This window comes from Oncorhynchus nerka, linkage group LG17 (genome assembly GCF_034236695.1).
Source record: "Oncorhynchus nerka isolate Pitt River linkage group LG17, Oner_Uvic_2.0, whole genome shotgun sequence".
In the NCBI taxonomy this organism is placed as follows: domain Eukaryota; kingdom Metazoa; phylum Chordata; class Actinopteri; order Salmoniformes; family Salmonidae; genus Oncorhynchus; species Oncorhynchus nerka.
The window spans coordinates 49,687,814-49,831,992 of NC_088412.1; the positions used below are offsets into that span (position 1 = coordinate 49,687,814).

Sequence of the window (144,179 nt, forward strand, 5' to 3'; positions counted from 1 at the left end):
TCCCTGCAGAAGGCCTGGAAACACCTGCTGGTGCTCGCTCCCCATATCCCTGCAGAAGGCCTGGAAACAGCTGCTGGTGCTCCCTCCCCATATCCCTGCAGAAGTCCTGGAAACACCTGCTGGTGCTCCCTCCCCATATCCCTGCAGAAGGCCTGGAAACACCTGCTGGTGCTCCCTCCCCATATCCCAGCAGAAGGCCTGGAAACACCTGCTGGTGCTCCCTCCCCATATCCCTGCAGAAAGCCTGGAAACACCTGCTGGTGCTCCCTCCCCATATCCCTGCAGAAGGCCTGGAAACACCTGCTGGTGCTCCCTCCCCATATCCCTGCAGAAGGCCTGGAAACACCTGCTGGTGCTCCCTCCCCATATCCCTGCAGAAGTCCTGGAAACACCTGCTGGTGCTCGCTCCCCATATCCCTGCAGAAGGCCTGGAAACAGCTGCTGGTGCTCCCTCACAATATCCCTGCAAAAAGCCTTGAAACACCTGCTGGTGCTCGCTCCCCATATCCCTGCAGAAGGCCTGGAAACACCTGCTGGTGCTCACTCCCCATATCCCTGCAGAAGGCCTGGAAACACCTGCTGTGGTTCGTTCCCCATATCCCCGCAGAAGGCCTCGAGACACCTGCTGGTGCTCCCTCCCCATATCCCTGCAGAAGGCCTGGAAACACCTGCTGGTGGTTCCCTCCCCATATCCCTGCAGAAGGCCTGGAAACACCTGCTGGTGCTCCCTCCCCATATCCCTGCAGAAGGCCTGGAAAAACCTGCTGGTCCTCCTTCCCCATATCCCCTGCAGACACCTGCTGGTGCTCCTCCCCATATCCCTGCAGAAGGCCTGGAAACACCTGCTGGTGCTCCCTCCCCATATCCCTGCAGAAGGCCTGGAAACACCTGCTGGTGCTCCCTCCCCATATCCCAGCAGAAGGCCTGGAAACAGCTGCTGGTGCTCCCTCCCCATATCCCTGCAGAAGGCCTTGAGACACCTGCTGGTGCTCCCTCCCCATATCCCTGCAGAAGGCCTGGAAACACCTGCTGGTGCTCCCTCCCCATATCCCTGCAGAAGGCCTGGAAACACCTGCTGGTGCTCGCTCCCCATATCCCTGCAGAAGGCCTGGAAACACCCGCTGGTGCTCCCTCCCCATATCCCTGCAGAAGGCCTGGAAACACCTGCTGGTGCTCCCTCCCCATATCCCTGCAGAAGGCCTTGAAACACCTGCTGGTGCTCCCTCCCCATATCCCTGCAGAAGGCCTGGAAACACCTGCTGGTGCTCGCTCCCCATATCCCTGCAGAAGGCCTGGAAACACCTGCTGGTGCTCCCTCCCCATATCCCTGCAGAAGGCCTGGAAACACCTGCTGGTGCTCCCTCCCCATATCCCAGCAGAAGGCCTGGAAACACCTGCTGGTGCTCCCTCCCCATATCCCTGCAGAAGGCCTGGAAACACCTGCTGATGCTCCCTCCCCATATCCCTGCAGAAGGCCTAGAAACACCTGCTGGTGCTCACTCCCCATATCCCTGCAGAAGGCCTTGAAACATCTGCTGGTGCTCCCTCCCCATATCCCTGCAGAAGGCCTGGAAACACCTGCTGGTGCTCCCTCCCCATATCCCTGCAGAAGGCCTGGAAACACCTGCTGGTCCTCCCTCCCCATATCCCTGCAGACACCCTGCTGGTGCTCCTCTCCATATCCCTGCAGAAGGCCTGGAAACACCTGCTGGTGCTCCTCCCCATATCCCTGCAGAAGGCCTGGAAACACCTGCTGGTGCTCCCTCCCCATATCCCAGCAGAAGGCCTGGAAACAGCTGCTGGTGCTCCCTCCCCATATCCCTGCAGAAGGCCTTGAGACACCTGCTGGTGCTCCCTCCCCATATCCCTGCAGAAGGCCTGGAAACACCTGCTGGTGCGCCCTCCCCATATCCCTGCAGAAGGCCTGGAAACACCTGCTGGTGCTCCCTCCCCATATCCCTGCAGAAGTCCTCGAGTCACCTGCTGGTGCTCCCTCCCCATATCCCTGCAGAAGGCCTGGAAACACATGCTGGGGTTCGCTCCCCATATCCCTGCAGAAAGCCTGGAAACACCTGCTGGTGCTCGCTCCCCATATCCCTGCAGAAGGCCTGGAAACACCTGCTGGTGCTCGCTCCCCATATCCCTGCAGAAAGCCTGGAAACACCTGCTGGTGCTCGCTCCCCATATCCCTGCAGAAGGCCTGGAAACACCTGCTGGTGCTCGCTCCCCATATCCCTGCAGAAGGCCTGGAAACACCTGCTGGTGCTCCCTCCCCATATACCTGCAGAAGGCCTGGAAACACCTGCTGGTGCTCGCTCCCCATATCCCTGCAGAAGGCCTCGAGACACCTGCTGGTGCTCCTCCCCATATCCCTGCAGAAGGCCTGGAAACACCTGCTGGTGCTCGCAAAAAGCCTTGAAACACCTCCCCATATCCCTGCAGAAGGCCTGGAAACACCTGCTGTGGTTCGCTCCCCATATCCCTGCAGAAGGCCTGGAAACACCTGCTGTGGTTCGTTCCCCATATCCCTGCAGAAGGCCTGTAGACACCTGCTGGTGCTCCCTCCCCATATCCCTGCAGAAGGCCTGGAAACACCTGCTGGTGCTCGCTCCCCATATCCCTGCAGAAGGCCTGGAAACACCTGCTGGTGCTCCTCCCCATATACCTGCAGAAGGCCTGGAGACACCTGCTGGTGCTCCCTCCCATATCCCTGCAGAAGGCCTGGAAACACCTGCTGGTGCTCCCTCCCCATATCCCTGCAGAAGGCCTGGAAACACCTGCTGTGGTTCGCTCCCCATATCCCTGCAGAAGGCCTCGAGACACCTGCTGGTGCTCCTCCCCATATCCCTGCAGAAGGCCTGGAAACACCTGCTGGTGCTCCCTCCCCATATCCCAGCAGAAGGCCTGGAAACACCTGCTGGTGCTCCCTCCCCATATCCCTGCAGAAGGCCTGGAAACACCTGCTGGTGCTCCTCCCCATATCCCTGCAGAAGGCCTGGAAACACCTGCTGGTGCTCCTCCCATATCCCTGCAGAAGGCCTGGAAACACCTGCTGGTGCTCGCTCCCCATATCCCTGCAGAAGGCCTGGAAACAGCTGCTGCTCCCTCCCCATATCCCTGTGCTCCCTCCCCATATCCCTGCAAAAGGCCTGGAAACACCTGCTGGTGCTCCTCCCCATATCCCTGCAGAAGGCCTGGAAACACCTGCTGGTGCTCCTCCCCATATCCCTGCAGAAGGCCTGGAAACACCTGCTGGTGCTCCCTCCCCATATCCCTGCAGAAGGCCTCGAGACACCTGCTGGTGCTCCCTCCCCATATCCCTGCAGAAGGCCTGGAAACACCTGCTGGTGCTCCTCCCCATATCCCTGCAGAAGGCCTGGAAACACCTGCTGGTGCTCCCTCTCCATATCCCTGCAGAAGGCCTGGAAAACCTGCTGGTCCTCCTCCCCATATCCCTGCAGAAGGCCTGGAAACACCTGCTGGTGCTCGCTCCCCATATCCCTGCAGAAGGCCTTGAGACACCTGCTGGTGCTCCCTCCCCATATCCCTGCAGAAGGCCTGGAAACACCTGCTGGTGCTCCTCCCCATATCCCTGCAGAAGGCCTGGAAACACCTGCTGGTGCTCCCTCCCCTGCATATCCCTGCAGAAGGCCTGGAAACACCTGCTGGTGCTCCTCCCCATATCCCAGCAGAAGGCCTGGAAACACCTGCTGGTGCTCCCTCCCCATATCCCTGCAGAAGGCCTGGAGACACCTGCTGGTGCTCCTCCCCATATCCCTGCAGAAGGCCTGAAACACCTGCTGGTGCTCGCTCCCCATATCCCTGCAGAAGGCCTTGAAACATCTGCTGGTGCTCCTCCCCATATCCCTGCAGAAGGCCTGGAAACACCTGCTGGTGCTCCCTCCCCATATCCCTGCAGAAGGCCTGGAAACACCTGCTGGTCCTCCCTCCCCATATCCCTGCAGACACCTGCTGGTGCTCCTCCCCATATCCCTGCAGAAGGCCTGGAAACAACTGCTGGTGCTCCTCCCCATATCCCTGCAGAAGGCCTGGAAACACCTGCTGGTGCTCCCTCCCCATATCCCAGCAGAAGGCCTGGAAACAGCTGCTGGTGCTCCCTCCCATATCCCTGCAGAAGGCCTGGACACCTGCTGGTGCTCCTCCCCATATCCCTGCAGAAGGCCTGGAAACACCTGCTGGTGCTCCCTCCCCATATCCCTGCAGAAGGCCTAGAAACACCTGCTGGTGCTCGCTCCCCATATCCCTGCAGAAGGCCTTGAAACATCTGCTGGTGCTCCCTCCCCATATCCCTGCAGAAGGCCTGGAAACACCTGCTGGTGCTCCCTCCCCATATCCCTGCAGAAGGCCTGGAAACACCTGCTGGTCCTCCCTCCCCATATCCCTGCAGACACCTGCTGGTGCTCCCTCTCCATATCCCTGCAGAAGGCCTGGAAACAACTGCTGGTGCTCCCTCCCCATATCCCTGCAGAAGGCCTGGAAACACCTGCTGGTGCTCCCTCCCCATATCCCAGCAGAAGGCCTGGAAACAGCTGCTGGTGCTCCCTCCCCATATCCCTGCAGAAGGCCTTGAGACACCTGCTGGTGCTCCCTCCCCATATCCCTGCAGAAGGCCTGGAAACACCTGCTGGTGCGCCCTCCCCATATCCCTGCAGAAGGCCTGGAAACACATGCTGGGGTTCGCTCCCCATATCCCTGCAGAAAGCCTGGAAACACCTGCTGGTGCTCCTCCCCATATCCCTGCAGAAGGCCTGGAAACACCTGCTGGTGCTGCTGGTGCTCCCCCTGCATATCCCCCATGCAGAAAGCCTGGAAACACCTGCTGGTGCTCGCTCCCCATATCCCTGCAGAAGGCCTGGAAACACCTGCTGGTGCTCGCTCCCCATATCCCTGCAGAAGGCCTGGAAACACCTGCTGGTGCTCCCTCCCCATATACCTGCAGAAGGCCTGGAAACACCTGCTGGTGCTCGCTCCCCATATCCCTGCAGAAGGCCTCGAGACACCTGCTGGTGCTCCCTCCCCATATCCCTGCAGAAGGCCTGGAAACACCTGCTGGTGCTCGCTCCCCATATCCCTGCAGAAGGCCTGGAAACACCTGCTGTGGTTCGTTCCCCATATCCCTGCAGAAGGCCTGGAAACACCTGCTGTGGTTCGTTCCCCATATCCCTGCAGAAGGCCTGTAGACACCTGCTGGTGCTCCCTCCCCATATCCCTGCAGAAGGCCTGGAAACACCTGCTGGTGCTCGCTCCCCATATCCCTGCAGAAGGCCTGGAAACACCTGCTGGTGCTCCCTCCCCATATACCTGCAGAAGGCCTCGAGACACCTGCTGGTGCTCCCTCCCCATATCCCTGCAGAAGGCCTGGAAACACCTGCTGGTGCTCCCTCCCCATATCCCTGCAGAAGGCCTGGAAACACCTGCTGTGGTTCGTTCCCCATATCCCTGCAGAAGGCCTCGAGACACCTGCTGGTGCTCCCTCCCCATATCCCTGCAGAAGGCCTGGAAACACCTGCTGGTGCTCCCTCCCCATATCCCAGCAGAAGGCCTGGAAACACCTGCTGGTGCTCCCTCCCCATATCCCTGCAGAAGGCCTGGAAACACCTGCTGGTGCTCCCTCCCCATATCCCTGCAGAAGGCCTGGAATCACCTGCTGGTGCTCCCTCCCCATATCCCTGCAGAAGTCCTGGAAACACCTGCTGGTGCTCGCTCCCCATATCCCTGCAGAAGGCCTGGAAACACCTGCTGGTGCTCCCTCCCCATATCCCTGCAAAAAGCCTTGAAACACCTGCTGGTGCTCGCTCCCCATATCCCTGCAGAAGGCCTGGAAACACCTGCTGGTGCTCACTCCCCATATCCCTGCAGAAGGCCTGGAAACACCTGCTGTGGTTCGTTCCCCATATCCCCGCAGAAGGCCTCGAGACACCTGCTGGTGCTCCCTCCCCATATCCCTGCAGAAGGCCTGGAAACACCTGCTGGGGTTCGCTCCCCATATCCCTGCAGAAGGCCTGGAAACACCTGCTGGTCCTCCCTCTCCATATCCCTGCAGAAGGCCTGGAAAAACCTGCTGGTCCTCCTTCCCCATATCCATGCAGAAGGCCTGGAAACACCTGTTGGTGCTCGCTCCCCATATCCCTGCAGAAGGCCTCGAGACACCTGCTGGTGCTCCCTCCCCATACCCCTGCAGAAGGCCTGGAAACACCTGCTGGTGCTCCCTCCCCATATCCCTGCAGAAGGCCTGGAAACACCTGCTGGTGCTCCCTCCCCATATCCCTGCAGAAGGCCTGGAAACACCTGCTGGTGCTCCCTCCCCATATCCCAGCAGAAGGCCTGGAAACACCTGCTGGTGCTCCCTCCCCATATCCCTGCAGAAGGCCTTGAGACACCTGCTGGTGCTCCCTCCCCATATCCCTGCAGAAGGCCTGGAAACACCTGCTGGTGCTCGCTCCCCATATCCCTGCAGAAGGCCTTGAAACATCTGCTGGTGCTCCCTCCCCATATCCCTGCAGAAGGCCTGGAAACACCTGCTGGTGCTCCCTCCCCATATCCCTGCAGAAGGCCTGGAAACACCTGCTGGTCCTCCCTCCCCATATCCCTGCAGACACCTGCTGGTGCTCCCTCTCCATATCCCTGCAGAAGGCCTGGAAACAACTGCTGGTGCTCCCTCCCCATATCCCTGCAGAAGGCCTGGAAACACCTGCTGGTGCTCCCTCCCCATATCCCAGCAGAAGGCCTGGAAACAGCTGCTGGTGCTCCCTCCCCATATCCCTGCAGAAGGCCTTGAGACACCTGCTGGTGCTCCCTCCCCATATCCCTGCAGAAGTTCTGGAAACACCTGCTGGTGCTCCCTCCCCATATCCCTGCAGAAGGCCTAGAAACACCTGCTGGTGCTCGCTCCCCATATCCCTGCAGAAGGCCTTGAAACATCTGCTGGTGCTCCCTCCCCATATCCCTGCAGAAGGCCTGGAAACACCTGCTGGTGCTCCCTCCCCATATCCCTGCAGAAGGCCTGGAAACACCTGCTGGTCCTCCCTCCCCATATCCCTGCAGACACCTGCTGGTGCTCCCTCTCCATATCCCTGCAGAAGGCCTGGAAACACCTGCTGGTGCTCCCTCCCCATATCCCTGCAGAAGGCCTGGAGACACCTGCTGGTGCTCGCTCCCCATATCCCTGCAGAAGGCCTGAAAACACATGCTGGGGTTCGCTCCCCATATCCCTGCAGAAAGCCTGGAAACACCTGCTGGTGCTCACTCCCCATATCCCTGCAGAAGGCCTGGAAACACCTGCTGTGGTTCGTTCCCCATATCCCTGCAAAAAGCCTTGAAACACCTGCTGGTGCTCGTTCCCCATATCCCTGCAGAAGGCCTGGAAACACCAGCTGGTGCTCCCTCCCCATATCCCTGCAGAAGGCCTGGAAACACCTGCTGCTGCTCGTTCCCCATATCCCTGCAGAAGGCCTGGAAACACCTGCTGGTGCGCCCTCCCCATATCCCTGCAGAAGGCCTGGAAACACCTGCTGGTGCTCCCTCCCCATATCCCTGCAGAAGTCCTCGAGACACCTGCTGGTGCTCCCTCCCCATATCCCTGCAGAAGGCCTGGAAACACATGCTGGGGTTCGCTCCCCATATCCCTGCAGAAGGCCTGGAAACACCTGCTGGTGCTCGCTCCCCATATCCCTGCAGAAAGCCTGGAAACACCTGCTGGTGCTCGCTCCCCATATCCCTGCAGAAGGCCTGGAAACACCTGCTGGTGCTCGCTCCCCATATCCCTGCAGAAGGCCTGGAAACACCTGCTGTGGTTCGTTCCCCATATCCCTGCAGAAGGCCTGGAAACACCTGCTGGTGCTCGCTCCCCATATCCCTGCAGAAGGCCTGGAAACACCTGCTGTGGTGTCACCTGCTGGTGCTCCCCCATATCCCTGCAGAAGCAGAAGGCCTGTGCTGGTGCTCGCTCCCCGTAGACACCTGCTGGTGCTCCTTCCCCATATCCCTGCAGAAGGCCTGGAAACACCTGCTGGTGCTCGCTCCCCATATCCATGCAGAAGGCCTGGAGACACCTGCTGGTGCTCGCTCCCCGTATCCCTGCAGAAGGCCTGGAAACACCTGCTGGTGCTCCCTCCCCATATCCCTGCAGAAGGCCTGGAAACACCTGCTGGTGCTCCCTCCCCATATCCCTGCAGAAGACCTGGAGACACCTGCTGGTGCTCCCTCCCCATATCCCTGCAGAAGGCCTGGAAACACATGCTGGGGTTCGCTCCCCATATCCCTGCAGAAGGCCTGGAAACACCTGCTTTTCATGGAACTCTTCTTGATATATATATGACAGTTTCTTCCTAAACTCGTTAGTCTGTTCTTGCTCTGAGAAATGAAGGCTATTCCATGCGAGAAATTGCCAAGAAACTGAAGATCTCGTACAGCGCTGTGTACTACTCCCTTCACAGAACAGTGCAAACTGGCTCTAACCAGAATAGAAAGAGGAGTGGGAGGCCCCGGGGGACAACTGAGCAAGAGGACAAGTACATTAGAGTGTTTAGTTTGAGAAACAGATGCCTCACCAGTCCTCCACTGGCAGCTTCATTAAATAGTACCCGCAAAACACCAGTCTCATCAACAGTGAAGAGGCGACTCCGGGATGCTGGCCTTGCAGAGTTGCAAAGAAAAAGCCATATCTCTGACTGGCCAATAAAAATAAAAGATTAAAGATGGGCCAAAGAACACAGACACTGGACAGAGGAACTCTGGCTAGAAGGCCAGCATCCCAGAGTCGCCTCTTCACTGTTGACGTTGAGACTTGTGTTCCAGCAACAATAGTCATTTACAACATTAACAATGTTTCCACTGTATTCGGATCAATTTGATGTTATTTTCATGGTCAAAACATTAGCTTTTCATTCAAAAACAAGAACATTTGTTTGACCCCAAACTTTTGAACATTAGTGTATGTAAATCATTGTTTGAATATGTTGGTAACCCGTTGTATAAAGGTGATAATGCCCTCGAACTCGATGTTTAGAGGACACATTGGCACTTTTTGCAGTTTTCAGTTTCTTTGGGTCCATCAGGATTATTGTACCAGAATTTAGAACAAAACAATACAGTATCATACCATTAATGTATGCAGTAAGTGACTGATAAAATAAAGTCTAACGGTGTACTCTAACTATATAGGCAAGTCAATGATTCAACTTCAAGTCAATCAGTTAAACCGATTAAACCGAGTCAAGTATTACTATGTAAGGAAGATGAGTTGTACTATTTCCTATAGGGCAGCTTTATTTGGCACCAATTTGGGGGGGTCAACTGATATGGAAGAAACATAGTACAGTATTACCTAAAGAGAATGGAAGGAATGCGTCTCTCTTCCTAAACTTGCCCTCCTGATCCAGGAAGTGTCCAGGGTTGAAGGTGTGAGGGGTCTCCCACTCTGACTCATCAAACAGGATCGACTGGAGGGTGCCAAGCACAATGGTGTTCTGAGGGGGGAAAAAAATAACAGACATTATCTCATCAACAAGTACACAATGTTATGGCATCAATGTTTTATGTGTAGTTGAAATAATAAGGAAAATGAGGGGAAAGGAAAAAAGCGTACACTTTTAAGTGTAGGGATGATCCCTATACGATAACCAAACACATTTAATTCTTCTTCTAAATGTACAAACACCACACGGTGACAACACACTACACATTAATGTAGTTATAAGGAATACATCTTTATAAAGCAGTGGATGTGCCGTTAGATCACATGATTAAATAGAACAAGTACATGATCTCTATGCTTGAGATGACTGACCTTAGGGATGGTGTATCCTCCAACCTCCGTGTCTTTAGTTGCCATGCGGGATACGTTGAGCGGTATGATATTCCCCATCCTCTGTGTCTCATGGATGACTGCGTCTGTGTAGGGCATGCGGTCCCTGTCTTCCATGGAGGGTTGCCGCGACGACCTAACAACGGCATCGATCTCTGCCTGCACCTTGGCTACAACAGGGATACAAAGTATAAAGACACAACACAAAGGAAGTCTTCGTGCAAATAGATTGCGTGCGTGTGTGTGTGCGTGTGTGTGTGTGTGTGTGTGTGTGTGTGTGTGTGTGTGTGTGTGTGTGTGTGTGCGTGTGAGCGTGTGTGTGTGTGTGTGTGTGAGCGTGTGTGTGTGTGTGTGTGTGAGCGTGTGTGTGAGTGTGTGTGTGTGTGTGTGAGCGTGTGTGTGTGTGTGTGTGTGTGTGTGTGTGTGTGTGTGTGTGTGTGTGTGTGTGTGTGTGTGTGTGTGTGTGTGTGTAAGCGTGCCTCCATGTGAGAGAATGACCTTTTATTAATCAATCAAGATCAATGGCTTTGACGAACTGATTAAATGCTATAGGGGAAACTTAGTCATTGTGATGGCAGTGGGAGCACTTACCTTGTATCTCTGGGTAGTTGATCATAAAGAGAAGGCCCCAATAGAGGGTGGTAGAGGTGGTCTCTGTCCCAGCCACAAATAGATCCAGAGTGCAGAAGGACAAGTTCTCCAAGTTAAACCCAGCCCTTGTGTCATCTTCACACTGTGGAACAAAACACACCAAAACAACCTCAACATGCTAGATACTTAAAAATATTTGACAATCTAATGAATTGATGATGCTGTGGCTAGATTACCAACGTGTCAAGAAAATGTGATTAAAAAATGTTTACATGTGTTGCAATACAAATCCACATTCATTTGGATGGTAAGTGTTGCAATACAAATCCACATTCATTTGGATGGTAAGTGTTGAAATACAAATCCACATTCATTTGGATGGTAAGTGTTGTAATACACATTTTTTACAACTACATCACCGATAATGGTTGTCATTATCATCGTCACCTTCTCTATCTCGTTGAGGAAGCAGTCGATGAAGTCTCTTGGTGACGAGGGGTCGTTGTCCTTCATGTGCTCCTGAATCCTGATGTTGATGAAGGAGATGACCTCCTTCCAGCCAGTGAAGATCCTTCTGTGAGGACCAGGCACCCGACGCATGACCCACGGCATCATGTTATACATCTGAGGACAGAGTTAGGGCAGGGACGGACTGAAACCAGAATTCGGCCAGGGAATTACAAGGCCCTAATTTCTAGTAAAATAATGATAATTCTAGGAAAAAACATAGTTCCTGGCAGCATGATTATGATATTCAGTAGGGCAAAAAAAAGTATTTAGTCAGCCACCAATTGTGCAAGTTCTCCCACTTGAAAAGATGAGAGAGGCCTGTAATTTTCATCATAGGTACACTTCAACTATGACAGACAAAATTAGAAATAAAAATCCAGAAAATCACATTGTAGGATTTTTAATGAATTTATTAGCAAATTATTACAATGTGATTTTCTGGATTTTTGTTTTAGATTCTGTCTCTCACAGTTGAAGTGTACCTATGATGAAAACTACACACCCTCACCACCTGGGGGCGGCCCGTCAGGAAGTCCAGTACCCAGTTGCACAGGGCGGGGTCGAGACCCAGGGTCTCGAGCTTGATGACGAGCTTGGAGGGTACTACAGCATTCTCACATAGGTATTCCTCTTGTCCAGATGGGTTAGGGCAGTGTGTAGTGTGGTTGAGATTGCATTGTCTGTGGACCTATTTGGGCGGTAAGCAAATTGGAGTGGGTCTAGGGTGTCAGGTACGGTGGAGGTGATATGGTCCTTGACTAGTCTCTCAAAGCACTTCATGATGACGGAAGTGAGTGCTACGGGGCGGTAGTCGTTTAGCTCAGTTACCTTAGCTTTCTTGGGAACAGGAACAATGGTGGCCCTCTTGAAGCATGTGGGAACAGCAGACTGGGATAGGGATTGATTGAATATGTCCGTAAACACACCAGCCAGCTGGTCTGCGCTTGCTCTGAGTGCGCGGCTGGGGATGCCGTCTGGGCCTGCAGCCTTGCGAGGGTTAACACGTTTAAATGTTTTACTCACCTCAGCTGCAGTGAAGGAGAGGCAGCATGTTTTGGTTGCAGGCCGTGTCAGTGGCACTGTATTGTCCTCAAAGCGGGCAAAAAAGTTATTTAGTCTGCCTGGGAGCAAGACATCCTGGTCCGTGACGGGGCTGGTTTTCTTTTTGTAATCCGTGATTGACTGTAAGACCCTGCCACATACCTCTTGTGTCTGAGCCGTTGAATTGAGATTCTACTTTGTCTCTATAATGACGCTTAGCTTGTTTGATTGCCTTGCGGAGGGAATAGCTACACTGTTTGTATTCGGTCATGTTTCCGGTCACGTTGCCCTGATTAAAAGCAGTGGTTCGCCGCTTTCAGTTTCACGCGAATGCTGCCATCAATCCACGGTTTCTGGTTTGGGAATGTTTTAATCGTTGCTATGGGAACGACATCTTCAACGCACTTTCTAATGAACTCGCACACCGAATCAGTGTATTCGTCAATGTTGTTGTCTGACGCAATACGAAACATATCCCAGTCCACGTGATGGAAGCAGTCTTGGAGTGTGGAATCAGATTGGTCGGACCAGCGTTGGACAGACCTCAGCCTGGGAGCTTCTTGTTTTAGTTTCTGTCTGTAGGCAGGGATCAACAAAATGGAGTCGTGGTCAGCATTTCCGAAAGGAGGGCGGGGCAGGGCCTTATATGCGTCGCGGAAGTTAGAATAGCAATGATCCAAGGATATGGTAGGAGAAAATCTAAAGAAAATACAACTGGAAATTGAGAGACCTTACAATGGAATGTATTAGAGGCATACTGAATCCTAGCGCTCATGCAATTCTTCCACAGGGTTTCAGCAGTCTATGTTCAAGGTTTCAGGCTTGTAACTTCCAAAAACGAATAAGAAATATCAGTTTTAGTACAGGAACAGTCTTGGAAATTTGTGTATGCGCGCGATGAAGACAGAACGCACCTGCTAAAAATCGGTTCCCATTGAACATACTTCTTTCCGTAAGAAATATTATAGTTTCATTACATTTTAGGGTATCTGAGGAGTAGATAGAAATATATTTTGACTTATTGAAACAAAGTTTAGTGGTAGATTCAGATTCCTTTCTCTGCATGTTGAACGAGTGGAAATTGATGGCGCCAAATAAACTGACTTTTTGGGATATAAAGAAGGATTTTATCTAACAAAACGACACTACATGTTATATCTGAGACCCTTTGGATGACAAATGAGAAGAAGATTTTCAAAAAGTAAGTGAATATTTAAATTGCTATTTGTGAATTTATGAAAACTGTGCCTGCGAAAAAATATTTTGATGTGGGGTGCCGTCCTCAAACAATCGCATGGCATGCTGTCGCTGTAGTGGCTACTGTAAATCAGACAGTGCAGTTAGATTAACAGGAATTTAAGCTTTCAACCGATATGAGACACTTGTATGTACCTAAATGCCTTCCAGTTTCACCGGAAGTTGTCCTTCTAGCAGGACGCCTAGACTTAAAAATTCTTATTTTCAATGACGGCATAGGAACAGTGGGTTAACTGCCTTGTTCAGGGGCAGAACAACAGATTTTTACCTTGTCAGCTCAGGGATTCAATATTGCAACCGTTCGGTTGCTAGTCCAACGCTCTAACCACTAGGCTACTATTCAATTTGTAAATACAATTTTTAAAGGGTGTAGTTTATATTATGTGCCTTCAATTTGAATACATTGAATCTATAAAGCTTGTTATATATGAAATTATCTTTATGACCAATAGAACAAATACAGTGTCTAATTTATATATTTAATCATAGCAGATTATTATTATTTTTCTTTAGATTGAAGTTGAGTTGGGCTATGGATATTCTTGATCAATATGATCTTAGATGATTTTACTATTATCCATTAGCCTTTACATGCACCACATGACCAAAAGTTAGGATGATTTAGATAGGGTTTTTGGGGCAAAAAGAGCTATGGCCAGTATGTTTCTGACAAAGTTAGGTTCAATGGAAAACTTTCAGTCCAGTCAGATTTCCTAATCATTCTTGAATTGATGGATGGCCATAATATTTACAATTAAAAAAGCCTATAGTGCATTTAATATTGTTTTCTCCTCTAGGGTAGACAATCGTAGTCAACAAGTCAAAGTAAGTAACCACATAAGGTTGAAGCAGTCTACAAATAGAATATGAGAGAGAGAGAGAGAGACTTACCCCGGCCCAAAAGCCCCCTTCCAAGTAAATAATCTCGTTCATTGTTTTCAGGAGGGTTTGGAATTGGTCATCGCTGTATTCAAAGCGGTCACCAAACACAAGACAGCAGATCACATTGGAAACAGCATTGTTCATCAGTATCTGGGGGCTGAAGGGTTTTCCTGCATGGGCCAAAAGAAAACCTTATTCCCCACAAAAGCAATATGGCTTACATCAAAAGTAACATGTCACCATATAGGCTAGTGGCCAATCCTCAAAAAGGGCATTTGTTTGAGATTCCCCATACCAGAGGTATAACAAAGCACAACCAATCCTCAAAAAGGGCATTTGTTTGAGATACCCCTACCAGAGGTATAACAAAGCACAACCATGTTTTTTCCCCTCTAAGGTCTCCAATATATGAATTTGCTGGTTGTATACATAAGCTCATGTGGCCCAATATCGCAAGCTCTGATATTGCAAAAATGTTGAAAACAAGTAGTCAATTGTCTCCCCTACCTATACAAACAAACAGCATTAGGATATCTTAAAGGATTTGGGAAATATAGACCTGTAAACAGATACATTAGGAGGAAATATTAACTATGAACACAAATGTAACTTTCTGATAGCTGTTCAATAGACAACTTCCAGGTCAAATTTGCTCTCATTCAGTGCTGTATGGTCCTGCCCGACAAAAGTGCATAAAGTTACGTTTTTTTGATGTTGTGGCTATTGCAAGTGGGCCCAGACACTGAACGCTCAGTTATTTCAAAGGTTCCTCTGTGGACTTTATACATTATGTGCCCCCCCCCACCCAAATCCAATATGGTGTCCAATATCCAATATGCCTGCAACATCACCATTAACTGGTGGTTCAATTACCTCTGTACATGTTTTAAATGAGATATTTTTCAGATTTGTGTACTGTACTTATGACCTGTACTCAAGACAATTTTTTTGAACTTCAACTACATTACATGACCAAAAGTATGTGCTCATCAAACATCTCATTCCAAAATGTACTGCTTTAACCGCCTCCACTCTTCTGGGAAGGCTTTCCACTAGCTGTTGGAACATTGCTGCAGGAACTGGCTTCACTCTTCTGGGAAGGCTTTCCACTAGATGTTGGAACATTGCTGCTATAACAGCCTCCACTTTTCTGGGAAGGCTTTCCACTAGATGTTGGAACATTGCTGCTATAACAGCCTCCACTCTTCTGGGAAGGCTTTCCACTAGATGTTGGAACATTGCTGCTATAACAGCCTCCACTCTTCTGGGAAGGCTTTCCACCAGCTGTTGGAACATTGCTGCTATAACAGCCTGCACTCTTCTGGGAAGGCTTTCCACTAGCTGTTGGAACATTGCTGCAGGAACTGGCAGTCGGCATCTCAATTCAGCCCGATGGGGTTGAGGTCAGGGCTCTGTGCAGGCCAGTCAAGTTCTTCCACATCGATCTCAACAAACCATTTCTGTATGGACCTCACTTTGTGCCTCGGGGCATTGTCAAGCTGAGAGGAAAGGGCCTTCCCCAAACTGTTGCCACAAAGTTGGGAGCACATCAGAATGTCATTGTATGCTGTAGCGTTAAGATTTCCCTTTAGTGGAACCGTGAAAAACAGTCCCAGACCATTATTCCTAAACCAAACTTTATAGTGCTACACGCTTCAAGACACTCGGAGGTCCCATTCTGTGAGCTTCTGCTTGTGTAGCCTACCACTTCGCAGCTGAGCCGTTGTTGCTCCTAGATGTTTTGACTTCACAATAACAGCACTCAAAGTTCACCGGAGCAGCTCTAGCAGGGCTGAAATTTGGCCACAGAACTACAACAATGATTGGCTACTTTGTCTCCTCACCATGTAATTAAGGACACGCGCATGTCCTTGTTGATATGCTGTAAGTGTGTGAATGAGATCGAAACATGAACACACATTGAAAAACTAGTTGTGTTTGAATATGCAAGGTGGTTGGTATAGGATCGAGAAGGCAGGTAGAAGGCTTAAGTTGTGATATCACTTTCCTGAGCATGTCTGTGTCAACCAGGGAAAATAAATCCATAGGGCCTCTGCGTGGTAGGCTAGGGCACATAAACTTCTCATCAGGTCTTGCTTCACTGATACCCAGCCTAATGTTTGTTATCTTTGAAATATGCCGTAAACTCATCACATTTAGATGTGGAGGAAAGTTCACCTGCATTTGCGGGTGTAGGATTTATCAGGCCATCACTGCTCAAAAAGAGCTCTCGAATTATTCTGATTATTAGTGATCAAGTTAGAAAAATGAGGTCATCTGGCATTTCTAATTGACTTGTTATATATGCCAAGTTGCTCTCTTAGAACATCATAATGGACCTGCAACTTCTGCTCTGCCTTTCTATCTCTTTAATTCATACATTTCCTCACTAATCCAAGGGGCTCTCCGTTTGGATCCTTTATCAACTTCACTGGAACTATTCATTTGCTATTAAAGCTATCAACTAAATCATGACAAGAGGAAGGAAGAATAGGTGATGGAGCATTGTTCATACACTCAGTCAAATCTGTAGCAACTTCCGAGGTAAGACAGCATTTCTTGATAATGCGTTCAAGATGACCCTCTGCTAAAGGTAGTAAAAAATACAAGATGGTGATCAGATAAAGCAACATCAACAGTAGAGGATATGTCAATTGGAAGGCCCTTGGTAATAACCAGATCCAGAGGATGGTCCCGGTAATGGGTGGGCCCAGTGACATGTTGGATAAAGTCAATAGAGCTCAAAAGATTAATATATTCAATGGCCTTGGAGTAAATTATTAAAATCACACAATGAGTTTTATCATAGTTCTCAAGGACAACAGTTCAGGTAAGTCAATAAAGAAAGTGGGGAAGTGCTTTCGTGGCCAATAAAGTTTGAATTGAACTGTAACCATATCAAGTTTCCACTGTACCTTGTTCACTCTGAATGGCTTCATTCAAACACTGCGCTTCAATCTGGATGGATGGCTCCAGACTCTTCTTGCCCAGTCCAAAGTTCCTCAGCGTAGAGAGAGCAAACCTCCTCTGTTGCTTCCATGGATACCCGTTCGACATAACCACACCTAAGTATAAGAACAGTTTTCAGTGAAGAAGCCTTAACTTGTACCATACACTCAAAGATGCAAGTAAGCCTTGAAAAGTAGCCTTTTCAGAGGCAGAACAGCCAATAAGAGCAGGTGCATCTTCTGTTTCTCAAGAGTGATGTAAAAGTACACACCCTAGACAGGATTCTAGCCTGTCAGGGCCTTACCCCCTATCCATCTCCTTAATACTGATGGCCAAGCAAAGAGGCATGAGGTCCCATTTTGGAGTCTTTGGTAGGACTTGAACGGGGATCGAACCCCCAACCTTTCCATTTTTAAGGATTGACACTAATACACTAAATATGTAATATTTCTACAATAATAAATTATTATGATCCATAATCAATTATCAGTTAATAACTGTAAGATGATGACAATGTCCTGCAAGCCCAGGGTCAGGTCAGGCAGAGGTCGGTAATCCAGAGTAGTGGCAAAGACACAGGACAGCAGGCAGGCTCAGAGTCAGGACAGGCAAGGGTCAAAACCAGGAGGACAAGAAATAGAGTGACTGGGGAAAGGCAGGAGCTGAGACAAAACACTAGTTGACTAACAAGAAAAACTGGCACAGACAGACAGAAAACACAGGTATAAATACCCAGGGGATAAGTGGGGAAGATGGGCGACACTTGGAGGGGGGTGGAGACAAGCACAAGGACAGGTGAAACGGATCAGGTCGTAACAAGTATAAAGTATGTGAGCGTTACCTTTACTTCCCATTGCTTGACTTCCAATATATATATCTTCAAATAAGGGAATGGAGGGACGATCGACAAAACTGTCGGCATTGTGGACCAAGGCCTCTTTCACCATCTCGTATCCACTCAGAATAACCCACTTTGGCCCTTGGTTTGCTGAAGGAATTCGAAGGCTGAAGATCTTTCCATATTTTTTTCCACACTACAAGAACAACAACAAATAACGTTTGCCATCAAAAGAGTGCTAAGCAGCATTAAGTTAGCCTGGTGCCAAATCCGATTGTGCTCTTGCCAACTCCATTGCTCATTGTCAAGCCAAACATTTGTCTGGCATGACAATGATCGACAAGGAGTTGGAGTGATAGCACAAACAGCATGATACTCAGGCTATAGCTTTTAGTAAACCCACCTCTTCAAACTGAAGATGTATCTTAGCAGGATCAAATTGAAACATGTTGCCAATGAAAGGCCATGACCAAGGTCCAGGGGGAAAATTCTTTGGAGTTTTGTTTTTCAGGAGGTCGGCAAGTACCAAGAAAACACAGAGGAAAATCAAAAAAGTCTTTATGTCCAACCATTCCAAAACAGAAGAATGAAGTAATTTGCTCATCTCACTACAAGTGCAACTGACTCAAAAAAAAGCACACAGAAACTAAACGTAGGAATGACGTGCCAGTGATTTCTCTGTAACCTGCTCCCTATCTCTCTGCTTCCAAAGTAATGTCATAATAACCACTGTTGTGCGTGTTCATACTTGGGACTGGGTGTGTGCTACTACGATAACAACTCAGAGTTCATGTATTTCCCCTTTGTACAGAGTTTTTTTTCTCTCCTCAGAAAAACTATGGTTGAACAATGACTACACAGAATTCCTCCTATAGATGTAGATTTCAGCTTTGTTGCTGAAATAGCAATATTACTTTACTGTAGTACAGGTGCATTGTAGTCTGTATACTGTACAATGGACAAATTGTATGGCCCTGAACATTGTGCTTTCCATTTATTAACAGTACTGACTGCTCAATAGATTTTGACTGGTTGCAGGTTCATATCAACAAAGAACAAGATTTACAGTATCACAGAGACAAAGGACAAGTTTGTGAGATGCAGGGTACAGTACTGTAAACATAGGGGTACAAGGAGGAGGAAGAACAAAAAACAAAATTGCAAAGAGCAAAGCAGAGTAGTAATTTCTGATCAATGTTGAGCTACTATGATAGAACACGTTTTCGTTCATCAAAAGACAATGACGGAAAAATATGAATATTTTTTTAGATAAAAAATGTACTTCTCCCTGAGAATTGTATGTTTTGAACAACGTGTTTTCTATTTTTCAGTGTATTGTTTACTGACTGCTTGAGAGTGTATATCATTTTGATCACTTTGTTTATGATATGAGAGCCGTGTTTATTTTGAACACAGGTAAACTGTTTTGAGGCGAATGTTTAATTTTGCAAGAGGAATCAGAGGTTATGTAAATAGTGCTTGAAGATGAGGTTTTGTGTTTAATGTTTTCAGGAAATGGAGCAAGGTTTCATAAATTGTGTTTTAGCAATTGAGAAAAACTGTAAGTCCTGCAGTGCATCTCCTCCTCATGGACTGCACCAGATTTGCCAGTTCTTGCTGTGAGATGTTACCCCACTCTTCCACCAAGGCACCTGCAAGTTCCCAGGACATTTCTGGGGGGAATGGCCCTAGCCCTCACCCTCCGATCCAACAGGTCCGAGACGTGCTCAATGGGATTGAGATCCGGGCTCCTCACTGGCCATGGCAGAACACTGACAATAGTGTTTTGCAGGAAATCACACACAGAATGAGCAGTATGGCTGGTGGCATTGTCATGCTGGAGGGTCATGTCAGGATGAGCCTGCAGGAAGGGTACCACATGAGGGAGGAGGATGTCTTGCCTGTAATGCACAGCGTTGAGATTGCCTGCAATGACAACAAGCTCAGTCCGATGATGCTGTGACACACCGCCCCAGACCATGACGGACCCTCCACCTCCAAATCGATCCCGCTTCAGAGTACAGGCCTCGGTGTAACGCTCATTCCTTTCACGATTAACGCAAATCTGACCATCACCCTGGTGAAACAAAACTGCGACTCGTCAGTGAAGAGCACTTTTTGCCAGTCCTGTCTGGTCCAGCGACGGTGGGTCTGTGCCTATAGGTGACATTGTTGCCGGTGATGTCTGGTGAGGACCTGCCTTACAACAGGCCTACAAGCCCTCAGTCCAGCCTCTCTCAGCTTATTGCGTATAGTCTGAGCACTGATGGAGGGATTGTGCGTTCCTGGTGTAACTCGGGCAGTTGTTCTTGCCATCCAGACCGCTGTCCGTCTTTTTGACACGTTGAACCACTCAGATAACAGAGGTTACATCATAGTTACCCCCTTGTGTGTGTGTGGCTAGTTAGGTTTCACTGACTACCATCACAGCTCAAAACAGCTGTTCTGGGGGTGTGTTAGTGCATGCACAGCACATTGTCTTAGTGTTTGAGTGTGAGTGTGAGTGTGAAAGAGAGAGATATGGGGGGGGGGGGGGGGGGGGGCAGGCTTGTTGAAATGTGCAGCGCATACTTCACAAGTCATAATTCCTGGGAACTGAGATTCGAATCACGGACCCAGTCAGATGCGTTATTAAGAGACACTCATTTATCTTTCTCTTCATTTCTCTGACTTTGTCCATATCTCTTGCAATGTGAATAGCCTCTTGAACGGTGTTGACTGTTTAAGACTCACAAGTTCCCTGGCCGTCTGTCTGCGCACTGAGGGAATTGCTTTGGGGTGCGGTTCTCCTCCTCTCCCCTTCTGTTTCGGAGTGGACCTCCAGCTCCTATCCAAGCCACCAGCACATAAAACCAAGAAAGAGTTGTCACTCAAATTGTGTTGTTGTTTTATGGACACCGCTGAGATGGTAAGATTTATTGTCAAGTTTCCTTCTGAAACAATACTAGGCTGCCTATACTGCATGAAAATGTAATTGGCTTTCACTCTCCTCTAAATTGTTATATTGCATATAGTCTATGACAAATGGATGTTTTTCTCTTTACAGTTAATACAGCACTATAAAAAGTAGGATGGTTCTGTTGTTCATCTGAAATGCTTTTTCTGATCGGTTTGATAAAAAATTATGCTTTGGCTCATTCAACCTATTCTGTTAAATTTGTCTGGAATCAAGTAACAAGTTTGACAGATCATTGTGATTTTTTTTATTGAATGAAAGTTTCTAAATTGCTTTCAACACCTCATTCATATTTGCTTTGCATAGCGGTGGGTGTGACATAGCTGCGGAAGCCTATCAGAAGAGTTGGAGAGGTGGCCTATTGAGGGCGTGACTTTCAGTTTGTTATTTTTGGCCACCCGTGAGTATATATGTCATTGCAGTTAATCTTTTTACTTTTTTTTTTTAACAACGTTCACTGACAGCACTAAATCTAAAATTATCTTGTTGTAAGTACTGTGATACTAAAGAGCAGGGAAGATTTACGTTGATGAGATGTTTATGATTTGGTGCCAATATTGTAACCATATTGTAAGTCTTATGTAAAGAAAGTTTTTGGAATCATTATTTCATGTTTTGGAGCCAACTGTAGAAATGTGCATATGTTTTTCCAAAGTGACAAATCTTCTTGGTATAACATGACAAAATGAGTTGTATATATTAGTTATTTGTTAGGTTTAACTAAAGAGGAAAAGGAAATTGAGCATTGAAAGAAATAGGTTGCAACTTCAAACATGGGTTTGTTAACCCATTGAGTCCCACCATTGCGGCGCCGTGATTTAGGACTTCTAACCCCTTTTAAACATTGTATGTTTGAGCTACAGAATTATGGGTTGTATCATTGGATTTGTTTATTTATTTGTACCAACAAATAGTCTGTGCGATTGACGGGGGCTGAGCTAGAGAAGTGTTAGTGAGACAAGGGCGGATCCCGAAGGGGCCTTTGGCAGAGTCTTTTTTTACAAAAACATCAGTTGTTTGAGCTACAAACTATTTAAAATAGCTGAGACTCTCACAAGCACCCATGTGTAACATGTTTTGCTCTATGATGCTCACAAGCTACACAGGAGTCGTTAGAAGATCATAGGAAATCCCAGGGCATAATGTCTATAATACTGCAATTTACATTTACATTTAAGTCATTTAGCAGACGCTCTTATCCAGAGCGACTTACAAATTGGTGCGTTCACCTTAAGACATCCAGTGGAACAGCCACTTTACAATAGTGCATCTAAATCTTTTAAGGGGGGGGGTGAGAAGGATTACTTTATCCTATCCTAGGTATTCCTGAAAGAGGTGGGGTTTCAGGTGTCTCCGGAAGGTGGTGATTGACTCCGCTGTCCTGGCGTCGTGAGGGAGTTTGTTCCACCATTGGGGGGCCAGAGCAGCGAACAGTTTTGACTGCGCTGCGTGGGAACTGTACTTCCTCAGTGGTAGGGAGGCGAGCAGGCCAGAGGTGGATGAACGCAGTGCCCTTGTTTGGGTGTAGGGCCTGATCAGAGCCTGGAGGTACTGAGGTGCCGTTCCCCTCACAGCTCCGTAGGCAAGCACCATGGTCTTGTAGCGGATGCGAGCTTCAACTGGAAGCCAGTGGAGAGAGCGGAGGAGCGGGGTGACGTGAGAGAACTTGGGAAGGTTGAACACCAGACGGGCTGCGGCGTTCTGGATGAGTTGTAGGGGTTTAATGGCACAGGCAGGGAGCCCAGCCAACAGCGAGTTGCAGTAATCCAGAGGGGAGATGACAAGTGCCTGGATTAGGACCTGCGCCGCTTCCTGTGTGAGGCAGGGTCGTACTCTGCGGATGTTGTAGAGCATGAACCTACAGGAACGGGCCACCGCCTTGATGTTAGTTGAGAACGACAGGGTGTTGTCCAGGATCACGCCAAGGTTCTTAGCGCTCTGGGAGGAGGACACAATGGAGTTGTCAACCGTGATGGCGAGATCATGGAACGGGCAGTCCTTCCCCGGGAGGAAGAGCAGCTCCGTCTTCCTGAGGTTCAGCTTGAGGTGGTGATCCGTCATCCACACTGATATGTCTGCCAGACATGCAGAGATGCGATTCGCCACCTGGTCATCAGAAGGGGGAAAGGAGAAGATTAATTGTGTGTCGTCTGCATAGCAATGATAGGAGAGACCATGTGAGGTTATGACAGAGCCAAGTGACTTGGTGTATAGCGAGAATAGGAGAGGGCCTAGAGCAGAGCCCTGGGGGACGCCAGTGGTGAGAGCGCGTGGTGAGGAGACAGATTCTCGCCACGCCACCTGGTAGGAGCGACCTGTCAGGTAGGACGCAATCCAAGCGTGGGCCGCGCCGGAGATGCCCAACTCGAAGAGGGTGGAGAGGAGGATCTGATGGTTCACAGTATCGAAGGCAGCCGATAGGTCTAGAAGGATGAGAGCAGAGGAGAGAGAGTTAGCTTTAGCAGTGTGGAGCGCCTCCGTGATACAGAGAAGAGCAGTCTCAGTTTGAAACCTGACTGATTTGGATCAAGAAGGTCATTCTGAGAGAGATAGCGGGAGAGCTGGCCAAGGACGGCACGTTCAAGAGTTTTGGAGAGAAAAGAAAGAAGGGATACTGGTCTGTAGTTGTTGACATCGGAGGGATCGAGTGTAGGTTTTTTCAGAAGGGGTGCAACTCTCGCTCTCTTGAAGACGGAAGGGACGTAGCCAGCGGTCAGGGATGAGTTGATGAGCGAGGTGAGGTAAGGGAGAAGGTCTCCGGAAATGGTCTGGAGAAGAGAGGAGGGGATAGGGTCAAGCGGGCAGGTTGTTGGGCGGCCGGCCGTCACAAGACGCGAGATTTCATCTGGAGAGAGAGGGGAGAAAGAGGTCAGAGCACAGGTAGGGCAGTGTGAGCAGAACCAGCGGTGTCGTTTGACTTAGCAAACGAGGATCGGATGTCGTCGACCTTCTTTTCAAAATGGTTGACGAAGTCATCTGCAGAGAGGGAGGAGGGGGAGGGGGAGGAGGATTCAGGAGGGAGGAGAAGGTGGCAAAGAGCTTCCTAGGGTTAGAGGCAGATGCTTGGAATTTAGAGTGGTAGAAAGTGGCTTTAGCAGCAGAGACAGAAGAGGAAAATGTAGAGAGGAGGGAGTGAAAGGATGCCAGGTCCGCAGGGAGGTGAGTTTTCCTCCATTTCCGCTCGGCTGCCCGGAGCCCTGTTCTGTGAGCTCGCAATGAGTCGTCGAGCCACGGAGCGGGAGGGGAGGACCGAGCCGGCCTGGAGGATAGGGGACATAGAGAGTCAAAGGATGCAGAAAGGGAGGAGTGGAGGGTTGAGGAGGCAGATTCAGGAGATAGGTTGGAGAAGGTTTGAGCAGAGGGAAGAGATGATAGGATGGAAGAGGAGAGAGTAGCGGGGGAGAGAGAGCGAAGGTTGGGACGGCGCGATACCATCCGAGTAGGGGCAGTGTGGGAAGTGTTGGATGAGAGCGAGAGGGAAAAGGATACAAGGTAGTGGTCGGAGACTTGGAGGGGAGTTGCAGTGAGGTTAGTGGAAGAACAGCATCTAGTAAAGATGAGGTCGAGCGTATTGCCTGCCTTGTGAGTAGGGGGAAGGTGAGAGGGTGAGGTCAAAAGAGGAGAGGAGTGGAAAGAAGGAGGCAGAGAGGAATGAGTCAAAGGTAGACGTGGGGAGGTTAAAGTCGCCCAGAACTGTGAGAGGTGAGCCGTCCTCAGGAAAGGAGCTTATCAAGGCATCAAGCTCATTGATGAACTCTCCGAGGGAACCTGGAGGGCGATAAATGATAAGGATGTTAAGCTTGAAAGGGCTGGTAACTGTGACAGCATGGAATTCAAAGGAGGCGATAGACAGATGGGTAAGGGGAGAAAGAGAGAATGACCACTTGGGAGAGATGAGGATCCCGGTGCCACCACCCCGCTGACCAGAAGTTCTCGGGGTGTGCGAGAACACGTGTGCGGACGAAGAGAGAGCAGTAGGAGTAGCAGTGTTATCTGTGGTGATCCATGTTTCCGTCAGTGCCAAGAAGTCGAGGGACTGGAGAGAGGCATAGGCTGAGATGAACTCTGCCTTGTTGGCCGCAGATCGGCAGTTCCAGAGGCTACCGGAGACCTGGAACTCCACGTGGGTCGTGCGCGCTGGGACCACCAGATTAGGGTGGCCGCGGCCACGCGGTGTGGAGCGTTTGTATGGTCTGTGCAGAGAGGAGAGAACAGGGATAGACAGACACATAGTTGACAGGCTACAGAAGAGGCTACGCTAATGCAAAGGAGATTGGAATGACAAGTGGACTACACGTCTCGAATGTTCAGAAAGTTAAGCTTACGTAGCAAGAATCTTATTGACTAAAATGATTAAAATGATACAGTACTGCTGAAGTAGGCTAGCTGGCAGTGGCTGCGTTGTTGACTTTGTAGGCTAGCTGGCAGTGGCTGCGTTGTTGGCACTACACTAATCAAGTCGTTCCGTTGAGTGTGATAGTTTCAACAGTGCTGCTATTCGGGGGCTAGCTGGCTAGCTAGCAGTGTTGATTACGTTACGTTGCGTTAAAAGAACGACAATAGCTGGCTAGCTAACCTAGGAAATCACTCTAGACTACACAATTATCTTTGATACAAAGACGGCTATGTAGCTAGCTATGTAGCTAGCTACGATCAAACAAATCAAACCGTTGTACTGTAATGAAATTAAATGAAAATGTGATACTACCTGTGGAGCGAATGCGACCGGGTTGTTGAGTGAGGAAGTTCTATTCGGTAGACGTTGGCTAGCTGTTGGCTAGCTAGCAGTGTCTCCTACGTTAAGGACGACAAATAGCTGGCTAGCTAACCTCGGTAAATTAAGATAATCACTCTAAGACTACACACTCTAAACTACACAATTATCTTGGATACGAAGACAGCAAAGACAACTATGTAGCTAGCTAACACTACACTAATCAAGTCGTTCAGTTGAGTGTAATAGTTTTTTACAGTGCTGGTATTCGGAAGACGGTGGACGTTTGCTAGCTGGCTAGCTGGCTAGCTGCTGGGCAGATAGCAGTGTAGACTACGTTAGGACGACGAAATACGATAATTACGCAATTATCTTTGATACAAAGACGGCTATGTAGCTAGCTAAGAAGAAATTGCTAAGATTAGACAAATCAAACCGTTGTACTATAATGAAATGTAATGAAAAGTTATACTACCTGCAGACCGAAGCGCTCGGATGCGACCGCTCGCTCCAACCCGGAAGTAGAGAGTTCACTTAGGCAGTAGAGAGTTCACTTAGGCAGAAAAAGGCCTATATCATTTTAAAACAGGTTCAAAAATGGGAGAGATGAACAAATACTGATTTCAAAACAAAATGGACAACATTCTCAAAAGATGCCCTTGCATTTAAGTTGAACCTTTCATAGATTGCTTGTATAATAGCCTATACAGTCAACTCAAGATATGGTAATCTGTTCTTTTGAAATAGCCCACATATTCCATATCATGATGAGGCTAAATTAAATGTTTGTGATGTTGTCCTATATTAAATTTACTTATTAGACTGTTAAAATGTAGGGGAAAAGGCAGACGTTGTATATACTGTTAACATTGGATTTCTCTGGTCTGAATTGCATAATAATTTTTGTTTTCAGATGTTTTCCGTTGGTAGACCTACTCATGTGTCTCTCCTCACTTTGAAATCCTGCTCACCAATGTCAAATCAAATCAAACTTTATTTGCCACATGCAAATAAAGTGCAGACTTTACCGTGAAATACTTACTTACAAGCCCTTAACCAACAGTGCAGTTCAAGAAGAAGATATTTACCAAGTAGGCAAAAAAAAAAGTTATAATAAAAAGTAACACAAGAATAACATTAACAAGGCTATATACAGGGGGCACTGGTACTTAGTCAGTGTGCAGGGGTACAGGCTAGTTGAGGTCATCTGTACATGTAGGTGGGGCTGAAGTGACTATGCCTTAGTCACTCAACAAACAAACATTGAGTAGCAGCAGCGTACAAGAGGTGGGATCAATGTACATTTTAGGATGCCAATTTTTATGAATTGTTCAGCAGCTTGGGGGTAGAAGCTGTTGATGAGCCTTTTGATCCTAGACTTGACGCTCTGGTACCACTTGAGAAAACAGTCTATAACTTGGGTGACAGGAGTCACTGACAATTTTATGGGCTTTCCTCTGACACCTCCTATTATATTGGCCCTGGAATGCAGGAAGCTTGGCCCCAGTGATGTACTGGGCCATTCACACTACCCTCGGTAGAGCCTTGCGGTCAGATGCCGAGTAGTTACCATACCAGGCGGTGATGCAACCGGTCAGGATGCTCTCGATGGTGCAGCTGTAGAACCTTTTGAGGATCTGGAGACCCATGCCAAATCTTTTCAGTCTTCTGAGGGGGAAAAGGTTTTGTTGTGCCCTCTTCATGACGGTCTTGGTATGTTTTGACCGTGATAGTTTCTTGGTGATGTGGACACCAAGGAACATGAAAATCTCGACCTGCTCCACTACATCCCCGTCAATGTTAATGGGGGCCTGTTCGGCCCTCCTTTTCCTGTAGTCCACGATCAGCTCCTTTGCCTTGCTCACATTGAGGGAGAGGTTGTTGTTCTGGCACCACCCTGCCAGGTCTCTGACCTCCTCCCTATAGGCTGTCTCATCGTTGTCGGTGATCAGGCCTATCACTGTTGTGTCGTCAGCAAACTTATTGATGGTGTTGGAGTCATGTTTGGCCACGCAGTCGTGGGTGAACAGGAAATACAGGAGGGGACTAAGTACACACCCTTGAGGGGCCCCAGTGTTAAGGATGAGTGTGGCAGGCGTGTGGTTGCCTACTCTTACCACCTGGGGGCGGCCCGTCAGGAAGTCCAGGATCCAGTTGCAGAGGGAGCTGTTTAGTCCCAGAGTCCTTAGCTTAGTGATGAGCTTCGTGGGCACTATGGTGTTGAACGCTGAGCTGTAGTCAATGAACAGCATTCTCAAATAGGTGTTCCTTTTGTCCATACCAAAGCTGATAATTGTGACTTGATTGAATTAGAATGATTTGAATAATAATAATGATGATGATGGCGAGAGCCCTAAACCCTTTAATCATAGGCTATTGTTTCTTTTTGTCTCTAAAGTCACATTGTTTTCGTTGCTTTAATCATGTGACAAATAGTCTGTTTTAACTGAAACGTCGAAATTTCAGCCATTTATAGGATGTTTTATTTTTCACATGAAATGTTTATTTTCATAACTGATCAAAATTCGGTATGCTATAGCCTACAGATAATTTTCTGCCAATATGTACAAATACATTTTAGGCCATATAACGAACAGCTATGCATGATTTAATGAAAAGCAGCAAACAGACACAACATTGTTTCACATTATTTAATAAAAGACTCATTAACAGAAACAGGCCATGTGATATATAGCTGTCTTCACAGTTTCCCGTCAGATAGGCTTACAAGGGAACTCTGTATCTCCACGAAGTTGATTGCGTGACTGTGCTCATCAAAAAGACATGTAAGCTCAAACTGTATGGGAGTGTGTGGACACCAAGGAACTTGAAGCTCTCGACCTGCTCCACTACAGGTCCATCAAGGTAGATGGGGCGTGCTTGCCCCTCCGTTTCCTGTAGTCCATGATCAGGTCCTTTGTTTTGCTAAAGTTGAGTTGAGATCAACTTTAGCAAGGGTCCTGATCTTGGTGATGAGCTTGGAAGGGACTATGGTATTGATTGCTACACTGTAGTCAATGAGCATAGTTATTCCTTTTGTCCATGTGGGTGAGGGCAGTGTGGAATGCAATAGAGATTGCATCATCTGTGGATCTGTTGGGGCGGTATGCAAATTGGAGTGGGTCCAGAGTGTCTGGAATGATGGTATTGATGTGAGGCCTGACCAGCCTTTCAAAGTATTTAATGGCTATAGATGTGAGTGCTATGGGACGATAGTCATTTAAGCAGGTTACCTTGGCGTTCTTGGGCATGGGGACTATGGTGGTCTGCTTGAAGCAAGTTTGTATTACAGACCGGTTCAGGGATAGGTTAGAAATGTCAGTGAAGACACTTGCCAACTGGTCAACGTATGCTCTGAGTACGCGTCCTGGTATTCCGTCTGGCCCTGCGAATGTTAACCTGTTTAAAGGTCTTACTCACATCGGCTACAGAGAGCGAGATCACACAGCTGGTGCTCTCATGCATGATTCAGTGTTGCTTGCATAGATGGCATTTAGCTCCTCTGGTAGGTTTGCATCGCTGGGCAGCTCACGGCTGGGTTTCCCTTTGTAATCCGTGATAGTTTTCAAATCCTGCCACATCTGTCAAGCATCAGAGCCAGCGATTCGATATTAGTCCTGTATTTAGCCTGTTTGATGGCTTGTCGGAGGTATTTGAGGTATTTTTTATAAGCATCCAGATTAGTTTATGCGCTCCGTGAAAGCGGCAGCCTTTACCTCCGTGTGGATGTTGCCTGTAATCCATGGCTTCTGGTTGGGTTATGTATTTACGGTCACTGTGGGGACGATGTCGTGCAAGTTCTGCCACTTAAAAAGATGAGAGAGGTCTGGTATTTGATTGAGTGCGTTGAGTGCGGTTGAAAACTCGTTGAGTGCGGTCTTAGTGCCAGCATTGGTTTGTTGTGGTAAATAGACAGCTACGAATAATGTAGATGAAAACTCTCTTGGTAAATAGTATGGTCTGCAGCTTATCATGAGGTATTCTAACTCAAGTGAGAAAAAACTCGAGACATCCTTAACATTAGAGATCGCGCACCAGTTGTTGTTAACAAAGAGACACAAACCTCAGGTAACTTCACTGTTAAAAATGTCTTATGGTACACTACCAGCTACTGGTTGCCATGAAAATACGATAAATATACAATCAATTACTGTGTTTTTTTCAGCTAAATTAAGGTGTTTTTCCTGTATGCTAATTCATTGGGATTTGAACTCAAAACCTGCTGGTTATTAACTACTTGAATTTCCTGCTGTGCCAACAGGTCAGTGAGAATCCAATATAAAAATAATATTCAAATACTCTTTGAAGAGGTAGTGTTTCAGATGTTTTCAAAAGATGGAAAAGGGACTCTGCTGTCATTGCTTCAGGAGGAAGCTGCTAATCTTGCTGCTCCATAGGCATGTACCATGGTCTTGTAGTGGATTCAGTGGATTGTGCGGAGGAACAAGATGACATTAGAGACCTTGGGAAGCTTGAGCCCCAGGAGGACGACAGCATACTGGATAAATTGCAGGGGTTTTATGGCACAAGCGAGGAGCCTAGTCTGCAGCAAGTTGCAGTAGTCCAGACGGGAGAGGACAAGTGCCTGGATTAGGACCTGCGCCACTCGTCAGTGAACTTCAGGTCGGAAGGTCGAAGCTCTAGAAAGATGCCCGACATGGAATTCTGAGTTGGATGACTGATTAAAACGGATTTTTCCCAGTCGGAGCTCGTTTTTCCCCTAAATTCCCAGTTGTCTTGAACGTACTGACATCAGAAGTTCCGAGATCCCAGTTGTTTTGAACGCAGGATTATTTTGAGGAAGACAGGTGACAGGAGTTAAACCAGTATTTAAGTTATATTTTCTACAGTTAACTTATGCAGCAGCATACAAGACATGTTTGGACTCACCTTGCTGTGCTCACTTGAACAGGAAGGTGGCACGACGGTCCTCCGTGGGCCAATTTTGTCATCAAAGTCTGGCATTCTCTGTGCTTTCAAGACGACTGGGAACTGGTAAAAAAACGAGGTTGAATCATGATGACGTCATTCATCTTCAGGTCTGTAGCTCTAGAAAGAGGCCCGAGTTCCTGACTTCGGAGAATTCGGGGTTGGATGACCGTTCGAAACGTATTTCCCAGTTGGAGCTCGTTTTTTCTCAGAATTCCCAGTTGTCTTGAACTTACTGAAGTCAGGTTGTCAGCCGTTCCGAGTTAACAGTTGTTTTGAGTATGGCACAAATCAAAGCTTCATTGACATCATGGCCATTGTTTAATGTTTATCATTTTAAACTTGGAAAAGAGCCCCTTAATCCCAGATTTGGGAGCACACAGCCACTCCACTGAATAGCAGGCTAGTGATTGCTTAACAATGCTTGCAGTTAGCTACTGCTAATGATTGTTTCCAAACCACTCAGTGTTGAATTTGCGAATTCCAACTTGTTGTGTAATGTTTATGTCCAATGAGCACCGATACATTTGGTCTATAATTTCTCTTCATATGACATGGATTAAAAAGGATTTGCCAGTAGATTGTCGACTTGATTCATGATGATGACTGCTAGCTAAGATTTTGAAAGTATGATGTTGACATGATCAGTCCAATCAAAGCTACAATAGATATAACGTGATTTGACATCATTTTATCTGTGGCCAATGACCTTGAGCCTTCTTGGATGGGCACTTCTAATTTAACTCTATGGCAGCACCCAAGGGGCTTGAATTTTCAAAGTCTACCGTTAGACTTGACAGTGACGTACTCTCCCCATGATTGACAGAACACTGAGCTAATCATGGCGCAACTGCAGCTTTATTAACTCAACGATTATTATAGCATTTTTTTTTTTTACATTGTTTCCAAACTCATATGTGACATGTATTAATGCCAAAATAACATGCAAAACTGTTTTAGTTTGTTTAGTTTTTTTTTAGCAAAGAAAGTGGGGCTCAATACAGGTGGGGCTCTGCCCTGAATGATGGTTCCCCACTGATCGTAATAATGTAGCTAACCAGATAGTATAACAGGCAAAAATGCTAACAATTCTTTGTGGCTATCCGGCTAGCTAACAGTAGTAGCTAGCCAGTTAGCTCTATTTACTTACTATGGGATTGCGACCTACGCACACTACAGTGGGTATAGTAGGCAGGTAACCATGTCAAAATGAACACAGCATGCATTTATTAACATATCAAGATACAATACTGTAGTATTACATGAGATGTGAATAGTGTAAGACACAGAATTAAGCTACTATTGCAGTATCTTGTAAATGTCATACTCGTTTGAACCAGACAGCATCAGATAGATGGCCTACACGTAGAGAGATAGAGGGGTGCTGTTTTAGTCGCTCGGATGCTTTCTCCTTCTGAGATACATTCAGCCTCTTGTGAATTGAAGGACAACTCTGCAACACATTTTTCAGGGAAGCTTCCTTTGACCTTTGACATCCATGAATACATGCCACTGCTTTCACTGCTGCAGTGTTTACGTGTCTTCTTGTTTTGATGTACATATTTAAGAGGTGTTGTATATTATTATATTATTGCATTATTGACTTTAAGTCGCATGAAATGTTTAGGACATACGTAAATGTTTGTGCACTCTTACCAATTTATGGCCACCCTCTCGCCTAAGATGAACATGCCAATAGAAGTTGGTAAGACAGCACAAACAGATCTGGCACAAGGCTAGCCCTCTATTCCTCATCCCAAAGAAACAGCATCTCACCAGAAACATTCAGAAATATTATACAATTTAAACTCCTAAATAACAAAGAAGCTGTTTACACAGGAAGCTCAAGTTCAAGTGATATATCCATTGATCCTTTCAGGAGCTCAAGTTCAAGTGATATATCCATTGATCCTTTCAGGAGCTCAAGTTCAAGTGATATATCCATTGATCCTTTCAGGAGCTCAAGTTCAAGTGATATATCCATTGATCCTTTCAGGAGCTCAAGTTCAAGTGATATATCCATTGATCCTTTCAAGAGCTCAAGTTCAAGTGATATATCCCATTGATCCTTTCAAGAGCTCAAGTTCAAGTGATATATCCATTGATCCTTTCAAGAGCTCAAGTTCAAGTGATATATCCATTGATCCTTTCAAGAGGTAACAATTTCTCAGTCAATCAGATCAGTTCTATGTTCTTGTCACATTTTACAGTACCAATACTTCTGACTTTGTTCTTGTTCAGAAAATGTACACTACATGACCAAGAGTATGTGGACACCTGCTCGTCGAACATCTCATTCCAAAATCATGGGCATTAATATGGAGTTGGTCCCCCCTTTTGCTGCTATAACAGCCTCCACTCTTCTGGGAACGTTTTCCACTAGATGTTGAAACATTGCTGCAGGGACATTCAGCCACAAGAGCATTAGTGAGGTTGGGCACTGATGTTGGGCCATTAAGCCTGGTTCCAATTCATTCCAAAGGTGTTCGATGGGGTTGAGGTCAGGGCTCTGTACAGGCCAGTCAAGTTTTTCCACACCAATCTCGACAAACCATTTCTGTATGGACCTTGCTTTGTGCACGGGGGCATTGTTATGCTGAAACAGGAAAGGGCCTTCCCCAAACTTTTTCCACAATGTTGGAAGCACAGAATTGTCTAGAATTGGTTGTATGCTGTAGAGTTAAGGGGCTTAGCCATCAAACTTTACAGTTGGCACTATGCATTTGGGCAGGACACGTTCTCCTGGCATCCCAGATTTGTCCTTTGGACTGCCAGATGGTGAAATGTGATTCATGACTCCAGAGAATGTGTTTCCACTGCTCCAGAGTCTAATGGCGGTGAGCTTTACAACACTCCAGCCAACGCTTGGCATTGTGCTTAGTGATCTTAGGCTTGTTGTGCGGCTGCTCGGACATGAAAACCCTTTTCATGAAGCTCCCTGTCACGTTCTGACCCTAGTTCTTGTGTTATTTCTTTGTTTTAGTTGGTCAGGAGGTGAGTTGGGTGGGTATTCTATGTTTTTTGTTTCTAGGTTGGGTTTCTTGTTTGGCCTGATATGGTTCTCAATCAGAGGCAGGTGTTAGTCATTGTCTCTGATTGGGAACCATATTTAGGTAGCCTGTTTTGTCATCGTGGGTTGTGGGTGAGTGTCTATGTTAGTTGCTTGTGTCAGTTCTTATTATAGCGTCACGGTCGTTTATTGTTTTGTATAGTTTGTTCAAGGTTTCTCTGTTCATTAAATTCACGATGAGCACATACCACGCTGCATTTTGGTCCACCGATCCTTCCAACTACTCATCCTCAGACGAGGAGGATCGTGACACTCCCGACAAACAGTTGTTGTGCTGATGTTACTTCCAGAGGTAGTTTGGAACTCGGGAGTGAGTTTTGCAACCGAGGATAGACGATTTCCACGCATTAGGCGTTTCAGCACTCACCGGTCCCGTTCTGTAAGCTTGAGGGCCTACCAATTCGCGGCTGAGCCGTTGTTGCTTCTAGACATTTCCACTTCACAATAACAGCACTTACTGTTGATCGGGGCAGCTCTAGCAGGGCAGAAATTTGACGAATTGACTTGTTGGAAAGGTGGCATCCTATGACGGTGCCATGTTGAAAGTCACTCAGCTCTTCAGTAAAGCCATTCTACTGCCAATGTTTGTTTATGGAGATTGCATGGCTGTGTGATCAATTTTATACACCTGTCAGCTAAGGGTGTGGCTGAAATAGCCGAATCCATTAATTTGAAGGGGTGTCCACATACATTTGTATATATATATTTAATTGACAAAAATAAAATATGACTCTACAGTGCTCCCTTGTGAGGAAATGCAATTATTGACAGCAAGAAATAAACGTTAATTGTTAAACGTTAATCCAAAGAACTGTACATTTTCCCAACTACACAATACAAATATCTGAAAACATACGCATACTGTACAGTTTTAACGTATAGTCAAATAAATATGTTAATACAATAACCATTCTCTAAAATGTAATGATAACACACAAAGTATGTTTGCAATTGTTTAAATATAAAATGTATATATTTCTATTTCAAGTATGTCATATTTGATTTGATTAACCTACTCATTTAATTATATAAACCTATTACCTACAGTTACATATATGATACAAACATATTTGATTGATCATAATGAAATCATTAAGATGTGTTGTCTAGGTATATACAGCGCCATGAAAAAGTATTTGCCCCTTTCAAACTTTCTCTACTTTTACACAGAATGTTATCAGAACTTCAACCAAACCTAATATTAGATAAAGGGAACCTGAGTGGAACAATAACACGACAATTACATATTTATTTCATAAACAAAGTTATCCAACACTCGAAGTAATTGTGAAAAAAGTAATTGCCCCCTTACACTCAATAGCTGTTTGTGTCACCTTATCTGCACTTCCTGTAGTTGTTGATCTCAAGTTGCTGTGGAGGAATTTTGGCCCACTGTTCCATGCAGAACTACTGTAACTCACCGACATTTGTGAGTTTTCAAGCATGAACTGCTCGTTTCAAGTCCTGCCACAACATCTCAATTGGGATTAGGTCTGGATTTTGACTAGGCCATTCCAAAACTTTAAATGTGTTGCTTTTTAGGCATTTTCATGTTGACTCTGTATAGGAGTTGCAGCGATGAGACAAGACTGTAACTACCAATTGGATACCACAAAAAAGGGGTAACACTTTAAATTTTTTTATAAGTATACAATTTTCAGTATTAAAAAAAATCAAACATTTAGAAAGGGGGCAAATACTTTTTCATGGCACAGTATTGTATAGATTGCTTAAATATTATATTTTATATAAATAAGTTGAAATAGGTATTTATAAAATCTGGTTCTGTATCTCTAAATAAATGCAAATGTAATCCAAGAAAACAGGAGTGCACAGTTTCAAAAACACAACCCATACTAGACTATATAATTCATTCATTCATGTCGATTTACACATCTATTGTTAATCACAAAACACAAGATCTAAATAAATAATTGTACAGTGTAGTGCTCCAGATGTGCTACTGCACTGTGCAACATGTTGCAATTACAATCCATAAGGTAGAAGTGGCAGTGGTGTAATGTACTTATACTTGAAAATATAATTGAAAGTACTTACTTAAGTCGTTTTTTGGGGTACTTACTTAAGTATTTTCTGTACTTTACTGTACTATTTATATTTTTCACACCTTTTACTTTTACTTCACTGCATTCCTACAGAAAAGTATGTACTTTTTACTCCATGCATTTTCCCTGACACCCAAAAGTACTCGTTACATTTTTTATGCTTTGCAGGACAGAATACTGGTCCAATTCACTTACTTATCAAGAGAACATCCCTGGTCATCCCTACTGCCTCTGATCTGGAGGACTCACTAAACAGAGAACATCCCTGGTCATCCCTACTGTCTCTGATCTGGAGGACTCACTAAACAGAGAACATCCCTGGTCATCCCTACTGTCTCTGATCTGGAGGACTCACTAAACAGAGAACATCCCTGGTCATCCCTACTGCCTCTGATCTGGAGGACTCACTAAACAGATAACATCCCTGGTCATCTCTACTGCCTCTGATCTGGAGGACTCACTAAACAGAGAACATCCCTGGTCATCCCTACTGTCTCTGATCTGGAGGACTCACTAATCAGAGAACATCCCTGGTCATCCATACTACCTCTGATCTGGAGGACTCACTAAACAGAGAACATCCCTGGTCATCCCTACCGTCTCTGATCTGGAGGACTCACTAAACAGAGAACATCCCTACTACCTCTGATCTGGCGGACTCACTAAACAGAGAACATCCCTGGTCGTCCTTACTGCCTCTGATCTGGCGGACTCACTAAACACATGCTTCGTTTGAAAATGATGTCTGAGTGTTGGAGCATGCCCCTGACTATCAGTAAATAAAAAAAGATGCTGTCTTGTTTGCTTTATATAAGGAATTTGAAATCATTTATACTTTTACTTTTGATACTTAAGTATATTTAAAACCAAATACTTTTAGACTTTTACTCAAGTAATATTTTACTGGGTGACTTTCAAATTTACTTTAGTAGTTTTCTATTAAAAGGTATCGTTTACTTGTACTCAAGTATGAAAATTGGGTACTTTTTCCACCACTGATAAGGGGTTGTTCTTCTCTACTTCAGTTGATGAGGGGAGAGAGGTCAGTTGAACATGGACGATATAGGGAATCATTTGCCATTTCAGATGCAGGCACTGTTTGATTTCTTACTACTCTGGATACAAGCACAGTCCACTAGAGTCTACTGTAGTGACTAGAGCACACAGCCAGCAGAGCCCATGTCTTACTACTCTGGATACAAGCACAGTCCACTAGAGTCTACTGTAGTGACTAGAGCACACAGCCAGCAGAGCCCATGTCTTACTACTCTGGATACAAGCACAGTCCACTAGAGTCTACTGTAGTGACTAGAGCACACAGCCAGCAAAGCCCATGTCTTACTACTCTGGATACAAGCACAGTCCACTAGAGTCTACTGTAGTGACTAGAGCACACAGCCAGCAAAGCCCATGTCTTACTACTCTGGATACAAGCACAGTCCACTAGAGTCTACTGTAGTGACTAGAGCACACAGCCAGCAAAGCCCATGTCTTACTACTCTGGATACAAGCACAGTCCACTAGAGTCTACTGTAGTGACTAGAGCTCACAGCCAGCAAAGCCCATGTCTTACTACTCTGGATACAAGCACAGTCCACTAGAGTCTACTGTAGTGACTAGAGCACACAGCCAGCAGAGCCCATGTCTTACTACTCTGGATACAAGCACAGTCCACTAGAGTCTACTGTAGTGACTAGAGCTCACAGCCAGCAAAGCCCATGTCTTACTACTCTGGATACAAGCACAGTCCACTAGAGTCTACTGTAGTGACTAGAGCACACAGCCAGCAGAGCCCAGGTCTTACTACTCTGGATACAAGCACAGTCCACTAGAGTCTACTGTAGTGACTAGAGCACACAGCCAGCAAAGCCCATGTCTTACTACTCTGGATACAAGCACAGTCCACTAGAGTCTACTGTAGTGACTAGAGCACACAGCCAGCAGAGCCCATGTCTTACTACTCTGGATACAAGCACAGTCCACTAGAGTCTACTGTAGTGACTAGAGCTCACAGCCAGCAGTGCCCATGTCTTACTACTCTGGATACAAGCACAGTCCACTAGAGTCTACTGTAGTGACTAGAGCACACAGCCAGCAGAGCCCATGTCTTACTACTCTGGATACAAGCACAGTCCACTAGAGTCTACTGTAGTGACTAGAGCACACAGCCAGCAGAGCCCATGTCTTACTACTCTGGATACAAGCACAGTCCACTAGAGTCTACTGTAGTGACTAGAGCTCACAGCCAGCAAAGCCCATGTCTTACTACTCTGGATACAAGCACAGTCCACTAGAGTCTACTGTAGTGACTAGAGCACACAGCCAGCAAAGCCCATGTCTTACTACTCTGGATACAAGCACAGTCCACTAGAGTCTACTGTAGTGACTAGAGCACACAGCCAGCAAAGCCCATGTCTTACTACTCTGGATACAAGCACAGTCCACTAGAGTCTACTGTAGTGACTAGAGCACACAGCCAGCAAAGCCCATGTCTTACTACTCTGGATACAAGCACAGTCCACTAGAGTCTACTGTAGTGACTAGAGCACACAGCCAGCAAAGCCCATGTCTTACTACTCTGGATACAAGCACAGTCCACTAGAGTCTACTGTAGTGACTAGAGCACACAGCCAGCAAAGCCCATGTCTTACTACTCTGGATACAAGCACAGTCCACTAGAGTCTACTGTAGTGACTAGAGCACACAGCCAGCAAAGCCCATGTCTGGCAAAAATACCAGCAAACGACCCAACCACAGCACAGTTCGAAATGCCCTGACACACAAGGCTGTGTATATCATTGTACTATGAAATATACTGTATATTGTAGATACTATAAGGGTTGCTTCAGTTGGGAATCTGGTCAAACTGTGGCAATTGTGATATAGGGACTCAAGGATTTTCCTGTAGAGTTCTTCGTAAGTCTATGGAACCCCCCAGCCAAGCCAATCTGTCTACACAACAGATACCACAATCTATAGAACAACATTCAAAGAGAGACCTCTCTATAGACAGTTCTATCTGATATTTGGGGATTGCAGGAGAAGGAGAAGGAAAAGAGAGACATTTAATTTTTGTTCACTCAGATAGTGTGTGTGTCAGTGCAGGTGGAATCAGAGTTGTGTTTTAGGGTGTGTGTGTCGTCACAGATTGAGACAGAGCTGTGTGTGAGTGCGTGTGTGTGTCGGTGTGTGTGAGTGTGTGTGTGTCACTGATGCAGGGCAGTTCCTTGGGGGAGGACTTCTCCAGCACGGAGATCTGTGTGACGGTGGAGCTCTCTGTGAATAGGGTGCGTCTTCTCCTACTGTAGCTCATATAGCCCTGGGTCTGCCACTTCCACAGACGCTTCTTCAGCTCCGCCTGCACCTAGACACACACACACACACACACACACACACACACACACACACACACACACACACACACACACACACACACACACACACACACACACACACACACACACACACACACACACACAGTCAGAGAGAGTGATATAGTAGTTGGGGGGAGAGAGAATTGATGGGGGGAGAGAGAAAAGCTCTAATTTAAAAGCACATTGAGAGGTCTGTACATGAGGTACAGTACTTAAGATAATCTGGACATTAGAGACTTGAGAAAGCAGTCTATAAGAATTTTGGATTTTCATCTTCGTCTCCGCAGTAAGAACACTGAGTGTTATTCAATCAAAGTTCTAATTCTGTCATTCTAATTATGTTGGTAACCCCCCTGCTTACTTCTCCATTCAGGAAACAGTAGAGCAGAGCCACAACAAAGCCCTAAGAAGAAGGAATAGAAAGTGAGTTGTACTGTACATCAGGCCATTTTGACTAGCTACGTTATTACAAGATCATATACAGTTGAAGTCAGAAGTTCACATACACCTTAGCCAAATACATTTAAACTCAGTTTTTGACCATTCCTGACATTTAATCCAAGTAAAAATTCCCTGTCTTAGGTCAGTTAGGATCACCACTTTATTTTAAGAATGTGAAATGTCAGAATAATAGTAGAGAGACTGATTTATTTCAACTTTTATTTCTTTCATCACATTCCCAGTGGGTCAGAAGTTTACATACACACAATTATTACTTGGGTAGCATTGACTTTCAATTGTTTAACTTGGGTCAAACGTTTCAGGTAGCCTTCCACAAGCTTCCCACAATAAGTGTTGTGAATTTGGTCCCATTCCTCCTGACAGAGCTGGTGTAACTGAGTCAGGTTTGTAGGCCTCCTTGCTCGCACACACTTTTTCAGTTCTGCCCACAAATGTTCTATAGGATTGAGATCAGGGCTTTGTGATGGCCACTCCAATACCTTGACTTTGTTGTCCTTAAGCCATTTTGCCACAACTTTGGAAGTATGCTTGGGGTCATTGTCCATTTGGAAGACCAATTTGTGACCAAGCTTTAACTTCCTGAATTATGTCTTGAGATGTTGCTTCAATATAGCCAAATAATTTTCCATCCTCATGATGCCATCTATTTTGTGAAGTGCACCAATCTCTCCTGCAGCAAAGCACCCCCATAACATGATGCTGCCACCCCCGTGCTTCACGGATGGGATGGTGTTCTTCGGCTTGCACGCCTCCCCCTTTTTCCTCCAAACATAACGATGGTCATTATGGCCAAACAGTTCTATTTTTGTTTCATCAGACCAGAGACATTTCTCCAAAAAGTACGATCTTTGTCCCCATGTGCCATTGCAAACTGTAGTCTGGCTTTTTTATGGCGGTTTTGGAGCAGTGGCTTCTTCCTTGCTGAGCGGCCTTTCAGGTTATGTCGATAAAGGACTTGTTTTACTGTGGATATATATATACTTTTGTACCGGTTTCCTCCAGTATCTTAACAATGTCCTTTGCTGTTGTTCTGGGATTGATTTGCACTTTTTTGCACCAAAGTACATTCATTTCTAGGAGACAGAACACGTCTCCTTCCTAAGAGGTATGACGTCTAGGTGGCTGTCAGGTTGGATAGTAGAAAATGTTTATACTTGGGTTTTATTGTTTGTTTATTGTTTGTACAGATGCACGTGGTACCGTCGGGCATTTGGAAATTGCTCCCATTGATGAAAAAACGAGCTTTAATGACTCCAACCTAAGTTCATGTAAACTTCCGACTTCAACTGTATTACGTCAAAATACACTTATTCAGACAGCGTCATCCCCAACACACGTTGCACGTCACATTCTGTACGTTGCACACACACGCACGTGAGCAGGCATGCGATACGGGCACTCACGCACACACACACACACACACACACACGTGAGCAGGCACGCGATACGGGCACTCACGCACATACACGCACGTGAGCAGGCACGCGATACGGGCACACACACGTGAGCAGGCACGCGATACGGGCACTCACACGATACGGGCACTCACGCACACACATCTACCTGGAAGGATCCCAGACCCAGCTCTATGAAGATGCGTGCCTCCTCTCCTGTGTTCTCTGGTAGGAAGGCAAACACCATGTAATGCATCCCAAAGAGAGGGATCAGGAACAGGGTGGACTTAGCCAGCCTCCTGCGCACACACACACACACACACGCACACACAAACAGCAATTAACACTCTAGGCCAATGCGGAGGCATTTGTTGAGGGAGCCATTACAACTGTTCTGGTCTGAGATTTACTCATCACGCAAGCGTGGTCACTGAACCATCATTGTTGTGTGTGTGTGTGTGTGTGTGTGTGTGTGTAGGAGGGGGGGAGGCTCACATGAAGTGGCCTGTGTTGTGTCCCCTGACACCGGGAGATTTTAGCTTCTGGACCAGAATACGGATCACATTAATGAAGATGATGAAGTTGACCTTAAACAGTGGAGAAAGAGGATGAGTTACTTTATAACACAGGGTGGGTTAGGGCTGGAGTTGAGGCTAAGGGTTTAGGGTGGAGACCACGGTCAGGGTTAGATTTGAGGTTAGGGTTTGGTAAGTTTAGGTGAGTGTTAGGCTATTCACCAGCAGTGATGCAGTTATAGGCCCTTTGATAATCCACCAAATGAAGGCCACATCGGTGTCGTCCCAGCAACTACATTGGGACAGAACAAGACGATATCAGACAGTACCGTATTATAACCAATCTCCAATGGTATTACATTAGGATTCATGTATGAATTTTTAGGCTACATGACAATATCAATTCAGAGTAAATTCAAAGCAAATGCTAGTTTCCATACTTACCCTCTGTTATCATAGAAGTTTCGTGTTAGAACCCACACCAACAATATTGTGGTTGGGAGACCTAACAGACACAGAGAATGGACAAACATCAGCAAGATGTTGTAACAAAGCCATGCCTCTTTGAGTTGTTGAGGAGAGAGGGAGAAGGGAAGAGAGAAAAAGAGAGAGAGTGAGTGTGAAAAGAGAGAGAGTGAGTGTGTGCGAAAGACAGAAAGAGGACAGATTGAGAAAGGTCACCTACCCCAGCCGATGAGTGTGTACCACCAGAAGTACTTATTGTGTGAGACAAAGGTGAGGGCAAGGAGGGTCTGGAGGTACATGCCCTCGACCAGCAACCAGAAGTAGTTAGCCAGGATGCTGAACTGGAAGAACGCTACTGCTGATTTACACGCCGTCTGCAGGACAACACAATAGACACACACACAATGCTGTGTTGTTTGGCTGACCCAGTTGCTGGGTTACAGGCATTGGGTCACTTAGTTGTTGAATTGTTTTCTTTAAAAAGGCAAATGTTGGGTTGTTGATGCTGGGATATTGAGATATGACCCAGTGAGTCAGATCAGAAGACTGGAGGTGTGGCTTAAGTAGGGGCGTGGCTGCCACATAGTTATTTTTGGCCAGCCGTGAGAGTAAATGTCATTCCGGTTCATCTGTTCCGGTTCACTGACACTTTTGTAGTTTTAATGAGGCTTACACAAGTGTATGAGTTCCACAAAAACCCATGCATATCCCAATTTCGGGATAGGTACCACTTTGTTACAATATGTAAATAATAATGTTATTAACTTTATATTAGAATATGCAATGTGCAACAATATTCAAGGACATTTTTTTATTAAATGACCTGCACACTGCCACCTCCACCCCTCCCCTTCACCCTCGGGTTCCCCATCCACCATGCCAATGACTCCCAGAGACACAATCACACTTTCACACCTTTCTATAGTTGACTCTCTATTGCCTCGATCTCCTCTCTGTGCTGTGGATTTACTTTCTAAGTATAGAATTCCCCATCGCCTTGTCTGTACACACAGCCCTTTTCTCTCAACTGGACGACTCGCTCTGTTTAGAAGCATGTATCAGCATAAAATATACTGAGGAGAAAGTCTCGACTCGCTCTCTCACAGACTCGTTTCAATAACATAAAATGTGTTCCAGTGAGATTGTGTTCACCATCTCACACTGTTCCCATACAACAAGATGAGTCATACACTCTGAAGGCAATGACATTCAATGGAGGAGAGTGCTAGGATGAAGACTTATAAAGTTTCAGGAACTTAGTATAGATGGATGGGATACTCTATGAAGTTAATGTAGATACGGTATAGAATATCTAAATACTGTATATGGTGGTGTAAGAGGTATAAGTCACAGGGAGTTAGAGACAGTTTTGGGACATTAAATCCTGTGTAGTAAGTGTCCTTTGTTGATGACATCATGGCACTCACAGTGGACATGAAGCAGTGGTCGAAGTTCTCATCAGCAAAGAGAACCCCATCCTTGATGAAGACGGCACTGGCTCTCAGGACGAACGAGGAGAAGAGGTTGATGTGGATGTAGTTCCTGGTACAGTGGAACTTCCTGTACGGGTGAGTTAACTTCTTATTAAACTGACCTAATTTCCTGTCAGGCGAGTTTAGAGGGTTTGCAAATATATTCCCATACAATATATAATGTACCATTATAAACTATAATACCTATATGAATGCAGTCCATTCTTACAGTGTTATCTATTTATCATGTATCTCTTAGGAACTAATATTGGACTGAGTATGTCCTAGTGTTACCTGAACACAGCGAAGACAAAAATGGCTGATATGAGGGAGATGAGGGAGGTGGCGTATCCAGCAGTGTACACCTGACTGATGGTCAAAAAGTATGTTGTCTGGAAATCAACAGGAGAAAGGTCAAAAAGAAACATGAAGTACTGGTTTTAGTATTTGGGGGGAGGTTCATTTATTTGCACCAAAGAAAACTAGTGAAAGACAAAACAGTACAGATAGAAAAATGGTGTGCAAGTGAAGTTGGAAACCAAAAAGGGCTTACGGTGCATTTGGAAAGTATTCAGACCCCTTGACTTTATCCACATTTTGTTACGTTACAGCCTTATTCTAAAATGGATTAACATCTTATGGGCAGGACAGCAACGTCCCACCTGGCCAACATCCGGTGAAATTGCAGAGCGCGAAATTCAAACTACAGAATTATAAATATTTAACTTTCATAAAATCACAAGTGTAATACACTAAAATAAAGCTTAACTTCTTGTTAATCCAGCCGCTGTGTCAGATTTCAAAAAGGCTTTACGGCGAAAGCACACCCTGCGATTATCTGAGCAGCGCCCCACATACAAAAGCATGAAAAACATATTTCATCCAGGCAGGTGCGCCACGAAAATACTGACCCCTACCCAAGAGAGGTAAAAAAAAAAAATCCCTCATCAATCTATACACAATGCGCCATAATGACAAATAAAAAACAGGTTTAAGAAATATCATATTTACATAAGTATTCAGAATCTTTACTCAATACATTATTTTAGCACCTTTTGCAGAGATTACAGTCTTGAGTCTTCATGGGTATGACACTACAAACTTGGCACACCTGTATTTGGGGAGTTAGGTTGGATGGGGAGCGTCGCTGCACAGCCATTTTCAGGTCTCTCCAGAGATGTTAAATCGGGTTCAAGTCCGGGCTCTGGCTGGGCCACTCAAGGACATTCAGAGACTTGTCTCGAAGCTACTCCTGTGTTGTCTTGGCTGTATGCTTAGGGTCGTTGTCCTGTTGGAAGGTGAACCTTAGCCCCAGTCTGAGGTCCTGATCGCTCTGGAGCAGGTTTTCATCAAGTATCTCTCTGTAAATTGCTCCGTTCATCTTTCCCTCGATCCTGACTAGTCTCCCAGTCCATGCCACTGAAAAACATCCCCACAGCTTCGACCACCATGCTTCACCGTAGGGATGGTGCTAGGTGGTGCTATATATGCTAGGTGGTGCTATAGATGGTGCTATATATACTCAATCATATATTTACATAATTATCATATACTGACAAGTAGATAAAACAACGTCAGCTTAGCAAACTAACTTATCCAGACAGGAAAGGTATTGTTGGGTTTCTGTCTGGGGAGTAGCCTCAGGAGCACTCTCTATCGTAACACAATGGAGTAGCCGGAAGACAGCTATTTTCCATCTGTGTGTACATTGACTTCAATACAAAACCTAGGAAGATCATGGATCTCACCGCTACCAAATACTTACACCGTAATTATGGAAGTTCGTAATTATGAGAGTTCTTACAGCATGAACTACCATGTCCAGAGAGAGAGAGAGAGAGAGAGAGAAATCAAACAGAGAGTAATTATATTTATTTTAGATAGCTGGCTAAAGTTATCCAACATATGGATTGGATTGTGTGTTTACTAACACTTTAGTTCTAGTAGCTAGATCTGAGCTGTGTAGCGGTTAGCAGTTATGGTATGAAGGTTTGGCTTGGAGAGTTTTTTTGCCTGGTCACAGACAGCTGTTGTGCACAGAAGTCCACAATCGAAAGGAAAACGTTCTAATTTTGTTGTGTTACAGCCTGAATTTAAAATGGATTAAATTGAGATTTTGTGTCACTGATCAAACACCCCATAACGTCAAAGTGGAAATATGTTTTAGAAAACAGTACATTTTTTCAAATTCATAAAATACTGAAAAGCCTAAATGTCTTGAGACGTATTCAATTATTTTGTTATGGCAAGCCTAAACAAGTTCAGGAGTAAAAATATTCAGACCCCTTGAAATGCAAAATTTCTAAAAACCTGTTTTCACTTTGTCATCATGGGGTATTGTGTGTAGGTTGATAAGGGGAAAAAAACTAATTAATCTATTTTAGAATAAGGCAGTAACGTAACAAAATGTGGAAAAAGTAAAGGCGTCTGTATACTTTCCAAATGCACTGTAATAAGTTGCATGGACTCACTCTGAGTGCAATAATAGTGTTTAACATTTTAAATGACTACCCCATCTCTGTACTCCACACATACAACTAACTATCTGTAAGGTCCCTGCGTCGAGCAGTGAATTTCAAGCAAAGATTCAACCACAAAGATGAGGGAACTTTCCTATGGATCGCAAAGAAGGGCACCTATTGGTAGATGGGTAAATAAAGCAGCCATTGTATATCCCTTTGAACATAATGCAGTTATTCATCTTACACTTTGGATGGTGTATTAATACATCCAGTCACTACAAAGATAGAGGAGCTCTTCCTAAATAAGTTGCCGGAGAGGAAGGAAACCACTCAGCGATTTCACCAACAGTTACACAGTTTAATGTTTGTGATAGGAGATAACTGAGGATGGATCAACAACATTGCAGTTACTCCACAATACTAACATAAATGAATGCTGCAAAGTAAACCTTTTGTCCTGAATACAAAGCGTTAGGTTTGTACACAACATTGTTCCAACACAACATTTTCAAGAATGATGGTGGTTGCATCATATTATGGGTATGCTTGTCATCGGCAAGGGATTTTTTTTAGGATAAAAAGAAAAGGAATTGAGCTAATCACAGGGAAAAACTGATTCAGTCATATCAATATATATTTGTTTTATTTATTTTTATATATATTTATATTATATATTAATATATATATATATATTTTTTTTTATTTCCTCCATTTTTAAAATACAGAGTATGTTGTGTAGATAGATCATTGACAAATTTTTTAAAATAAATTTTATCCCACTTTGTAACAACAACATGTGGAAAAAGTCAAGGGGTGTTAATACTTTCAAAAGGCACTGTAGCTATACACTGATCTCTGGACCTGGAAAAACGTTGCAGAGAATGAACGATGACCGAGGAAAACACACAACACTGATCTCTGGGAAAAACCTGAACGAAAAAAACACAACACTGATCACTGTTGCAAAACACACAACACTGAGAGAATGAACGATGACCGAGGAAAACACACAACACTGATCTCTGGACCTGGAAAAACGTTGCAGAGAATGAACGATGACCGAGGAAAACACACAACACTGATCTCTGGACCTGGAAAAACGTTGCAGAGAATGAACGATGACCGAGGAAAACACACAACACTGATTGCTCAACAACAAGTATATTATTCTTCTGGCTTTATCTAGCACTTTTTGTGCACCGATATTTAATTTAAAATCCTGTTATATTAAATTAATTGTGCTTTAATATAGACCACAGAGAATTCAATAAAACCTTTTTTTTATATGAATAAAGGATAAATAAATAAATACATTATTTTGACATGTTCCTCCGTCCTCCCTGTGTCACTTCGAGGGAGATTTGAACCCACTTAATCCCAACATTTATCCAAGTTTCACCATCATTGTAAAGGCTAAGTTATTTTTGTTAGTTGACAGTCATTTCTTTGGTTAGTGATTCATGTATGTCTGTCCCTCATTTTAAGGTCAAGAACTGAACTCTCGTTACGGTGAAACGATTCCCATTTTTCAAAGGAAAATAAAAACATTGTACATTTAATAGTCAAATCATAGAGTAAAAGCAGGTAAGCTGGTTCTACTATTTTAGGAAATGTTCTGGTGTTTTGTGGTGGAAAACTGAGCAGGTCGAGCATAGCACGTCAACCCTGTTACCCATAGATAGACAGGCAAGAAATGTTTTTATTTTATTTATTTTGTGAATTAGCATTCAGTTTCCACACCCTGTTGCACACAAGCTTTCATCCCCCTTGTCACAAGAGGATGTATGGCTCATTTAAGAAGAAATCGTCAACCCTGGTATGGTCAACCCTGTTACTTTCTTTGGCACTTACTAATAGTAATATTTTTTTCTCCTCTTAAGATGTTTAAGATTTGTTTATTTATATTTCTCACTTCTTTTACACTTCTCTAAAGGCACCGAATCGGTGGAACCACCCAGGTAATCAATGACATCTGCAATTGTTGTAGACGATATCCATTGGATTACGTGTTTGACGAGCTGCATCTGAAGTCCGACTTGATCGCATTTACTTATATGTAAACAGAACGGTTTCTGAATCTGAACTGCAAGCGTAACTTTTCATGATGCGCCTGGGAAATGGGTCTGTTAGAATGAGAGTACAGCACAGCCCAGATAATTCAAAACAAGCACATGACTGAATAGTTCATTAGAGGTTTCCTCGTTCAATTTGTTTCTAATGGCAGAATCAATCCTTCCGTCCTCAACCAATCACATTCCTTCCCCCACAGAACAAAATTGAAAGTGGAACATTTCAATGAGTGACTGAATAACAGAGTTATTTATTAAAAGAGAATGTACAGTATGTGAGTGATGTGATATCTCTAACCTCTGATCCTGTCTCTGACTCCTCTGCGAACTCACAGGCCTCCTCATATGTAGGGTACAGCTCTGTCCAGCCATCCTTCGTACAGTTCCTGAAGATGTAACCTGAGAAACAGATCAACCAATCATAGGCCAGTCCTGAGGGTGTGAAGGAGGAGCCACCAGAGCTGGTAGCCTGCAGGTATTGTCTCAACTAGATTTGCTCACCTCCTGCGTCCTCTCTCTCCTCCGTCATCTCTCGCCTCCTTTTGAAAAGGATCAAAGGTAATCGAGGAGAGGGAACGTGGACGGAAATGCACTTGTTTGAAATGAGACGATCCTTCTCCACTCTGTCAGGCAAATTACATTTACAGGGGTGGAATCCCAAAATAACTGTGTACAGTGATAAAAACTAATTAAGAACATTTTATAGATAAAACCATATGTAGCATATTGCTCTCTGACAATACAACAGCTGATTCAAAGAGGGTGTGGGAGATATCAAAACTCTTCTGCAGTATGATACACTGGTGCTTCCAAGCCAAAAGGAGGCTATCGAGGAGGGGAGGACCGTATTCTGTTTGCCTACTAACAATATGACAGTCCTCGACCACTCAACCACTTATCGGTTTCTGGGTCATGGAGGAGAGAGGAGATACTTTTACCCAAATTCCTTATCCCAAGCAGAACACAGGAGGGTCGCCAGTTCATTCTCCCCTCACATACAGTAGAATAATCAGACAGAACTACAGCATTGCAAAATTGCAGAATTCCTTCAGTTCTCCAGATCAGAGGCACCAGTCCCATATGGGGCACAGGGGCTCTTGCCCCCTCAGAATCGTCCTGTTTTTTTTATTTTGAACAAAAAAATGTGTTTGTTTTTTCTCTGTAATACCACTAGCCACTTAGCAATTTCATGAAGTTGGCTTAGCTGGCCCAGATTGGTTCGCAATCTCCTAACCTCATAACTAGCTACCAAGGAGCCATTTCAGGCTATCAATCAAGTTAGAGTAGCTAGCTTGTCTAACTATTTTAGCTGACATTCCTGCTGGCCAGGTCGGTAGACTTTAGAAAAGCAAGTAATAACTAAATGTACTGAATAAGACTCACATTCCTTTCAATATGTTACCCAGATTTGAGCAGAGATGCAGAGAAGCATATTTCGTTTCTTTAAAAATAACCACCAGTCAGGAGGATAGACAGCTCAAAGAGGTATGCTTAGATATGCAGAAAAAAAAGTACAGATATTTTTTACAAAGATTTAAGCATAATAATTATGGCTCTAGAACGCAGGGAAAATCTGTTTCAAGTGTTTGAAATTTGCAAAATTCTCCAACTTACAGACGGGTAGCACAAGCACCCTCCAGAACACCCCCCAGCCCTCCTCACGTACTTGGTGCCCGTTCAGATTTCTCCAACTTACAGACGGGTAGCACAAGCACCCTCCAGAACACCCCCCAGCCCTCCTCACGTACTTGGTGCCCGTTTGCACAAGCACCCTCCAGAACACCCCCCAGCCCTCCTCACGTACTTGGTGCCCATTCAGATGTTTGGGTTGCATGATGCCCCTGATACAGTGCGTTGCAATAGTTAAAGAACAAAGACACAAAGCAACGAAAGTTTACAGTAAAACAGTGTTCAATACTTTATCATACTAGACAGTGAAATACTGTAGTTCAGAATGCAGCAGGCTAATTCATTGCCAAGGGACCTGTCTTCTCTCTGTTCTGTTTATTTCTTTATGATCATACTCATGTATATGATTGCATGTGTTGTGTGTGTGCATATGTGCGTGCGTGCGCATGTGCACCTGTGTGTGTGTGTGTGTGTGTGTGTGTGTGTGTGTGTGTGTGTGTGTGTGTGTGTGTGTGTGTGCATGCATACGTGTTTGTGTGTTTTTTTGTCATGTTGTTATGGGCTAAGGGATCAGAGGGCTGTGTGTTATTATTTCTACAGACTGATTAGATAGAGGATTAGATGCACCACCGAGGGCAATGACAGAAGAGGAGAGAGAGAGATAAGGGCCATAGTGGCAGGAAATAATGAACACAATGAAACACACACCAACCACATAGAGACTAGGGTTCAACTCCTGGCCAGAGCTACCCACAGAACTCCCAACAATATACTTGCATGGTTGGTTTAATTGACTCTTCCCTTTAACGGCCCCAAATTGACCCATTTTTGACTACAACTTCTTGGAGGTGATCAGCTTGAGGTGTAGAATCACTGATCTATCAAGGTGATCAGCTTGAGGTGTAGAATCACTGATCTATCAAGGTGATCAGCTTGAGGTGTAGAATCACTGATCTATCAAGGTGATCAGCTTGAGGTGTAGAATCACTGATCTATCAAGGGACTCCCGAGTGTCACAGTGGTCTAAGGCACTGCATTTCAGTGTTAGAGGTGTCACTAGAGACCCTGGTTCGATTCCAGGCTGTTTTACAACCAGCTGTAATTGGGAGCCCCATATTGCGGCACACAATTGGCCCAGCGCCGTTAGGTTTCGGCCAGGGAAGGAGGTCATTGTAAATAAGATTTTTTCTTAACTGACTTGACTAGTTAAATAAAGGTTAAATAAAAAATCTACAAATACGATTCCTTGCCAAATAATAGGTTTTGTGTGATTAAGATTCGCAGAGCTACACCTCCCCTGGCACAGGCGATCCCCCTGGCAAACACACACGCACAACCAAACATTGATTGATTGGAGACAGCTTATGTCAATTACAGAACATTTACCATTGATTTTCTACCTGTAGCTACAGTAGTGGATAATGTTGGAAATACTGGTAAAAGCCCAGTGCCTCCCAGGGCCTCCAGCACTGAGCTAGCCACGGCACGCCTTCACCATGAGGTAGCTGCTTGCTAGCTAACGCCCCACTAGCCTCACGTCTATAGAGTTATACTGTGCTCACCCCCTCAGCCCCTCGTGTCGTGTCACTAACAACACCAGCGCTTCAATCCCTGGAAAGGCAGAGGGCTTTACTGCTTCCATTTTTCAGAAATGTACAAAGACTCAAGCCCAAGTAAGTAGAGACCTCAACATGACCTCTTTATTGTTGGCTTATCAGGCTGAGTTACTGGAGGGGGTGGGGAAGCATCTGGACTCGGACACCCTAGATCCGGATGCTTGGGAGGAGACCTGAGCCTCCGTTCGTCCCATAGTACCATCCAAGGCTGTGGTCATATCATGAGCCTAGTGGAGGTGGGAGAAAGGGTACTTTGGCTAAGCTTATCCAGCCTCAAATAGAAAGTGCACTATACAAATTATGGGTTCAACAAGGGTTCTTCTAAGATCCTCAAAGTTCTTCGAAGAATCTAAGGGTTCTTCTAAGATCCTCAAAGTTCTTCGAAGAATCTAAGGGTTCTTCTAAGATCCTCAAAGTTCTTCGAAGAATCTAAGGGTTCTTGGCACCGAAAATGGACCCCAAAAGGTTCAACCAAGAAGGGAAAGGGGGATACCTAGTCAGTTAAACAACTGAATGGGATTCATCAAGGAACCTCCTTAGCTGGTGGGGGTTCTTGCAGGCACCTAACTGCCCAACTGAAACATTTTGATTTGAATTTGAAAGGACAGCAGGTTAAGGCACTTACCTTAAATTGAGTAGATCTTTACATTTTTCAGTTCAGGCTTGTCCCTTATATGCTCTAAATTGATATTGTTTAATGATGATACCACCTATCTTTTCATATTTGTGCAAATGTTTCTAAAGACTGGACACAATTCAATGGATATCAATCAACAAAGAGGTAAGAATACGTTGGCTATAAGAATATGTTGAAGACTGTATTGGCTGCAGATGACTGAACTGCTCACGTTTGTGTCTGCAGGTATACGGACTGGGATGCATACAAAGGTATGTCAATTGGTATTGGTATGTTTCGCAGATCACATTTACCAACCTCCTCCCTGACCTATTCAATGAATATGCCATAGGCCTCTACATTATGGAGAAGGTATGTGTATGAAAACCATTATCAAACAGATTTTTTAATTCACATTCACCACAAAAACCAAGGTATGAATACTGTTGTGTGTTCTGTTAATCTTATAATTACATTTTTGGGGATTCACAGACTTCACCCTTCCTAACTCTCTGATGAATATTGATGGATTCTGGGTACTAACTCTTAAACTTGGGATAGGGTTAATTATCAGGTATCATATTTAAATATTGAGTGCTTAGGTTTAGAGGGTCTACATCAGAAGTTAATGGTTACCTGTAGGATGAAAGTATATGGTGGGGGGGGATTAAGCTTGGAATGTACTGAGTGTTGGGAAAGTGATCACATATGGCAGACATTGATAAGGGGAGAGAGCCATGGATTAGTGATGAAGGGGGTCGAGGTCAGGTCATGTTAAGGGACAAAGAAAAGTGTGTAACGATACAATACATGAAGATCCAATGTTTGTTCAGATGAGTAGGAGGAGACTCAGCCAAGGAGGGAGGGTTAAATATCAGTGCTTGTGTAAAATGTTGTTGTCTGATGCGGTTGTATTGACCCTCTGGGAAGAGTAAACTTGGTTTGAGCTTTCGTAGCGTCCGTTGTATTTTATACTCTGAGAATTAGAACCGCACAATATAACAAGCAACCTGTTCGATCACCGTGCACTGCAAAATCATTCTGGCTGTGGATACGGAGAACATCAACACAGCAGAGGAAATACCCACTGGACTTGGGGCTCTGCAGATTAGGATTTGTTTTATTGCCACTAAAATCACAATAAACTGAGAAATAAAATATTGTGTTATTGTTATGCATATTATGATCATTAATAATAATAATATCAGGGGTATTTAAAAAAAATTACCCCAAAAAGTAATTCAAAATGTTCTTTGAGGATCCATTAAAAGAGGTTATTTGAAGAACTTATAGGGGTTCCCCCACAGTTTCAATTTGAAGAACCCCTAAAGGGTACTCCAGGAACCTTTTCTTTATAGAGTGTGGAGCTCCTGGATGCCCCAGGGACACACAAGGAATTGTTCAGCCCCACTGTGACATTGTAATGCTCCGGGTGTCGTGGGTGTGGAGTCAAATGCAGGAGACAGAGTTCAATGCTGTGCGTCTTTTAATAGCACCAACGCACCACAGGGTGCTCACAAAAGTTACGTGCCCAACCACAGGGAATCAAAAATGTACAATGGAAAAAATCACGACCAGGCACTAACACGTACCTCTACAACAGAGCCGAAGGTTACATTGAAATAATCCCGCACAACAACCAGGCGGGCTCTGTTGTAGGCCGGCTGTCTAATAAAGACAAACTAATCATACATAAACAGGTGCTACCACTAAACATAAAAGGAGGGGGAGGAAAAACAATCAGTGGCAGCTAATAGGCCGGTGACGACGACCGCCGAGCGCCACCCGCCCGGGAAGGGGAAACACCCTCGGTCGGACTCGTGACAGACATGTGCAAAAAGGGGGAAAAAAAGGTCCCAAACTGTCATTCTGATTCCCATGTATGACATGTTGTCAACCATGGGATGAGCATGAGGGGGGCTGGGCAACAGGTTCAACCAAATCTGAGCTGCTATACTGTTGCAGGTATCATCCGGATATTTCAAAATGAGAACCGGTAAGTAACTGTAGGTGCTGTAGTCTTACTGGTACAGTAATAAGGACTGTACTTTCAGAATGAGAAGGATCACTAAAACCATTCAAATATTTTTACAGAACTGCAAGAAAACCAGTATCTGGTGCAAGAGTGTTTACCCCAGAGCAGGAGACCCACATTGTAAATATGGTCATTGCAAATAACTGCATCAGACTCAGAGAACTGCGGGACCACATAATGGCGGATAGCACCATATTCCAAATGTCAACAGAGTGAGTCTCTGCACAATCTCGTCTACTGAAACGCAACAGAATTATGATGAAGCAGCTGTACAGAGTCCATTTCGAAGGATACTCAGACCGTGTGATACAACTGAGATATGAATATGTGCAGGTAAGCTATACTATCCTATCATTGGTACTAGTTCTGGAAGTGTATGGTGCTACATCATATTGACTGATCCCTGTCTTTTCGTAATGTGCTACATTGTTTTGTCTTGTCTCTTTCAGAGAGTCATGGAGCTAGAAGTCCATAATGAGCTAATATAAAAGTGTCAAGGCAGGTTTCAATCTTGCAAAAACAAGGGCCCGCGGCAGAAATATCATCGGACACCGTGCCATCATCAACGTCCCGAGACAACGTGGTGGCAACAGAACAATGTGCGCGGCTATTAGTGAAACACCTCTAACGTGCACACTAGTCACACAAACAATCCCGCACAAAGAGCAGGCGGGCCGGCTGGCTAATAAAGCCCAACTAATCACCAAATAAACAACAGGTGTAACCAATAAACAGACAAGGGGGGGGGGGGATCAGTGGCAGCTAGTAGGCAGGTGACGACGACCGCAGAGCGCCACCCGGTGACGATGACCGCCGAGTGCCACCCGAACAGGAAGGGGAGCCACCTTCGGTAGGAGTCGTGACATTTGTATTGATATTGTGTTATGTTCGGAAAACACATCCATACTTTACACATTTGGATACCTGTGTGTGTTTGTATGACTATATTTTATTGCAAACTGCTATACCCTGCACACAGTTAAGTATTTTTCATTTAAACTATCAGTGAGTAGTTGGTGCTTCGTGTGCTTATTCAAATAGTTTGTGTGTCACTTATTGATGCAAAAACATCATTTTTAAAAGAGTTAAGAGTTTTGCAATAATTGTTTGCTTTTGCCAGAGATGTATACTGTTTTGCTGGTTTGGTGTAAGGTTTTGTGGTTAGTGTGTAGAGTTTTGCAAAAAATTGCCTATAGTTTCAAAGATCGTGCCTAAGCAATCAGAAAAAACTGTAATTCAATTTCTGTGCATTTTGTTATTCTCATGTTTTATGTATTAGTTATATTATGTGTTTATGCTGCAACTCTTATTTGGGTGTGAATACTCGTACATTCAGATGTTAGCTGATATTCTTTGGGCGTGAATACTCGTACATTCAGATGTTAGCTGATATTCTTTGGGTGTGAATACTCGTACATTCAGATGTTAGCTGATATTCTTTGGGTGTGAATACTCGTACATTCAGATGTTAGCTGATATCCTTTGGGTGTGAATACTCGTACATTCAGATGTTAGCTGATATTCTTTGGGTGTGAATACTCGTACATTCAGATGCTAGCTGATATTCTTTGGGTGTGAATACTCGTACATTCAGATGTTAGCTGATATCCTTTGGGTGTGAATACTCGTACATTCAGATGTTAGCTGATATTCTTTGGGCGTGAATACTCATACATTCAGATGTTAGCTGATATTCTTTGGGTGTGAATACTCGTACATTCAGATGTTAGCTGATATTCTTTGCTTCGTTTTCTACACACAGTAAGCACATGGCATGGCTGCCAATATTGCATTATGGGAGTGCGTGCTGGTTAGGCTCCGTAAACATCATCTACAGTAGGTGGATGTTGTGTTACTCATACGTACCTGGCTGTATGTTCTGTATCATCTGCACATAGTGTTATGGCATGGTTGCGATTATTGCAAGAGCACACAGTGAGGTTGTGGTTGCCTAGAGGTGAACACTAGCTACTCCTCCCACGGCATCTGCTGGAGCATTGCAGTACGATGGCACATCATTTTAGGACAGTAGTAAGCCATTTTATGTGCGTTATCATGCATGCTTGTACATAGTGCGTATGCAGGCATCTTATACCCTGATGCAGCTCACTGAGCGTGACTCATATCTACCAACTTCTACTGGTCCTAATGTGTGGGTTCTACATGAACTGTTCAGCAGTCAAGTAGCAGGATCTCTCGTGCTACTTGAATGGTGTTTAGTCTGCCATTGGCTAAACATTACTGGGTCTTTTCAGTATATTCAAAGAGGTACAGCCTCATTTTAAATGGATACTTCTGCCTAACCCTCACCTCTCTTCCTCAGATTTGAAGTTATCACCCTGGACCTTAGTGGGGAAACTGAGGCGTATAGCTGCACGGTGACTAATCGAGGCTTGCTATAGTTTCAGCTGTGTTGAATGGGTTGTTGATGCTACCATCATCTAGCATGTGCCGGGCTTGCTAAACACCCACATGGTGATCAGTGTTGACGATCAAGCGTTCATTGCCTCTAACGGGAAGGTCTGTTGGCGGTTATTCAGGAAATGCAGGCTGATCTAGTAATCTATGGGGTCTGTTTCTTTCGTTGTCAGGTCATCATTTTATTCTACTCTCATGGCTTACCAGCGTATACCATTAGACATTAGCTATCAGATCAGGTAAACTATTTGTAGGTCTAGATTTTTGATTATCAGGTCACTCTCCCTGTGCACACTGTGTATGCTGCAGATGTATCAGCGACTGTTGAGCAATTTCAGTAAGACAATAGGCTGTTTAGATGAGGTTGATATGTAGCTAATGTTAGTTGCGGTTTTGGGGGATTGTTAGAAATACTGTATGTTTTATGCTATGTGATGGTATGTCATGGCTGAGTTGTGCCGCTCTGCAGAAGTCTACTGTATGGTCTTCTCTCTGTAAAATGTCCTCTGTTATATAAGCACATACAGTGGGGAGAACAAGTATTTGATACACTGCCGATTTTGCAGGTTTTCCTACTTACAAAGCATGTAGAGGTCTGTAATTTTTTATCACAAGTACACTTCAACTGTGAGAGACGGAATCTAAAACAAAAATCCAGAAAATCACATTGTATGATTTTTAAGTAATGCATTTGCACTTTATTGCATGATATAAGTGTTTGATACATCAGAAAAGCAGAACTCCCTGCTGCACACACTGCAGCAGGGATTTTGGCCCACTCCTCCATACAGACCTTCTCCAGATCCTTCAGGTTTTGGGGCTGTCGCTGGACAATACGGACTTTCAGCTCCCTCCAAAGATGTTCTATTGGGTTCAGATCTGGAGACTGGCTAGGCCACTCCATGGACCTTGAGATGCTTCTTACGGAGCCACTCCTTAGTTGCCCTGGCTGTGTGTTTTGGGTCGTTGTCATGCTGGAAGACCCAGCCACGACCATCTTCAATGCTCTTACTGAGGGAAGGAGGTTGTTGGCCAAGATCTCGCGATACATGGCCCCATCCATCCTCCCCTCAATACGGTGCAGTTGTCCTGTCCCCTTTGCAGAAAAACAACCCCAAAGAATGATGTTTACACCTCCATGCTTCACGGTTGGGATGGTGTTCTAGGGGTTGTACTCATCCTTCTTCTTCCTCCAAACACGGCGAGTGGAGTTTAGACCAAAAAGCTCTATTTTTGTCTCATCAGACCACATGACCTTCTCCCATTCCTCCTCTGGATCATCCAGACGGGCCTGGACATGCGCTGGCTTGAGCAGAGGGACCTTGCGTGAGCTGCAGGATTTTAATCCATGACGGCGTAGTGTGTTACTAATGGTTTTCTTTGAGACTGTGGTCCCAGCTCTCTTCAGGTCATTGACCAGGTCCTGCCGTGTAGTTCTGTGCTGATCCCTCACCTTCCTCATGATCATTGATGCCCCACAAGGTGAGATCTTGCATGGAGCCCCAGACCGAGGGTGATTGACCGTCATCTTGACCTTCCTCTATTTTCTAATAATTGTGCCAACAGTTGTTGCCTTCTCACCAAGCTGCTTGCCTATTGTCCTGTAGCCCATCCCAGCCTTGTGCAGGTCTACAATTTAACCCTGATGTCCTTACACAGCTCTCTGGTATTGGCCATTGTGGAGAGATTGGAGTATGTTTGATTGAGTGTGTGGACAGGTATCTTTTATACAGGTAACGAGTTCAAACCAGTGCAGTTAATACAGGTAATGAGTGGAGAAGAGGAGGGCTTCAAAAAGAAAAACTAACAGGTCTGTGAGAGCTGGAATTCTTACTGGTTGGTAGGTGATCAAATACTTATGTCATGCAATAAAATGCAAATTAATTACTTAAATATCATACAATGTGATTTTCTGGATTTTTGTTTTAAATTCCATCTCTCACAGTTGAAGTGTACCTATGACAAAAATTACAGACCTCTACATGCTTTGTAAGTAGGAAAACCTGCAAAATGGGCAGTGTATCAAATACCCCACTGTATGCCTTTTCTATTCCAATTTCAGTCGGAAAATGTGCCTTATCATGCTCCAATAGCAGGGTTTCAGTTCATATTGGGTGTCAGGACCCTTCTGCATGCAGTCTGCTCAATAATCCATCTGTCTGCCTACTCTTCATGGCCTATGGGGAAGCAGCGAACATTCATATCAGAGTTTCTCTCCTCTCAGTAGTTTGAGTTCACGTTAAGGCAACAGTGTTGGGTTGATATTACACTTTTCCAGAGGCGGTCCATATGATGACTATAGGGGTTCTTCCATCTGAATACACTAAATGTTCCTTACCTTTACTTTTGTATGATCGCTTAGGTTCTGTTTGCATTACGGACTCTCACTTGTGGAACATTGTCATCGTCACCAGAACTAACAACGCTTTGTCTTCTCTTTCATGTTATGCGGCCTGTATGCTGAACACGGGCAGCACCTGGCGAACCTCTGTTCAATATTTATCACTGATGCTGGCAAACGAGATATTGGTTTTCATCACTGCTCCGTCTCCTCTGCCAACGCTGCGGGCTATCCCCTGAGATATACGCAGCCATTAATTTTACATTGTGTGTTCAGCGGCTTCTCTCTCTGTCCCTGCATCCACTCTGAAGATCATAGACGAGATACTGGGTTTTCGGCTTCTCTCTCTGTCCCTGCATCCGCTCTGAAGATCATAGACGAGATACTGGGTTTTCGGCTTCTCTCTCTGTCCCTGCATCCACTCTGAAGATCATAGACGAGATACTGGGTTTTCGGCTTCTCTCTCTGTCCCTGCATCCGCTCTGAAGATCATAGACGAGATACTGGGTTTTCGGCTTCTCTCTCTGTCCCTGCATCCACTCTGAAGATCATAGACGAGATACTGGGTTTTCGGCTTCTCTCTCTGTCCCTGCATCCACTCTGAAGATCATAGACGAGATACTGGGTTTTCGGCTTCTCTCTGTCCCTGCATCCACTCTGAAGATCATAGACGAGATACTGGGTTTTCGGCTTCTCTCTCTGTCCCTGCATCCGCTCTGAAGATCATAGACGAGATACTGGGTTTTCGGCTTCTCTCTCTGTCCCTGCATCCACTCTGAAGATCATAGACGAGATACTGGGTTTTCGGCTTCTCTCTCTGTCCCTGCATCCGCTCTGAAGATCACAGGGCGTGGTCTTCTACTTCCTATGCTCTATTAGATTAAACACCAAGGAGATTTTGGATGCCAGAAGTGATGGGTTCATCTGCGTGATTTATCCCGTGATTTATATAGTTCACTATGTCGGCGTCCAGCCCACAGTCAATAGCTTTGCTTCAGTTGTCTTCGTACTGAGGTTCAGTGCATATCAGTACAGGTGCTTGGCTGGGTGCTTATTACTTAGGTTGCTTATAGTCATCTGTGCAGACCACAGATGATTAGGCTTCTCATTTGGTTCTGTGATAGCACCCGGTGGTGCTTCTTTAGGGTGGCTGGGTTCACACTGCTACTTAGCAGATAGGCAGTTGTGCCAACATTAAGCTCATCTTGACTCAAGCGAGGACCCAGCTGTACATAAGACAGATAGGCAGTTGTGCCAACATTAAGCTCATCTTGACTCAAGCGAGGACCCAGCTGTACATAAGACAGATAGGCAGTTGTGCCAACATTAAGCTCATCTTGACTTGTACATAAGACAGATAGGCAGTTGTGCCAACATTAAGCTCATCTTGACTCAAGCGAGGACCCAGCTGTACATAAGACAGATAGGAGTTATACGTCGCTCAGCACAAATGGTTAACATTATTTGATTTATTTTTTAAATACTTTTTACCCCTTTTTCTCCACAATTTCATGATTTCCAATGGGTATTTACAGTCTTGTCCATCGCTGCAACTTCCATACAGACTCGGGAGAGGCGAAGGTTGAGAGAGCCATGCATCCTCTGAAACACGGCCCTGCCAAGCCGCACTTCTTGACACACTGCTCGCTTAACCCGGAAGCCAGCCGCACCGTTGTGTTGGAGGAAACACAGTACAACTGGCGACCGAAGTCAGCGTGAATACCACAGGAGTTGCTAGAGCCGTTTGCTGCTACTACTACCTAACTACAGTACCACTCAAACGTTTGGACACATCTACTCATTCAAGGGTTTTTATTTATTTTTACTGTAATTGTTGTCCAAAGTTTTGACTGGTACTGTAATTTCGGGTACTTTTACTAGATTACCAGTACTTTTGTGTTTCAGTTCTTTTTATTAGAAGATGTATTATTCCAATAATTATCCCTTCTAATATATATATATATTTTTTTATCTATTTCTAAATACTATGAATAGAAAGTATAATACTAATTATTTTACAACATTCCTTATCTTGAATGGTAAGGTATATTTGCAGATTATTTCTTTATCAATTAATGTATTTAATTGTTTTCCTGTTGTGTTTAATTACAATCCCTACCATGGATAGTATTGGGTGTTCAGTTATTAGACACATCGATGGGAACATTGTATTATTTAGAATAACCATGGAGTAGTCTTGGTGTCTCAGAACCGTTGGTTATTTAAGTGATAATGCCAGAGAAGCTGGAGTTTGGTGGATATATTGGCACGGGTGTTGTTAGGCCAGAGACAATGTCAAGAGGCGGCAAACCGTGCCAATGTATCCTGTAAACACCGGTGTCGAGGGCATTATCACTTTATACGATGGGTTAACAACATATTCAAATAATCATTGACATATTTTCATTAAATTAATTAATTAATTAATTCATACTATTTCATCCTTCCACAATATATAGTCCCGACACAAATCTAGGGTTGCTACCCAAGCCAGCTGCATTTTCTTTCTATCGGTTCGGTTGCCAGAGACACGACCCAGTCGTTCAGTCTTTTTGTTCTGTATTTGTTCTGTTCCCAGTTGTTTGTTGTAAGTGTTCCATTGCCATACTGGCTGGCAACATTCTTATCACTTGCTTGCTAGCTAGCCAACTATGGCTAACTTATAGTCACGTCAAACAGTGCAGCCAGAATAACAACAAAGTAGCTGAGTTTCAAGTTCCTTGGTGTCCACATCACCAACGATCTACCAAACACACCAAGACAGTCATGAAGAGGGCACGACAAAACCTTTTCCCCCTCAGAAGACTGAAAAGATTTGGCATGGGTCCCCAGATCCTCAAAAAGTTCTACAGCTGCACCATCGAGAGCATCCTCTCCGGTTGCGTCACCGCCTGGTATGGCAACTGCTCGGCATCTAACCGTAAGGCGCTACAGAGGGTAGTGCGAACGGCCCAGTACATTACTGGGGCCAAGCTTCCTGCAATCCAGGACCTATATAATAGGCGGTGTTAGAGGAAAGCCCATAAAACTGTCAGAGACTCCAGGCACCCAAGTCAAAGACTGTTTCCTCTGCTACCGCACAGCAAGCAATACTGGAGCGCCAAGTCTAGGACCAAAAGATTCCTGAACAGCTTCTACCCCCAAGCCATTAGACTGCTGAACAATTCATCAAATGGCCACAGGACTATTACATTTGTTTTGTACACTGCTGCTACTCGCTGTTTATTATCTATGCATAGTCACTTCACCCCTAAATACATGTACAAATGACCTCTAACCTGTATTCCTACACACTCGGTACTGGTACCCTCTGTATATAGTGTCGTTATTGTTATGTTATTGTGTTACTATTTATTGTTTTTTATACTTTAGTTTTTTTGGCAAATATTTTCTTAACTCTTCTTGAACTGCACTGTTTGTTTAAGGGCTTGTAAGTAAGCATTTCACGGTAAGGTCTACACTTGTATTCGGTGCATGTGACAAATACACAAATACAAATACAAATACCCGAACCTGGCCTACCACAGGAAGTCCAGGAGGAGTGGAGATATCCTATTCGACAGCGAAGGTCTCCTCAAAAGCTTGACCTGTGAGTTGAGCTGGTTAAGGAGGTAACGGACAGTAAAACAAACACTTTAATATGTCCTAGATAAAAGGGAAGAAAAAGGACATTACCTGGGTTAGTTATTAGGACACAAACTCCATCTTCGGGGCAGAATAATCCCCTGGATTTGTGCTGGGCTCTGAAAAGTCTGCTTCAACCCAGTAGTTGAAAAATGTTTAAGAATGCATTGTTCAGATATTGCATTAGTAGTTACCTAACATATTTACCTTGTTCTCTGGGAGTTAAACACTATGGGGGAGGAGTGTAGTATCTGGGATCTACATCTGTTTATATTAGTTACTGTGCTGTTACTAAGCAGTGATGCATTACGGCAGTGTTACGTTACTACACCTAATAGGAAATGCACATGCACACTGGAATGCCGCGAACTGTAGAGCACGAGGGGTTTTTGACTAAAGGACAACTAACTGTACTCCCGTCTCCTGCCTGGTCATTTCTCCACAACACAAATATTACAATTACTATGGGACAGCCGGAGATCGACTGGCTAAGAAATGCTGCCTGTCTGTCTGCCTCGTCCCGACTCCTGACACGTTCATTACTATGGGACAGCCGGAGATCGAATTTGAATATTGAAACAATGTTACAAATATCAGAGAGACAGGCAGCGAGGTTTATACAAATCTCTCCTGTTAAAAACTAAATGGTTGTCACGATCGTCTAAGGGCTGTTCTTACACATGACGCAATGCGGTGTTGCTGGATACAGCCCTTAGCTGTCACGATCGTCGTAAGAAGCGTTGTCACGATCGTCGTAAGAAGCGTTGTCACGATCGTCGTAAGAAGCGCTGTCACGATCGTCGTAAGAAGCGTTGTCACGATCGTCGTAAGAAGCGTTGTCACGGTCGTCGTAAGAAGCGTTGTCACGGTCGTCGTAAGAAGCGTTCACGATCGTCGTAAAGAAGCGTTGTCACGATCGTCGTAAGAAGCGTTGTCACGATCGGCCGTAGAGCGCTGTCACGCCATCGTCGAAGAAGCCGCCATGTCACGATCGTCGTAAGAAGCGCTTGTCACGATCGTCGTAAGAAGCCGCCACGGTCGATAAGCGCTTGTCACGGTCGTCAGAAGAAGCGTTGTCACGATCGTCGTAAAGAAGCGCTTCACGATCGTCGATAAGAAGCGCCACGATCGTCGAAGAAGCGCTTGTCACGATCGGGCCGAAGGGCTGTCACATCGTCGCGTAAGGGCTGTCACGATCGTCGGAAGCGTTGTCACGATGAAGAAGAAGCGTTTGTCACGATCGTCGTAAGGGCTGTCACGACCGTCGTGGAAGCGTTGTCACGATCGTCAGAAGAAGCGTTCACATCGTCGATAAATCACGGTCGTCGAAGAAGCGCTTGTCACGATCGTCGTAAGAAGCGCTGTCAAGAAGCGATCGTCATAAGAAGCGTTGTCACGATCGCCGAAGAAACGTTTGTCACGCATCGTCGAAGAAGCGTTATCCCGCATCGCCGAAGAAGCGTTGTCACGATCGTCGTGAGAAGCGTTGTCACGATCGTCGAAGAAGCGTTGTCACGATCGTCGTAAGAAGTGCTTGTCACGGTCGTCGTAAGGGCTGTCACGATCGTCGTAAGAAGCGTTGTCACGATCGTCATAAGAAGCGTTGTCACGATCGTCGTGAAGAAACGCTTGTCACGATCGTCCGAAGAAGCATTGTCACGATCGTCGAAGAAGCGTTGTCACGATCGTCGTGAGAAGCGTTGTCACGATCGTCGTAAGAAGCGTTGTCACGATCGTCGTAAGAAGCGTTGTCACGGTCGTCGTAAGGGCTGTCACGATCGTCGTAAGAAGCGTTGTCACGATCGTCGTAAGAAGCGTTGTCACGATCGTCGTAAGAAGCGTTGTCACGATCGTCGTAAGAAGCGTTGTCACGATCCTCGTAAGAAGCGTTGTCACGATCGTCGTAAGGGCTGTCACGATCGTCGTAAGGGCTGTCACGATCGTCGTAAGAAGCGTTGTCACGATCGTCGTAAGAAGCGTTGTCACGATCGTCGTAAGGGCTGTCACGATCGTCGTAAGAAGCGTTGTCACGATCGTCGTCGTTTGTCATCGTCGAAGGGCTGTCACGATCGTCGAAGAAGCGTTGTCACGGTCGCCATAAGAAGCGTTGTCGATCGTCGAAGAAACGTTGTCACGATCGTCGTAAGAAGCGTTGTCACGATCGTCCGTAAGAAGCGTTGTCACGATCGTCGTGAGAAGCGTTGTCACGATCGTCGTAAGCGTTGTCACGATCGTCGCAAGAAGCGTTGTCACGGTCGTCGAAGGGCTGTCACGATCGTCGAAGAAGCGTTGTCATGATCGTCGTAAAGAAGCGTTGTCACGATCGTCGTAAGAAGCGCTTGTCACGATCGTCGAAGAAGCGTTGTCACGATCGTCGAAGGGCTGTCACGATCGTCGTAAGCGTTGTCACGATCGTCGTAAGAAGCGTTGTCACGATCGTCGAAGGGCTGTCACGATCGCCGAAGGGCTGTCACGATCGTCGAAGAAGCGTTGTCACGATCGTCAGAAGAAGCGTTGTCACGATCGTCGTAAGAAGCGTTGTCACGGTCGTCGAAGAAGCGTTGTCACGATCGTCGTAAGAAGCGTTGTCACGATCGTCGTAAGGGCTGTCACGATCGTCGTAAGAAGCGTTGTCACGATCGTCGTGAAGAAGCGTTGTCACGATCGTCGTAAGAAGCGTTGTCACGGTCGTCATAAGAAGCGTTGTCACGATCGTCCGTAAGAAACGTTGTCACGATCGTCGAAGAAGCGTTGTCACGATCGTCGTAAGAAGCGTTGTCACGATCGTCCGTGAGAAGCGTTGTCACGATCGTCGTGAGAAGCGTTAATCACGATCGTCGAAGAAGCGCTGTCACGGTCGTCGTAAGGGCTGTCACGATCGTCGTAAGAAGCGTTGTCACGATCGTCGTAAGAAGCGTTGTCACGATCGTCGTAAGAAGCGTTGTCACGATCCTCGTAAGAAGCGTTGTCACGATCCTCGTAAGAAGCGTTGTCACGATCGTCATAAGAAGCGTTGTCACGATCGTCGTAAGAAACGTTGTCACGATCGTCGTAAGAAGCATTGTCACGATCGTCGTAAGAAGCGTTGTCACGGTCGTCGTAAGGGCTGTCACGATCGTCGTAAGAAGCGTTGTCACGATCGTCGTAAGAAGCGTTGTCACGATCGTCGTAAGAAGCGTTGTCACGATCGTCGTAAGAAGCGTTGTCACGATCCTCGTAAGAAGCGTTGTCACGATCGTCGTAAGGGCTGTCACGATCGTCGTAAGGGCTGTCACGATCGTCGTAAGAAGCGTTGTCACGATCGTCGTAAGAAGCGTTGTCACGATCGTCGTAAGGGCTGTCACGATCGTCGTAAGAAGCGTTGTCACGATCGTCGTAAGAAGCGTTGTCACGATCGTCGTAAGGGCTGTCACGATCGTCGTAAGAAGCGTTGTCACGGTCGTCATAAGAAGCGTTGTCACGATCGTCGTAAGAAACGTTGTCACGATCGTCGTAAGAAGCGTTGTCACGATCGTCGTAAGAAGCGTTGTCACGATCGTCGTGAGAAGCGTTGTCACGATCGTCGTAAGAAGCGTTGTCACGATCGTCGCAAGAAGCGTTGTCACGGTCGTCGTAAGGGCTGTCACGATCGTCGTAAGAAGCGTTGTCATGATCGTCGTAAGAAGCGTTGTCACGATCGTCGTAAGAAGCGTTGTCACGATCGTCGTAAGAAGCGTTGTCACGATCGTCGTAAGGGCTGTCACGATCGTCGTAAGCGTTGTCACGATCGTCGTAAGAAGCGTTGTCACGATCGTCGTAAGGGCTGTCACGATCGTCGTAAGGGCTGTCACGATCGTCGTAAGAAGCGTTGTCACGATCGTCGTAAGAAGCGTTGTCACGATCGTCGTAAGAAGCGTTGTCACGGTCGTCGTAAGAAGCGTTGTCACGATCGTCGTAAGAAGCGTTGTCACGATCGTCGTAAGGGCTGTCACGATCGTCGTAAGAAGCGTTGTCACGATCGTCGTAAGAAGCGTTGTCACGATCGTCGTAAGAAGCGTTGTCACGGTCGTCATAAGAAGCGTTGTCACGATCGTCGTAAGAAACGTTGTCACGATCGTCGTAAGAAGCGTTGTCACGATCGTCGTAAGAAGCGTTGTCACGATCGTCGTGAGAAGCGTTGTCACGATCGTCGTAAGAAGCGTTGTCACGATCGTCGTAAGAAGCGTTGTCACGGTCGTCGTAAGGGCTGTCACGATCGTCGTAAGAAGCGTTGTCACGATCGTCGTAAGAAGCGTTGTCACGATCGTCGTAAGAAGCGTTGTCACGATCCTCGTAAGAAGCGTTGTCACGATCCTCGTAAGAAGCGTTGTCACGATCGTCGTAAGGGCTGTCACGATCGTCGTAAGGGCTGTCACGATCGTCGTAAGAAGCGTTGTCACGATCGTCGTAAGAAGCGTTGTCACGATCGTCGTAAGGGCTGTCACGATCGTCGTAAGAAGCGTTGTCACGATCGTCGTAAGAAGCGTTGTCACGATCGTCGTAAGGGCTGTCACGATCGTCGTAAGAAGCGTTGTCACGGTCGTCATAAGAAGCGTTGTCACGATCGTCGTAAGAAACGTTGTCACGATCGTCGTAAGAAGCGTTGTCACGATCGTCGTAAGAAGCGTTGTCACGATCGTCGTGAGAAGCGTTGTCACGATCGTCGTAAGAAGCGTTGTCACGATCGTCGTAAGAAGCGTTGTCACGATCGTCGTAAGAAGCGTTGTCACGGTCGTAAGAAGCGTTGTCACGATCGCCGTAAGAAGCGTTGTCACGATCGTCGTAAGGGCTGTCACGATCGTCGTAAGGGCTGTCACGATCGTCGTAAGAAGCGTTGTCACGATCGTCGTAAGAAGCGTTGTCACGATCGTCGTAAGAAGCGTTGTCACGATCGTCGTAAGAAGCGTTGTCACGATCGTCGTAAGGGCTGTCACGATCGTCGTAAGGGCTGTCACGATCGTCGTAAGAAGCGTTGTCACGATCGTCGTAAGAAGCGTTGTCACGATCGTCGTAAGAAGCGTTGTCACGGTCGTCGTAAGAAGCGTTGTCACGATCGTCGTAAGAAGCGTTGTCACGGTCGTCGTAAGAAGCGTTGTCACGATCGTCGTAAGAAACGTTGTCACGATCGTCGTAAGAAGCGTTGTCACGATCGTCGTAAGAAGCGTTGTCACGATCCTCGTAAGAAGCGTTGTCACGATCGTCGTAAGGGCTGTCACGATCGTCGTAAGGGCTGTCACGATCGTCGTAAGAAGCGTTGTCACGATCGTCGTAAGAAGCGTTGTCACGATCGTCGTAAGAAGCGTTGTCACGATCGTCGTAAGAAGCGTTGTCACGATCGTCGTAAGAAGCGTTGTCACGGTCGTCGTAAGAAGCGTTGTCACGGTCGTCGTAAGAAGCGTTGTCACGATCGTCGTAAGAAACGTTGTCACGATCGTCGTAAGAAGCGTTGTCACGATCGTCGTAAGAAGCGTTGTCACGATCGTCGTGAGAAGCGTTGTCACGATCGTCGTAAGAAGCGTTGTCACGATCGTCGTGAGAAGCGTTGTCACGGTCGTCGTAAGGGCTGTCACGATCGTCGTAAGAAGCGTTGTCACGATCGTCGTAAGAAGCGTTGTCACGATCGTCGTAAGAAGCGCTGTCACGGTCATCGTAAGAAGCGGACCAAAGCGCAGCGTGGTGTGAATGCATCATTTTAATGGATGAGGAAAAACACGAAGTAAACTGAACAAAACAAGAAACGAATAACGACCGTGAAGCTATAATAAGAACTGTGCTGATACAAGCAACTAACATAGACAATCACCCACAACCCACAATGACCAAACAGGCTACCTAAATATGGTTCCCAATCAGAGAACCATTTCAGGCCAAACACAGAGACAAACTAGACATACAACATAGAATGCCCACTCAGATCACACCCTGACCAAACAAAACCTATAAACATACAAAGCAAACTATGGTCAGGGCATGACAATGTTAGTCTAAAAGAAATGTGAGTTAATGTCTCGATGCTTTTTATAGTAGAGATCAAGTTTATAAATTGTCTGGCAGGGCTGATGAAAAGGTGGATTGCGCAATCAGATGGAACAGAGTAAATAGGCATTTTAACGTTTTAGATTTAGCCGGTGGTAACTTGTAGAATAGACACCGGCTGGAATGTGGTTTTAACCAATCAGCATTCAGGATTAGCACCACCCATTGTATAACAATGAACTACGAGAGCTACACGTTGATTGAATTTGGGTAGTTTTGTATTCATTCATATCCCCAGAAATCTGACCAGAGTTGAATGCCTTGGTCCACACTCCCAGTTTTGTGTTGATGTTGCTATTTACCCACGCATGAGATTTGATTATGGCTTTGAGAATAGGTGTTGTGTTTATTTTGTAGACTAAGCATCTTCCACTATGCTATCTCCTTGCCCCCTCTCTCCTGCCTTTGGCCTCCCACTGTAGAAGTAGTGAATTACTATCCACTAATGACACCTTCATAACAGCTCAGTAGCCCTGTATCAACACAGCAGCTTACTGAGAAAAGGAGGTTAAAGAGGGTTTAACACAATGGGACTGTGAAGCTGTCTATTGGCTGTTATGGATAATAAATTATAACGGCACCCATCCAGTATCTTGCTCCACAGTGAGACGGTGAGCGGTAGGAGAATGAATGTGGGGTATTGAACAGTATAGTGAAGAGTGGGCGGCTTGACTGATAAGATGCCAGTGAGATTTTAGATTCTGTATTAGCATTAGCATAAAGTGGCTAGTGGCTAGTGGCCATAGCATGGAGGCCTGTAGCCCTGCAGCCATGGTAAGACAGGGTTGGTGGGTGAGTGGATGGCTCAGCAGTACTATCTAGCCTAGCGGTAGCATAGCATAACTGAGGGCTAAGGCTAAAACTCCAGGGACAGTAGAGACTAAACAACTGTGTCTAACAAGCTTCAATAATGCTCATCCTCACACTCCTCCTCACTCTCACAGTTGAACCCTTTGATTTTTGATTATTTCTTTATTTTTCCCTCCGTGGTTCCGAGTGCCTCTGGTGTACTTATCGTTGACTGAGTCTGCGGGGGAGGGGATCCAGGGAGTGCTCTGTAGGCTAGCTCCCACTCTTAATTGAGTTATGAGGTCATCGTTCACATTGACAACCCCCTTTACTCCCACTCACTCTTAAAGTTTAAGTCCAAGCTCAAGTTTCACTGAGATAATGCTTCAAGGGTTTTTTCCCTTTCTCTTGTTCTTTACAGGTTTCTTTTGTATATTTATCTGCCTCTCTCTCACACACACACACTCTCCGTCTTTTGCTCTTCCTGTCATTGAGAAGTACAAGCCATATACACAAACCTCCACACCAAAAACACTGAATATTTCCCTAAACTTACCCATTAATGTTGGTTAACACATATCAAACCAATACAGACTACATTTTCCCCTGCATTCACACATTAATTTAGGTCAACACACACATACTTCCACAGAGTGTGTTTCTGACTCCATGGAGACGTTCTTAGTGTAGTCGTTATAAGAACATACAACACACACACAGTGATGAATGTATCATGTTTAAACACCTTATCCAATGTCAACCATTTTACGAGCCATGACAGGCCATAACAGTGTTTGTTTTCTTTGGTGTACACTCCTGGAATTAGTGGTCACTCAAGGAACCCTGGAGATCCTCAAGGAACCCTGGAGATCCTCAAGGAACCCCTGCAGTCAATGGATTCATATTGACATATTTGGTTAGTTGTGGCATTCTTTGAGAAACCTTTAACATTTCGATGTAGCAAAAGGTTCTTAGAGGAACCCTGGACTGGAGGCGTGGCTTAGTAAGGGTGTGGTGTTCAGCTAGATCTTTTTACCTGACCTGTGGGAGTAAATGTCATTCCTGTTCGGTTGCATTTTCATCCCACTGTATGATTGAATGCTATCAGTTTTGTCGTTTTGGTGAGGCTTACAGTGGTGTATGAGTTCCTCAAGTCCCTTTATTACTATATATAATCAGCAATTGTAAAATGCTTTAATATTTAAGGTAAATTAAAATTTTGCCGTGTACAAACTTGACATGGTGAGACGGGTGGCCCCCCCCCAAAAAAAAAGCCTGGCCTCCAAAAAGCCACACCTTCAATAATATGATAGGCTTCCACCTCTACAGTATAATATTGAAGGTCCTGAACAGTCATTCTGAAAATATTTGGTTCTCTCATTGCTAACTACCAGAACGTTTGAAAAGAAAGGCTGAGTGGGCGGGAACTTATATTCATGAGCTCACCTTGACTGACAGCCCTTTGAAACGCCCATGTCAAGCTGTGTGTGGTCCTCCCACTATGACTTGGGAAAGCATGCAGTTTATTAGGGAACAGATTCAATAAGTTATGATGAACTTCACAGGGTGGTGAATTTGCAAGGTGATGAGCTTGATGCTCCTTTCCAAAAAATATTGAGGGTCTTATTCTGGTGATATGATGATCGATGCTTGGCTGACGTTTGACAAAAACAAAATGATATCCCTCTTATCCATAACAATCTCATAATGTAGGTAGCCTACCCGCACTGTATGGTGCTAGCTGTTTGCTAGAGTGCATGTGCCAAGACCAGAGTGGGCACATATGCTTGACAATGCAACAGTTTTTGTGACAAAACCATCAGTATAGTTGAAAATGCGATGGAAACCCAGTTAACCCATAACAGTCTAAGCCCTGTCTAAGCCCAGTCTAAGCCCAGTCTAAGGCCAGTCTAAGGCCAGTCTAAGGCCAGTCTAAGCCCAGTCTAAGCCCTGTCTAAGCCCTGTCTAAGCCCTGTCTAAGCCCTGTCTAAGCCCAGTCTAAGCCCAGTCTAAGCCCTGTCTAAGCCCTGTCTAAGGCCTGTCTAAGCCCAGTCTAAGCCCAGTCTAAGCCCTGTCTAAGCCCAGTCTAAGCCCAGTCTAAGCCCAGTCTAAGCCCAGTCTAAGCCCTGTCTAAGCCCAGTCTAAGCCGGGGTGGTTCTACTTGTTTTACGAAGGTCAAACCAAGGACCAAGCCCTGTCTAAGCCCAGTCTAAGCCCAGTCTAAGCCCTGTCTAAGCCGGGTTGGTTCTACTTGTTTTACGAAGGTCAAACCAAGGACCAAGCCCTGTCTAAGCCGGGGTGGTTCTACTTGTTTTACGAAGGTCAAACCAAGGACCAAGCCCAGTCTAAGCCCAGTCTACTTGTTTTACGAAGGTCAAACCAAGGACCAAGCCCTGTCTAAGCCCAGCCTACTTGTTTTACGAAGGTCAAACCAAGGACCAAGCCCTGTCTAAGCCCAGTCTACTTGTTTTACGACGGTGAAACCAAGGACCAAGCCCTGTCTAAGCCCAGTCTACTTGTTTTACGAAGGTCAAACCAAGGACCAAGCCCTGTCTAAGCCCAGTCTACTTGTTTTACGAAGGTCAAACCAAGGACCAAGCCCTGTCTAAGCCCAGTCTACTTGTTTTACGAAGGTCAAACCAAGGACCAAGCCCTGTCTAAGCCCAGTCTACTTGTTTTACGAAGGTCAAACCAAGGACCAAGCCCAGTCTAAGCCCAGTCTACTTGTTTTACGAAGGTCAAACCAAGGACCAAGCCCAGTCTAAGCCCAGTCTACTTGTTTTACGAAGGTCAAACCAAGGACCAAGCCCAGTCTAAGCCCAGTCTACTTGTTTTACGAAGGTCAAACCAAGGACCAAGCCCAGTCTAAGCCCAGTCTACTTGTTTTACGAAGGTCAAACCAAGGACCAAGCCCAGTCTAAGCCCAGTCTAAGCCCAGTCTAAGCCCAGTCTACTTGTTTTACGAAGGTCAAACCAAGGACCAAGCCCTGTCTAAGCCCAGTCTAAGCCCAGTCTAAGCCCTGTCTAAGCCGGGTTGGTTCTACTTGTTTTACGAAGGTCAAACCAAGGACCAAGCCCTGTCTAAGCCGGGGTGGTTCTACTTGTTTTACGAAGGTCAAACCAAGGACCAAGCCCAGTCTAAGCCCAGTCTAAGCCCAGTCTACTTGTTTTACGAAGGTCAAACCAAGGACCAAGCCCTGTCTAAGCCCAGTCTACTTGTTTTACGAAGGTCAAACCAAGGACCAAGCCCAGTCTAAGCCCAGTCTACTTGTTTTACGAAGGTCAAACCAAGGACCAAGCCCTGTCTAAGCCCAGTCTACTTGTTTTACGAAGGTCAAACCAAGGACCAAGCCCTGTCTAAGCCCAGTCTACTTGTTTTACGAAGGTCAAACCAAGGACCAAGCCCTGTCTAAGCCCAGTCTACTTGTTTTACGAAGGTCAAACCAAGGACCAAGCCCTGTCTAAGCCCAGTCTACTTGTTTTACGAAGGTCAAACCAAGGACCAAGCCCTGTCTAAGCCCAGTCTACTTGTTTTACGAAGGTCAAACCAAGGACCAAGCCCAGTCTAAGCCCAGTCTACTTGTTTTACGAAGGTCAAACCAAGGACCAAGCCCAGTCTAAGCCCAGTCTACTTGTTTTACGAAGGTCAAACCAAGGACCAAGCCCAGTCTAAGCCCAGTCTAAGCCCAGTCTAAGCCCAGTCTACTTGTTTTACGAAGGTCAAACCAAGGACCAAGCCCAGTCTAAGCCCAGTCTACTTGTTTTACGAAGGTCAAACCAAGGACCAAGCCCAGTCTAAGCCCAGTCTAAGCCCAGTCTAAGCCCAGTCTAAGCCCTGTCTAAGCCCAGTCTAAGCCCAGTCTAAGCCCAGTCTAAGCCCAGTCTAAGCCCAGTCTAAGCCCTGTCTAAGCCCAGTCTAAGCCCTGTCTAAGCCCTGTCTAAGCCCAGTCTAAGCCCAGTCTAAGCCCAGTCTAAGCCCTGTCTAAGCCCAGTCTAAGCCCAGTCTAAGCCCAGTCTAAGCCCTGTCTAAGCCCAGTCTAAGCCCTGTCTAAGCCCAGTCTAAGCCCAGTCTAAGCCCAGTCTAAGCCCTGTCTAAGCCCAGTCTAAGCACTGTCTAAGCCCTGTCTAAGCCCAGTCTAAGCCCAGTCTAAGCCCAGTCTAAGCCCAGTCTAAGCCCTGTCTAAGCCCAGTCTAAGCCCAGTCTAAGCCCTGTCTAAGCCCAGTCTAAGCCCAGTCTAAGCCCAGTCTAAGCCCAGTCTAAGCCCAGTCCAAGCCCAGTCCAAGCCCAGTCTAAACCCAGTCTAAGCCCAGTCTAAGCCCAGTCTAAGCCCAGTCTAAGCCAGTCTAAGCCCTGTCTAAGCCCAGTCTAAGCCCAGTCTAAGCCCAGTCTAAGCCCTGTCTAAGCCCAGTCTAAGCCCAGTCTAAGCCCAGTCTAAGCCCAGTCTAAGCCCTGTCTAAGCCCAGTCTAAGCCCAGTCTAAGCCCAGTCTAAGCCCTGTCTAAGCCCAGTCTAAGCCCAGTCTAAGCCCAGTCTAAGCCCAGTCTAAGCCCTGTCTAAGCCCAGTCTAAACCCAGTCTAAGCCCAGTCTAAGCCCAGTCTAAGCCCTGTCTAAGCCCAGTCTAAGCCCAGTCTAAGCCCTGTCTAAGCCCAGTCTAAGCCCAGTCTAAGCCCAGTCTAAGCCCTGTCTAAGCCCAGTCTAAGCCCAGTCTAAGCCCTGTCTAAGCCCAGTCTAAGCCCAGTCTAAGCCCTGTCTAAGCCCTGTCTAAGCCCAGTCTAAGCCCAGTCTAAGCCCAGTCTAAGCCCTGTCTAAGCCCAGTCTAAGCCCAGTCTAAGCCCAGTCTAAGCCCTGTCTAAGCTCAGTCTAAGCCCAGTCTAAGCCCTGTCTAAGCCCAGTCTAAGCCCAGTCTAAGCCCAGTCTAAGCCCTGTCTAAGCCCAGTCTAAGCCCAGTCTAAGCCCAGTCTAAGCCCAGTCTAAGCCCAGTCTAAGCCCTGTCTAAGCCCAGTCTAAGCCCAGTCTAAGCCCTGTCTAAGCCCAGTCTAAGCCCAGTCTAAGCCCTGTCTAAGCCCAGTCTAAGCCCAGTCTAAGCCCAGTCTAAGCCCTGTCTAAGCCCAGTCTAAGCCCAGTCTAAGCCCTGTCTAAGCCCAGTCTAAGCCCTGTCTAAGCCCAGTCTAAGCCCAGTCTAAGCCCTGTCTAAGCCCAGTCTAAGCCCAGTCTAAGCCCTGTCTAAGCCCTGTCTAAGCCGGGGTGGTTCTACTTGTTTTACGAAGGTCAAACCAAGGACCAAGCCCTGTCTAAGCCCTGTCTAAGCCGGGGTGGTTCTACTTGTTTTACGAAGGTCAAACCAAGGACCAAGCCCAGTCTAAGCCCAGTCTAAGCCCAGTCTACTTGTTTTACGAAGGTCAAACCAAGGACCAAGCCCTGTCTAAGCCCAGTCTACTTGTTTTACGAAGGTCAAACCAAGGACCAAGCCCAGTCTAAGCCCAGTCTAAGCCCAGTCTACTTGTTTTACGAAGGTCAAACCAAGGACCAAGCCCAGTCTAAGCCCAGTCTAAGCCCAGTCTACTTGTTTTACGAAGGTCAAACCAAGGACCAAGCCCAGTCTAAGCCCAGTCTAAGCCCAGTCTAAGCCCAGTCTACTTGTTTTACGAAGGTCAAACCATGGACCAAGCCCTGTCTAAGCCCAGTCTACTTGTTTTACGAAGGTCAAACCAAGGACCAAGCCCAGTCTAAGCCCAGTCTAAGCCCAGTCTACTTGTTTTACGAAGGTCAAACCAAGGACCAAGCCCAGTCTAAGCCCAGTCTAAGCCCAGTCTAAGCCCAGTCTACTTGTTTTACGAAGGTCAAACCAAGGACCAAGCCCAGTCTAAGCCCAGTCTAAGCCCAGTCTAAGCCCAGTCTACTTGTTTTACGAAGGTCAAACCAAGGACCAAGCCCAGTCTAAGCCCAGTCTACTTGTTTTACGAAGGTCAAACCAAGGACCAAGCCCAGTCTAAGCCCAGTCTAAGCCCAGTCTACTTGTTTTACGAAGGTCAAACCAAGGACCAAGCCCAGTCTAAGCCCAGTCTAAGCCCAGTCTAAGCCCAGTCTAAGCCCAGTCTACTTGTTTTACGAAGGTCAAACCAAGGACCAAGCCCTGTCTAAGCCCAGTCTAAGCCCAGTCTAAGCCCAGTCTAAGCCCAGTCTACTTGTTTTACGAAGGTCAAACCAAGGACCAAGCCCTGTCTAAGCCCAGTCTAAGCCCTGTCTAAGCCCAGTCTACTTGTTTTACGAAGGTCAAACCAAGGACCAAGCCCTGTCTAAGCCCAGTCTAAGCCCAGTCTACTTGTTTTACGAAGGTCAAACCAAGGACCAAGCCCTGTCTAAGCCCAGTCTAAGCCCAGTCTAAGCCCAGTCTAAGCCCTGTCTAAGCCCAGTCTACTTGTTTTACGAAGGTCAAACCAAGGACCAAGCCCAGTCTAAGCCCAGTCTACTTGTTTTACGAAGGTCAAACCAAGGACCAAGCCCAGTCTAAGCCCAGTCTAAGCCCAGTCTAAGCCCAGTCTACTTGTTTTACGAAGGTCAAACCAAGGACCAAGCCCTGTCTAAGCCCAGTCTAAGCCCAGTCTACTTGTTTTACGAAGGTCAAACCAAGGACCAAGCCCTGTCTAAGCCCAGTCTAAGCCCAGTCTAAGCCCAGTCTAAGCCCTGTCTAAGCCCAGTCTACTTGTTTTACGAAGGTCAAACCAAGGACCAAGCCCAGTCTAAGCCCAGTCTAAGCCCAGTCTAAGCCCAGTCTACTTGTTTTACGAAGGTCAAACCAAGGACCAAGCCCTGTCTAAGCCCAGTCTAAGCCCAGTCTAAGCCCAGTCTAAGCCCAGTCTAAGCCCAGTCTAAGCCCTGTCAAGAAAAACAACTTGTACGTATTTGTGAGAGTCTCACCTTTCCACAGAGGGGTCATATTAGTATGTAGCCCAAACTGTTCAGACGCTACAGAAGAAGTTTGTCAGATCGGCTGTCCCGACTTCGGACGAGTCCCAAGACACTTGTGCGCACATCCAGTGCAAAACCCCCCCAGATATCTATAGCTTTCACCCGACGGATTTTGATGGGGATTTTTTTATTATGATAATTAGATTTCCGCGGGGTGCGGACATCAACTTTGGGTTAACGTGTATTTAAACTATAAACTACCTGCCCTCCAGGACACCTACAGCACCCAAAAAGATCATCACGGACAACAACCACCTGAGCCACTGCCTGTTTACCCCGCTACAATCCAGAAGGCAAGTTCAGTACAGGTGAATCAAAGCTGGGACCGAGAGACTGAAAAACAGCTTTTTATCTCAAGGTTATCAGACTGTTAAACAGCCATCACTAACACAGAGAGGCTGCTGCCTACATACAGACTTGAAATCATTGGCCGCTTTAATAAATGGATCTCTAATCACTTTAATAATGCCATTTTAACAATGCTTACATATCTCGCATTACTCATCTCATATGTACACATATATACTGTATTTTTTTATATATATAATTGTATTTATTTTAATTTTACCCCGTTTTCTCGCCAATTGTTTAGTAGCTACTATCTTGTCTCATCGCTACAACTCCCGTACGGGCTCGGGAGAGACGAAGGTTGAAAGTCATGCGTCCTCCGATACACAACCCAACCAAGCCGCACTGCTTCTTAACACAGCGCGCATCCAACCGCACCAATGTGTCGGAGGAAACACAGAGTCTCTGGTGCACCTGGCAAACTTGGTTAGCGCGCACTGCGCCCGGCCCGGGATTTGTGTGTATTAGGTAGTTGTTGTGGAATTGTTAGATTACTTGTTAGATATTGCTGCACTGTTGGAACTAGAAGCACAAGCATTTCGCAACACCCACAATAACATCTGCTAACCTAATGTGTGTGTAACCAATCAAATTTGATTTGATTTGATCATTTTCCATTGAATTTAACGGCAAAAGTTATTTTTTATGTGCAATATGTTATCACGCACAGTCTTTCAACCGCAAGAAGTCAGCTTGATGGAAACAACTCTGCTGGTAAAATGCGCATTTTGTTTTATACAGATTTCTGAATATTGAAATGAAAATATGTCACAAATTGGATGTATACCTAGCGACAGGTGTCAACGATTTTTTTGTATGGCATGCCTTTTGTGACGCAGTTCACAGCAGCACTGACAGATGTGTTGATTTGACAGCTGCGTTGGTGTTTTTAATGACCCTTCCCCTCCTTTGGGTCCATACAGCCTGAAAGACCTAGCCCCCCAGGACCCTAACTAGCTAATATAAGACACAGATGAAAGGGGAAATATATAAGTATCTTTGCCATAGATTAATAGGGTCAAGTTTTAATTGTATTTGCTGACACCCTACAGTCAAATTTTGGCACCAGTAGAGTAGCTATCCAGCTATTTAAACCACGCCCTGTGCAAACACGCCTTCTCCAAGGCGGTACTTATTTAAATTAGGGAATAGAATATCATGTTACCATTGGTGTATTCAAATTAGAGTTAAGGTGATGTCACCTTGTCCCCTTCAAGGGAAATTTCAACCTGGGGAAATCTAGGTTTGTTTTCATAATGTCCGAGGCATTTCTAGGTCAGTGAGATGTGTTTCACACATAATTGACCAGGAGGAAGGCAGGTCTAGGGGAGGTGCGAGATCTGAAAAGAAATGTTGCCCTGCTTTGTGGCATTTCACAAAGGCTCTATGTTATACTGATTGCACTATTTGTTTTGTGCGTGTAGATATGGTTGGACTTGTTCAATATATTAATTAGACATCTTTCAGTGATGTTCCTATAGGCGGATGCATTGCTTAATATACAAGCTGAACCTTTTTTTTTTCAGTCTCTGAAAGACGACAACTCGTGTGGGGCGGGTGCTTTGTGTTCTGGCCCCTCCCACAAGGTGGGCTATTTTGAGGCCTTACACTAACAACACAATCCTTTGGGCAAAACTGAAAGAACTGACCAGACCGCAATGGCTTCAAGTGATTCCTCTCATCAACACGAAATTGACAATGGAGCATTTTTGTATGTTCAGGCGGTTAACCTATACGAGTTTGGGTATGCGCCCGTCGAACTGAAGCCTTTATTCGCCAACTGATTCATGTCTTTAGTGTTTGCATGCGCTATTAATGACCCAACTAATAGCAACAGTAGAAGCTCTGATCTTTCGATATACATCAGTGGATTGATCAGGAAACACACACACACACACTGACATCCTTCCTTACACCTCTTCAGAAGCTACATTGGTTCTGCTTATATAAACTTCTCCCCACTGTGATGTGTGGGTTAAGGCCAGGTTTAAAGGTCAATCAATCAATCTATGAAAAGTATTGATAAAGTTATTTTTTTACATCAGCAGTTGTCACACAATGCATATGCCATTACCCAGCCTATAGACCCTAAAGGGTAAGCAGAAGCAGAGGCATATTGTCTAGGAAAAACTGCTCAGGGACAAATCGCTCAAAGGTCAAAGGATAGTGCCAAAGTTAAAGGTGAAAGGTTGGACATCATTACCTTTGTTGGCGAAGAGCTGGGAGATGTCTGAGCAAGACACATTGACAATCTGGCCCACATCAGCCCGGTACCAGCACCTGACCTCATCCCACTCCGTACGACACCCTGAGAAACGCACACAGAGGCATGCATGCACACACACACACGCACCCACACAGAAAGAATGGATGTTAGCACCTCACTTCATCCCACTCAATACGACACCCTGAGAGACACACATACACACATGCACGCATAACACACACACAGGAGGAAGGAGGAAAGGATATGAACACAGTTTGTCACTTCCTGTCAGCAAGCTGTAGACGGACAGCGGATTTGTGCCGGGTTTGATGGGTCCACTGTAAACTCTAACAATCAAATCAAATCAAACGTTTTGTCACATGCGCCGAATACAACCGGTGTAGACCTTACAGTGAAATGCTTACTTAGAAGCCCTTGACCAACAATGCTTTAAGAAGTTAAGAAGAAAAATGTGTTAAGTAAAAAATAAGCAAAAAAACATTTAAAATAACAAAAAGCAGTAAAATAACAATAGCAATAGGGAGGCTATATACAGTACAGAGTCAATGGGGAGACTATATACAGGGGGTACCAGTACAGAGTCAATGGGGAGACTATATACAGGGGGTACCAGTACAGAGTCAATGGGGAGGCTATATACAGGGGGTACCAGTACAGAGTCAATGGGGAGGCTATATACAGGGGGTACCAGTACAGAGTCAATAGGGAGGCTATATACAGGGGGTACCAGTACAGAGTCAATAGGGAGGCTATATACAGGGGGTACCAGTACAGAGTCAATGGGGAGGCTATATGCAGGGGGTACCAGTACAGAGTCAATGGGGAGGCTATATACAGGGGGTACCAGTACAGAGTCAATGTGGAGGCTATATACAGGGGGTACCAGTACAGAGTCAATGTGGAGGCTATATACAGGGGGTACCAGTACAGAGTCAATGGGGAGGCTATATACAGGGGTACCAGTACAGAGTCAATGTGGAGGCTATATACAGGGGGTACCAGTACAGAGTCAATGTGGAGGCTATATACAGGGGATACCAGTACAGAGTCAATGTGGAGGCTATATACAGGGGGTACCAGTACAGAGTCAATGGGGAGGCTATATACAGGGGGTACCAGTACAGAGTCAATAGGAGGCTATATACAGGGGGTACCAGTACAGAGTCAATAGGAGGCTATATACAGGGGGTACCAGTACAGAGTCAATGGGGAGGCTATATACAGGGGGTACCAGTACAGAGTCAATGGGGAGGCTATATACAGGGGGTACCAGTACAGAGTCAATGTGGAGGCTATATACAGGGGGTACCAGTACAGAGTCAATAGGGAGGCTATATACAGGGGGTACCAGTACAGAGTCAATGGGGAGGCTATATGCAGGGGGTACCAGTACAGAGTCAATGGGGAGGCTATATACAGGGGGTACCAGTACAGAGTCAATGTGGAGGCTATATACAGGGGGTACCAGTACAGAGTCAATGGGGAGGCTATATACAGGGGGTACCAGTACAGAGTCAATGGGGAGGCTATATACAGGGGGTACCAGTACAGAGTCAATAGGGAGGCTATATACAGGGGTACCAGTACAGAGTCAATAGGGAGGCTATATACAGGGGGTACCAGTACAGAGTCAATGGGGAGGCTATATGCAGGGGTACCAGTACAGAGTCAATGGGGAGGCTATATACAGGGGGTACCAGTACAGAGTCAATGTGGAGGCTATATACAGGGGGTACCAGTACAGAGTCAATGTGGAGGCTATATACAGGGGGTACCAGTACAGAGTCAATGGGGAGGCTATATACAGGGGTACCAGTACAGAGTCAATGTGGAGGCTATATACAGGGGGTACCAGTACAGAGTCAATGTGGAGGCTATATACAGGGGGTACCAGTACAGAGTCAATGTGGAGGCTATATACAGGGGGTACCAGTACAGAGTCAATGGGGAGGCTATATGCAGGGGGTACCAGTACAGAGTCAATGGGGAGGCTATATACAGGGGGTACCAGTACAGAGTCAATGTGGAGGCTCTATACAGGGGGTACCAGTACAGAGTCAATAGGGAGGCTATATACAGGGGGTACCAGTACAGAGTCAATGTGGAGGCTATATACAGGGGGTACCAGTACAGAGTCAATGTGGAGGCTATATACAGGGGGTACCAGTACAGAGTCAATGGGGAGGCTATATACAGGGGTACCAGTACAGAGTCAATGTGGAGGCTATATACAGGGGGTACCAGTACAGAGTCAATGTGGAGGCTATATACAGGGGTACCAGTACAGAGTCAATGTGGAGGCTATATACAGGGGGTACCAGTACAGAGTCAATGGGGAGGCTATATGCAGGGGGTACCAGTACAGAGTCAATGGGAGGCTATATACAGGGGTACCAGTACAGAGTCAATGTGGAGGCTCTATACAGGGGGTACCAGTACAGAGTCAATAGGGAGGCTATATACAGGGGTACCAGTACAGAGTCAATGTGGAGGCTATATACAGGGGGTACCAGTACAGAGTCAATGGGGAGGCTATATACAGGGTACCAGTACAGAGTCAATAGGGAGGCTATATACAGGGGGTACCAGTACAGAGTCAATAGGGAGGCTATATACAGGGGGCACCAGTACAGAGTCAATGGGGAGGCTATATACAGGGGGCACCAGTACAGAGTCAATGGGGAGGCTATATACAGGGGGTACCAGTACAGAGTCAATTGGGAGGCTATATACAGGGGGTACCAGTACAGAGTCAATAGGGAGGCTATATACAGGGGGCACCAGTACAGAGTCAATGGGGAGGCTATATACAGGGGGTACCAGTACAGAGTCAATAGGGAGGCTATATACAGGGGGTACCAGTACAGAGTCAATATGGAGGCTATATACAGGGGGTACCAGTACAGAGTCAATATGCCGGGGCACCGGTTAGTCGAGGTAATTGAGGTAATATGTACATGTAGGTAGAGTTAAAGTGACCAACGATAGGTAATAAACAGAGAGTAGCAGCAGCGTAAAAGAGGGGTCTGGGTAGCCCTTTGATTAGCTGTTCAGGAGTCTTATGGCTTGGGAGTAGAAGCTGTTAATAAGAAGCCTTTTGGACCTAGACTTGGTGCTCTGGTACCACTTGCCGTAGCAGAGAGTGGTTGGAATTGGACCATTTTTAGGGCCTTCCTCTGACACCGCCTGGTATAAAGGTCCTGGATGGCAGGAAGCTTGTCCCCAGCAACTTACTGGGCCATACGCACTACGCTCTATAGTGCCTTGCGGTCTGAGGCCGAGCAGTTTCCATACCAGGTGGTGATGCAACCAGTAGATGTAGATCAGAATGTAGATCACAGTGGGACTGGAGGAACAGGGAAAGTAAGGACCAACTCCTGGCCATGAGACACAAAGTCCCTTTTAATAACAGAACACTAATATCATGTGTGCATATGGGTCTTTCTATACGTAAATGGGGCCAATGTGTGACATTGGGATAAACATTTCAAAATGGTTTGAAACAAAATAAAAATAAAATATTTTTTAATGCAGTTCTTCATGTGTACTTAAAGAAATACAAGTGAATATATGCAAATTAGCCCATAGCTCCACCTGTATAACAACATAGACCTAGGATTATACATCCTTTAAGCAGGGTTCATACAGACATTGGCAAGTCAAATTCAAGGACTTTCAGGGACTTTTTCAAGCACTTAATTGTAATTGTAATTTTCAAGGACCTCAATGTAATAAAATTGTATAATTTATATAATTGTACATAGAGGGCCTAATATACTGTAGAACCCACCTCCCCAAAAAGCATGCATGAAGTGTACCACTTCACCACTTTAAGAATAATGCATTTTATAAGCCTTGATGATGAAATTGTTTTTACATTCTAAAATATGTGCAAATAATGTGGATATTGCCTGACTAAATACATAGATTGGACGCATGCATGGAGATATTTCTGTAATCTACAGTATTTGGCCAACACAGGCACACATAATAAAGACATGAATAGCTGTATCATTTATCTCACCATCGTTGTTTTTATTATTAGAAAGTGACCAAAAACCAGGTTCCTTTTTTAATGGAAGGACTTGTTTGGAAAGCCAAGTTGAAGCCAACATTAGATGTTATCGTCCTCATAATAACCACACATGGTTTTACTGCAGCAGAGTAGCACAACCCCCTTCAATTGAAGTGGTGGGAAACAAATGAATGTGGCCACATCTCTTGCAAAAACGGATAAAAAAATATAATCACAAATAATTATAAGGGAGCTGGAGAACTTATGAATTGGTGAATTATCAACAGCTGTTACAAGTTGTCCAGTGTAGGAATTCCTCACTGGTACCCTAGTTTATAGGAAGACCCATATGCATGCGACAGAAGAGAGAGAGAGAAAGAGACAGAGAGAGAGAGAGATGAGCATCAAATTAAAATGTTATTAGTCGGATTCGCGGAATTCAACATCTGTAGACTTTCTGAAAAACATTGAGTTAAAAGGAAGACAAATATTTGCTAAATAAAATAGGAAATAGTAACACAATGAAAAACAATAATGAGGCTGTTTACAAGGAGTACCAGTACTGAGTCAATGTGGAGGCTGTTTACAAGGAGTACTAGTACTGAGTCAATGTGGAGGCTGTTTACAAGGAGTACCAGTACTGAGTCAATGTGGAGGCTGTTTACAAGGAGTACCAGTACTGAGTCAATGTGGAGGCTGTTTACAAGGAGTACCAGTACTGAGTCAATGTGGAGGCTATTTACAAGGAGTACCAGTACTGAGTCAATGTGGAGGCTATTTACAAGGAGTACCAGTACTGAGTCAATGTGGAGGCTGTTTACAAGGAGTACTAGTACTGAGTCAATGTGGAGGCTATTTACAAGGAGTACCAGTACTGAGTCAATGTGGAGGCTGTTTACAAGGAGTACCAGTACTGAGTCAATGTGGAGGCTATTTACAAGGAGTACCAGTACTGAGTCAATGTGCAGGGGTACAAGGTACAGTACAGTAGTTGAGGTAATTAAGGTAATACAGTACGCATATGTGGGTCAGGGTAAAAGTGATTAGGCAATCAGGATATATAATAAACAGAGTAGCAACAGCGTACATGAAGTGTGAAAGTGTGAGGCGTCAATATGCGATGCGAATGCGATGCCCATGGAACATTTGCCTCGGAACTTGATGAAGGCCCCAGGAACTGACACAACTCAAATCTGAACCACCTACAGGGTCACAGTGACTCTATAGGTTTGAGTAATGAGTACAAAATCACTTTAAGTAACTGTACTTTAAAACCTGTTAGGGCTAGCCCTGAATACTGCCCCTTCTGGAGGAATTCGGCACCCATATAAACCATGATAAATTTTTGTCAAAAGTTGCTAATATATGCATATAAAAATTATTATCGAATAGGAAACACTCTAAAGCTTATAAAACCGTTTAAATTTTGTCTCTATGTAAAGCAGAAGTCTCAGGGCATGCATTCTCCCAAAGTCTCTCTTGTAATGAAAAAAGTTGCCACCACTTCAACGTCATCGTATACACACTTCCCAAGCAGTTATAACCATGGAAACAGTTTCTACGTCTTCAGCGTGAAGCCTGCTTTCGATGAGGCGTGTAACTGTGAGAATCGCGCGCTCACGAGACGTTCAGCGTGCCCAAACGTCCCGGTGACGCAAAAAAAAAGTTTCACCAATGGGAGCTGGGAAATTTCTCTCTTTCCCTCAGGATGGACTGAACAACGTGTGTTTCTCTGTTCGCCCTCACGATTGCTGTAGACCTTTATAACATGTTAAGGCTTAATTATAAACATAGTTTGACAAGTTTACTCGAAATATAATGTATACTTTCGACGTTTTGGTGCGCATCCACTTGAAATTTGCATACATTTCGACCGAAAAGTGTCTAGTTTGAGAACGGAAAGACACAGACTTGAAAACTGAACGCTAACTTGGTGAGTATTAACCCTTCCAGGTCTTCTGAAGGAAGAACAGCCATGGTAAGGGAATATTTATGTCTTCATTTTGGGTTTCTGTCGACTCCAAGATAGAGGAGTCAGTATGCTAAATGGGAGCGCCGACTCTCTATTATAGCCTAGTGAACGCCAAATGTAACGTTAAAAATAATTGTAACATAGCGATTGCATTTAGAAGAAGTTTATCTTGCCATACATATGTAAAACATGCATATTTAGTCAAAGTTTATGATGTGTATTCCTTGTTAGCTGACGTTATCTGCGGAGCTATTTTATTTCTCCTGACATTGCAGTAGCATTTTTTGAACGATGCATAATTGTAAACAGAGATTTATGGATATATATTGCAGATTATTGAAAAAAAAATGAATGTACTGTGTAACATGTTATATTACTGTCATCTGATGAAGATTTCAAAAGGTTAGTGAAATGATTTTCTTTTAATCCTGCGTTTGTTGATTGCATATTTTTTCCTACTTGGCTATGCTAATGAGGTATGTATGCAGTGGTGGTTGGACATAAATATGTGCTATGTTTTCGCCGTAAAACATTTTAGAAATCTGACTTGCTGGGTAGATAAATAACTTCTTTATCTTTCATTTGAGCCATTTTTCAAGCGATTCTGTGGAGGTTAAATATTTTTAGGATTATTTCTTGCGTTCCCTGCGCCACATTACAGCTCAGGGGGGGTGGGGGGAGTTCCCAAAGGGGAACTAGTAGCTCTAACAGGTTTTAAGTAACTGTACTATATATTAAGTGCAACAGGTTGTCAGCACGTTAGGGTTTACAGTGCACCTGATCTGGTTTGAGAGAGTGGTGGAATTAGATTGGTAAATAAGCTGAGTGTACAGATATAGGATCTTCATTTGAACCAGTTTGCTACAGCAAGAAAATAATATTCCATCACCAGGATATGTGAATAATTATGTGAATTATTAAATAATGGATACATTTTTCGTAAGAGAAAATCAAGTCTGAAATTTAGAAATGGAAATTACAAACCTCAGAAGCCTTTTTAAACTTCAAATACACTACAAGTAAAAAATGTCCTGCGTTGCAGGGTGATCCAATTAAGATCTTACATCTGTATGTTCTTCTTTTTTTCCCCTTTCTGCAGGTTTCAAGCCTTCCTTCTCTCACTCCTCTCTGGCATGCACTTTTCCCCTCGGGCTTTACTTTCAGATGTTTAGTGGTTACATTTGTTTTCCATTTCTCCATTTGTCATACACAGATACCTCTCATTTTGGTTGTAATGATGTTTACAATATTGTTCTGACTGGATTTACTATACTGTATGTCTACACTTATGGCATTCCAGAAATGACATTATTTGTTGTGAACATCTGGCCAATAGGGAAGAAAGAAATTAAGAGGGGGCAAGATACTGTATATATCTAGAAGATGTTCAATAACAAATCTTGTTTGCAGCTGGACTAGTGATTACACTCTAGATCAGCTAGATGCAGGCAAGAGTGTAATATTTAAAGTGTCACTGTCTGTCACCTCAAATCTTTCTCTCGACCTGTGTGCACCTGCATTGTAAACTTTCTTTAAATCATAGGCTAGGTTGTAGCAACCTCATGATGACTACAGGGAAAATTTGAGCATCATGTAGTAGCCTAAACCTTTTGATGTTACATTAAGCTGGGTGAATATAATATGAATGACAGTATGCTGTAATAGAAATAAGGTTATATTCATAAAAGAAAGTATGTAGTGTATGTGAATGTGTGTGGGTTTTGTGTGGGAGTGTCAATGTGGCATGAGTGAGTGTTTATATAGTGTATATATACAGTGCATTCGGAAAATATTCAGACCCCTTGACATTTTGTTAGGTTACAGCCTTCTTCTAAAATGGCTAAAATAGTTATTTTTCCATCAATCTACACACAATGCCCCATAATTACAAAGCAAAAACAGGTTTTTCGAAATTTTTTGCAAATTTATAAATAAAAAAAACTACTTAAATATCACATTTACATAAATATTTTGACCATTTACTCAGTACTTTGTACAGCCTCGAGTCTTCATGAGTATGATGCTACAAACTTGGCACACCTGTATTTGGGGAGTTTCTCCCATTCTTCTCCGCAGATACTCTTAAGCTCTGTCAGGTTGGATGAGGAGCGTCGCTGCACAGCCATTATCAGATCTCTCTAGAGATGTTAAATCGGGTTCAAGTCCAGGCTCTGGCTGGGCCACTCAAGGACATTCAAAGACTTGTCCCGAAGCCACTCCTAAGTTGTCTTAGGGTTGTTGTCCTGTTGGAAGGTGAACCTTCACCCCAGTCTGAGGTCCTGAGCACACTGGAGCAGGTTTTCATCAAGTATCTCTCTGTACTTGGCTCCGTTCATCTTTCCCTCGATCCTAACTAGTCTCCCAGTCCATGTCGCTGAAAAACATCCCCACAGCATGATGCTGCCACCACCATGCTTCACCGTAGGGATGGTGCCAGGTTTCCTCCAGATGTGACACGTTGCATTCAGGCGAAAGTGGTTTCATCAGACCAGAGAATCTTGTTTTTCATGGTCTGAGAGTCCTGTAGGTGCTTTTTGGCAAACTCCAAGCGGGTTGTCATGTGCCTTTCACTGAAGAGTGACTTCCATCTAGCCACTCTAACATACAGGCCTGATTGACACTGCAGAGACGGTTGTCCTTCTGGAAGGGTTGTCCCATCTCCACAGAGGAACTCTGGAGCTCTGTCAGAGTGACCATTGGGATCTTGGACACCTCCCTGACCAAGGCTTTTCTTCCCCGATTGATCAGTTTGGCCGGGTGGCCAGCTCTAGGACGAGTCTTGGTGATTCCAAAATTATTCCATTTAAGAATGATGGAGGCCACTGTATTCTTGTGGACCTTCAATGCTGCAGAATGTTTTAGGTACCCTGCCCCAGATCTATGCCTTGACACAATCCTGTCTCGGAGCTCTATGGACAATTCCTAAAAACCTAGACAATCACACAGAATTACAGATACACAGGATGGGTCATATATTGATGACTAATTACGTCATGAAAGAAAACGTCCCTAGCGTCGGAACAGATATGACGCTGGTTACACAAAGAAAGGAGGTTGGGGGGTTTGAATGAAAGCGCGGGATGACTGAGGAACAAAGGATTTGGACTCTGTACATACCTTGTAAAGCTATGCTATCGTAAATACAGAATCTTACAGAATCTTATGCATTCTAAATAACCGCCCAATTGGAAAAGGAAAATGCAAGAAATATTTACTCTGAGCTGTGCTTCAATAGGTCGTAGATGGAAGGCCATGTTGCCCAACAGAGATCTTCCTTGTATTTTGAAGAATGTCTGGTGGAAGAGTGGATACGTTGTAGTACCATCGCCGCGTGGTAGAAGAGATACTTTGTCCGTCCTTTCCTAGCCCACGTTTTCAGCTGCTGCTGCTAACTCAATGGTATCACTTATTTAGTGAAAAAGAGTTCAAAGTTCATACCAAGTTGCCATACTTTGAGCTCACGCTGAGGTTGGATTAGTTCTTTAGTTGATATTAGCCCTTTTAACGTCTGGACAGCCGTCCTCACGTCCTACGTTACATATTTGTAAAGGGTGATATAGTGGTGGAGAGAAGGGCGTGTTTCATAGTTTACAACCAACATCTGTTCACTTGAGCGGGCCACTGAGCGGGGCCACTGAGCGGGGCCACTGAGTGAGCAGAGTTTTTACTCTAGGAAAACCATTCTCTCATTTAGAAGCTAAAATAAATGTAATCTTTTCACAAATAGTTTCATTTTTAAACATTTAAATTGCACACCAATTCCATGTGAATCTGATAACTAGAATGTGTAGACTTTCCAAGATACAGTTTATGTCATCCTATCATCAGTAATAATGTCTCAGATGACAAGTGATCTGACATCATATTCTTTAAGTACCAAAGCATATTTTCAACTGGTTGGATTACCAAAATATGGTTCTGGCCCCCAACCTTTTGATGTTACCAGACTCTCTCTATGTTAACAAAGGGCATTCCAAGAGTCACTCTGTAGAGTAGAGAGAGAGGAAAGGGGGACAGGTATTTATGGGGGTCATAAACCTCACCAACAGGGCAAACGTCATGACACTTGTCAACTGTGGGACCTTATATAGACAGATGTGTGCCTTTACAAATCATGTCCAATCAATTGAATTTATCACAGGTGCGCTTGTCTGTCATAGTTGAAGTGTACCTATGATGAAAATTACAGGCCTCTCATCTTTTTACGTGGGAGAATTTGCACAATTTGTGGCTGACTAAATACTTTTTTTGCCCCACTGTACATTTGAGATGAGTAATGTAGGGTATGTAAACATTATATGAAGTGCGCTTTGGTCCGATCCTTCTTCCACCTCTGAATGCCGTTACACACTCAATGTTAGTGATGGCTGTATAACAGTCTGATAACCTTGAGACAGAAGCTGTTTTTCAGTCTCTCGGTCCCTGCTTTGATGCACCTGTACTGACCTCGCCTTCTGGATGATAGTGGGGTGAACAGGCAGAGGCTCGGGTGGTTGTTGTCCTTGATGATCTTTATGGCCTTCCTGTAACATCGGGTGGTGTAGGTGTCCTGGAGGGCAGGTAGTTTGCCACCGGCGATGCCTTGTGCAGACCTCACTACACTCTGGAGAGCCTTACGGTTATGGGCGGAGCAGTTGCCGTACCAGGCGGTGATACAGTCCGACAGGATGCTCTCGATTGTGCATCTGTAAAAGTTTGAGTGTTTTTGGTGACAAGCTGAATTTCTTCAGCCTCCTGAGGTTGAAGAGACGCTGCTGCGCCTTCTTCACCACGCTGTCTGTGTGGGTGGACCATTTCAGTCTGTCCGTGATGTGTACGCCGAGGAACTTAAAACTTTCTACCCTCTCCACTACTGTCCCGTCGATGTGGATAGGGGGGTGCTCCCTCTGCTGATTCCTGAAGTCCACTATAATCTCTCTTGTTGTTGTTTGTTGACATTTAGTGTGAGGTTATTTTCATGCCACCACACTCAGAGGGCCCTAACCTCCTCCCTGTAGGCCGTCTCGTCATTGTTGGTAATCAAGCCTACCACTGTAGTGTCATCTGCAAACTTGATGATTGAGTTGGAGGTGTGCATGGCCACACAGTCGTGGGTGAACAGGGAGTACAGGAGAGGGCTGAGAACGCACCCTTGTGGAGCCCCAGTGTTGAGGATCAGTGGGGTGGAGATGTAGTTACCCGTCAGGAAGTCCAGGACTCAGTTGCACCTCGGCTGCAGTGAAGGAGACCCCGCAGGTTTTGGTAGCGGGCCATATCAGTGGCACTGTAGTGTCTTCAAAGCGAGCAAAGAAGTTGTTTAGTCTGTCTGAGAGCAAGACATCCTGGTCCGCAATGGAGCTGGTTTTCCTTCTATAGTCCGTGATTGACTGTAGACCCTGCCACATACCTCTCGTGTCTGAGCCGTTGAATTGCGACTCTACTTTGTCTCTATACTGACGCTTAGCTTGTTTGATTGCCTTCAGGAGGGAATAGCTACACTGTTTGTATTTGGTCATGTTTCCGGTCACCTTGCCCTAATTAAAAGCAGTGGTTCGCGCTTTGAGTTTTGTGCGACTGCTGCCATCAATCCACGGTTTCTGGTTTGGGAATGTTTTAATTGTTGCTGTGGGTACGATATCGCCGATGCACTTGCTAATAAACCCGCTCACCGAATCAGCGTATTCGTCAATGTTGTTGTTTGACGCAATGCGGAACATATCCCAGTCTACGTGATCGAAGCAATCTTGAATCGTGGAATCAGATTGGTCGGACCAGCGTTGAACAGACCTGAGTGTGGGAGCTTCCTGTTTTAGTCTCTGTCTATATGTAGGGAGCAACAAAATGGAGTCGTGGTCAGCTTTTCCGAATGGAGGGCGGGGGAGGGCCTTATATGCATCGCGGAAGTTAGAATTACAATGATCTAGGGTTTTACCAGCCCTGGCTGCACAATCGATATGCTGATAGAATTTTTTTTCTCCAGATTAGCCTTGTTAAAATCCCCAGCTACAAGAAATGCAGCCTCAGGATATGTGGTTTCCAGTTTACATAGAGTCAAATGGGGGGGGGGGGGGGGGGGGATATATGCGGCTGTTCAATGTAACATCGATAGGTTTAGGCTACTATGATATTTGAATTTTCCCTATAGCTATCATGAGGTTGCTACGAACTAGCCTATGAATGAACGTTTACAACGTAGGTGCAAATAGGTCGAGAGAAAGATTTGAGGTGAAAGATAAGTGACACACTCTTGCCTGCATCTAGCTGATCTAGTGTGCAATCATTATTTCAACAGTTGCAAACGAGAGTTTCTATTGTACAAATTCAGGTTTGTTTATCCCCGTTTCGTTACGTTTTTTCCGTTTAAGAAACGTTTTTCAACATAATCAGCAGAATTAATGCTCCCTGATCACACACAAACAGTTCACTTTCATAGCCACATACAAACAGCTCATTGTATTCCTTCCCGCATCTACAAGCTCTCCTCCACTCACCTTTTCCCTTCACTTGTAGACTTCAATGCACAACACAGTTGTGACCAGATAAAAAAAACTTTCCAAGCAAAACCTTCGTATCATAACCACTAAACCTCAACACACAGCCTACATCATTGTCACCATATTAGCTAAAGTAACGTCATAGTCAACATAGCAAATAGAACTAATGCGTTAGTAAACCCGCTGCAATCATGAGGTACAGTCAGTAAGCAGTTTAGCAGTTAATTAGTAAAACCCAAAACATACCTTGACTTGGAAGAGTTCCAGTGTTGGATAGTCATAACCAGCTAGCTAACATAGCATCCGGTTTGCGCCAGCTGTTTGTGTAAACTAGACTAGCTACTTGCATTCGCTAGCAAAGTGGAAAAAATGACAACATACAGCTCTCTCTCTGTTTTTCTCTCTCTCTCTTGCATTTCTCCTTTGCCAAGACAATCCATCCATCTGCCAGGTGTGGCATATCAAGAAGCTGATTAAACAGGATGATCATTACACAGTAGCACCTTGTGCTGGGTACAATAAAAGGCCACTCTAAAATGTTCATATTTTGTCACACAACACAATGCAACAGATGTTGAGGGAGCGTGCAATTGGCATTCTGACTGCAGGAATGTCCACCAGAGCTGTTGCCAGATCATTTAATGTGATTTTCTCTACCATAAGCTGCCTCTAACGTCATTTTAGAGAACTTGGCAGTACGTTCAACCAGCCTCACAACCGCAGTCCACATGTAACCACACCAGCCCAGGACCTCCACATCCAGCTTCCTCAATTGTGGGATGGTCGGAGACCAGCCACCCGGAAAGGTGATGAAACTCATTCTGATTGGCTGGGCCTGGCTCCCCAGTGGGCGGGCCTATGCCCTCCCAGGCCCACCCATGGCTGCGCCCCTGCCCAGTCATGTGAAATCCCAAATGTATTTTAATTGACTGATTTCCTTGTATGAACTGTAACTCAGTCAAATTGTTTCAATTGTTGCATGTTGTGTTTATATTATTGATGAGTATATTTGTATCTAAATAATGGTCCTTTACACACACTGTAGAAGGCTTAGACCAAGGTTGTCCAAATTCAGTCCTCTGAACCCCAAGGGGTGCACATTTTGGTTTTTGACCTACAAAGCTGATCTTTTTGGTTTGTTTTTGTGTCAGGGCAAAAAAACGACTCAGTCCTTGGGGTTCCGTAGGCCGAGTTTGGCTTAGACTGAAATAAATATATTTCACCGTGCTCCTCCAAACAAGAAAGAAACACAGTAAAAGTCACAAAATGAACATTTTGGAGTTCGTCTGTTTTGTGTGTGAACTGTGAACTGCCTTCTTTTTGACTGAATCATTTTGGTTTTCAACGCACCAATCTAACATGTTTTCTGTGTTGGTTGAACTCAATGTTACCATCTTTCATCCCTACTCTAGAGGAGATATGGGCGCACTTAGGATGCCCATAGACACACACACACACACCTGGATGAGGGGATATGGGCAAACTTAGGATGCCCACAGACACATACACACCTGGGTGAGGGGATATGGGGGCACTTAGGAGGCCCAGGACCAGTAGGAGCTCAGGCTTCAACTCCCCTTGGGCGTCTGTAATGGTGTCAGCCAGGATAAAGACACACACACAGTAAACTGTCGTCGGCACTTCAGATTTTCTCACCTACCCCAGTTATAACTAACCCGATTTCAGCTTATAAACTAACTAATTATTAGAATCAGGTGCGCTAGATTAGGGTTGGACTGAAAATCTACAGGATGGTAGGACTCCAAGAACAGGGTTGAAGAGCCCTGACAGACAAACAGACTCCTACCTCACAGATAAGCTACCTTTCATGTTCACCTTTTCCAAGGCGGCTGTCAAAGGAAACTGGAGGAATTTGATGACCCTTAGACGTTATCATATGTCTCACAAAGCTCTATATAAAAAATGATTATTTTGAAACACAAACGGGTCACTATAGAGAAACAGACTTACAAAAAATCCAATTTAACTATTAAATGTAATATAATGTAATTGAAAATGTAATCTACCTAATTTCCAAAAGTAATTATTAACTAGTAATGCTAGTTATTAGTAATAATAACTAGTAATATTTCAAGAAAGGTTAACATCTCACCTTTCTGGTAAAATTAATTGTAAATTGCAGAGGTGTAGTCACATTTGAGGACACAAGCTCAAGTACACAGTACAAATATGGTAAAAATATTAAATATTTTATATGACGTATTTCCTTTTTAATAAAACTGTATGAATAAGGCTTGAAGTGACATTTTTGTCTAAATATAGTATTCATAAAATTACTAAGTATAAGATTTCACCTTCCTTATAATTGTAAAATACATATTTGTTTATTTATTGTTAGAGAAAATGTGCATATTTTCTAAACGTCTCTCTTGATCAAAGCTTCTGCCCCGATCGCTGTGAACATCTCACAGAGCTCTAGCTTGGCTTCCTGAAATCTCATTAATCTTGTCCGTCTTTAACAAAGAGAAAGTGTTGTTTTGTTTAAAATCTGTGAAATATTTTAAATTACTGGCTATAAATCAATCTCTATATGTGCTACAGTAACAAAACCACTCTCTCCTGCTGCATTATGATGTATGGATTCCAGCCATTTGCTTTTAGTGGCTGTGTTGATGGACAGTCGGAAGAGCGAATTAAATGATAAGATTGACATCCCAGCTTCAAGTGGTGTCAGATTTCATATCCTGCTTCACACAGGTAACAGACCAGGGTTGGGTAGGTTACTTTCTAAATGTAATCCGTTATAGTTACTAGTTACCTGTCAATTTTTTTTTTATTAGTAACAACTTTTGGATTACCCAAACTCAGTAATGTAATCTGATTACATTCAGTTACTTTTAGATTACTTTCCCCTTAAGAGACAGTATAGAAGAACGCAAACATGTATGTTACCAATTGAGCGACATCTATTGCAGGATAAATCACTATCAAAATTGACATATGGATGCTACATTTTACTTCAAGGGTTGGTTATGTCGGCTTCTTCTAACCCATCGCTTTCTACTACATATAATAACACCATGCAGCTGTTTAGGGAAAATACACAGATGAGACATTAACAAAACAGTCACCCCGCCTCTGTTTTGGTAAAAGGCTGAGGGATGGGCCTGGAGAAATGTAACCACTCTCAGATTAGATTATTAGTTTTTCACAATCGCTTACACACTAAAAGTGGTACTTGAGGCACAATCAGTGAAACCATTAACTCATGTACCTGATCTTCAAACCAAGTCTGCAAAACTGCAAGCACATTATCTGCTTTACACTCAGTTTGCAATTGTAAAATTGTAGACACACTTTTGCAAAACACTAAACACAGATCTCTACATTAGACACATCATTCAAAACTAACAGGTCTTGTGTTTCGTTTGGAAAACACTGCCATTCCAAATGCCTCACTCATTTACAGATTACCTACACCCAGTGCTGACGTGTGACAACACTTATAGCTAATTTCTTCACTTAGAAATCAGAGCTTGAGTACTATAAATAGGCAACAATGGAAGCCAATTTTGGAGAGAGCGTTAGAGGAAGAGGAGTGAGACTCTGGCAGCTCCGGACAGGAGTGAGACTCTGGCAGCTCCGGACAGGAGTGAGACTCTGGCAGCTCCGGACAGGAGTGAGACTCTGGCAGCTCCGGACAGGAGTGAGACTCTGGCAGCTCCGGACAGGAGTGAGACTCTGGCAGCTCCGGACAGGAGGGAGACTCTGGCAGCTCCGGACAGGAGGGAGGCTCTGGCAGCTCCGGACAGGAGGGAGGCTCTGGCAGCTCCGGACAGGAGGGAGACTCTGGCAGCTCCGGACAGGAGGGAGGCACAGGACTCACCGGGCTGGGGAGACGCACAGGTGACCTGGCTCTGGGAGCAGGGGCTGGGGAGACATCCGGGAGGCCTCTTCCTTGTCCGAAGCACCGGATACACTGGGCCGTGGAGGCGCACTGGTGGTCTCGAGCACAGAGCTGGCCCCACCCGTTCTGGCTGGATGCCAGCTTCCACCCGACAAATGCGGGACGCCTTTCACCGAGCCCTCTGGCCTGTGAATGCTCCGCCTCGACACCGTGAGCATCACCCCATAGCACGGGGCCTGATCAGTCCCATGCTCTCCACGGTAAGCACGGGGAGTTGGCTCAGGTCTGCTTCCTGACTCTGCCACACTCCCCGTGTGCCACCCCCCAAATTCTTTGGGGCTGCCTCTCGGGCTTCCTTGCCAGCCGTGTTCCCACATACCGCTGGTTCCTTTCTCCGACTGCCTCTGCTCTCCTAGCTGCCTCCACCTGTTCCCATGGAAGGCGTTCCCTTCCCGCCAGGATCTCCTCCCATGTGTAGACTCTCTTGCCGTCCAGAACATCCTCCCATGTCCAGGAGTCCACCTTACCATGCTGATTGGTCCGTTGGTGGTGTGAAGTTCTGTCATGGCTTGCTGAAGGACTGGGCCAAGGTTCATCATGGTAAGCGTACATTTTCTCTTTATTAAAAACGATGCCGACAAAACAAAGAACAAAGACAAACCGTGAAGCTTTAGGCTATGTGCCCTGAACAAAGTCTAAGGTAACTTCCCACAAAACAGGTGGGGGAAAAGGGTACCTAAGTATGGTTCTCAATCAGAGACAACGATAGACAGCTGCCTCTGATTGAGAACCACACCCGGCCAAACACATAGAAATAGAAAATCATAGAACATAGACTGCCCACCCAAATCACACCCTGACCAAACCAAAATAGAGACATAAAATGCTCTCTACGGTCAGGGCGGGACAGCTGTGATGGTTGTGAAAAACCATCCTGTTCTTTACCTCTCTGACATGTTTCCTTTTATGCCATGAAATACACTGTCATGACGTTGCACTCTTTGGGTACAGCGAGTTTAATGAAGGAAACTCCAATTCCCTTTGGAGTTTAACTAAATCAGAGGTCTGCCCCATGAGCACATACATTGATCTGGCGTCGTGGGACAGCCCCTTTCTGTTCTTACGAATATAACCCCCACCTTAGGAATTTATCTTCAGACCATGCTTCTCTCAATTACGAGAGGGCTAAGGTTTGAGTAGAGACCAGCTTACCTCGATAACCACGAGAGGGCTAAAGTTTCTGACGATTGCTGAATTCTTAACCATACCACGTGGTTAAACTCTGAGACTATCGAACAGACAGAATAAGAACAGATCTTTGATACTAATTACTAGTCTGCAGCTAGGAATTCAGTATCATTGAACGCGAAGACCCTCAACCGCTGAAACATCTATTCTATAACAACATTGCTGAATGTTACTCTGAACTACCCATTCTAACCACGGCAGAGAGTGAGAGGGCGGACAAACTCTCCAACAGAGACCACGACGACACACTGAGCGTAAATATATATATTGATTGCAATTGTTCCCGAATGAGTGGGCGTTCATGTGCAAAGGATTAGCATTTCAATTGTTATAATTATCAACATTGTAGTGTCTTTTTTGTCCACCAAGCCGCGATACCGGTTTATCCCACTAAGGAAACTCCGCTATCATTTCCTTGTAACTATATCTACTGTTCGTTTGTTTATGCATTTCTGTGATCATTTATTTACTAACTACCTAAATAATTTAAGACAATTGATGTATGGATGACTTATAGTGAACACTGGGTTCATGCAGATAACCAACAATTTACAATGTTAAAATATCTGAAAGTTTTTTGGGAAAATTATAACTATGTAATCTGAATATATTCCTTTGTGCCCCGACTTCCTTGTTAATTACATTTACATGATTAAGTTAGTTTAACCACATAATAATAATTACAGAGAATTTATTTGATAAAAATAAGTCTTCAGTTTAATGATGCCAAAGACATGACAGCACTGTAATTTGACACTACAGGCTACTGGTTGCAGTGGAAGTAAGGTAAACAACAAGTTACTGAATTAAGGTGTTATTGCTGTAAAAGGACAGTATGCTGCTGAATGCTGGTTTAATTGTGACTATATTTCACTTGGGATTTGAAATCACAACTGCTTGGTTGCTAATTACTTGAAATTCATGCTACTCCACCAGGTCTGTGAGCATGACAGAGATTGGTCAAAGATTTAATGGAAAGAATAGATACTTTTGCTTTGAGGCAAATAACACTGAAACATACAAGAGAGCACCAGCTGTTCCGGAAGACTAATCACGCTCTCCGCAGCCGATGTGAGTAAGACCTTTAAACAGGTCAACATTCACAAGGCTGCAGGGCAAGATGGATTACCAGGACGTGTACTGCGAGCATGCACTGACCAACTGGCAAGTGTCTTCACTGACATTTTCAACCTCTCCCTGTCCGAGTCTGTAATACCAACATGTTTTAAGCAGGCCACCATAGTCCCTGTGCCCAAGAACACAAAGGTAACCTGCCTAAATGACTACCGACCCGTAGCACTCATGTCTGTAGCTATGAAGTGCTTTGAAAGGCTGGTCATGGCTCACATCAACACCATCATCCCAGAAACCCTAGACCCACTCCAATTTGCATACCGCCCCAACAGATCCACACCTTTGTGAGAATGCTATTCATTGACTACAGCTCAGCGTTTAACACCATAGTGCCCTCAAAGCTCATCAATAAGCTAAGGACCCTGGGAATAAACACCTCCCTCTGCAACTGGATCCTGGACTTCCTGATGGGCTGCCCCATAGGTGGTAAGGGTAGGTAATAACACATCCGCCATGCTGATCCTCAACACAGGGGCCCCTCAGGAGTGCCTGCTCGGTCCCCTCCTGTACTCCCTGTTCACTCATGACTGCACGGCCAGGACGACTCCAACACCATCAATACATTTGCAGAGGACACAAGTGGTAGGCCTGATCACCGACAATGACGAGACAGCCTATAGGGAGGAGGTCAGAGACCTGGCCATGTGGTGCCAGGACAACAACCTCTACCTCGAAGTAATCAAGACAAAGGAGATGATTGTGGACGACAGGAAAAAGAGGACAGAGTACGCCCCCATTCTCATCAACGGGCTGCAGTGGAGCAGGTTGACAGCTTCAAGTTCCTTGGTGTCCACATCACCAACAAACTAACATGGTCCAAGCACACCAAGACAGTCATGAAGAGGGCATGACAAAACCTATTCCCCCTCAGGAGACTGAAAATATTTTGCATGGGTCCTCAGATCCTCAAAAGATTCTACAGCTGCACCATCGAGAGCTTGGGTTGTATCACTGCCTGGTATGGAAACTGCTCGGCCTCCGAACGCAAGGCATGACAGAGGGTTGTGCCTACGACCCAGTACATCACTGGGGCCAAGCTTTCTGCTATCCAGGACCTCTATACCAGGCGGTGTCAGAGGAAGGCCCTAAAAATTGTCAAAGACTCCAGCCACCCTAGTCATAGACTGTTCTCTCTGCTATTGCACGGCAAGTGGTACTGGAGCACCAGGTCTAAGTCCAAGAGGCTTCTAAACAGCTTCTACCCCCAAGCCATAAGACTCCTGAACATCTAGTCAAATGGCTACCCAGACTATTTGCAGTGCCCCCCACCACCTCCTCACCCCCTCTTTACACCACTGCTACTCTTGTCATATATGCAGTCACTTTAATAACAGTACCTACATGTACATACTACCTCAACTTACCGGTGCCTCCGCACATTGACTCTGTATCATTACCCCCCTGTATATAGTCTCGCTATTGTTATTTTACAGTTTCTCTTTAATTACTTGTTAATTTTATCTATTATTCATATTCATATTTATTTTTGTAACTGCATTGTTGGTTAGTAAGCATTTAACTGTTAATTCGGCGCATGTGACTAATACAATATGATTTGATTTGGACACAACACCAATCAAACAACTGCCACCTCAATCCAGGAATTGCCAGCCCAAACGTCGCCCCTTCCCCAACAGAAAGACACATAAACCGTATTTCCAATTTAACATTTTTATTCACTTGCAACTTGCTGTTGCAGAGTATGCTGGGAAATATGATAATGATGGGAGTGGTTTGGTTGAAAGTGATGTGTATGAGTTTCAAGATCCTGTATTAGGGTAAATCTAGGCCCTCAAAATAAGGCCTTATGAAATACGTCTGGTATTGTGTTTAAGAAAATAATAATAAATAATACATACACATTCTTTTAGAGTGTACATCAACGGTGTAAAAAATATACGTGAAATATTTGTTATCACATAACATCCGGTTGTCTATAATGTCCATATTTTCTGTTTTCCCCCTCTTAAACATGGACACATTCAGTGCAGCTCCAAAAATACTAGCTATTGAGAGAATTTGAAAAAAGTATCTCCCATTTGGGTTGCCGATCCCTGGTTTAGAAGACAGAACTGAAGGACCATAGAGCTGAGGAAATATAGGGCTGTGGGAACTGATACAACACGTTGCTGAGGGAACAGACATGGTCCCCGTAATTCTGTCAGTGGTTGGAGTAGAACTTGAATCTCCTTCTTCCACTGAAATGTGCAGTGTTGCTTTTTGTGGCAACTCTTCAATTATCATCAAGCAGGTAAGTTGTCCATCAATGTCAGGGTCTTCATGCTGCAAGCTGAAAGTTGTGGTTCAACTCAAAATGTTCCTTCAAAATGTTTACGTCAACAGCGGCTGCTGGACGGGAGATGAGGTTTATCTTCCTTGTATGCTCAGCATTAACAATGCAAAGTAACATGGCTTCAGGGTCTGAGGCTGCCATTGCTCTGTGGAAGTTGCACTTGCAATATCAAAATTGTGGTAACACAATGACATTGGAATCATGTTGTAACCAAAAACATTGTTAAACAAATCAAAATATATTTTAGTTTCTTCAAAGTAGCCAACCTTTGCCTTGATGACGGCTTTGCACACTGCTTTTCCTTCACTCTGCGGTCCAACTCCTCCCAAACCATCTCAATTGGGTTGAGGTCGGGTGATTGTGGAGGCCAGGTCATCTGATGCAGCACCATCACTATCCTTGGTCAAATAGCCCTTACACAGCCTGGAGGTGTGTTTTGGGTCATTGTCCTGTTGAAAAACAAATTATAGTGGGACTATGTGCAAACCAGATGGTATGGGGTATCGCTGCAAAATGCTGTGGTAGCCATGCTGGTTAAGTGTGCCTTGAATTCTAAATAAATCACAGACCGTGTCACTAGCGAAGCACCCCCACACCATCACACCTCCTCCTCCATGCTTCACAGTTGGAACTACACACGTGGAGATCATCCATTCGAATACTCTGCGTCTCACAAAGACACGGCAGTTGGAATCAAAAATCTTAAACCAATGGGAAGATTTCCACCAGTCTAATGTCAATTGCTCGTATTTCTTGGCCCAAGCAAGTCTCTTCTTATTGGTGTCCTTTAGTACTGGTTTCTTTGCAGCAATTCACACAGTCTCTGAAGCATTTATTTGGGGTGCAGTTAACTCTAATGAACTTATCCTCTGCAGAAGAGGTAACTCTGGGTCTACCTTTCCTGTGGAGGTCCTCATGAGAGCTAGTTTCATCATGGCGCTTGATGGTTTTTGCGACTGCACTTGAAGAAACTTTCAGTTCTTGAAATTTGTTGACTGTTGTTTCTCTTTGCTAATTTCAGCTGTTCTTGCCATAATATGGACTTGGTCTTTTACCCAATAGGGTGATCTTCTGTATACCAACCCTACCTTGTCATGTCAACACTGATTGGCTCAAACGCATTAAGGAAAGAAATTCCACAAATTAACTTAACAAAGACACACCTGTTAATTGAAATGCATTCCACGTGACTACCTCATGAATCTGGTTGAGAGAATGTCAAGAGTGTGCAAAGCTGTCTTCAACGCAAAGGGTGGCTACTTTTAAGAATCTCAAATATAAAATCTATTTTGATTTGTTTAACACTTTTTTGGTTACTACATGATTCCATATGTGTTATTTCTTAGTTTTGATGTCTTCACTATTATTCTACAATGTAGAAAATATTCTAAATAAATAAAAACCCTTGAATGAGTAGGAGATGGATAGATAAGATAACCAACATACATACAGTACTATCCAAAAGTTTGTGGTCACATAGAAATGTCCTTGTTTTTGAAAGAAAGCATATTTTTTTGTTCATTAAAATAACATCAAAGCTGGAAACAACAGATTTTTGGGGGAAAACAAATTCCATTAATATAACATCAAATTGATATAATAATAAATGACTATTGTAGCTGGAAACGGCAGATTTTCTATGGAGTATCTACAGGCGTACAGAGGCTCATTATCAGCAACCATCACTCCGGCGTTCCAATGGCATGTTGTGCTAGCTAATCCAGGTGTATCATTTTAAAAAGGCTAATTGATCATTGGCAACCCTTTTGCAATTATGTTAGTTCAGCTGAAAACTGTTGTGCTGATTATAGAAGCAATAAAACTGGCCTTCTTTAGACAAGTTGAGTATCTGGAGCATCAGCATTTATGGGTTCAACTACAGACTCAAAATGGCCAGAAACAAAGAACTTTCCTCCGAAACTCGTCAGTCTGTTCTTGTTCTGAGAAATGAAGGCTATTCCATGCGAGAAATTGCCAAGAAACTGAAGATCTCGTACAACGCTGTGTACTACTCCCTTCACTGAACAGCGCAAACTGGCCCTAACCAGAATAGAAAGAGGAGTGGGAGGCCCCGGTGCACATCTGAGCAAGAGGACAAGTACATTAGAGTGTCTAGTTTGAGAAACCGATGCCTCACAAGTCCTCAAATGGCAGCTTCATTAAATAGTATCCGCAAAACACCAGTCTCAACATCAACAGTGAAGAGGTGACTCCGGGATGCTGGCCTTCTAGGCAGAGTTGCAAAGAAAAAGTCATATCTCAGACTTGACCCCCCCCCCCAAAAAAAGATTGAGATGGGCAAAAGAACACAGGAAGATTGGAAAAGTGTTATGGATCTAAATTTGAGGTGTTCATGTTACAAAGAAGAACATTTGTGAGGCGCAGAAAAAACAAATAGATGCTGGAGGAGTGCTTGACGCCATCTGTCAAGCATGGTGGAGGCAACGTGATGGTCTGGGGGTGCTTTGGTGGTGGTAAAGTGGGAGATTTGTACAGGGTAAAATGTATCTTGAAGAAGGAAAGCTATCACTCAATTTTGCAATGCCATGCCATGTGGATGGTGCCAATTTCCTCCTACAACAGGACAATGACCCAAAGCACAACTCCAAACTATGCATTAACTATTCAGGGAAGAAGCAGTAACCTGGTATTCTGTCTATAATGGAGTGGCCAGCACAGTCACCAGATCAACCCTGTTGAGCTGTTGTGGGAGCAGCTTGACCGTATAGTACGTAAGAAGTGCCCATCAAGCCAATCCAACTTGTGGGTGGTGCTTCAGGAAGCATGGGGTGATATATCTTCAGATGTCCTCAACAAATTGACAACTAGAAGCCAAAGGTCTGCAAGGCTGTAATTGCTGCAAATGGATGATTATTTGACGGAAGCAAAGTTTGAAGGACACAATTATTATTTCAATCATACATAATTATTTATAACCATGTCAACGTCCTCACTATATTTCCTATTCATTTTGCAACTCATTTCATGTATGTTTTCATGGAAAACAAGGACATTTCTAAGTTATCCCAAACTTTTGTAAGGTAGTAATATATATATATATATATATATATATAGTATTATACAACGGGAGGTTCTAATGCTGATTGGTTAAAACCGCATTCCAGCCAGATCCTGAATGTTGATTGGTTAAAACCGCATTCCAGCCAGATCCTGAATGTTGATTGGTTAAAACCGCATTCCAGCCAGAGTCTATTCCACAAGTTACCCCCGGCTAAATTTATGATGCTAAAATGCCTATTCCATCTCTGCGAAATTCACTGTCTCATCAGCCCAGCCGGGCAATTTAAAAACTGGATCTCCACTATAAAAAAGCATCTACACATTATGTCACATTTCTTTTAGACTAACATTTAGTTTTCAACAGGAGATATTTGTATAAACCCTGCTGTCTGTCTCTCTGACATTTGCAACATTGTTTCAATATTAAAATTCGATCTCAAGCTGTCCCATAATAATGAACATGTCCAGAGTCCAGCCAAGACAGACAGCATTTCTCAGTCGAAATCATGAATCAGCTGGCATCATTTTTATAGATATATACAAAGATTAGTGTAGGGACTATATTTGTTGGAAGGATGAAATAGTATGAATAAATTCATCAAAATAATGTTTTTAATTGAATATGTTGGTAACCCGTTGTATCGTGCCAATATATCCTCCAAACATTGGCTTCGAGGGCACTATCACTTAATTATTCAGGGTGCATGTCAAAATAAATGTTAAATAAAATAAATACAACATTTCTCATGACTGGGAATACAGATATGCACCTGTTGGTCACAGATACCTTTAATAAAATGGACCTCACAATAAGCCTCAGGAATCTCTGTGCATTCAAATTGCCATGGATAAAAATGCAATTGTGTTCGTAGCTTATGCCTGCCCACACCATAACCCCACCGCCACAATGTGGGCACTCTGTTCACAACATTGACATCAGCTAACCGCTCACCCATACATGTGGTCTGTGGTTGTGAGGCCGGTTGGACGTACTGCTAAATTCTCTATAACGACGTTGGAGATGGCTTATGGTAGAGAAATGAACATTACAGTTTTTCTCAATTGCTAAAACACTAAAACCCATTGGCTGAACAAAGTTCTCAGTTGCCTGGACTCATTTAGCTAATTATGCAGTCTGTTGTCAATACCTTCAACAATTTCACATGGTAAAACACAATTTGCAGATCTCACTTAGACATTTCAGCAAAACTCTAAACACATTCTCATTCTCAAAACACATTCTGCACTCTAATGCACATGTCATCCATACTGGTAAACACAAGTGGCAACAATCAAATACAAATAGAGAACATGTGTCATTGATTGAACACAACCACTCAAAATTGATTTAACCTGTTTCAAATGATGCGACACAACCACTATAAGCCAGTTCAGAGAGCAAACAGGTTGTTGAAGGTGGGAAGGAGAAAGTCTGAGAATGGATACTGTAGTACAGTGCATTGTAGGCTGTATACTGTACAATGGATGAATTGTATGGCCCTGAACATTGTGCTTTCCATTTATTAACAGTACTGACTGCTCAATAGATTTTGACTGGTTGCAGGTTCATATCAACAAAGAACAAGATTTACAGTATCACAGAGACAAAGGACAAGTTTGTGAGATGCAGGGTACAGTACTGTAAAAATAGGGGTACAAGGAGAAGGAAGAACAACAAACTAAATTGCAAAGAGCAAAGCAGAGTAGTAATTTTTGATCAATTTTGAGCTACTATGATAGAACATGTTTTCGTTCATCAAAAGATAATGACGGAAAAATATGAATATTTTTTTAGATAAAAAATGTACTTCTCCCTGAGAATTGTATGTTTTGAACAATGTGTTTTCTATTTTTCGTGTGTTTTCTATTTTTGTTTACTGACTGCTTGAGAGTGTATATCATTTTGATCACTTTGTTTGTGATTTGAGAGCCGTGTTTGATTTTGAACACAGGTAAAACTGTTTTGAGGCGAATGTTTCATTTTGCAAGAGGAGTCAGAGGTTATGTAAATAGTGCTTGAAGATGAGGTTTTGTGTTGAATGTTTTCAGGAAATGGAGCAAGGTTTCATAAATTGTGTTTTAGCAATTGAGAAAAACGGTAAATTATCTGGCAACAGCTCTGGTGGACATTCCTGCAGTCAGCATGCCAACTGAACACTCCCTCAACTTGAGACATCTGTGGCATTATGTGACAAAACTGAACACTTTAGTGGCCTTTTATTGTTCCCAGCACAAGGTGCACCTGTGTAATATGTATGCTGTTTAATCAGCTTCTTGATATGACACACCTGTCAGGTGAATGGATTATCTTGTCAAAGAAGAAATGCTCACTAACAGATTTAAACATTTTACCATTAACAAAGTTTACACTGACGCCAACAATAGGTAAAAGCTTGCTACGTAGATAATTCCAATTTGTGCCACCATTTTTGGAAATATTTTTTGTCTGAACATAAACGTGCAGTCATCGTTTAGGAGGTCAGATGTAATCAAGGTCAAACTTGAAAGACGTATTTGTAAATCTATCACCACAAGGCCTGTTCACCTAAAACCTCTGGTAAATTTAATCTAAATCAAAAATAGTCTCACAAAATCAAGACTGAATATGCATGATAAGGGAACCTAAAACATTTGTGACTACAAAGTTTTCACATCGATTATGTTTACAGAACTTAATCCAATAAATGAATAGCACTGTTTGGGTTTACAGTACCTGTCCTGGCAGAACGGTTGCGACCCTCCTGTCTGCGTGTGTGGATACAGCTCTGCTGGGTCTTCATGTGTTGGGACACCAAGGCACAGTCTGGATGGATGGCCTCCACCTGGAGGGGGGAGGGAGGGAGGGAGTATGAGAGAGAGGGAGGGAAGGAAGGGGAGATTTTTTTTATCTATGAAAAAGTACAGAACTTGTGTAATGTGAAAACATATTCCTGCATCTTTACCGAGACGACAAGTGACACCATACAACATTGTCCCTTTACGCACACTGTATCATTAACTCATTCAACACATACTGTAGAGAGTTACACACTCATTATCACCCTGTCTTCCAACCCTCTGTCCCATCTGCAGGGCAGTGAAAAACAGTCCCACCAAAACGACTTGTTTACTTCATTATAGAGACCATCTGCTACTGATGCTGTTTGGGTTAGGGCTCTGTTTATATACACACACCCACGGGAGAGGGTGACAGTTCTCCAAAGACAGTATCTATAACTACAGTAGAAACGGAAGTTTCGGTAGAAACTTTGTGTGCTTGCTCAACTGGATGAAAGTATTATTAATGACAGTGGAAGAAGTGTACATAGTGAGAGAGGTCTATATCTTTGAGATATATTACAGTAAAGCCAACGTCTTTAAAGGGAAATTCCACCACTTTTCAACCTCATATTCGTCAACTCCAGCAAAAAAAGACAGTGAATAGTGAATGGAGGAAGCTCTTCCTGTGGATATGTTTTTATTTGGCCAGATAGGCTACACTGGTTGTCTAGATTCATGTGCTTCATTTTAAGAGTTGAGCAACAGATGTCGCAGTCCAAGAAAGCTGGGATCCTTTTTTCAATAGTGGCCAGTCAAAACTCTGTTTTCACACGTGATTGCGCAATGACTTTATAAGAACACGTGAACAGGCTAGAGGTGGAGGCTGCACTGTAAAACCCAATGTGCTGTCATTACTCAAAACTTTTAAGGAAACCGGTTGCACGTAACATATGAGTACAGTTACGTAAAGTGATTTTGTTGTCATTACTCAAACCGATAGAGTCACTGCGACCCTGTAGGGGTACAAATGTAAGTGGTATATCATCTTGAACATTGCCCCCACCAAGCCACGCCTCCAATATAATTTCCCAGAATGCCTTTTCAAGTGAATCGCAGAGTTATCACCCATGACTGTATTTGTTAGTGACAGAGACAATGTTGCTGAATTCGTTCATTTTTAGTCCTGAATTTCTACGTAAATGTTATACATGTGGGAGACAGGAAACATCAGGATCTACCAGCAACAAACGGTGGAATGAACGACTGAGGAGGAGGGTGGCAAGATGGAAGTTCAAAATCTTCACTGCCCCCCCAAGCTGCCCAGACCAAGACAAAGCTCAGACCTGGTTTTTATCCTTCAGCCTGGCTGCCGTGTCGCTTTGCTTTTAACGCGACGACCAAGGCTCCAGCACCAGCAAAGGCCAATGGACACATTTTCTACTACCACCCACCGTTTCTGTCTCTCTCGATTTCTACCTACACCTACCTCCCACTACCACACTCACGGAACCAACCCGGAACCCACACCTTGACCCGGAGCAAGCGGACCCCAGGGGAGGGCCATCCCTGACCCCTGGGTCTAGGGCTCCCTTGTGTGTCTGCTTGCTCTTCAAGTTGTCTTTCCTCCTGATTCCCGGTTCCTGTTGCTTCCAGGCCCACAGTCCCAGCACCAGACGCAGCACCAACCCCTGGTTTTCCAGCCCTGGTAGCAGCAGATATATGGCTGCTCATGGTTGCCTCCACATACCCAGCACAAGGTACGTACAGAGATCTGCCCCCATGGAGTCACTCACAATGAACACACATACTGTTGGTGAGTGCACCAAAGCCAGGCGGGTCTGAGTCCTGTTTGTTCACTCTATCCTCCAGCACCAGCCCGATAGACATACCCTCCACTACTCCCACCCCCCTTCTCCCTCTCCATCGCTCTTCCCCCTCCCCCCACTACACCTATCACTCTCACAGAACTAGACCAGAAACCATTCATCACCACATCAGAAGAGGTGTGACGGAAGGACCAAAGATTTAGACCTGCGCTCGGAACGAGTAGACCACATGAGAGTACCATCACTGACTTCCGGGTTCTTTGTTTCTGGCTCAAAATGGCCAGAAACAAAGGACTTTCTTCTGAAACTCGTCAGTCTATTCTTGTTCTGAGGAATTAAGGCTATTCAATGAGAGAAATTGCCAAGAAACTGAAGATCTCATACAACGCTTTATACTACTCCCTTCACAAGACAGCGCAAACTGGCTCTAACCAGAATAAAAAGAGGAGTGGGAGGCCCCAGTGCACAACTAAGCAAGAGGACAAGTACATTAAAGTGTCTAGTTTGAGAAACAGACACCTCACAAGTCCTCAACTGGCAGCTTCATTAAATAGTACCAGCAAAACACCAGTCTCAATATCAACAGTGAAGATGCTGGGATGCTGGCCTTCTAATTGCAAAATGGTTTTCTAATGATCAATTAGCCTTTTAAATGATAAACTTGGATTAGCAAACACAATGTGCCACTGGAACACAGGAATGATGATTGCTGATAATGGGCCTCTGTGTCAAGGCTGTGGGCAGATGAAAGGAGTCAGGTGCAGGAGAGCTGAGATGCGTGGACAAGGTATGTAATACAAGATACACCAATGTAAACACAATACTACGGTGCGGGAAAATACCGGTACCACGACATAAATGGGCGTAATAACAAAACCCGGCAACAAAATACCAGCCGTCAGAAACAGCCTGAAAACAATAAAACAAACACGCACACCAACATGGAGGAAACCAGAGGGTTAAATAATGAACATGTAATGGGGGAATTGAAACCAGGTGTGTAGAAAACAAACATGGAGGAAACCAGAGGGTTAAATAATGAACATGTATGTAATGGGGGAATTGAAACCAGGTGTGTAGAAAACAAACATGGAGGAAACCAGAGGGTTAAATAATGAACATGTATGTAATGGGGGAATTGAAACCAGGTGTGTAGAAAACAAACATGGAGGAAACCAGAGGGTTAAATAATGAACATGTATGTAATGGGGGAAGTGAAACCAGGTGTGTAGAAAACAAACATGGAGGAAACCAGAGGGTTAAATAATGAACATGTAATGGGGGAATTGAAACCAGGTGTGTAGAAAACAAACATGGAGGAAACCAGAGGGTTAAATAATGAACATGTAATGGGGGAATTGAAACCAGGTGTGTAGAAAACAAACATGGAGGAAACCAGAGGGTTAAATAATGAACATGTATGTAATGGGGAATTGAAACCAGGTGTGTAGAAAACAAACATGGAGGAAACCAGAGGGTTAAATAATGAACATGTATGTAATGGGGGAATTGAAACCAGGTGTGTAGAAAACAAACATGGAGGAAACCAGAGGGTTAAATAATGAACATGTAATGGGGGAATTGAAACCAGGTGTGTAGAAAACAAACATGGAGGAAACCAGAGGGTTAAATAATGAACATGTATGTAATGGGGAATTGAAACCAGGTGTGTAGAAAACAAAGACAAAACAAATGGAAAATGAAAAGTGGATCGGCGACGGCTAGAAGGCCGGTGACGCCGAACGCCACTCGAACAAGGAGAGGGACCGACTCCGGCGGAAGTCGTGACACTCTGTACGCCTATGTAGATATTCCATTAAAAAGCAGCCATTTCCAGCAACAATAATCATTTACAAAATTAACAATGTCTACACTGTATTTCGGATCAATTTTACGTTATTTTAATGGACAAAAAAATGATTTTCTTCTAAAAACAAGGACATTTCTAAGTGACCCCAAACTTTTGAACAGTAGTGTATATTTTCTCATATTGTTCCCCCATAGTGCCATGCTCTACCAACTGAGCCACACTGGACCAGTTGAAGGATTTCCTGAACCAACCACAAATTCTGTAAAACCCGGGAAATTTACCAGGATTTTGCAACCCCACCTGCAAGTTATCCAGCGAGAGTTAGAATATCCAACTGTTGACATTTTTCTTCATCTGCAAACTGCATTCATAATGACTGTCAGAGTTGGAAACAGTCTGAGGATACTACCTAAGCCACTTAGACTGGAACAAGCCTTTCAGTAACAGGTGCAAAAATCGAACTAAATGATTGGATTCGTTTAGAAAATGTATGTTATTTATTTTTGTGTGGTATAAGATCAATCATTCAGTCAATGTACATGCAAAAAACATATTAAAAAAAATGTTTAAATGTATCTGCGTTAACGCATAATAATCATTATAATTATTTTACAGTAACTGCCAGTAAGTTACCGTAAACAAAACTGTTTTTTCCCTCTTCTTCTATGGCATTATGGTTCGCCGCAAGCATACGGTAGAGGTGTATGCTGCCACCTTCTGTGTGGGCTGTGTCGGCCTACTGTTCTGGGTAAATTCAGTAAATTCATTCAGCTTTGTGACGCATAAAGGGGAAGGATGGGGGGAAAAGGGGAGTTGCCCCAGCAACTAACCCTGCACTCATTAAAACCTCACCACTATTCCACCACTTTGGCCCTATCTGACCCTACATTATATGGGGGGGAAAGGGGGAGTTGCCCTAGCAACTAACCCTGCACTCATTAAAACCTCACCACTATTCCACCACTTTGGCCCTATCTGACCCCACACTAGGCCATCCATCTGGGAGGATGGGACACTATCCTTCAACACACTTTGTAACTCTTATGCAACAAAATCTTGTACACCCAAGTACTTCTCTGCAGCTGCGACCACAATATATATTTTCTGTGATTTTCATTCCATTTCTGCAGTACAGTTGATAACCCGACAGTCAAATTTTGGCATCAATAGAGTAGCTATCTAGCTATATAAACCACGCCCCTCTGCAACATGCCTTCTCCGATGTTGGTTACAAGACGTTACTTATTTAAACTAGGTCAGAGAATACTATTTTAGTATTGGTGTATTCAAAGGAGAATTAAGGCGATGTCACCTTATCCCTTAATAATAAATCTAAGTGTTTGACATTGGGAAGTAACTTCAGGGTAGCCTAGTGGTTAGAGCGTTGAACTAGTAACCGAAAGGTTGCAAGATCGAATCCCCGAGCTGACAAGGTACAAATCTGTCGTTTTGCCCCTGAACAGGCAGCTAACCCACTGTTCCTAGGCCGTCATTGAAAATAAGAATTTGTTCTTAACTGACTTGCCTAGTCAAATAAAGGTCAAATAAAAAAAAAGTACTCCCCCTGCCCCACAGTAGCTGCACTCTTATGTCCTAAAGCTACAACCTTCAGTTGTGGAATAGATCATGGTCTCACCAGCTCAGTAGTAACTTCATGATAATACTTTATCGATGTGGAAGCAAAAGTCATTTGTCATCATACTTTCATCTGGTTTCATCCAATTTCATGAAAAACATCATTTTGACTGCATATGACCAGTTATAACAGTTGAATTAGAATACATGTATTTTCTAATACAAATATAGACTTGAAAGTAGCCCTCTTAACTACAACATTATCGGTAACAGTAACAACCTTGTACTTGCTATGACTGTGGTATATTGTTGTACTTGCTATGACTGTGGTATATTATTGTACTTGCTATGACTGTGGTATATTCTTGTACTTGCTATGACTGTGGTATATTGTTGTACTTGCTATGACTGTGGTATATTCTTGTACTTGCTATGACTGTGGTATATTGTTGTACTTGCCATGACTGTGGTATATTGTTGTACTTGCTATGACTGTGGTATATTCTTGTACTTGCTATGACTGTGGTATATTCTTGTACTTGCTATGACTGTGGTATATTCTTGTACTTGCTATGACTGTGGTATATTATTGTACTTGCTATGACTGTATATTCTTGTACTTGCTATGACTGTGGTATATTCTTGTACTTGCTATGACTGTGGTATATTCTTGTACTTGCTATGACTGTGGTATATTCTTGTACTTGCTATGACTGTGGTATATTGTTGTACTTGCTATGACTGTGGTATATTCTTGTACTTGCTATGACTGTGGTATATTATTGTACTTGTGTGGTACTTGTACTTGCTATGACTGTGGTATATTCTTGTACTTGCTATGACTGTGGTATATTGTTGTACTTATGACTGTGGTATATTATTGTACTTGCTATGACTGTGGTATATTCTTGTACTTGCTATGACTGTGGTATATTCTTGTACTTGCTATGACTGTGGTATATTCTTGTACTTGCTATGACTGTGGTATATTCTTGTACTTGCTATGACTGTGGTATATTCTTGTACTTGCTATGACTGTGGTATATTATATTGTACTTGCTATGACTGTGGTATATTCTTGTACTTGCTATGACTGTGGTATATTCTTGTACTTGCTATGACTGTGGTATATTCTTGTACTTGCTATGACTGTGGTATATTCTTGTACTTGCTATGACTGTGGTATATTCTTGTACTTGTACTATGACTGTGGTATATTCTTGTACTTGCTATGACTGTGGTATATTCTTGTACTTGCTATGACTGTGGTATATTCTTGTACTTGCTATGACTGTGGTATATTCTTATGACTGTGGTATATTGTTGTACTTGCTATGACTGTGGTATATTGTTGTACTTGCTATGACTGTGGTATATTATTGTACTTGCTATATTCTTGACTGTGGTATATTCTTGTACTTGCTATGACTGTGGTATATTCTTGCTATGACTGTGCTATTCTTGTACTGACTGTGGACTATATTCTTGTGTGGTATATTCTTACTTGCTATGACTGTGGTATATTCTTGTACTTGTATGACTGTCTTGTACTTGCTATGACTGTGGTATATTCTTGTACTTGCTATGACTTCTTGTACTTGCTATGACTGTGGTATATTCTTGTACTTGCTATGACTGTGGTATATTCTTGTACTTGCTATGACTGTGGTATATTCTTGTACTTGCTATGACTGTGGTATATTCTTGTACTTGCTATGACTGTGGTATATTCTTGTACTTGCTATGACTGTGGTATATTCTTGTACTTGCTATGACTGTGGTATATTCTTGTACTTGCTATGACTGGTATATTCTGTACTTGACTGTGGTATATTCTTGTACTTGCTATGACTGTGGTATATTCTTGTACTTGCTATGACTGTGGTATATTCTTGTACTTGCTATGACTGTGGTATATTCTTGTACTTGCTATGACTGTGGTATATTATTGTACTTGCTATGACTGTGGTATATTATTGTACTTGCTATGACTGTGGTATATTCTTGATTAGCTTAGTTTAATACACTGACGGTAATTCACTCTGGATAATAGTCATTGATAAATGAACAAAACGTAAAGGCAAAAGTACACTGCCGGGTATCATTTAATGACCTCCAACGCCAAATGTGATGAAAATACAAATCGTTTGAGTGCGGAGCTCATTAGAATAATACCCAACAGTGTGCTTTGCAAAAGCTTATTTTTAACCATTTTTTTTAAACATAACATTCATTTGTCATAACCAGATGCTCTTGTCCAGATTAACTTAGTCACTGCATTCATCTAAGGTTGATAAAAAAATCAAATAATTAATAATATATATATATTAACAGTTATAGCAAGGACAATGTTTCTGTAACCGTTACTAGGAATGTTGTTGTAGTTTAGAATACATTGGTCTTCAAACTATAATGTCATTGTAATAGGATGTATTTCTTTCTGTAAGTTACTTTCAAATGCAGCACAGTGTCATGCTACAATACTGTGAAATTATCCTAATATACTGTAATGAAGTCAATTCTACTGTAATCATGTTAGTATTTCACTAATTACTTGGGATTAGTTCAAGCAAGTTGGCTGCTAGGTATTTGTATACTGCAGCATATTTATGAGTATTTGGTGTTTCATATCAGTTGCACTTCTAGAACCCTAAACAAAGGCTTCCAAACTGGTTTTGATTACAAGGCAGAACAGATCAAAAGGACACAGCTTAACCTCTATTCAACCCCTACAGATTTAAGACACTGTCACTCTGACCTGTCTCCTGAATATATTACGTTGTTAATTAAGACACTACTACCACATATCACTTCAATTGGTACAGCACTCACTAACGGGTGCAACACATTTCGCCTCTTACATGGGGCACGTCTAAAAATATGTTCTCTCTCATTTACAGAATGCTGCGGTAAATATATGGCAAGATAGTGTTAAATTGTATTGTAAAATGATTACAACAATTGCAAACAGTTCATCCAACTTTTAGGTGCATACACTGCCACCTACTGTACTGGAGTGTGAGGGAAAGGGGGAGTTGCCCTAGCAACTAACCCTGCACTCATTAAAACCTCACCACTATTCCACCACTTTGGCCTTTTTTGGCACTTTTTTTTTTTAGAAAAAGGAAAATTACCCTGCCAACTATTAGCCCTCACAACAAAACAAAAAGCACCACCCCATTCCACTATTTAACCCCATCTAATCCTACTCAACACCCCCTGCAACTCTTCTGCAGTAAAACCTCTCAATCCCACGTACTTCTTTGCAAATGCCACCACAACCTTTATTTTCTGTGATTGGCTATGAATGCTACCATGGCTATGAATGCTACCATGGCTATGAATGCTACCATGGCTATGAATGCTACCATGGCTATGAATGCTAAGAAACCCACCTTACTGAAGCACATATTATTCCCAACACTCTATTGGTCTCTGCCTACTCACAGGAATCTTCTCAGGATCCCTCACCCTTTACCATCTTCTACCACTCTCTTCACAGCTTCATCATTCAACACTTTCTGTACTGCTCTGACCCTGGCAACCTCAACCTGCCTTTCTCATGCCAGACACCTTCGATCTCCAGCCCTGCGGGGGCACACACACACACACACACACACACACACACACACACACACACACACACACACACACACACACACACACACACACACACACACACACACACACACACACACACACACACCTTCGTCTCATGCCCTCCTGGACACTTCTCAGTGTTAGGGAACTACTACCACATGCCACTTAAATTGGTACAGCAATCTCACTAACGGGTGCAACAAGTATAGGCAACCCTCAAAATGTATTAACCTTTTCATACGCGAGTTCCAAATATCTCTAACGGTCGCCCCCAGTGAGAGTTGATTTATGCATGTGATGTCAGAATGCACTCACTTTTCCAAAATGTGATTATTACGCAACAGGACATATAAAACAATGATATAACATGCGCTGCAGCTAATTATCTATAGGCTATGTTTCAACTTGTCAATTTCAAATGATTTTCTAACAAGTTGTATTTTCTAACAGTTTGAATTGAGGTGTGTTCCGCCTCCTCATTAATTCACATAGAATTAGCCCATTTCAGCGTTGCGGACAATTTATGTTTGAGGCTTTACTGAGCCGGAGAAACGTATCTCTTCATGGGTTCTCTCTTCAAGAGAGCCTATACACTTCACCAATGTTTGTGCAGATCAAGTATGCAGACATTTGTGCAGTCTTGGAAAATGTTCTGGCTGGCGCTCGCATTGCAGTCCCTGTCGTTTTCCTTACAAATAATTACTTTAGACATGGGTGCGTTCCTATAAAAGTAAGCTCCTTATTTTATGTATATTGTGTTGTTGTTTCTACTTGTAGGTGCATATAGTATATATGTATGGAGCATAATGTATTTACTGTTTTCTTCACATGTTTTCAAGTACTGGTGTCAAATCATGCATTCCGATTATTGCATAGATTGTAATGGACACCTATGATGTGTAAAACATTTTTGGAAGGTTGTACTGATTATAATGAGCTAATGCTAAGCTATTTGGCAGCTATGTGTGGCACCATGTTTGTTGAGACTATACAATGCATTCTGGGTGTCACGTAAAACATCTGTCAGACCAAAGATGTTATAATGAGGTAAAGAAATGGGTCACTCATCTTTCGGGTAAACTTCCGGAAGGGAATGAAGGGAAGTGAATGACCGTAGATGACACACCCCCTTCAACATGCATACTGCAAACAGACCAAACTCCTCTTGTCTCCTCTAATCATGTTTGGTTGATGAAACAAAAAAAAGATGGCTACCCATCATTGGATTCCTTTTGATTTCTAGAAACTGTTTTACTCAATTATTGCGATCAATGGTGAGTTCACCCATGATGTGATTCATTATATATAGTAATTGCTATTAGATAATTCATTTTGTAGTTTCTGTCAGCTGAGAGTTATAAAAATATGACCGCTTGTGTTACCTCAATCTTTCCTCAGTTAGTGCTTGGACAAATGTAGCCTACATTTTCCGGTTTGGATGATGGTGTCATGCTGTGCTACTTCTGTGAATGTCTGAAAATTGCATCCCAAAATAAACTGGTCATATTCTGGACATAACTTTGTAAGGACTTGTGTTTATGCAAAATGTTTGTAAAAAAAACAGTGTCGAGCTCAAATGCTGATTGTTGTGTCAATCGAAACTGGACCTTCTAAATAAGTGTTCTAATCACACCGGTTTGAGCGTTATGCTACAGGGACCACTGTAGAACCACACGGTTTGAGCGTTATGCTGCAGGGACCACTGTAGAACCACACGGTTTGAGCGTTACGCTGCAGGGACCACTGTAGAACCACACGGTTTGAGCGTTACGCTGCAGTGACCACTGTAGAATCACACGGTTTGAGCGTTACACTGAAGGGACCACTGTAGAATCACATGGTTTGAGCGTTACACTGCAGGGACCACTGTAGAATCACATGGTTTGAGTGTTACACTGTAGAATCACACGGTTTGAGCGTTACGCTGCAGGGACCACTATAGAATCACACGGTTTGAGCGTTACGCTGCAGGGACCACTATAGAATCACACGGTTTGAGCGTTATGCTGCAGGGACCACTGTAGAATCACATGGTTTGAGCGTTACACTGTAGAATCACACGGTTTGAGCGTTACGCTGCAGGGACCACTATAGAATCACACGGTTTGAGCGTTACGCTGCAGGGACCACTGTAGAACCACACGGTTTGAGCGTTACGCTGTAGAATCACATGGTTTGAGCGTTACACTGCAGGGACCACTGTAGAATCACATGGTTTGAGCGTTACACTGCAGGGACCACTGTAGAATCACATGGTTTGAGCGTTACGCTGTAGAATCACATGGTTTGAGCGTTACACTGCAGGGACCACTGTAGAATCACATGGTTTGAGCGTTACGCTGCAGGGACCACTGTAGAATCACATGGTTTGAGCGTTATGCTGTAGAATCACACGGTTTGAGCGTTACACTGCAGGGACCACTGTAGAATCACATGGTTTGAGCGTTACGCTGAAGGGACCACTGTAGAATCACATGGTTTGAGCGTTACGCTGAAGGGACCACTGTAGAATCACATGGTTTGAGCGTTACACTGCAGGGACCACTGTAGAATCACATGGTTTGAGCGTTACACTGCAGGGACCACTGTAGAATCACACGGTTTGAGCGTTACACTGAAGGGACCACTGTAGAACCACACGGTTTGAGCGTTACACTGAAGGGACCACTGTAGAACCACACGGTTTGAGCGTTACACTGAAGGGACCACTGTAGAACCACACGGTTTGAGCGTTAGAGCGTTACTTTGAGCGTTACACTGCAGGATTATCACACCCGTTTGTTGGAACGTGTGAAAAGGTTAATGAGCCACAACACCATGCACTCACAAAAACTTTTTGCAACTCAAAAAATACAGTATAGTACTGATATACTGCAAATTTCTAGCAGCACAGCAGATTTACAGAAAAAGGGTTTTAGAGTCCCCCAAAAATGGTATGGTACTGTATTCTGTGGGATATAGCGTTCTCACTAATGGGTGCAACAAATCTAGCCTCTTACAAGGCATGCTTCAAAATATGTTAATGAGCCGGAGATTATTTAGCAACCAAGAACATTTTCCCACAATGCACCATAATTCACAGTATGCTGCTGTAGATATACAGCAAAACAGGTAATACATTACTTTACTGTACAAAACAGGTGATACATCACTTTACTGTACAAAACAGGTAATACATCACTTTACTGTACAAAACAGGTGATACATCACTTTACTGTACAAAACAGGTAATACATCACTTTACTGTACAAAACAGGTAATACATCACTTTACTGTACAAAACAGGTGATACATCACTTTACTGTACAAAACAGGTGATACATCACTTTACTGTACAAAACAGGTAATACATCACTTTACTGTACAAAACAGGTGATACATCACTTTACTGTACAAAACAGGTAATACATCACTTTACTGTACAAAACAGGTAATACATCACTTTACTGTACAAAACAGGTGATACATCACTTTACTGTACAAAACAGGTGATACATCACTTTACTGTACAAAACAGGTAATACATCACTTTACTGTACAAAACAGGTGATACATCACTTTACTGTACAAAACAGGTAATACATCACTTTACTGTACAAAACAGGTAATACATCACTTTACTGTACAAAACAGGTGATACATCACTTTACTGTACAAAACAGGTAATACATCACTTTACTGTACAAAACAGGTAATACATCACTTTACTGTACAATTGTGTTGTAATTTTCGCAGTGTAGCGGAACGCCATTGAACCCCTATAATGCATTGCCCTTTGCAGTACTGTAATATAGAATTACAGTAGCTAACTGTTAAAGTGTTGCTGTAAATTTACAGCAATTTTTTAGTTATATTAACATTTTCCAAATCATCTAAAAGTAACTTCTTTGATGTACACAATCCATTTGAAGACACTTTAAGAGGATTTGGACAGGAAGGGTGAAAATAAAGGGTCCATACATCAAAACTTCCTCTTAGTGAGAACGTCCAATGTCATTTTGCTCCGATATTTGATTAATTTAATGAAAATAAGATACATAGACTTTAGCTTTTAAGAGTCAATTACTCAAATTCAAAATAAAAAGGTATACAATTGATTTGAACACAATCCTAAAGGGGCAAGTTTTTATTTTTTATTGAAAAACAACAACCAAAATTCAATTATTTCCCTTCAAAATGTGTTCTGGGGATCGCCAATATGCACATATTTAAATTTGACCAAATATTTCCCTTAAGGGGGGCGTTTCCCCCCAAGTTACCCTAGTTGTGGGTCTTTCCCCTATTGAAAGATACCTTTAATATGTTTACACTTTCTTTTTGTTTGACTTTGAACACTACAGGGAGATGCCAAGGCCATGTGTCCTAATAGAGACACGGGAGACACTCAAGTCTCTTTCACAGTCAGCACCGGAGAACCGGACTCTTGCTGCTCATTTACGCCTTCAGAAAAATGATACTGTACGAGGACCGCACGGAGTACTGTTAGACACAGTCGCTGTGTCCCGGTCTCCGTGGTTGGCACCGGAGCACACCAGACTCAGCACGATCCTTTCTCAAAGGAAATGAACTTAACAATAACCAGCCGGATCCTGGGACTATGATGACAATTGGAAGGACAATGATCTGTAAGACTGGATGAAAGATTCAGTGTTGCAGCCTAATAATCAGGGAAATTAAGTCCCAAACTTTTTAGAATTCTTTCTCATTTAACCTATAGAAATAATGTATAGTTTGGATAGTGTGTTATAGAGCATTGTATAAAATATGCTATATTGATGATTAAATTGATTCGCAATTAAAAGAGGTCGAAATAATGTTTTGAATGTTATAAAAGCATCTACTTACCGTTCCCCATACAATCTGATGCAGCCAAATAGCAAATAACGTGCGTATCCATTTCAACGACGAAGTTTTAGTGAATAACATTGTCCTTTATAATTAATTGCCCCTTTTCTTAGTATAACAGATGGTTCAAAGAATAGTACAATGCATTGACATCACTCTAAATAAGTATCCTAATGATTTAATGAAACACTGGTTAGTTGTTTCTCTACCTCATGAACGAAAACTAGTATTGTTTGATTCTCTTTCAGTCTATTATCCACAGATTTGGCATTTGCCTGTATGTAACCCTTCTTGTCGCCGTTATTCCGAAGTTTTGCAGGGTTTCTCCAGCGCAGTTATGCTGGGCTTAGTTCCTAGCAAGACTTCGTCATACTCGTACAAGAGACAGGACTCGACTGAGTGAATGAGGTGCGCGCCTCCTACTCAAAAGCCAGCTACAGTACAGTACAGTACAGCGCAGCGCATACTCAGAGTAGTAGACGTGCTTGTCCTCCTTGGAGATAAAGAACGACCGTAGTTTGTCCACTGGCTTCTTATGTTATAAAATAGTTTTATATCCACTGTTAATGTTAAATACTAAAACATTAGGGAAACCATGGTAAGCATAATTGCAGTAGACCTAAGCATACATGCATTTTATTGTCCCGTGAGGCTTGTGCGTTCTGCTGGTACAGTGCTGGAGACCGGAGAGATACTTCTGTAGGTGTCAGAAAATGACCTTGAGGTCTATTTAACAGACAACCCCCCACCTCAAACAGGCGTACAGGTCAAATACATTAAAAAATATTAAAAATACTATGTGCGTATACACTACATACTTCATCAAGTATATAGGCTACAAACGATATGAGGCCCCCATAGCTCTAATTTGGCAACTCAACATGATCTGTATCTTCAACATATGATTGTTAGTTACTGATTTTCCATTCGCGTTAATTCATTGTTTTTCCATAGAGTCCAAACACAGGCAGGCCTCAACCATAGACATTTAATGAACTGGATTACCTTTAGGCTTAGTCGCCATGCCAGGACATTAGCATGGGGAGTATATAGGGACCTACACTATAAAAATAACAACTCTTTGGATCAACTTAAAAATACAAATAATTCAAGTGATTACACATAAGAGTTAGGTTTTCTCAGTGGAAAAATACTATGCTTGTTGAAACCAAATATATGATTCAATGCCAACTGTATTATTTGATTATTAAAAAAAAAAACTATTTCAAGTTGGAGGTTAAAATCAAATAAATAACATAAATACAAACTAATATTTCATGTAAGTACACCCACTTTTTAAAATTCTAGTAGATTTTTAACTTTTACTCAAGAAATGACTCTGGTTCAATAACGTGAAATAGTGACTCCAAACTGATCTTTACATAAAATGTTCTAATTTATTGGCCACGATATTGGAACCAAATTGTGACTTCTTAAAAGGTCCCGAACAGTCCTTCTGATTCTAATCAAAAGATTACCCATGATATTATTTCCAGATAAAACTGCTCAAAATGTTTCTCTCATGTCAAACTACCAGGAAGTCTGAAAAAAAAACAGACTGAGTGGACAGGGAGCTAGTTGGCTGAGTGGGCCTGGACCAAAGGAATGCTTATGTGAGGATGCTGTGACAACCCTCCCACTCTGTCTGCCAAAATCTTTCTTTTTGCTCTTGTTTGACTTATTACGACGTCGGTGGGTAGAAAGTTGTCAGCAAAATGGTACACCTGGGTTCGGGTGTGTCCTAGGGATAAATAGACCTTCACCCCCCCCCCCCCCCCCCATTCATTGAATAGACTCTCCATGCAGACACACTGTTGGAGTTTGGTTGTGGCAGCTTGCTTTGGCACTCTTCAGAACCCTTCATTATCACATATTTGCACGCGACCAACCTAGTTGGCCAGGAAGGGGGTGCTGGTGGAGGCACCAGCACGAGTGAGGATAGTTCCTGGGGTATCTTTGGTGGGGGACGTTTCTGGGACATCTTGGGTGGTGGCATGTCTTCCGGATTCATGAATTTCCAGCGGACATGGTCTCTGATCGCGGTCCTCAGTTCTGTTCCCGGTACTGGAATGCGTTCTGCACCCTCATTGGGTTGTCGGCCAGCCTGTCCTCCAGTTTTCACCGCCAGTCTAACAGCTCGTCGGAGAGAGCCAATCAGGACATGGAGATGGCTCTTTGTTTGCCTCGTCGCCACCAACCCCACCACCTGGAGCCAGCAACTTGTGTCAGTGGAATACGCCCGCAACACCCTTCCCTGCTCGGCCACTGGTCTCCCGCCCTTCGAGTGTTCCATGGGTTATCAGCCCCCGCTCTTCCCTGAGCAAGAAGAGATCAGCATACCCTCGACCCAGATGTTCGTCTGCCACTGTCGCCGTACCTGAAAGAGATCCCTGTCCTCTCTTCTCAAGAATACCTCCAGGTATCGGCGATAGGCAGACCGCCACCGGACTCCTGCTCCCCGCTACCGTCACGGGCAGAGGTTATGGCTGTCCCATAAACCTTCCCCTCGTTTTAATCGGCCCATTCCACATTGCTAAGAATCTTAGCCCCTCTGCTGTTCGTCTTCTGTTGCCCCCACCCTCCGTATACGTCACACTTGTCCAGGATAAACCTCTGTCTCACAGCCCTTTGTCTCCTTACCAGCGTGTTTTCCAGTTCTCCAGTTTCTGTTTTCTAGTCTTCCCGGTTCTGACCATTCTGCCTGCACTGAGCCTGCCTTCCATTCGGTCCCTGCTTGACTCTGCCTCGGATTACTGACTTCTGCCTGCCCTTGACCTGCCTTTTTGCAATAAACATCTGAAATCCGAACTGTTTGCATTTGGGTCTTATCCTGAGTCGTGTCAGTTGGATCAATATCGCCATTCTAATCATTGGCCAGTACGGAGAATTAAGTAAAGCCACAAGTCCAAAACCCTATCTCCTTCCGTGGCTAATTTAGGAAAGGAACAACTTCAGCTAGCTAGCCAGCCACACAATGAGAAGCAAGAATTTAAAAAAATTCTGTAAATGACGTTGGGCTTTTGGTGTGATCGGCTTGGTGTGAAGGAAAATCCAAACAGGCGTCCTTTGACACTTATTATTAAAAAAATATATATATGTTTTTTTGGTGCGCCAGGGCCATTCACAGATAAGCTCACTCAGTTTAGCTCAACGCTGTTTGGCTATTATAAAAACACATCAAGGGAGGCCAAATGCTCGCTGGCTTCCCTTGTATTCAATGCTATAGGTGGCAACAATATCATTATTTTTGACCAGACAGCATCTGATGGGTGTTACATACAGAGACAGAGGGGCTTCGCTCGCTCGGATGCTTTCTCCAGTGAGATGCAGTCAGCCTCTTGCGAATTGAAGGTAAAGGATTAAGCACAGAGACTAAGGATAAATCATTTGTACTTCGTCCATTTTTTGAGGAAGCATGGCTTCCCTTGGTATCCATGAATACACACCACTGTTTTCTAGTCAGTTGCACAACTGACTGCATTCAACAAAAACATGTCTTGTGCATTTAACTTAACCCCTCTGAATCAGAGATGCCGGCGGCTGCCTTAAATCGGCGTCATTGGGCACCCGGGAAGCAGTTTCTGGGTGATAACTACCTTGCTCAAGGGCAGAACGGCAGATATTTCTACCTTGCCAGCTCTGAGAGTTGAACCAGCTGCATTTCAGTTACTTGCCCAATGCTCTTAACCGCTAGGCTACCTGCGTCCCACAGTTCCTGGAGATTGAAAAAAAAACGTTGATGTTGAAAGGGTTAGGGTTGAGCCGGGTGTGGACATGATGCTAGGGTAATGGTTGGACAGAAGTGGAGGTAGCGCAAAGCCTGTGGGTGCGACCACCTTAGGTCCCCCTGTTCCTGGAGTTTTTGAATATAATGATTTATTTTGACAATGTACCAAAAACATTCCCATAACATTATAAAACATGGCAAATGTACCATGTAAATATAATTGATATCCATATGATTAGATTAAATCCTGGAATTGGTCTGAGCTGGTGTTGCCTATTTTATTAAGCAATGTCTGTGTCTGTCGCCATACCCTGGTACTGCACTCCTGGTTGGATGCTGGTGATTATGGCTATATGCAATTGCAATGTCCTAGCCTTGCCCTTGCTTGGTAATTCAGCAGAAAATACATTCTTATATTCTCCTAAAGTTGACTGTGACTTCTCCAGCTTGCTGTTAATAAACAATGATTCATTTAAGATTGACTTTGAGTGTCCCATGTGTAGAATTTCCACGACAATAGAATTGCCATGCCCACTGAGAATGATGAATTACATTTCACCCCATGACAAAACACATGTGTTTGGTGAGTAGGCTTACTGTAGTGTTCTTTCCTGTAACTTGTTTGTAAATGGCATCTGAAAGCAAAAGTAGTCTATTCTGTATAAGATTATAGTTTGAACTATAACCAAACAGGCACATGGGATTCAGTTGCTTGTTGTGCCCGACTACAGAAAGCAATATCGAAATGAAGTGGATGTGTTTTCTGTTTACAGTGTATGTTATAGACATCTTGCATGATTATTATTTTGTTTACTGTCTAAAGAATAAGGTTTAGCCATGGCATAATTATTTCTCCATGGTTCTGACTTGTCTGCTCATTGCTTTGTCAATCTGCGTGCTCGATAATCCAGGTACAGGTATATCCTACGTAATGATTGACGGCCATTAACCATGCATGGATTTTTTTATACTAGGTTGACGCTCGTATTTTCCATTGACTGCAATGTATTGACATGAGCATCATGTTGTGACCCTTAACTTTTTTTTATCCAAAATTGTCACAGGATGACATTATGAGGCTGATAATGGGCTGTTTTCTACATACTTTATACCTGGTTTTAGTTGTTAAAAATATATATATATATATTTCACCTTTATTTAACCAGGTAAGCTCGTTGAGAACAATTTCTAATTCACAACTGCGACCTGGCCAAGAATAAGCAAAGCAGTGCGACACAAACAACAACACAGAGGTTACACATGGAATAAACAAGCGTACAGTCAATAACTCAATAGAAAAAAAAGAAAGTCTATATACAGTGTGTGCACATGGCGTGAGGAGGTAAGCAATAAATAGGCCATAGTAGCGAAGTAATTACAGTTTAGCAAATTAACACTGGAGTGATAGATGAGCAGATGACGATGTGGAAGTAGAAATACTGGTGTGCAAAAGAGCAGAGAAGTAAATAAAAACAATATGGAGATGAAGTAGTAAGGGTGGGATATTTACAGATGGGCTATGTACAGGTGCAGCGATTGGTTAGCTGCTCAGATATCTGATGTTTAAAGTTAGTGAGGGAAATATAAGTCTCCAGCTTCAGCGATTTTTGCAATTCGTTCCAGTCATTGGCAGCAGAGAACTGGAAGCAAAGGCGGCCAAAGGAGGTGTTGGCTTTGGGGATGACCAGTGAGATATACCTGCTGGAGCGCATGCTATGGGTGGGTGTTGTTATCGTGACCAGTGAGCTGAGATAAGGCGGAGCCTGGAGCCAGTGGGTCTGGCGAGGAATATGTAGCGAGGGCCAGCCGACTAGAGCATACAGGTCACGGTGGTGGGTGGTATATGGGGCTTTGGTGACAAAATGGATGGCACTGTGATAGACTGCATCCAGTTTGCTGAGTAGAGTATTGGAAGCTATTTTGTAAATGACATCGCCGAAGTCGAGGATCGATAGGATAGTCCGTTTTATGAGGGTATGTTTGGCAGCACGAGTGAAGGAGGCTTTGTTGCAAAATAGGAAGCCGAATCTAGATTTGACTTTGGATTGGATATGTTTAAAATGCGTCTGGAAGGAGAGTTTACAGTCTAACCAGACACCTAGGTATTTGTAGTTGTCCACATATTCTAAGTCAGAACCGTCCAGAGTAGTGATACTAGTCGGGCAGGCGGGTGCGGGCAGCGAACGGTTGAAAAGCATGCATTTGGGTTTTACTAGTGTTTAAGAGCCGTTGGAGGTCACAGAAGGAGTTGGTGTATGGCATTGAAGCTCTTTGGAGGTTAGTTAACACAGTGTCCAAAGAAGAGCCAGATGTATACAGAATGGTGTCGTCTGCGTAGAAGTGGATCAGGGAATTACATTTACATTTAAGTCATTTAGCAGACGCTCTTATCCAGAGCGACTTACAAATTGGTGCATTCACGCAGCAAGAGCTACATCGCTGATATATACAGAGAAAAGAGTCGGCCCGAGAATTGAACACTGTGGTTCCCCCATAGAGACTGCCAGAGGTCCGGACAACAGGCCTTGCTATTTGACACATTGAACTCTATCTGGGAAGCAGTTGGTGACCCAGGCGAGGCAGTCATTTGAGAAACCAAGGCTGTTGAGTCTGCCAATAAGAATGTGGTGATTGACAGAGTCGAAAGCCTTGGCCAGGTCGATGAAGACAGCTGCACAGTACTGTCTTTTATCGATGGCGGTTATGATATCGTTTAGTACCTTGAGCGTGGCTGAGGTGCACCTGTGACCAACTCGGAAACCGGATTGCACAGTGGTGAAGGTACGGTGAGATTCGAAATGGTCAGTGATCTGTTTATTAACTTGGCTTTCAAAGACTTTAGAAAGGCAGGGCAGGATGGATATAGGTCTATAACAGTTTGGGTCTAGAGTGTCACCTCCTTTGAAGAGGGGGATGACCTCGGCAGCTTTCCAATCTTTAGGGATCTCAGACGATACCAAAGAGATTTTGAACAGACTGGTAATAGGGGTTGCAACAATGGTCAAAACCTGGACACTGGGAGCAAGGGGAAACCACTGGTAGATTTGACAAACAAAACAAAGGTATAAATACACAGGGGATAATGCGGGAAGATGGGAGACACCTGGTGGGGGGTGGAGACAAGTACAAAGACCGGTGAAACAGATTATTTATTTGCAATATCTACCAATAGAGATATACACAATTTTAGCACAGAAACAAACTGCAACCAAGTTTCTATGTTCATAAGGCTAATAAGAAAATATGTCAAATGACTTAAATATCAGAAAGGTGGACCAATCTAAAGGTTGCTGTAAACATGGCGGAAAATCATCAGATAATTGTGTGTGTAGAAAAAAAGATCTGCATTGTTTTCATTTGCGATTATTGCCACAGTCCCTTCAAGCGTAACTTGCAGAGCTGGGGTTGTAGAGGGACATAGATGAAACGGATGTGTTTTAGCTTTCAGGAAATGTGTCGCACATATACCCAACCGTTTAAAAGGTAAATAAAAAGGTGGAGGAAGCAATCAGAAAATCAAGCTGCAAGTTGGTTCAGACAGGAAACCTGAGTGTTGCATCACCTGATAGCATAAGCTGATGTTGCACCAATTAGATCATCGACTTAGTCCACCAGGTTCTGGAAACACTTCTCTGATGGCTGCTGGGTGCAAGCTACAGTATGTGTTGGTGTTTTTGGTGACATGCTATTGCTGTAATGTCATTACTCCCATGCATATGTGTTTCCTTCCTGCAGGGGGGTTGGTGTAGCATACCTTCCTCTGCCTGTAATTGTCATTATCTTAACATCATTCTTTGGCTCCCCGAAGGAGCAGAGCATAACGTATTTGAATATTAAACGAACACGTGGCGTTTCCTGTCTGTCCGCTCCATTTACCTGAGCTGGTCACAACCGCTAAACACGCGCATATCAGAGAAGGGCCTAGAGAGGAAGAGGAAGCCAAGATAACAGAGAAATGATGTATTATTAAAGGAAAGTATGCCAACTTCACGAGGCCCCTGATGATGTGAGGCCCCGGGCAATTTCCTGAGTTCCTTATTGCTACGTCAGCCACTGGTTAACAACCTCAACACAACAAGCATTGCAACAATTACACCAGCCAGCGTCAGAGTTTACATAGTAGATAAGTGTCCTAGGCTTACCTCTATTCATCATGCATCAAGTCGTATTTCTGAGAAAAAAGGGGCATTGTGGTTCGTTGATTTGTTCTCTCACCTTGTGTACGCTGATAATGTCTCTCCCCAGTAGCACAAGGATTTGGCACTTTGATACAGCTGTGTTGTAGCGGTCGCTTTCACACTCGTTATGACAGACAGACATATAAACTCACAGACAGACATGTCTCTCTCTCTCTCTCTCTCTCTCTCTCTCTCTCTCTCTCTCTCTCTCTCCTCTAATCTCTCTCTCCTCTCTCTCTCTCCCACCCTCCTCTCTCCCTCTCTTTAACTCCATCTGTCTCTTGTCTCTACCTCCTCTTTATGCCCCCAATTCTCTTCCCTCTCACTCCCCCTTCTTTCACCCCACCACCCTCTCCCTCCCTCCTTCTCTCTCACGCTCTCTTTCTCATTCTGTCTGTCTCTCTCCCTCCACACTGTCCCTTCTCTCCCCCTCCATTCTCTCTCCCTTCTTTCCCTCCCTCCCACCTCTCAACTCTATCTCCCTTCTCTCTCCCTCCTCTGTCTGTCTGTTGACTTGCTCTTGCTTCCTTCTTCTCTCTCCCCTCTCCCACCTTCACCCTCTTCCCTTTATCCCTCTCCCTCACTCTCCCCCTACTCGCACTCCCTCCTCCCTCCATTCTCTCTCCTTCCTTCTCCACCTCCTCTCATCTCTCTCTCTCTACTTCCTTCTCCACCTCCTCTCATCTCTCTCTCTCCCTCCCCCTCCTCTCTCTACTTCCTTCTCCACCTCCTCTCATCTCTCTCCCTCCCCCTCCTCTCTCTGCAAGACTGTTGTGTCCAATGGAGGTCAAAAATGCTTTTTGGACTAATGATTACAAATGTCATATTCTGGGTCATGTCTGTTTCCCGGTCACAAATATGTATAATAATACAAATATTCCAAAACATGGATTCTGTTTACAATAAGGCACTAAAGTAAAATTGCTAAAAAAGTTTATTTTTTTGGCCACATTATGTCCTGAATACAAAGTGTTATGGTGGGGGCAACTTCAACACAATACTGAGTACCACTCTTAGTATTTTCAAGCATGGTGGTGGCTGCATCATGTTATGGGTATTAGCACCTTTTCTTCTAAGTAGAACCATACAGGGGGAGCCCTTTTTGGTGCTGGGTTCAATGTAAGGTACTTCAAATAACTCCCTGTATATGGTTCTACCTAGAACGATCTATGAAGGGTTCTACCAGCATTAAAAATGTAATTATTTATGACTGTACATTGTATATATCACCAGGCCTTTTTTTGAGGGCCTAATTATAGCCTAACACAGTGATGTTAGGAAGCTCCTAGTTTATAGGCCAGATGCAAAGAGATTTATATTTCCTATTGGTATGCAGCCAGAGTTAGGATTTCCAACAACTGACATTGTTAATCACCTGCCTCTTTCCTACTGCCAGGAAAGGGAATATTGATTACTGAGACTACCTCAATAATCTAAACTGGAACAACCATCTCAGTAATGGTTGCAATAAATCCAGTTACTAACAGATTGGTTAGTTTAGACGATAGTATGTTATTTATCTTTGAGTAGCATAGAATATATCAACCAAGCAATGTACAGATATTACAGTAAAACAAACCATTCTTAAAATATCCCTGCAATAGAGCATGCTGGGAAATATAGTTCAATGTAAAACCCTTCTTGCCTTCCAAAGAACCCTTTCTTTAAAAAGCGGTTCTTAGGATGTTAAATGTTCTATGTAGAACCCTTTCCCTTAAAAATAACCCTTGTCTTCCAAAAAGGGTTCTACTGATCAAAACAGTTATTGGTAGAAGTAGAACCCTATCCCTCCGCAAATCACTTTTTTGGAACGTGTATGCTTGTCATCGTTAAGGATTGGGGAATTGTTGGGGATAAAAAGACATGGAATAGAGCAAAGCACAGGCAAAATCCTAGAGGAGAACCTGGTTCAGTCTGCTTTCCAACAGATATCACCAGCAACAATGTCACCTATGGGCACAGACCCACCGTCGCTGGACCAGACAGATACTGGCAAAAAGTGCTCTTCACTGACGAGTTGCAGTTTTGTCTCACCAGGGATCATAGTCGGATTCGCATTTTTCGTCGAAGGAGTGAGCGTTACACTGAGGCCTGTACTCTGGAGCGGGATCGATTTGGAGGTGGAGGGTCCGTCATGGTCTGGGGCGGTGTGTCACAGTATCATCGGACTGAGCTTGTTGTCATTGCACGCAACCTCAATCCCGTGCATTACAGGGAAGACATCCCCCTCCCTCATGTGGTACCCTTCCTGCAGGCTCATCCTGACATGACCCTCCAGCATGACAATGCCACCAGCCATACTGCTCATTCTGTTACGTGATTTCCTGCAAGACAGGAATGTCAGTGTTCAGCCATGGCCAGCGAAGAGCCCGGGTCTCAATCCCATTGAGCACATCTGGGACCTGTTGGATCGGCGAGTGAGGGCTAGAGCCATACCCCCCAGAAATGTGCGGGAACTTGCAAGTGCCTTGGTGGAAGAGTGGGGTAACATCTCACAGCAAGAACTGGCAGATCTGGTGCAGTCCATGAGGAGGAGATGCACTGCAGTACTTAATGCAGCTGGTGGCCACACCAGTTACTGACTGTTACTTTTGATTTTGACCCCCTCCTTTGTTCAGGGACAGATTATTCCATTTATGTTAGTCACATGTCTGTGGAACTTGTTCAGTTTATGTCTCAGTTGTTGAATCTTGTTATGTTAATACAAATATTTACACATGTTAAGTTTGCTGAAAATAAACACAGTTGACAGTGAGAGGACGTTTCTTTTTTTGCTGAGTTTATCTGGTTTTAGTTGGCATGCACCAATCTGGAAATTCTGGACCTGTATCTATACCTACTCTTCCGTCCAAAAGTTTGGTGTCACATAGAAATGTCCTTGTTTTTGAAAGAAAATAAAAGTTTTTGTCCATTAAAATAACATAAAATTTATCGGAAATACAGTGTAGACATTGTTAATGTTGTAAATGAGTATTGTAGCTGGAAACGGCTGATATCTACATAGGTGTACAGAGGCCCATTATCAGCAACCATCACTCCTGTGTTCCATTGGCACGTTGTGTTAGCTAATCCAGGTTCATCATTTTAAAAGGCTAATTGATCATTAGAAAAGCCTTTTGCAATTATGTTAGCACAACTAAAAACTGTTGTTCTGATTAAATAAGCAATAAAACTGGCCTTCTTTAGACTAGTTGAATATCTGGAGAATCAGCATTTGTGGGTTCGATTACAGGCTCAAAATGGCCAGAAACAAAGACATTTCTTCTGAAACTCATCAGTCTATTCTTGTTCTGAGAAATGAAGGCTATTCCATGCGAGAAATTGCCAAGAAACTGAAGATCTCATACAACGCTGTGTACTATTCCCTTCACAGAACAGCACAAACAGGCTCTAACCAGAATAGAAAGAGGTGTGGGAGGCCCCGGTGCACAACTGAGTAAGAGGACAAGTACATTAGAGTGTCTAGTTTGAGAAACAAACGCCTCACAAGTCCTCAACTGGCAGGTTCATTAAATAGTAACCACAAAACACCAGTCTCAACATCAACAGTGGAGAGGCAACTCTGGGATGCTGGCCTTCGATAGAAAAGGGTCTGAATACTTACGTAAATAAAGTATTTCTGTTTATTTTTAATACATTTGCAAATGTCTAAAAACCTGTTTTTGCTTTGTGATTTTGGGGTATTGTGGGTAGATTGATGAGGAGAGGGGCCTCCCGAGGGGCGCAATGGTCTAAGGCACTGCAGTGCTAGCTGTGCCACTAGAGATGCTGTGTCGAGTCCAGGCTCTGTCACAGCTGGCCGTGACCGGGAGACCCATGGGGCGGCGCACAACTGTCCCAGTGCTGTCCGGGTTAGGGGAGGGTTTGGCCGGCAGGGCAGGTATATCCTTGCCCATCGCGCACTAGCGACTCCTGTGGTCGGCCGGGTGCAGTGCACAGTGACACGGTCGCCAGGTGTACGGTGTTTCCGTACTCAATCAAAAGATTGAGGATTTTTGTATTTATTTAATCCATTTGAGAATGAGGCTGTAACGTAACAGTGTGGCAAAAGTCAAGGGGTCTGAATACTTTCAGAATTAGGTATGCCTGATATCGGAATCGGACGATATTAGCTAAAAATGCCAACATGGGCATCGGCCTGATGTCTAGTTTTACAGCGATGTGCAAATCAGATGTCAAAGCTGACATGCCTATGTAACGTAGGTAGATGACGTAATGACTCATTGAAAAATATAGCACTACACGTGCAACACAGTATTCCTAACCTAGCCCACAATGTCTGCTGTGTGGATCGAGCAGACAAGTTGAGCAGGCATTTGAGAGAGTACGTGTGCTATTTTTCAGATTTTTTCAGTTGCCCTACCGGAGTTACACAGTATTGTTGAAACTCACATCCATGAGCTACTTGCTATGGACGTCACTGCTATTGGCTTCACGACTGACATTTGGACCAGCGATGTCAGCCCCATGACAGCACACTGGGTCAACGAGGATTTCATACTGAGGAAAGCTGTATTGAATGCTCAAGAATGTGATGGTTCTCATACTGCTGCTGCCATTTCAAAGGCATTTGAGAACGTGTTTGAAACATGGAAACATGAACACTCCTAGATCCATTCGAACAACTGACTTGAGAATTAAGCTCAACTGCGTCTGCAGCAGAGACGTGATACCCTGTCAAGGCATTGAAACACCTGCTCAACAAAAATGCCAACACAGACCGTCGGGTGGAAAAGTACTCTTCTAGACTCTGTGAACAAGTGATTCGGAGGCATTCTCTCGGAGCCTCTACTGTGTCGCCACCATGCTCAGCATTCAACACCATAGTACCCTCCAAGCTCGTCATCAAGCTCGAGACCCTGGGTCTCGACCCCGCCCTCTGCAACTGGGTACTGGACTTCCTGACGGGCCGCCCCCAGGTGGTGAGGGTAGGCAACAACATCTCCTCCCTGCTGATCCTCAACACTGGGGCCCCACAAGGGTGCGTTCTGAGCCCTCTCCTGTACTCCCTGTTCACCCACGACTGCGTGGCCACGCACGCCTTCAACTCAATCATCAAGTTTGCGGACGACACAACAGTGGTAGGCTTGATTACCAACAACGACGAGACGGCCTACAGGGAGGAGGTGAGGGTCCTCGGAGTGTGGTGTCAGAAAATAACCTCACACTCAATGTCAACAAAACTAAGGAGATGATTGTGGACTTCAGGAAACAGCAGAGGGAACACCCCCCTATCCACATCAATGGAACAGTAGTGGAGAGGGTAGCAAGTTTTAAGTTCCTCGGCATACACATCACAGACAAACTGAATTGGTCCACTCACACAGACGGCATCGTGAAGAAGGCGCAGCAGCGCCTCTTCAACCTCAGGAGGCTGAAGAAATTCGGCTTGTCACCAAAAGCACTCATAAACTTCTACAGATGCACAATCGAGAGCATCCTGGCGGGCTGCATCACCGCCTGGTACGGCAACTGCTCCGCCCTCAACCGTAAGGCTCTCCAGAGGGTAGTGAGGTCTGCACAACGCATCACCGGGGGCAAACTACCTGCCCTCCAGGACACCTACACCACCCGATGTTACAGGAAGGCCATAAAGATCATCAAGGACATCAACCACCCGAGCCACTGCCTGTTCACCCCGCTTTCATCCAGAAGGCGAGGTCAGTACAGGTGCATCAAAGCTGGGACCGAGAGACTGAAAAACAGCTTCTATCTCAAGGCCATCAGACTGTTAAACAGCCACCACTAACATTGAGTGGCTGCTGCCAACACACTGACACTGACTCAACTCCAGCCACTTTAATAATGGGAATTGATGGGAAATGATGTAAATATATCACTAGCCACTTTAAACAATGCTACCTTATATAATGTTACTTACCCTACATTATTCATCTCATATGCATACGTATATACTGTACTCTATATCATCGACTGCATCCTTATGTAATACATGTATCACTAGCCACTTTAACTATGCCACTTTGTTTACATACTCATCTCATATGTATATACTGTACTCGATACCATCTACTGTATCTTGCCTATGCTGCTCTGTACCATCACTCATTCATATATCCTTATGTACATATTCTTTATCCCCTTGCATTGTGTATAAGACAGTAGTTTTGGAATTGTTAGTTAGATTACTTGTTGGTTATTACTGCATTGTCGGAACTAGAAGCACAAGCATTTCGCTACACTCGCATTAACATCTGCTAACCATGTGTATGTGACAAATAACATTTGATTTGATTTGATTTGCTCGATGCTAGGTACAAGGACTGTTACTTCGATGCAGACAAGAAACAGGGTTTACGTGAAATGTTACAGACACAGCTGGACAAGATGGAAACGGACTCAGTGACAGTGAAGCACAGAGGAAGAGAGGCCACGGACAGACATGGCTGGACAAGATGGAAACGGACACAGTGACAGTGCAGAGGAAGAGGGGCCACGGACAGACATGGCTGGACAAGATGGAAACGGACACAGTGACAGTGAAGAGGAAGAGAGGCCACGGACAGACATGGCTGGACAAGATGGAAACGGACACAGTGACAGTGCAGAGGAAGAGGGGCCACGGACAGACATGGCTGGACAAGATGGAAACGGACACAGTGACAGTGCTCACCGAGGAAGAGAGGCCACGGACAGACATGGCTGGACAAGATGGAAATGGACAGAGTGACAGTGCAGAGGAAGAGGGGCCACGGACAGACATGGCTGGACAAGATGGAAACAGACACAGTGACAGTGCGCACCGAGGAAGAGAGGCCACGGACAGACATGGCTGGACAAGATGGAAACGGACAGAGTGACAGTGCAGAGGAAGAGGGGCCACGGACAGACATGGCTGGACAAGATGGAAACGGACACAGTGACAGTGCGCACCGAGGAAGAGAGGCCACGGACAGACATGGCTGGACAAGATGGAAACGGACACAGTGACAGTGCAGAGGAAGAGAGGTCACGGACAGACATGGCTGGACAAGATGGAAATGGACACAGTGACAGTGCAGAGGAAGAGGGGCCACGGACAGACAGAGATGAAACTTCACTGCTGAATGTAAGATGCAATCCTGGTTCATGGGGACATACGTAAATGCCAACAAAATAACTTTTTGGTCAGTGTGCGTGTGTGTGTGTGTTTCAACTACTTAACTGTACTAGAACTGTACTATTAAAAGGCCGCAAGTATTTATTATATCGGTTATCGGTATCGTTTTTTGGGGATCCCTACACTGCATACACAACAAAAGTATGTGGACACTCCTTTCAAATGAGTGGATTTGGCTATTTCAGCCACACCTGTTGCTGACAGGTGTATCAAATGAAGCACACAGCCATGCAATCTCCATAGACAAACATTGGCAGTAGAACGACCTAACTGAAGAGCTCAATGACTTTCAACGTACCGCCGTCCTAAGATGCCAACTTCCAACAAGTCAGTTTATCAAATTTTTTGCCCTGCTAGAGCTGCCTGTCAACTGAAAGTGCAGTGAAGCGGAAATGTCTAGGAGCAACAACGGCTCAGCCACGAAGTGGTAGGCCACACAAGAACAGCTCAGCTACGAAGTGGTAGGCCACAAAAGCTTACAAAACAGGACTGCCATCAGCACAAGAACTGTTCGTCAGGAGCTTCATGAAATGGGTTTCCATGGCAGAGATGCCACACACAAGCCTAAGATCACCATACGCAATGCCAAGCATTGGTTAGAGTGGTGTAAAGCTCGCCGCAATTGTTGAGCAGTGGAAATGCATTCTCTGGAATGATTAATCACGCTTCTCCATCTGGCAGTCCAAAGGATGCATCTGGGTTTGGTGGATGCCAAGAGAACGCTACCTGCCCCAATGCATTGTACCAACTGTAAAGTTTGGTGGAGGAGGAATAAGGGTCTGGAGCTGTTTTTCATGGTTTGGAATAGGCCCCTTAGTTCCAGTGAAGGGAAATCTTAATGCTACAGCATACAATGCCATTGTAGGCGATTCTGTGCTTCCAACTTTATGGCAACAGTTAGGGGAAGACCCTTTTCTGTTTCAGAATGACAATGCCCCTGTGCACAAAGCGAGGTCCATACAGGAATGGTTTGTCGAGATCGGTGTGGAAGAACTTGAGCAGCCTGCACAGAGCCCTGACCTCAACCTCATCGAACACATTTGGAATGAATTGGAATGCCGACTCCGAGCCAGGCCTAATCGCCCAACATCAGTGCCCAACCTCACTAATGCTCTTGTGGCTGAAGGGGAGTCCCCACAGCAATGTTCTAACATCTAGTGGAAAGCCTTCCCAGAACAGTGGAGGCTGTTATAGCAGCAAAGGGGGGACCAACTCAATATTAATGCCCATTATTTTGGAATTAGATTGTTTTGTGTGACGAGCAAATATGTATTGGAAGTGGCCTTTATTCTCTAGAATATCAAAAATGTGTCATGTGAAGACATCTCCTAAAATGGACCCTTTTCGCCACGTGTACAGTAGAGAGTCGAATGAGCTCGGCTATCTGACCGAAGCTCTCTACTAATATATGGGGCTTTAGCAATCTGCTGTCCTCCCATACGGAATAAAAATACATTTCAATATATTTAACGTCATGTAAAATGTATTTCAGACAATGCAAATTGTCTGGGTACCGATTTGATTAGGATTCTTATGGTTTGGGGGTAGAAGCTCTTTAGAAGCCTCTTGGACCTAGACTTAGTGCTCCGGTACCGCTTACCAGTCTCTGACTAGGGTGGCTGGAGTCGTTGACCATTTTTAGGGCCTTCCTCTGACACCGCCTGTTATAGAGGCCCTGGATGGCAGGAAGTTTTGCCCCAGTGTTGCCCTGGGCCATTCGCTCTACCCTCTGTAGTGCCTTGCGGTCGGAGGCTGAGCAATTTCCAGTCTTCTAAGGGGGAATAGGTTTTGTTGTGTCCTCTTCCCGACTGTCTTGGTATGCTTGGCCCATGTTAGTTTGTTGGTGATGTGGACACCAAGGAACTTGAAGCTCTCAACCTGCTCCACTGCAGCCCCATCGATGAGAATGTGGGTGTGCTCGGTCCTCTTTTTCCTGTCGTCCACAATCAGCTCCTTTGTCTTGATCATGTTGAGGGAGAGATTGTTGTCCTGGCACCACACGGCCAGGTCTCTGACCTCCTCCCTATACACTGTCTTGTCATTGTCGGTGATCAGGCCTACCACTGGTTTGTCCTCTGCAAACTTAATAATGGTTTTGGAGTCGTACCAGGCCATGCAGTCGTGGGTGAGCAGGGAGTACAGGAGGGGACTGAGCACGCACCGCTGAGGGGCCTCAGTGTTGGATGCATTCTTACCTACCCTTACCACCTGGGGGCGGCCCGTCAGGAAGTCCAGGATCCAGTTGCAGAGGGAGGTGTTTAGTCCCAGGGTTCTTAGCTTATTGATGAGCTTTGAGGGCACTATGGTGTTGAATGCTGAGCTGTAGTCAATGAATAGCATTCTCACATAGGTGTTCCTTTTGTCCAGGTGGGAAAGGGCAGTGTGGAGTGCAATAAAGATTGCATCATCTGTGGATCTGTTGGGGCAGTATTCAAATTGAAGTGGGTCTAGGGTTTCTGGGATAATGGTGTTGATGTGAGCCATGACCAGCCTTTCAAAGCACTTCATAGCTCCAGACATACCTGCTACTTCCGGGTTGGAGCGAGCAGTCGCATCCGCACTTCGGTCTGCACTTCGGTCTGCAGGTAGTATAACTTTTCATTACATTTCATTACATTTCATTATAGTACAACGGTTTGATTTGTCTAATCTTAGCAATTTCTTCTTAGCTAGCTACATAGCCGTCTTTGTATCAAAGACTGCTCTGTTCTAGGCCCTCTCCTATTCTCGCTATACACCAAGTCACTTGGCTCTGTCATAACCTCACATGGTCTCTCCTATCATTGCTATGCAGACGACACACAATTAATCTTCTCCTTTCCCCCTTCTGATGACCAGGTGGCGAATCGCATCTCTGCATGTCTGGCAGACATATCAGTGTGGATGACGGATCACCACCTCAAGCTGAACCTCGGCAAGACGGAGCTGCTCTTCCTCCCGGGGAAGGACTGCCCGTTCCATGATCTCGCCATCACGGTTGACAACTCCACTGTGTCCTCCTCCCAGAGCGCTAAGAACCTTGGCGTGATCCTGGACAACACCCTGTCGTTCTCAACTAACATCAAGGCGGTGGCCCGTTCCTGTAGGTTCATGCTCTACAACATCCGCAGAGTACGAGCCTGCCTCACACAGGAAGCGGCGCAGGTCCTAATCCAGGCACTTGTCATCTCCCGTCTGGATTACTGCAACTCGCTGTTGGCTGTGCTCCCTGCCTGTGCCATTAAACCCCTACAACTCATCCAGAACGTCGCAGCCCGTCTGGTGTTCAACCTTCCCAAGTTCTCTCACGTCACCCCGCTCCTCCGCTCTCTCCACTGGCTTCCAGTTGAAGCTCGCATCCGCTACAAGACCATGGTGCTTGCCTACGGAGCTGTGAGGGGAACGGCACCTCACTACCTCCAGGCTCTGATCAGGCCCTACACCCAAACAAGGGCACTGCGTTCATCCACCTCTGGCCTGCTCGCCTCCCTACCACTGAGGAAGTACAGTTCCCGCTCAGCCCAGTCAAAACTGTTCGCTGCTCTGGCCCCCCAATGGTGGAACAAACTCCCTCACGACGCCAGGACAGCGGAGTCAATCACCACCTTCCGGAGACACCTGAAACCCCACCACTTTAAGGAATACCTAGAATAGGATAAAGTAATCCTTCTCACCCCCCCCCCCCTTAAAAGATTTAGATGCACTATTGTAAAGTGGCTGCTCCACTGGATGTCATAAGGTGAATGCACCAATTTGTAAGTCGCTCTGGATAAGAGCGTCTGCTAAATGACTTAAATGTAAATGTAAATGAGTGCTATGGGTCAGTAGTCATTTAGGCAGGTTACCTTAGTGCTCTTGGGCACAGGCAATATGGTGGTCTGCTTAAAACATGTTGGTATTACAGACTTGGTCAGGGAGAGGTTGAAAATGTCAGTGAAGACACTTGCCAGTTGATCAGCTCATGCTTGCAGTACACGTCCTGGTTATCCATCTGGCTCTGCGTGTCACATCTGCTCCTGCTACGCCCTCTGGTGTTCATCCAGTGTCTTCTTGACCTGTAGTTACTCCCCCTGTACACTCTCTCTCTCTCCCTCTCCCTCTCCCTCTCTCTCTCTCTCTCTCACTCGCTCTCTGTGTGATTATGTGGTTGGAGACAGGTGTGCTGGAGTCAGAGCAGATCCCTACCAGCTGCAACTCGTTCCATAATCAAGATCCTGTTACTCTGCTGTGCCTGTTTCCCTGCCTGACATCGTTTATCCTCTCATTGCAGTTATCACTCTGTCTTTGGCTCCTGTCTCCTGTTCCACATCTCACCACCCAACTACCTTGCTCTGGATTTTTACTCACCACCACTACCTTGGATTCCCACAGGGCCTGTTTACCCTGTTCTACTCAGCTAACTCCAACCTCAGTTTCCACATCTGTTTTTTCTGCAACTCATCCGAGCTTCCCCGGATCTGCGCTCCATATCTCCCTGTGTATCAATAAATATTTTAGTGCATTCATCCCTTTTTCCTCATCTGAGTCTGCTCGTGGGTTCCCCTGTGTCGCTCCGCTTAACACTGTGGCCTTGTGAATGTTGACCTGTTTAAAGGTCTTACTCACACCGGCTGCGGAGAGAGTGATCACAGTCTTCCGGAACAGCTGGTGCTCTCATGCATATTTCAGTGTTATTTGCCTCGAAGCGAGCATAGAAGTAGTTTGGCTTATCTGGTAGCCTCGTGTCACTGGGAAGCTCTCGGTTGTGCTTCCCTTTGTAGTCTGTAATGCTTTGCAAGCTCTGCCACATCCGACAAGCGTCAGATCCGGGGTAGTATGATTCCAACTTAGTCCTATATTGATGCTTTGCCTGTTTGATGGTTCGTCGGAAGGGATAGCGGGATTTCTTATCATTTTCCGGGTTAGAGTCCGCTCATGAAAGCGGCAGCTCTAGCCTTTAGCTCAGTATGGATGTTTCCTGTAATCCATGGCTTCTGTTTGGGGTATGTGGTCACTGTGTGGACAATGTCATTGATGCACTTATTGATGAAGCCAATGACTCATGTGGTGTACTCCTCAATGCCATCGGAGGAATCCCGGAACATATTCCAGTCTGTGCTAACAAAACAGTCCTGTAGCTTAGCATCTGGTTCATCTGACCACTTTTTTTTGATCTTGTCACTTGTGCTTCCAGCTTTCATTTTTGCTTGTAAGTAGGAATCAGGAGGATATAATTGTGGTCAGATTTGCCAAATGGAGGGTGAGGGAAAGCTTTGTATGCATCTCTGTGTGTAGAGTAAAGGTGGTCCAGAGTTATTTTTCCTCTGGTTGAACATTTAACATGCTGATAGAAATTTGGTCAAACAGATTTAATTTTCCCTGCATTAAAGTCCCCGGCCACTAGGAGCGCCGCTTCTGGGTGAACGTTTTCTTCTTTGCTTATGGCGGAATACAGCTCATTCAATACTGTCTTAGTGCCTCTGACTGTGGTGGTATGTAAACAGCTATGAAGAATACAGATGAAAACACTCTAGGTAGATAGTGTGGTCTACAGCTTATCATGAAATACTCTACCTCAGGTGAGCAATAGCTCGAGACTTCCTTATATATCGTTCCCCAGCTGTTATTTACAAATCTGCATAGTCCCCCGCTCCTTGTCTTACCAGACGCCGCTGTTCTATCCTGCCTGTACAGCGTATAACCAGCCAGCTGTATGTTGATAGTGTCGTCGTTCAGCCACGAGTCAGTGAAAAATAACACATTACCTATTTGAATGTCCCATTGGTAGTTTAATCTTCCACTTAGGTCATCTATTTAATTGTCCAAAGATTGCACGTTTGCTAGCAGAATGCAAGGCAGTGGGGGTTTATTTGATCGCCTACGAATTCTCAGAAGGCAGCCCGCCCTCCGGACCCTTTTTCTCCACCTCCTCTTCACCAAATCAGAAAGAAGTATATCGTTCTCGTCGGCCTCGCCAGACTCGTTAAAGGAAAAAAAGGATTCTGCCAATCCGTGGTGATTAATCGCAGTCCGGATATCCAGAAGTTTTTTTCGGTCATAAGAGACAGTAGCGGCAAATTTATGTACAAAATAGGTTAAAAAAAAAAACATTTGCCCATTATTCTTTTCAAAATTCTTTAAGCTATGTCAAATTTGTTGCTGGTCATTGCTAGAAAACCATTTCCAGGTCTCGCCATAGATTTTCAAATAGATTTATGTCAAAACTGTAACTCAGGAACATTCACTCTCTCCTTGGTAAGCAACTCCATTGTACATTTGGACATGTGTTTTAGCTTATTGTCCTGATGACAGGTGTCTGGTTGAAAGCAAACTGAACCAGGTTTTATTTTAGGATTTTGCCTGTACTTATTTTTATCCTGAAAAACTCCCCAGTCCTTAATGACTACAAGCATACCAGGAGCATACAGTGTCTCCTGACCCCTCCTGTCTCAGCCTCCAGTATTTATGCTGCATTAGTTTATGTGTCGGGGGGCTAGGGTCAGTTTGTTATATCTGGAGTACTTCTCCTGTCCTATTCGGTGTCCTGTGTGAATCTAAGTGTGCGTTCTCTAATTCTCTCCTTCTCTCTTTCTTTCTCTCTCTCGGAGGACCTGAGCCCTAGGACCATGCCCCAGGACTACCTGACATGATGACTCCTTGCTGTCCCCAGTCCACCTGGCCATGCTGCTGCTCCAGTTTCAACTGGCCTGGGCCCTAGGACCATGTCCCAGGACTACCTGACATGATGACTCCTTGCTGTCCCCAGTCCACCTGGCCATGCTGCTGCTCCAGTTTCAACTGTTCTGCCTTACTATTATTCAACCATGCTGGTCATTTATGAACATTTGAACATCTTGGCCACGTTCTGTTATAATCTCCACCCGGCACAGCCAGAAGAGGACTGCCACCCCACATATGCTCTCTCTAATTCTCTCTTTCTTTCTCTCTCTCTCGGAGGACCTGAGCCCTAGGACCGTGCCCCAGGACTACCTGACATGATGACTCCTTGCTGTCCCCAGTCCACCTGACTGTGCTGCTGCTCAGTTTCAACTGTTCTGCCTTATTATTATCGACCATGCTGGTCATTTATGAACATTTGAACATCTTGGTCATGTTCTGTTATAATCTCTACCCGGCACAGCCAGAAGAGGACTGGCCACCCCACATAGCCTGGTTCCTCTCTAGGTTTCTTCCTAGGTTTTGGCCTTTCTAGGGAGTTTTTCCTAGCCACCGTGCTTTTACACCTGCATTGTTTGCTGTTTGGGGTTTTAGGCTGGGTTTCTGTACAGCACTTTGAGATATCAGCTGATGTACGAAGGGCTATATAAATAAATTTGATTTGATTTGATTTGATACCCATAACATGATGCCACTACTATGCTTGAACATATGGAGAGTGGTACTCGGTAATGTGTTGTGTTGGATTTGCCCCTGACATAACACTTTGTATTCAAAACAAAAGTTTTAAAAAATAGCATTTTTACTTTAGCACAACAAGGAAACAGGATGTTTTGGAATATTTTTAAATTCTGTACAAGCTTCCTTCTTTTCACTCTGTCAAATAGGTCACTATTGTGGAGTAGCTACAATGTTGTTGATCCATCCTCAGTTTTCTTCTATCACAGTCATTAGACTCTGTTTAAAAGTCTGTTTTAAAGTCACCATTGGCCTCATGGTGAAAGTCGTGACCGGTTTCCTTCCTCTCCAGCAACTGAGTTAGGAAGGACATCCTGTAACTTTGTAGTGACTGGGTGTATTGATACACCATCCAAAGTGTAATTAATAACTTCCCCATGCTCAAAGGGATATTCAAGGTCTGCTTGTTTTATTTTTACCCATCTGCCAACAGGTGCCCTTCTTTGCAAGGCATTGGAAAACCTTCCTGTTCTTTGCGGTTGAATCTGTGTTTGAAATGCACTGCTCAACTGAGGGACCTATGTAATGGATGTGTGTCGGTGGCTAGGAAGTCAGGCGCAGGAAAACGAACTTGGTATAAACGGAGTTGTTTAATAAGTGCTCATACAACTCCAAAAAAACAAAACTAAAATGAAAAAATGGATCAATAGTCTCCATAATCTGTTTCTTTCAATTTAAACCCTTCTCCTCTTTCCAGTAGAAAAAAAAACATTCTCAATCTCTACTCCTAATACCCACGGATTGCTCTCAAACAATGTTCTGCTTTTTTTTGTGTTTTTTTTTCGAGGTTTAAAACAAAACAAACATGTTAACTTTCTTTTTTTGGAAGGAATTGTTATCATTTTAGTATCCCTTCAAAAAGTTACTCTATATTTTAATACCAATCTCTGTTGGATATATTTTTTGCTTCAATATTTATTCAACGTCTTAATTTAACATTCAAATGTAATGCTTTGGAGGAATCAATATGTATTAACTGGGTTGGCACGGTCTCAGTCCCCAATAGATGTCATGCTCTGTCCATAATAAGTCTCTACCGAACACTTTAAATGATTGAGTAGGTGAATACAGAAAATCATTGGTTCTATTTAACCTCTCTGGTACCAGTGGGACGCTAGCGTCCTACCTCGACAACAGTCAGTGAAATTGCAGGGCGCCAAATTCAAAACAACAGAAATCCCATAATTACAATTCCTCAAACATAGAGGTATTTTACACAATTTTAAAGATAAACTTGTTGTTAATCCCACCACAGTGTCCGATTTCAAAAAGGCTTTACGATGAAAGCACACCAAACGATTATGTTAGGTCTCAACCTAGTCACAAAAAAACACAGCCATTTTTCCAGCCAAAGAGAAGAGTCACAAAAAGCAGAAATAAAATCGAAATCGAAAATCGAAATTAATCACTAACCTTTGATGATCTTCATCAGATGACACTCATAGGACTTCATGTTACACAATACATGTATGTTTTGTTCAATAAAGTTAATATTTATATCCAAAAATCTCAGTTTACCTTGGCGCATTTTGGTCAGAAATGCATTGTCTCAAACAAACATCTGGTGAAAGTGCAGAGAGCCACATCAAATGACAGAAATATTCATCATAAACATTGATAAAATATACAAGTGTTATTCATGGAAAAATATATAGGTAAACTTCTCCTTAATGCAACTGCTGTGTCAGATTTAAAAATGCTTTATGGTGAAAGCACACTTTGCGATTATGTTAGGTCTGCACCTAGCCACAGAAACGCATACAGACATTTTCCAGCCAAGGAGAGTGTCACAAAAGTCAGAAATAGCATTAAAATTAATCACTTACCTTTGATGATCTTCATCTGGTGGCACTCCCAGGTCTCCATGTTAGACAATAAAAGTTTGTTTTGTTTGATAATGTCACTCTTTATGAGTAAAAACCTCCTTTTGTTAGTGCATTTTGTTCAGTAATCCGAATGCAGAAGGCACATGCACTAATTCCAGGACGAACAGTTTTTAAAAAGTACAGTAAAAGTTAGTAGAAACATGACAAACGATGTTTAAAATCAATCCTCCGGTTGTTTTTGTTATAAATAATAAATAATATTTTAACCGGACAAAAGCTCCGTCAATAGGAAAGGAGAAACAAGAAAGGCGCACTCACGATCAGTGCGCATGGCTGATGAATGAAAATTTCCACTGGCCACTGATTGAAAGTGCTATATCTCCCTCATTTTTCAGAGTAAATGCCTGAAACAATGCCTAAAGACTGGCCACATGTAGAGGAAGGCACAGAGCTCGTGAACTGGGAGAGGAGAAGAAACAAGATGCTAAGCTGATGATACATTTGTATTCATTTGTATTATGTCCATAGAATAGGAAACAAAGGTGAATGATGTCATACTTAAACAAGCAGTCAGACCAGCATTCCTGATTGGGACCAGGGTGTGTAATACATATCATATTACTAGACTTTACATTATAATACATGTTTATTATAATCTCTTCTCCAGGTCAGCTGGGGATAAGGACCAGGGTGTGATTGTGATCCAGGAAGATCTGATAATAGTAACTCACCTGGTCCTTATCCCCAGCTGACCTGGAGAAGAGATTATAATAAACCTATATTATAAAGTCTAGTAATATGATATGTATTACATTGATAACATAAGAATAAAGTAAACGTACAGTTTGAGGAGAAGCTCCAGACAGAGAATATAGGATATGATGAGGGTGAGAAACTCCTGGATCTGAAAGAGAATACATTCGTACACATATTCACACTCAGTCCTGTCAAAGATATTACATTACTTCAGTAGAGTTACAGCTGTGAAAGGTTAGTAAAGGCTAA

At 44.4% G+C, this 144,179-nt stretch overlaps 2 protein-coding genes across 2 annotated transcripts in view; both read right to left on the minus strand.

Annotated features, from left to right (window-relative positions):
• LOC115145370 (cytochrome P450 2J2-like) overlaps positions 1-18,625 on the minus strand; it is a 24,213-nt gene extending 5,588 nt beyond the window's left edge. Inside the window, exons 1-8 of the mRNA XM_029686886.2 lie at positions 18,298-18,625; positions 17,898-18,090; positions 17,023-17,172; positions 14,117-14,277; positions 10,865-11,041; positions 10,418-10,559; positions 9,809-9,996; positions 9,347-9,488 (exon numbers count right to left, since the gene is read on the minus strand). Of these exons, the coding sequence (XP_029542746.2) occupies positions 9,347-9,488; positions 9,809-9,996; positions 10,418-10,559; positions 10,865-11,041; positions 14,117-14,277; positions 17,023-17,172; positions 17,898-18,090; positions 18,298-18,498 (1,354 nt within the window). The 5' untranslated portion in view covers positions 18,499-18,625. The remainder of the gene's footprint in view (positions 1-9,346; positions 9,489-9,808; positions 9,997-10,417; positions 10,560-10,864; positions 11,042-14,116; positions 14,278-17,022; positions 17,173-17,897; positions 18,091-18,297) is intronic.
• A 20,084-nt stretch (positions 18,626-38,709) lies between these two features.
• Positions 38,710-119,030, minus strand: LOC115145415 (pituitary adenylate cyclase-activating polypeptide type I receptor-like). Its single transcript, XM_065002805.1, is given in 14 exon segments — positions 38,710-38,825; positions 38,828-38,993; positions 39,365-39,406; positions 41,029-41,158; positions 41,355-41,446; positions 41,597-41,666; positions 41,819-41,879; positions 42,060-42,213; positions 43,267-43,399; positions 43,606-43,703; positions 48,141-48,241; positions 78,486-78,590; positions 105,247-105,355; positions 118,950-119,030. Coding segments are annotated over 14 exon segments (1,458 nt in total).
• Between the last annotated feature and the right edge of the window lie 25,149 nt (positions 119,031-144,179).